The sequence below is a fragment of the Mesoplodon bidens genome, assembly GCF_964165515.1.
Source record: "Mesoplodon bidens genome assembly, chromosome: 10".
Taxonomy (NCBI): domain Eukaryota; kingdom Metazoa; phylum Chordata; class Mammalia; order Artiodactyla; family Ziphiidae; genus Mesoplodon; species Mesoplodon bidens.
In genome coordinates, this window is record NC_138172.1 from 66,396,648 (window position 1) to 66,538,881 (window position 142,234).

A 142,234-nucleotide genomic window follows, 5' to 3' on the forward strand; every position below is an offset into this window, starting at 1 on the left:
AAAAAATATATTGGAATCAACAGTAGATTAGATGATACAGAGGAATGGATCAGTGAACTGAAAGGCAGAGAGGCGGAAATCACCCAAGCTGAACAAAAAAAAATTTTTTTTTAATGAGGATAGTTTAAAAGACCTCTGGGACAATATCAAGCATACTAACATTTGAATTATAGGGGTCCCAGAAGGAGAAGAGAGAGAGAAAGGGGCAGAGAATTTATTTGAAGAAATAAGAGCTGAAAACATCCAGGTCCAGGAATCACAGAGAGTCACAAACAAGATTAGCCTTCAGAAGTCCACACCAAGACACATAGTCATTAAAATGGCAAAAATTAAAGAATAAGAGAGAAAAGCAGCAAGAGAAAAGGGAACCTTCATGCACTATTGGCGAGTATGTAAATCGGTGCAGCGCTGTGGAAAACAGTATGGAGGTTCCTCAAAAAATTAAAAATAGAACTACCATTCAATCTAGTAATTCCACTTCTGGGCATTTTTCCAAACAAAACAAAAACTTTAATTCAAAAATAGAGGGGCTTCCCTGGTGGTGCAGTGGTTCAGAATCCGCCTGCCAATGCAGGGGACACTGGTTCGAGCCCTGGTCCGGCCAAGCAACTAACCCCGTACGCCACAGCTGCTGAGCCTGCGCTCTGGAGCCCGCGAGCCACAACTACTAAAGCCCGTGCATGTAGAGCCCGTGCTCCGCAACAGGAGAAGCCACCGCAGTGAGAAACCTGCACACCGGAACGAAGAGTAGCCCCTGCTCGCTGCAACTAGCAAAAGGCCATGCACAGCAACGAAGACCCAATGCAGCCAAAAATAATAAAATAAATAAAATTTTAAAAACCCAAAAATATATATGCACCTCTATATCACTGCAGCATTATTCACTGAAGTCAAGACATGGAAGCAACCTAAGTGCCTATCAATACATGAATGGATAAAGAAGATGTGGTATACATATACAATGGAATATTACTTAGTCATAGAAAGGAATGAAATCTTGCCATTTGAGACAACGTGGATGGACCTAGAGCATATTAAACTAAAATAGATAAGTCAGACAGAGAAAGACGAATGCTGTATGATTTCACTTGTATGTGCAATCTAAAAAACAAAACAAACGAATGCACAGAACAAAACAGAAACACACTCATAGATACAGAGAACAAACTGGTGGTTGCCAGAGGGGAGAGGAGTTGGGGGGTGAGTGAAATAGGTGAGGAGGATTAAGAGGTACAAACTTCCAGTTATAAAATAACAAAGCCACAGGGATATAATGTGCAGCATATGGAGTATAGTCAATAATATTGTAATAACTTTGTATGGTAACAGATGATAACAAGACATATCATGGTGGTCATTTTGTAATGTATAAAAATATCGAATCGGCTTCCCTGGTGGCACAGTGGTTGATAGTCCGCCTGCCAATGCAGGGGACACGGGTTCGTGCTCTGGTCCGGGAGGATCCCACATGCCACGGAGCAGCTGGGCCCGTGAGCCATGGCCACTGAGCCTGCGCGTCCGGAGCCTGTGCTCCGCAACGGGAGAGGCCACAACAGTGAGAGGCCCACGTACCGCAAAAAAAAAAAAAAAAATATATATATATATATATATATATATATATATATCGAATCACTATGTTGTATGCCTGAAACTAATATAATATTGTAAATCAATTTTACTTAAATAAGTAATTTTTAAGTTAAAAAATAAAAACTATACAAGATGAAACACAATGAGAAAAAAGATTGAAGAAAAAAAGAAGAACAGAGCATCCCTGAGTTATTGGAACAAGGTCTAATATACATGTAATAGAAGTCCCCCAAGGAGAGAAGATAGAGGGAGGACAGAAACAGTTCTGAAGTAAATAATGACCAAAAATTTTCCAAATATAACAAAGACTATTAACCTACAGATCCAAGAAGCTCAACAAAATGCAAGTACAAGAAACGTGAAGAAAACTACACCAAGGCACATCATAATCAAACTGCTTAAAACCAGTGATAAAGAGAAAAATGTAAAAGCAGCCAGAGGAAAGTGACATTATATACAAAGGGACAAAGATAAGGATGATGGCACATTTCTCCTTGGAAACAACACAAACTGGAAGACAGGGAGCAACATCTTTAAAGAACCGAGATAAAGGCTAGAAGCTGGGAGAGGCACTGGGAGACTGTGCCCACCACCCAGGGGCGAGAGGTGGTGGGAGCGTGAGGTCCAGAGGTGGCAGTGGGCATGGAGGAGAGGACAGAGAAGATGGTGGAGACTTGGCCACACATGAGAGGTGGGAAGGGGAGGTCTAGGGGAAGGTTCAGGTTTCTGATTTTCATGGCTGTTGATCACCAAAATGGGAAGCAAGGAAGCGGACCACATTTAGGGGAAGACTGAGTTCCACCGTGGACCATTCACAGAGAGAGAACCCTGGGGAACTGTAGCTAGTGGGGTGCTCAGAAGAAGGTTTGGAAGCTGGAAGAGAGATAAATTTGGCATTTATCTGATGATCTATTAGGCAGGATAGGAAAAGCTATAACTTAGAAACCAATCCTGAAATCTCAGCATCCTAGCAAAAAAGAGATTTATTTCCTGTGCATACAAAGTTCGTCATGGGTTGGCAGAAGCTCTCCTCCAATCTGTGATTCAGGGAGCCAGGTGACCTCCATCTTATGTGTCTCAACATGTGAAGTCTCAACACGTGACTTCCAAAGTTGCTGCAGCAAGAGAAGAAAAGCCTGGAGGAAGTACACCTGTGCACTTCCGGAAGTGATGGACATTGTCACTGCCCACAGCTCATTGGCCAGAACTGGTCACATGACCTCAACCCAACTGCAAGGGAGGCTGGGACATGTAGGGGGAGGACATGGAATATTGGGAAAGTACTGAGGTGGAAGAAGAAAGGAGCAAATGGACACTGGCCTGGAGCCCCAGAGGGAGCCCTAGCATTTGAGGAGTGGTTGAAAGAAAAGAAGCCCCAAACCACAGAGGAGGGTGGGTGGGTGGGCAGAGAAGGAGAGGAGGGCACACTGTCCTGGAGAGTAAGGCAGCCAGGGCTCCAGGGTGGGCTTGTGTCCCCTCCTGACCTCCTGTGTTTTCACGATGCTTTTGTAATCATCTTCAGTAGCTATTTATCTCCATTTCGCAGATGCAGAAACTAAAGTTGGGAGAGCTGAGTGACTTTGGCGCCCAAGTAACAGAGACCAAAACCTGGGTTCTAGCCCCAGACCCATCAGTGGCTCTGTGTCCCCTCCCCCGCCTATGCACAGCCAGGACCAGGCACAGCTGTCCACCTCCCTGGACAGCGTGAACAGGTGGCTCCTGCCCTCCAAGCTCGGCCCCCTGCTTTCCCAAGTACAAGCTCAGAAAGGACAGTGTTTACCAGGAAGATGGTTTGCGAGGCTCTTTGAAAAGCACTCCTCCCCTAACTTCCTAGGTTGACCAGGATGGTGGTGGGGAGGGTCATTCTGGGGCCTCTCAGATCTTGACAAACCTCTTGACTCTCTGGGCTCAATTTCCTCCTCAGCTACTGTACATGTGAGGGGGTAGTGCATGGTCATTGGGGTCCTGCCCAGCTTAGACATCTAGTTCTATACCTACTTCACGAGCCAGTCCATCTCCCACACTGTGGTGGAGGGCAGGGCTGGCAGGCCCACCCTAGACTGGTCCCCAGCTCCCCAACAACCCCCATCATTTCTCCATCCTCTTCCACTGCCCACAACGTTAATAAAGCCTCTTCCTCCAATCACAGACAGACCACCAGGGCTGGGGAAGCCAAACGAAGGGCCTGATTTGCAGGCCTTAGTGTGTGCACAGTTGCCGTAGCAACTGACCCCAAAAGACTCTTCTTTGCAGTTGCCTCACCTTTCTGTACCGCTGGAATACTGGCTGCTTACCCAGCCTCTGAAGGCTCAGAGCTCAATACCTCATTTAATGGATGAAGAAACTGGGGCCCAGAAAGGGAAAGCAACTTGCCCAATGGCACACATTGAGTTAGCCACCAAGCCTTACTTAGAATCCAGGTCTCCTGATTCCAACTCCAGGCTGCCTGTCATCCTGGGGTGGGGGTGAGGGGGCAGGTGGGGGCCAGTTCCCTATCCAGCGACCAGAGTGGTACAACCATGCTCCCCTCAGGCCTCTGGGGAAGACCTTGGGAAGCTACAAGGAAGAAATGAACCACTGGACTTTGGGCAGGGACTCAGTGATAGAGCTGAGTGCTGGGGGATGGGGGTGGGGGCGGTGGAGGTGGGGATGCAGCTAAATAGGTTCCTCTGGGTCTCCAGTCCCACCCCCTCCCCCCAATCCATTCATTCAACTAATATTCATTATATGCCTGCTGTGTGCCAGGGACTGTTCTAGATTCAGCTGTGATCAAATTGACATGTGTGATTTATGATCAAACTGACAAAAAATCCCTGCCCTGGTGGGGCTGACCTTCTGGTGGGAGGATGAAGATAATAAACAAACCACATGAACGTAAGATGATGTCTGGGGTGAAGTGGTCTCCAGAAAGTGGTGGACGGAATGCTTGCTACTTGAGTTAAGGTGATCTGGGAAGTTCGTTCAAAATCAAGTCTTTCAAAACTTACCTGTCATCCCCCACCACCACCACCCCATTCCACGCCTTCAGGGCAGCTGGTGTCTTGAAACCTGACGCCTATATGGTTGCCAACCATTGCTGTGTTTTAGGAGAACATGCCTCGACCCAGAAGCCTGAGGCTTTAGCGGTAGAATTTGAGGTAGCATAGATGGCAGGTGGGAAGACTTGGGGGCAGTGGCCTCCCTGAAACGACATGGGCAGCTGCCCTGTTTGTTCCCAGCATGGCCTACGGGCTCCAAGAGGATCGCCCACCACCAGTCACCAGCACCAAAATAATGACTGAAATGCAGTTCCTGGTGCATAAAGAGCTCAGAGTTAGAGAGAACATCAAGTCACAAGTGCTTCTGAGAGCAGATACCAGGTGCCAGCCTCGGTTTGCAGACCCCTTCCTGGTGAAGGAATTTTATTTATTTATTAAAGAAAATTTCAAACATCTGTAGCAGGAGAGTAGTATCAAGAATTCTCAGATGCCCAAGTGCAGCTCAAGAATCATCAACTCAGGGCTACTCTGGTTTCAGCTCCACACCCTTTCTGCCCACTGGAATCCTCTGGTTTTCTGGAATACTGGAATACTGGGGCTGGTTTTATAAGGAAAGAACTGGAAGAACAGGAAGCTCGTCTCCCCCAAACCTAACCTGGAAGAGGAAGACTCCAGAAGTGCAAGCAAGGGCAGCCAACAAGGGGGGAGTCCTGGGCAGGAAGTACCTGGCGAAGCCCCTGAGGTTAGGGAGGCCCCAGGCGTACATGCTCCCAGAATGGGGCTCCTGGTCCTGCCGATGGAGCAGAGGCTCCTGGCTGGGGCAGCCAAGCCCCGTTTCCTGCCCCAACTCCACCTCTCTTTGTTTTCTTTCCCTCCTCTTTTTGGCTTTTTTCCCTCTAATTATGGGCTTTATTAAAAAAAAAAAGGCAAATTACGGTGACATGCTTTAATTATCTGCCGAGCAATGGCGGGCTGAATTACACAGGCAGGGCCTTGGAGGTTACCTAAAAATAAAGAAAGAAGCCTCATTAGATGCTAATTGCTGCTTTTGCCAACTGAAGTGAGATTTTGGCACCGTGTACCACTTGGTGCCAGGGTGTCTGCAGGGAAGCCAAAGCCCTGGGAAGCTCAGAGTGCCAGGGCCAAGGCCTGTGGGGCAGTGGGGCAGGGCAGGGCAGGCACAGGGGTAGAGAGGGGCTCTCGTGCCAGGGAGAGCCCCTCAGTCTCCCCTCAGTGTTCAGGGGCTGGATGGAAACCCCAGGCTGGGGGGAGGGAGCAGCAACAAAAAAAGTGAGAGCATCAAAAAAAAGGGTCCATGGTCTGACCTCTGGCCGGGGAGGGGTCCCACAGCCTCCTAAAAGCTCAGCCTCCTCCTGCGGGCTCCCGAGGACCCCTCCCTGGGCCTGGAGGCTGAAGTGGTGCAGGGGACCTGGCGTGGTGCTAACAGGCCACTCCCTGGCCCCCTTGCCTCTGCCTCTAGGGCCCAAGAAGACAGGGTGGGAGAAACTGACCATAGGACACTGGAACTCAGAACCAGCTCATCTGAGCTGGAAGGTATCCAAGCTTGGATACTGCTTCCGAAGCTGAGTTCCCAGGATCCTGGGAGTTCCACAGAGGTGTCCCGTGTGCCCAGCCAGCCTGGGAGCTCAGTGGGCTCCTGCTCAGGGCAGGTAGCAGCCTGGTCTTGGTTTTGAGCCTCAAAAACCTCTTGAGTGGCATTCTTCTCTACTGGCTGCAGAAACCCCAAGTTCTGGTACCACACCTGGCGCATTCACCACCGCATACCCGGGGCCTGGCTCATAGTAGGTACTTAATATCTGTTGAATGAATAAGGAAAGGGGTCTTATCAGATTTGTCTAGATTTTTCCAGGACTCTCTTGGTTTTAGCACTGAAAGTCCTGCATCCCAGGAACTCCCCAGGCCCCAGGAACCCTAGGCCTGAACTCCACCCTCCCCCTGCCTTCCCACAAACATATTTCAATCTCACACATTGGCCTTTTAACACACAGTCTTAGGCAGTGGTTCTCAAGCTTGGTTTTGCACAGAATTGACCTGCAGGGCCTATAAAATGGATGTAAGGACCCACCCCCAGAGCTTCCAGTTCAGCCCACCTGGGGTGGGGGTGGGGAGGAAGCCCATAATTTGATTTTCTAACAAGTTCCTTAGGGATGCTGATGCTGATTTAAGGTTCTGTTGTTGGAATGTTGATTCACCTGGCCCACTAGGCTGCCCCAGATCTCCTGGGGAGCTTGTAAAGCACACTTGTGCCAACCCACCCACAGGGCCTCAGATCCAGTCCTTCTGGGGAGGGCCCAGCATCTGCATAGTCTAAAAGTTCTGGTGGGGGTAAAATCTCCACTAGCCTAATCCTTTCATCCTGCCCTGAGGAGAGCAGCCATGGGGTCTGCCCCTGACCTCACCCCTGGGTCTCTCACTCGGAGGCTGAGGCCCCAGGGGAGGGGTAAGCGCAGAGCCTGTGGAGACCCCATCACCCCTCTTGCAGAGCAAAGGTTTCTGGGGGCCGCCGGCTTGGTCCAGGGAGCCAGGGACACTGCAAACCCCATCTCACTGAAATAGAAAATCCTGAAGATACAAATATCTGTCCACCTTTCTTGGGTGTCCCATGAGCTTGGTGAATTAAGAATATGGGATGGAGAGCAAAGATGAGCAGCCAACTAGCCCGGGAAGGTCTTCCCCACCATGTGCATCAGGGCAGGCCTCACCTAGGCCCACCTGCGGAATCCCAGCCCTGGCCTCACGGGCCTGGATGTCTTCCGTCCCACACAGCTGCTGCAGGCCTGACTTCCACAAGTCCTGCTGGGGACTGGTCCCTCCTCTCCAGCTCTGGACCACGGAGCCTGCACACCTCTCCTCTGTACCAGACCCAGTGGCTCAGCATTCACACCCCACCCAAGCCTTCCCCACTTAGCCCACTCATTCGCATAATTATGTTTCTTTGGGACCATCAGCATTTCTAGGCTGTTTGGCTCCCTGAGGGCTGTCTCCCGCATCCAACTGGTGGCCTCCTGAGGGCAGGGCCTGGATGCCTCCCCTCCCACCTGCCCCTTCTCAGAGCCCCAGGCAGGCTGGACTAGGCCAAGCCTCAGGGATGCCCGATGGGCCTAAGTCCAACCGAGAGCCCACCCTGGCCTGACCCTTGCCTCCTCCTCCCACTACGAGGCCTTGAAGGGAGGGGAGCAGAGAGGGCAGCACCGCCTTGGAAGGAAGGTGATTCTCCCTGGAACCTAGAAGGGGGCTCCACAGATGTGGAGGACATGGGAAAGTCCTGGGCTGAGCGTCAAACCCTCGAGTTCCAGGCCAGACCCTCAGTCTAGACTTGGGCCCCAGCACGGCGATCACTGTAGAGGGACATGGACCAGAGAGGGAACAAGGTGCCCAGGCCGGGGGTGCTATCAGAGGCCCCACTCCCCTTCTACATCCAGCTCCTCCCCACCCCACCCCCACATACACTGCCCTGGAAGCTTCTGGAGGACGCTCTTGGACTGACACCCTAGTTTTGCCTGATTACCCTGGGGCACTGGGTAGAATCTATGCCGGGTGGCAGTCTCAGGGAACATTCTTCGAAAGCAAGATGATCGGTGTGAGACCTCCTTCCCTGCCCCTTCCCTTACACACATATTTACTGAGCATACAGTAGGCGCTGCACACACATGCAGTGTGTGTCACACAGACCCTCGGGGAGGACGGACTCCCAAGTGCAGCCCGCCCCCCCAGAAGCAGATGGGCTGACAGAGGGGCACTAACACGTGGCATGATTGAATGCCGCAGCCTCACCTCTCACACGCTCCCACACCTAGTCCCCTCCTGCCCCACCGGGTCCCTCCAAGCCCCGCCCCCGTCAGGTAGCGGAGGAGGTGGAAGGGGGTATGGGCCTGGGGGTGCGGCAGGAAGGGGCGGCACAGGCAGCCCGGGCTCTAGCTGCTGCCTGTGGTCTCATTGTGTTGCTGGCTCTATAATTTACCCCTGGCAGGGCCCAGCCCCTGAGCCGCTCACGCTCCCTAGCTCCCAATCTGCCACAGACGCCAGCTGCTGTGAACACACTCTCACACTTGCCCAGGACAGGCATCCTCACGACATGGGTGTGATGTGGACTCACACCCACGTACGCCTAAACAGACAGACACTCCCACAAGACAAACAAGCTTGAATATGGAGGTGCAGGAGCACACACACACACAGATAATACAGACACGCACAGGGCTGGGGGAAGTCACACACACACACACGCACACACACACACAACCTGTGCCGTGCACCTGGCCCACCTGGCCACGCACCACATACTCATCACCAAGACAGTCACACACCATCCCAGCACCTGTGACCTGAAGACAGGACAGGCAGGAGGGGAGGGCTGTGGATGCTGGGAGCCCCAGAAGGCGATTTCTCAAGAGGAGAGTTTCTTGGCTGGAAGGGGAGGAGCGGCTCAGGTTATGGGATGGGGTGGGGTGGGGCTCAGGCATGAGGGATGTGAGCCAGAGGAGAGGCAGGGCAGAAATGGTACCCTCCTTAGGGGCTGCAGGACAGACAGGGACGGAACATCCCCCCTACTTAGGGGAGTACCAGGGGCTGATGTCTGGAACCTCCCACAGTGTCCCGGCCCCTCCCAGCCCAAGAACTCTCCGAGACCCCACCCGATGCCAGCCCAGGAAGCAGCCTCCGCTGCCCCCAAGCCCTATGTCCCTATCAGCCATTTCCTCCTTCCCTCTAACTCCAGGCTCTCCGGCTTCAGGCTGAGCCGGGGGTCCCACCGCAGGACCCTCAGTGGATGTGGAGCCAGGGTGCAAAACCATGTGTTTACTTTATTAGAAATGTTCTTGGTATAAAAACAATCATGCGCTACACATTGTCATCAATAACCATCACCAAACACCCAGGCACTGAACTCCGTGTCATCGGCAGGAGGGGCAAGCGGGCAGGACACATGGCAGACAGGCGGGGGTAGGCGGGCAAGCTGCGGGCCATGGGGACACACACAGAGGCCACCAGGAGGACGCAGCACTTTGCAAGACACTCGAGATTTGTTTTAGTTTTGGCTTTTTTGTGTTTTGATCTTTTTTTCCTTTTTTCTCTTTTGTGACATGTAAGATCTGGTGAATTAGGAAAAGATGGCAGGGAGAGAGAGCAAAGGTTGGATGTAAATGAAGGTGAGGAGGGGGCTGAGGACAGGAAACAAAAATGCACAAGAGGAGAGACCAGGTGGAGCACAAGAGAAAAGACAAGAGAAAGCTGGAGACGGCAGAGAAAAGGCAGAGTCAGAAAGAAAGAAGATACAGAAAAAGCAGACAGACACAGAGAGAACAGGCGATACAAAGAGAGAAGAGAAAATAAAGACAGGGATGGAGACAGACTGAGAAGGTCACCAATAGGATGGAGAGAGACGAGGGAGAGAGAAAACCAGCGCCGGGGGCCTCCTGTGGTTTGGGGCTGGGAGGGGCTTTGGTCCAGGACACAGGGTCTTGGGGTGGCCTGAAGCTTCCCTGGCCCCTCATCCTCCTCCTGTCACCAGCCCGGCTTGCCCAGGCAACCCAGCAGTGACCACTGGGGGCTGTGCTATCTTCAGCACCAAGCTACGTCCGTGGGTGCCCACGGGCAGGTAGGACATCAGCTGGGCCCCCCTGCAGCGGCGGGGGGGCGCCTGGCCCGATGCACCATCCACAAGGGTCTGTTCTCCTTCTCCTGTGCAGCTCCGGTGGCCTAGCTAGATTGCATGGTTGGTGTAGGCGACGTAGGTCTGTTTGGTGGCCAGCGCTGGAAGGAGAGAGACGGGGGGAGAAGGAGTCAGGGGCTGTCTTCTTCCAATGCCCCTTCCGCAGGGGTGTGGCCCTGCCCACGGCATCAAGTCCGGACCCCTGAACTGAGCATTGCCAGACCGGAGCAGGGTCCCACCCCGCCCCTCGCATCGCTTCCCCCAGACTCATCCCACCCACACCCACACCTCGGCTGCTGGCCGGGAGGGCCCTTCCCTCTTCACTTTGTCCCTCTAGGAGCACTGCCTCCCGACCCCAACCCTCTGTGTCACACCCCACACGGAGTCCCTGACACCTCCTGACTCCACCACACTTTAAGAGAATCGTTTTTATTTGTGATACACAGTCTTCAAGTATAATCAAGGGGGAGTTTTTCAGAAGTTCAACACACTCTCTGGAAGAGCACGTGTGAAGAATATACGTAGATGGCAGCCTAGCGGAAGTGAGTGGAAAATGGGGACAGAGGAGATAAATAATGGAACCAGAGAGGGGTCTTGCGAGGCTAGAAACTGAGGCGTATGACTGATTCGGCCCTCTCCCCATGCCCAAGGGAAACGGAAGTCCTCCAGGGCCCCTCAGGCCTCCGTGCAGCCACGTTTCCCATTTCTGGGTGTCCTGACTCGCCTCAGTCTTGAGCCTCTCTTATCTGCACCCAACACCCTGGCCCCTACTCATCCCCACTGGGACCAGGGTTGCCTCTCTGGGTGTCCCCCCTCCCCACCACAGCCAGGTGACAACGTCAGCTCCCCTGGGCAGCACGAGTGCCCCCACCTCCACCCTGCCGGGGTTCACGCCTCACGGCAGCCTCACAAGAAGGCCAGATAAGCAGCACCCCCATTTGACAATTGAGGGGCTGAGGCCAGAGGGGTAAGCAGTCCAGCCAGGTCCTGGTTTATGTCCTGTCCTGCCAGGGTTCAGGGTCTCCCTCTGTGGCCTGGGGACAGCTCAGTGAGAGTAATTGAGGCTGGTCTGCTGGGGCTGAGAGAGAAGACTAGACGGGGGAAAGCCCTGGTGCCCTTGGCCATAAAACTGCCTTGACTCCATCAGGATCCTGACAGCTCAGAAAAGAGGGTACATCTGCCAGGTGCAGTCAGGGGTGTCTGCCTGGAGAAGGTGACATGGAGGGGAGCAGTGTGGTGGGCTGCACGCTGACCACCCCCAACCCTCTTTCCCCATTTTTCACTGCCAAGTTAAGGACCGCATTTCCCAGACTCCCTTGCAGCCCCACGTGGCCCTGTGTGGCTACATTCCTGCTAATGACAAGTGTCAAGGACACTTGTCAATGACAAGGCCCTGTGTGCAGCTTCCATGTCATGTGATTAAAATAGACTATTTCCCCTGTACTTCCTCTCTTTTCCCTTCCAGGGCCAGAACAGACATTTGAGGTCAACCAGCCTCGGCCATGAGGATGAGGACAACCCTCTCGGAGCTGATGAAATGACAAAATGGAAGTAACTCAGGTCCCTGCACCTGCCCATCCCCCATGCACTACAATATCAGAAAGAAACAAACATCTGTCTGACTGGAGCCACTCTGTCCTGGGGCCTCTTTTTCACACCAGCGTAACTAGAAGCCCACTCATACAGGCAGGACTGCTGTGTCACCCTCTCAGGGGGTCCTCCCCCGAGGGTGGGAAGAAGCAAAGTTGCCGGGGTGGGGTGAGCAGAGGGGACACCATGGGACCAGTGCGGAGGCATGAGGGTCAGAGTGCAGCTCAGCTAAAGGAAGAACTCTCTCCTGGCCTGAGCTGAGAGCGGAGTGGGTTGCTTTGTGCTGTAGATGAGCTGAAATGTTCCCTGTCAGCAGAAATATTCAAGCGGAAGATGAACAATCACTGGGCAGGGAAGTTTCACGTTTTAGGTGCCACCTGTACAGGTTTACTGGAAGGAAATGGTGCCCACGACACACAAGACAACATTAAGAACACAGCACAGCGCCTTACTGTTTGTGAAGAATGCCCACCTTCATTTCTAAAATGGCCCAGGCCCTTCCGGGATGCTGGAGGACCAAGAGGGGAGAAGGAGCACAGACCGGGCACCATTAAGGAGGGGCCTGGGCTGGGGGGCACCAGGGGAAGAGAGCTGAGCGACAGGAGGCTGGGACCTGGGGGTGGCAGAAGGTGCTGAAAAGGAGGCGGAAGGTGGGAGGCCAGCGCAGATCAGCCTCTGGAGACCAGGGCCTCAGCCTCCCTCTGTGACTTCAAGCAGCTCCTCCCCTGTCCTGCGAGGCTGTGGTCTCCCTGCCAGTAGCAGGAGAGGAGTAGCCCTTTGTGCCTAGACTTCTTTTCCTGTGGGGCTTTGGCCACCCCCACCTCTCCACCCCACTCTCTCCCCCACCACCAGAAAAAGAGCCGGCAGCTGGCTCTGTGAATCACGAGCCCGCAGACCAGGCTGGTGAGAATCAGTTCCCTAGGGCTCCATCACCCCTTGGTGAACTGATAATTATTGAGTTTCTAAACCTGTAAACCTGTCAGCAGCTCCTGGCTCAGAGGTGAAGGAAAACCTCAGCAGCAGCAGCAGCAGCAAAATCTCCACTGACTGCAGGGAAACGGGAGCCTGAGGGTGGCCATAGCGGCACCGAGAGCGGTAGGGACGAGAGAAAGTGGCGGGGAGGTGAGGGACAGCTGGGCCCCTCTTCTCCCTGAAACACCAGAGCTGCCTCCTCTAGAAAACCCAATCTGTAGGTTTCAGAACCTAGAAGCACATTGGGCCCTCAGCTATGAGCTAGGAGCCCCAGAGTCCTTCAGCAGAGCCTCAGTCTGACCGTCTGGAAAATGGGAGCAATGATTCTGCCCGGGGCCCCCAGGAGCTGTGAGGCTCAAAAGGAAGAGTTCTGGCCAAGAGTCAGGACACTTGAGGTCCAGCCCTGCCCTCACTGGTGTAGGGGATCTCAGCACCTGCCACGTGGCCTTTCTAACAAACTGAACCTCTCGGAGCCTCAACTCCCTCATGTAAGATGGGGTGATCATAAATCCTTAGCTGCTCTCAGCCACGGCATGGATAGAAATACTCTCTAAACCCTGCAAAATGGTAGACGAAGGGGCAGGGCTGAATAACCATAGTGATGAGGGCAGGATGGGGACAGCGACACTCCAGGGGCAGCCTCAGCATGGGGGGAGGGGGAGAGTGTGGGCAGAGGGCCCCAACCCATCCCTCCCCAACGACAGGCCCTGGCTGCTGGCTCTCAGTCCCCACCGCCTCTGATAACAATTAGCTGGGCAGCAGCAGGCACGAGCTGTCAGCCCCCATTTGTCGGCCCCATGTTTCCTTGCCTAATCTGCCTGCAATCGCGTCCCTGAATTATTTATTCTGTTGTTTGTTTAAAGATACGTGGCCTGCCAGGGACAGAGTGAAAAATGTCCCTGCTCCACGGGAGTGACACCTCCCCGCACCTCCCGCTCACACCCCCTCCATCTGGCTGTTCCCAGAATTAATCACCCAGCTCCTGCCCAGTGCCTCCACGGCCCCTGTTGTCACCAAGCTCAGACGGTGGGGGCAAGGGGCACTGGCCTCTGGTCCTCAGTGCAGGGGGCCATGGGGAGGGGCAGCTCTCACCCTTCCCTCACAGGAAGCAGGGGCTGGGAAGGCTGGGTCTCCCCTCGCCATGCCTGCACACCCCTCCTTGTCCCCTGTCCCCAGGTGACCAGCCTGAGCAGAGGCAGGCAGAGGCAACAGTGTCAATGAGGTGACATCAGCGCTCTCTGTGACAGCCCTGTCCCTGTGGTCCCCTCTGGCCTGTCACAGCACCATGAGGGCCACCCTCTGGGGTCAGGGTGCTACCTCCTGTTAGATACCCATGGTCTCCAGAGGGCTGATGCCCCACTCAGTCTCATGAGCCCTGGAACAGAGTAGGGCCTGGAGGGATGGGACCCAGCAAGGGCGAGCCTCCGTGGGGAGGAGGAAAAATAAGTCAGGAGCTTGGGGCAGGGAGTGGCAAGGGGTCCGTGCTTAGGGGCGGCAGTGGGGGTTTCTGCACATCTGCGTGGATGAGAAAGGCCAGAGATGGGGAGGCCCACAAAGACACTGCCCCTTCCCATCGCAAGTAGAGGGCCCACCTGGCATCTGAAGGGAGCCCCAGGCTGTAGGTATAGGGAAGCTGGTGCTCTGGGAGGAAGAGCAGGACTGGAGAGAACCAGATGTCATCTGGTGGAGGGTGTGGCCAACAGAGTCATCAGGGGTGTCCATCAAAGTGGGGGGGTGCTGGGAGCCAGGTACACTGCTCAGCACAGAGAGAGAGGGAGGCCATATGAAGTCAGGGTCAAGGGAAAGACACTGGGTGGGGCCAGCCAGTCACCACCTTGCTATGTGACTTCAGGAGAGGCACTCACCCTCTCTGGGCCTCAGCTGGGGATCCAGCCCAATCCGGGCCTCACAGGACTGCTGTGAAGATCACTCACAGGGGAGAGAGCTCTGGGAAGTGAAAAATCCTGTTTGGATGTGGGAAGCTACTTTCCTCCTTTCCACGGCTGATATTCCTTCTACACGTGGGAATGATGTTGAGAATGGAAGATGCTTCACCCAGAGCCCCAGCGCAGGGAGCCTGTAAGAGGGGCTGTCCCAGTCCAAACACACCTGCGAGGGGAGGTCTCCTGTTTCTCCTGATCTCTTGGTGGGTGACAAAGGGGCTCCTCTCTGGAGCCTATGCTCACCAATGTCCCTCCTGCTGCCACCAACAACGTCCACATCTGGCCTTTCCCCCAGTACTCGAGGGAGAAAGCAGAGTGCTAACCCCAGGTGCCACCAGGATCTGAAACTCTCCTGGGGAGAGGGGCTCTTCTCCTCCTCCCCCACCAACGGAAGCCCCCCAAGACTCTCAGAGAGCGGGGTGGGGGGGCAGGAGGAGCTGCCATGTTAACCATTTGGACACTTTCAGGGTGTCCAGGGAGGGAGTCAGGTGTGCAGTGGGGCAGGGTGACCATAGCAACCCCTCAACCCTGTCCACCCGGGAGCAACCAGAAGCGAGGCCCATGGAGGCCCAGCCCACAGGCCGGACGCCTCGGTCTCTGCTCAGAGGCAGCGGGGATACCACCTGCTGCTGTGTGGCCTGGGTGAATCCCTCACCTTTCTGAGCCTCCCTTTCTGAGCCTGTAGCAGCAAATAATTAAAAATCACTGCTTTCAAGGTTGCTATGAAAATGAAAACTGGTTCCTGGCAGGTGTGGCCCACAGTGGGGGTTCAAGAAATGGTCACCACTGTTACTGGTCCCCCCCAAGGCCTAACCTGCCCCTCACATGCCCTGCCCCTCTCTCCTCTCTGTCCCTTCTCGTCACACCGTGGGCCGGCTCCAGGGGGCACAGGGAGGAAGGCAAAGATGGTGGCCCTGCCCCCTCCGGCACACACCCCTCAACCACTGAGGGACCAAGTCCTGCCCAGGCTTTGGGTCTGCCCCTCAGAGGCTAAGGGTCCCACATCCTCCCCCAACCCTCTCAAAGCACAGCCCTCTACAGCTGAGGTTTCCTTGGACACCCCCCTGAGAACCACGGCTCTGCGGGCCCTCGTCCCGGCCCCAGCCCTCACTTACCCATCCCAGGGCCCGTATCCTGAGTCCCCATCTCTCAGGGCCCTGCCAGGGGGCGGCTGGGCAAAGCCAAGCCGAGGGGTTTCAACTGCTCTGGCACCAGGGCCACAGCTCCCAGGTTACCAAAGGGCCCCAGAGCAGTGGCCCTCCAGACAATCCCTTCCCCAGGGAGACTGAAAGGGCACAGGCCCAGATGTGGACTCTAGGGCAGAGAAATCCCGAAGTCTCAGGTCACTCTGCCTGAACCGAGGCCCCCCCAACACCCCCCCTCCCCCACCCCACCCCCGCCTCTCCCTAGGTAGGCAGGGATCCCTGGAAAGGAGAGGCTAGAGTGGAGCAGGGGTTGTGTGGAGTGGGAGGAGAGACCCCATTACCTGGACAGAGTGGGGCAGAGGGGGCTAAGCTAGAGCCTCAAGCCTCTCCTCTGGGTGAGGACGGTTCACCTGCGGCCTCAGGGCTCTCCCAGTGCCCTCATTGGACCAGACTTGGGTTGGGGCTGACCTTCTCCAGGAAGGGGGCGGGGCCTGGGCGGGCCCAGAGGGAGAGGCGAGGGGCCAGACACTCACCTGGAGCTTCCAGGTTCTCGCAGAGCTCGGACTTGGCCTCGCCATTGGGCCGGAAGCTGCCCTTCTGCGTGAACTTGTTGGACATGGTGGCGGCGGTGACGACGGCTTTGAGGCTGCGCTTGCGCTTGGGCACGTTCTGCTCCGGGTGGAAGAGGATGATGTAGACCTTGGGCATGTAGAGCATCCCCAGGGACACCGAGGCGCTCAGACTCACCGAGACCGTCAGCGTCGTCGTCTGGATGTACAGCTGAGGACGGGCCGGGGGCGGTGTCAGGGCGGGCTCCGCCCCGGCCTCTGGGGGGCCCTGTCTGACGCCCACACCCTAGACAGACACAGTTGGGGACAAACCCGGGGACCGCCCTGTGTCCCGCTGGCTTCGGGCAGAAGGGAGTTGTGGTATAGAGCTTGAACTTTAGACCAGAATCCCTGGATTCAGCTGGGCTCACCACTGTCACTGTGTGATCTGGGACAAGTCACATCCTTGGGCCTCAGTTTCCTCGGGTATAATATGGTCATGATAATTCTAGCCCTTTCCTCATAGGGCTGTTGTGAGTTTGAAATGACTTAATAAATGGCAAAAACATGTAAAATAATATTTGGCACATGGTCAGTGCACAGAAGTGTTCACCACTGTTATCTGCTATTTGGTAGAGGCCCCTGGGGAGGGGCCCTCAGGGGACAGCTGACCCTCCTTGGGGGCAGCGCCCCCTGCACAGGGCTGGGAGTGAGATGAACACCTGTCGGTGCCTTGTAGTAACTCCCAGTGGCCATGGCACAGCCCCTCGACCAGGCCCCCCATTCAGGGACTGCCCCCCCAGATGCCACCCTGTGCAGAGCAGGCTGCTGGCACAGGAGTCGTGGCCTGATCGTGATCCACTGATGCCAGCCCAGTCAAAGCTCATTTCACGCTCACTCACCAGCACTAACGTTGACAGATGTTTAGCAAAATGAAAGTCCATTAATCTGGGTGTCGGGTAATCCATTTTTCAATAGTGGGGCCTTCCAGGCAGGGCCCGACAATTCCCACCACCCTCACCTGGGATGCCCTCCCCACCTCCTCCCTCCCTCCAGGTCCTCCAGGCCTCAGCTGCCCCTCTGGCCCCCTCAGCCAGGGTGGGGCCAGGGGAAGCCCAGGCTGTGGCCCCCAGGTCTGGGTATGGGAAAGCAGGAAATGCTCTGCCCCCAGATCTGCCGTTTCTGGGCCTGGGCCCCTCCCCTGGGGCCTGGCTAATGTACCACCTCCTCCAGGAAGCTCTCCCTGACTCTCAGCTCTAGCCAATCCCCCATGATAGCCTTCACTCCTTGCACCCAGCCCAGCAGTGGGGGACCGAGGTCTGGACTTGCCTCCTGAGGTCACAGGAGCCCTGAGCTCATCTGGAAGTGTCCCGAAAGGAGGGGCCAAGTCCTCCCATTCTCACATTCCTCCCCATCTCTCGCCCCTCTCATAAATACCTCATGACCTGGATCTGAAGGCCTTCATCCCAGCCACCCTTCCCCGGGTCTCCTTTGGGAGAGGGGCTGGAGAAGCTCTAGGGTCTGAGAGGAGAGAGGTGTGTGACCCTGAGGAAGTCTCATCCCCTCTCCGGCCCTCAGTTTTCTCAACAGCACAATAGGATAATAGCACCTACCTCACCCAAACCGTGAGGCTACCCAAGTGCAGACTGTGAGGTCACATGAAACTCACAGGGTACCAGAGCAGGGTCGGGGGGAAGGAGGCTGGGAGTGTAGAGAGGCTGTTTCATTTGCCACCATTCAGAAAATGTTACGGGCCTGGGGAAATGAGAGCTTGTTCCCTAGTGAGCACACACCCCTCTGTCCTCACACGCAACCCACACTCTCACCGACAGGCACGGTGCTGCCGCCCAGCATGTGGACAGGGAGAGGTCATGACAAGCCAGTAGGAGGGTGCTGGCCACCTCTCCCACCCCCTGGATGGCGCTGGGGGCCAGGGCGGAAGGAGTGAAGGGAGACAGTCTCCAGAATATCATAACAGACCCTTGGAGAAGACAGTGGAAATCTGGGCTAAGCAAGAACAGGCTTGTTATCTGGGTCTTCACTATTGACTGGGGGTCCTGTGGGGACAAGGTGTGTCTCCCTCATTAGACTGGGGGTTTCCTGAGGGCAGGGGTGTCTCTCCTTTTGCACTGGGGGTTCTTGAGTATAAGGGTGTATTTCCAGGGCAGATATCCATCTTAGGTCTTTTGCCCCCAACTTGTTGATGGGAAGGAGGTATGGTTGGGCCAATATGGGGATGGTGGGACAGGGGTCAAGTACCCTCTCTGGGCAGAGGGAGGCCTGCAGTGGACACAGCCCTGTATGGGGGTCAGGGGGCTGGGTTCCAGATTCCACTCTGCCCTGACTCACTGAGGGATGCTGAGCCCCCTCCACTAATATAGGCAGAGTTCGCTCCATGGGCATGCACACTCGGTTTAACACCTTGCGGCCGCCACCTTGAATCCTGAATAATTTTTGAACAAGGGGCCTTCGTTTTCATTGTGCTCCTGTCCCTGAAAACTATGGAGCCAGCCCCGAGCATAGGCCTCGGTGTTCTGTTCTAACCTGTTTTTCAGCCTAGGAGCCTTTCTGCACACAAAATACAAGGAGGGGTGTAAAGAGATCAAACTTGGACAAAGCTGCCCCCCCCTCGTTTGCTGGGGCCCCTCCCCGCCAGCATGGGCCCTGGGGGCTCCTCTAGCCATGCCCAGGCTGGGGGCGGCTGGCCCTGTGCACAGAAGTGGGGCTGTGCACCCCCAGCCCCTCTCCTTGCCCCAGGGTCTGGAGTTCTCACCCCACCACTGGCTCCAGCATTGTTCTGGGGCCCCCCGGGGTGAAGGTGCATGTCCTCACCAGGAGGTGGTAGTGTGTTAACCCTGTGAGAGAAGCAGCGGTCCTCTGGAACCTCTAGCCTACAGGGATGGGGCCCAGGCATGGATGCAGGTCTCAAACGGATGCAGAGTAAGAGGCGGCTTCCAGGATGTGATTTCACCTTCTCTCCCATCCACCCATCCTCCAGCCTGAACTGTCACCCTTCCTGCTCCCCTCTTTGACTTTGGTCAGGCCCTTGCTACACTCCGTCCTCTGCAAGGAATCCTGCCTTAGCCTCACGAGTCACTGCTCCCCAGAGTGAAGGAGGTTGTCAGAGCTGGCTTTGATGGAAGAGGACAGAGGTCACCTGGGGTGGGGCAAAAGGCAAAGAAAGGAGTTGCTGTGGAGGTGGACAATGAAGTGCCTGTTTTGTGCTCGGTCTGGTGGGGGGCACGGAGGAGTCCGCCTGCTTCGTGTTTCTACCCAGGCTGACCCTGGTGGGTCCTGAGATCCTCAGTCTAACAAACCAGACAAATGACCTTCCCCACAACCTGGCCGGCCTCTGAGGCCACGGCCCACCCCAGCCTGGCTGAGCAGTTACCCCAACCGGTGGAGAGACGATGCCCCGGTCAGCTCAGGGTAATGGCACGCGGCTACACAGGTGAGCCCTGGAAATCCAGGCCAACATGGGAGATCCGGTCACCTGCTCACCAGGGCAACATGGACAGCTTCACTGGGCACCACCTGCAGCCTGAGGGACAGGCGGGGTTGCAAGTACGCGTGCGCACACACCAGGGCAGCATAGGTGCTCACAAATCCACACTTATGTACCCATGCAACTCTGCATTCACACACACACACACCTGAACTCACAGCCGCACACTCCTACCTGACTCAGATACACCTGGGCTCTCACACACACACACCCCTTCATGTACCTGGGTACACACACGTGTGCGCACACACAGATGCACTCAACACACCTGCACCCATACTTGAACACACACATACACCTGTGCACACACACACCTACAAACATCTGCACATACACTGCTGAGCACGCACACTTAATCTGCACTCCCAAATACACCCTAGCAGCCATGAATCGTCAGTGCACAGCTGTCCATCCCCACTCAATCTGCACACACACACACACACACACTGCCCATCCACTGCTCAACGTGCACAAAAAGGCACACACACATTCTGTACACACACACTTCTGTACCCATAACACAACTCCCCACAGTAGCCCCACTCCATCTACACACACACACACACACACACACACTAGCACTCAGGACCCGGCAGTCATTGGGGCTGTTTGTAGCTCAGACATGACACAGCACAGATAGAGCCCCAGGGTTGCCTGAGCCTCTAAGAAGCCTGGTGGTCTGAACTGCAGGGACTTCAGAGCTCCCCTCCCCACCCTTGCCTCATTCAGAAGCCCAGAGAAGGAGGGGGCGTATCCCATGTTGACGCCATCAGGGGCAGAGCTGGGTCTCAGGACCATACGCTGGTGTGGGCCAGCCTGCTTTGCGACCCTGGGCAGGTCCCTCGCCCTCTCTGGGCCTCAGAGGAGATCATCTCAGAGGCTCCTTTTCATAATCTGTATTGAGAGGAGCCTCCTAAAAAGGGAGAAATCAGAGGCAGGTGGGGTGGCCTGGAGAGATGGGGGGAGGGTGCCGAGAGGGGGGCTGGGCCCCAGCGCCTGGAGGTGGGAGGGTCTGGTACCAGGATGACAGGGACCGCACTGGGAGCAGCGTGCTGGTAGGCACCCAGGGGAAGTTATGGGAAGGCAGAGCAAGGGCCTGAACCACCATGCTGTCGGCCACCTGGCTGTGTATGTTTACACCCTGAGGAGGCGAGGGAAGGGGCCTCCTGGGATTGTTGAGGGTAATGTCTCAAGCTGCCAGCTTCCTGGGGCGTGGGCGGCCTCCCCTGATGGCTCCATGGGCCCCCTGGGCGCTGCGGGGCGTGCAGGCGTCTGCCTGCACCTGCCCTCAGCGGGGAAGGCCTCTCGCTGGCCTGCTGGGGGTGGAGACCCAGCCCACCGTGCGAGCTGTTCCTCAGTGGCAGTGGCTTTGGCTCAAGTTTCAGGGTGGCCTGGAGCCAGGTCTGGTCTCAGACCTCAGGGTGCTCACCGCCAGCCTCAAGGTCTGCTTCTCAGAACCCCCAGCCTGCTGGGTCACCACTGGAAGACAGGCCACAGGCCTCTCTGCACCAGACCCAAGGGATTTGGGGTGGAGGGCGCAGCTCCTGCACTTGAGGAGCTGCTGGAGAAGGGGTGGGCACCTACCAAGGTAGGCCCAGGGGGAGTGGTGCCCCAGAGCTGCAGGGAGTGGTGTGGGCTTGGGAGGGGCTCCTGAGTTAGACACAGTAGGTTCAAGTAGTCCAGCCATGCCTCCTACTGGCTGTGTGACCTTACACAAGTCACTTCACCTCTCTGTGCCTCCACGTCCTCATCTGTAAACAGGGATGGTGAACCTACCCTAGCCCACTGTTGGGGTGTCTGCTGACCAGCGGGTGAAGTGCCTAACACAAGACAAGCAGCCATCCGTGGTTGCTTTGACCGCCGCCTCACTGAGGCCAAGCATCCCTAGGAGCTCACACCCAGGCTCACTCTTTAAATGCTGTCCACAGGATGGCGACTCCCCCAGGTACAGATCTAACCCAGCCCTCGTCCCTGAACCCCAGACTCACATAGTCAACCGCTGACTCAACAGCTGCACTTGGGCCTCTCGTGGGCATCCCAAACCCAGCACCTCCAGAGGACTTCCAGATCTCCGCCCCCATAGGCTCCACTGCCATCTCTACCCCGCCCACACCCCCCACACCCCAGTGCAGACACTCCTTCCTTCCCATCGCTCACACCGACGACGACTGTGGAGTCATCCTGACTCCCCTCTGAGCCTCTCATCCCACATGCACTCCACTGGAAGCCCAGCCAGCCCCCCACCCCGACACAGCAGGAATCCCCCGCACCTCACCACTCCTGCTGCCAGAAGCTCCTGTCAGGATCATTACAGCCACCTCCAGCAGGGCTCCACCCAGCAGCCAGAGGGATCCTTGTAAACCTATGTCCCAACGCATCCCTCCCTGCTCAGAACCCCACAGTGGCTCCCTTCTCACTCCCGGTAAAAGCCAACATCCTTCCCACAGCCTCTGGGTGTCCTACATCATCTGCTCTGTCTGCCCCTTGACCTCGTCCCCTCCACCCTCCTTCCCAGCCCCAGCCTCCTTGTGGTGGGTAAACGGCTTTTACACTCCTCATGTTGTGTGATTGTTACAACACCTGTAAGGACTGCAGAGGAAGGGTCATGGCCCCAATCTATTGATGAAGAAACTGAAGCAGAGAGGCCAGCTGGCTTGCCCAGGATCCCACAGTTAGACACAGAGCTGGGGTCCTCGGTCCCTCTGATTCTCCCTATCTCTGGCCTCTGACTTCAGGGACTCCCAATCCTTCAAGCTAAAACCCCCCAGCACCCAGGCAGCACTGGGGCAGTGATGTGGGCAGAGTCCATGGGGCCCTTGGGGTGTATGTAGACCCTCAGGCCAGGCTGGCAGGATGGCCTGACAAAGCCAGCAAGAGGCAGCTCATCGGCAGCTCCAGCCAGTGGAGGGTGGACCCTCAGCTGACGCTGCCAGGTATCCCCACCTGGCCTTCGGGGTGGCTTGGGGCCAGGGAGAGAGGGAGCGAGTGCCCAATACATCACCCACCTCGGTGACCCATGGGGATCCTGCAAGGGCAGAGAAGAGGGTGGAGAGAGGAGGAAGAAAAGAGGAGTGGACAGAAAGGATGGGCTGAGTAGGGAGAGAGGTAAGGGAGAGTATAGAAAAGAATGGGGAATTCCCTGGCGGTCCAGTGGTTAGGACTCCACGCTCTCACTGCCGAGGGCCCGGGGTTTGATCCCTGGTCAGGGAACTAAGATCCCACAAGCCACGTGGCACAGCCAAAAAAAAGAACGAAAGCGGGGGCAGCATCCCAGGCTGGCAGAGAGGAGAGAGGAAGGTGGGAAGGAGATGGGGAGGGGAAAAAGGTGGGGCGGGAGAGGCAGGGATGGAGAGATAGGGAAAGAGAGAGGAGAGGCGGAGGGTAGAGAGAGGGTGGGAAGCAGCAGGAAGGAGAGAGATGAGGCAGCGGAAGGTGGTGGGGGACGGAGAGAAACGGGAGAGGAGGCAGGAAAAGAGAAAGGGAGAGAGAAAGGAGAGAAACCCAGAAGCTGGAGAGAAAACTGAGACAGAAGACAGAATGAGGCAGGAATGAAGGCGCTCCCAGAGCAAGGTGAGAGGCCAACCAGCCCCAGGAGGCTGCCCCCTGCTGACCGCCCTCACCCACCCCCAGCCCCTTCCACTCACCTTGTCAGCCGACTGCGAGGTACCAAAGAAGATGGGGATAAAGGCGAGCCAGACGATGCAGGTGGTGTACATGGTGAAGCCGATGGGCTTGGCCTCATTGAAGGTCTCAGGCACTCCGCGCGTCTTGATGGCGTACACGGTGCACGTGACCATGAGCAGCATGCTGTAGCCCAGCAGGCAGATGAGCGACAGGTCCGAGATGTCACACTTGAGCACGCCCCTGGCGAAGCGGGGGTCGAGCGTCCGCTGGTCCTGGAAGTCCACCACCGAATGGGAGGGGTCCACTACAAACCACACGCAGATGCCCAGCAGCTGCAGGGAGATGAGGCTGAAGGTTATGGCCAGCTGCGAGGCAGGGCTGATGAAGCGCGGGGCGCTGACCGACCGCTTGCCCTGCTCGAAGATGCGATAGATGCGGTTGGTCTTGGTGAGGAGGGCCGCATAGCTGATGCTCATGCCGAGCCCCAGGAAGATCCGGCGTAGAGAGCAGGTACCCAGGTCGGGCTCGGCGATCATGAGGAAGGTGGTGGCATAGCACAGGAAGATGCCCGCCAGCAGCACGTAACTCAGCTCGCGGCCCGAGGCCTTGACGATGGGCGTGTCGTTGTAGCGCACGAAGGTGACCACCACGAAGAGCGTGGCAGCGATGCCCACCACAGCCAGGAAGAGGGGCAGCACGGCCCAGGGTGAGTCCCACTCAAGCTTGATGATGGGGATGGGCTGGCAGCCCGTGCGGTTCTCTGTGGGTCGCATGTCGTAGGGACATGTCTTGCAGGTGTAGCGGTCCACCTGGTACTGGTACCCCGTGCAGGGCTCGCAGTGCCAGCAGCAGGGCATGCCCTTCACCGACTTCTTCCGCTCACCTGGCTGACAGGGCAGGCTGCAGATGGAGCGGGGCAGCTGCTGCCCGCTCCCTGGCCAGTGCATCCGCTCTATCTGGCAACAACAGCGCAGAGGAGAAGGCCTCAGGACATGCCGCCAAGTGCCCTGGACCGCCCCACTGGTGGCACCGATTTGAATCACTTAGTTAGTGAGTTTAGTTAGATGGCTAAAATCCAGCTGCCCGGGCCCTGCCAGGATCAGCTGAATCCAACAGCTGCATTTAAATAAGCTCCCCGGGGCAGGATTCAGACCCAGCTGACCATGGGGGATCCTGCTCGAAAACAAAACTCCCAAGGGTCGTATGGAGAAACGCCCAGAGACCGGCAGTGACAACCTAGGGTCACATGGCAGAGTGGAGAGAACCCAGCAGTCCGACTCCCAGCCCCATGAGGCCTTGCTATTCAAAGTGGTCCCCAGACCGGCCACATCAGCATCACCCAGGAGCTTGTTGGAAATGGAAAATTTTGGTCCACCCCAGACCCACTGACACAGAATCTGAGTTTTAACAAGACCCCGCAGGTGACTCCTGTGCACCCTCAAGAAGAAGTGTGCTATGGCTCAGCCCACTGGGCCTCCTCCAGGCGGCACAGGGACTTGGGTTCAGAAGAGAACAACGAATAAAGATTCAATCAGAGGACCACTAATGTGTGCCCACAGGTAAGCGTTTCTTTGCATCTTGCTCTAAATGAGTGCTAGTCACTGTTACATGTCTCTGAAGACACAACTGCTGCAAGCTAAGAGGCGATAGAAGCTGGCACGCCCTACTGAATGTGTCACAAAGTTCTGGAAAGTAAGCCAGAGCCCCATAGAGCTCCAGGCACTGGGCAAAGGGAGCCTGACTACACTTGGGAGCCGTATTCAAAGCATCAGCTCTAAACAAGTGGCTCTTAGGAGAGTTCATGCTTAGAGAACAGCAGGCTGTGCTCTTTGCCTTAAGACGTCATCCTCCTCTGTCCAGATGCAGCCCTCCCCTTCCTCACCTCTCTCCCCACCGAACCCCCACCCAAAACTTTGAGCCCCTGAACTCCAGCGTGACTTCATCTATCCAGAGTTCTTGCCCTGCGAAGGGGCAGAAGGCAAGAAGACCCCAGGCCAAGGGAAAGGGCAGGGGCAGGAAGAGCAGTAGAAGCCCAGCCACCCTGTTCTTCTCCTTCAGGGTTGGGGGGCTCAGGGCCCTCTGAGGTCTAGGGTGGGGCATGGAACGAAGCCCCAACTTGGCAGCAGCAAACCCGGGGGGGCAGGGCTAGTCGGCGGCTGCCTCCCCCTTGGCCTCCCCTCCCGGGGTTGGGGTGGCCTCTCTCCGCCGCCTAGCCCCCCGGGACCCCTCCCTGCCCTCCCGCCAGGTGCTTACTCTGAGGTGCAGGTGGTCAGTCCAGGAGCCGATGACCTTGTACTCGGCAGAGCCGTTGTGCAGCTGGTACTGGTAGATGTCATAGCGCCCAGGTGCGTCTCCATTCTCATTGAAGGTCACAGGGTTCCCCGCGATGCCTGCGGGGGCCCGTGGGGGTTCACACACTCAGCTTCTTTGCTGAGCCTTCACCCAGAGTCAGGAAGGATCGTGAGCCCAGGGGAGAGACACCTCTGTATGGAACCCCTTGGAAGCATCTGAAGAGACCCCCGTGCACTCCCACCCCATGGAGCCCCAGGACCCCCTCCCCAGGGTTGGGTGGTGCCCCCACCTGAGAAATTGACGCTGCGGATGTACTTGAGCAGCTGGGTGCCGTCCACAGGGTCCATGCGTGGGCAGAGCCCCACGCGGCCCGGACACAGGTCACGGTGCATGGCGTGCAGCGCGTGGCCCATGGCGTACACGGCGTCAATCACAAACTGCACCTTCCCCTCCTGCTCGTACGCCGAGTCCTGCCCAATGCGCTCGCGGCCTGCAACGACATATTCAGAGTGGGGGCGCCCATGAGGCCCACCATCCTCACAGGTGTATGGTGGGAACCACAGCAGCCCCCTGGGGCCCCGAGAGCCCACCTGGGCACACCTAGGTCTCCGGGCCCCTGGCCCAGTGCTCGTTCCATCACCCCAGGAGATGGTCTTGTGGAGGGCCCGGGGGATGGTCCTGAAGGTCTGCTGCCCTCACTACTGTACCGCTGGACCCTGTGCCCTGAGGCCCCAGAACAGCCAGGGCAGGCTCCCTTGTCCCCATCACCCTTGGAGGGCGGTGAGCCTGCGGGTCTCCCTGTGGCCGTGGTGCTTGCCTGCCCTCCCCCAGCCTGGCTTGGACCAAACACGGGAGCAGCTGGCCCTCACACAGGCAGGAGCTGTGACTGTCGATGAGGGCAGTGGTGCCCTACAGCAGCTCTCCCATGGGTAGCCCCAGCACAGGGTACGGATGGGGAAACTGAGGCCCAGAGAGGGGGAGAGACGTGCCACAGGTCCCTCAAGATTCAGGACACCAGATGCCCTCAATGACTTCCAGGTGCCCCAGACACCAGAAGGCACCATCACCCCCATCCACTCCTCCCCCATGCCAGTGACACCCCGCCATTAGCCACGGTGGGTGAGCTTTGCAAAATGGGGAACCCACCCCACTCACCCACTTCTCACTGCAAACAGCAGTGGCTCCCCAGGGCACTGTGACCTCCCATCCTCACCCCCTGGGCTCTGGGCACACCCAACCCCTCTGCTCTGGGCCCTGTGCAAACTCTTTGGCTGCCTGAGGTCTTGATGTCCTTTTGGTAAAAAGATCATCATCCTGCCTCACAGAAGTGCTGTGAGGCTTAAATGAGATGAGATAACAGAAAACACGTGGCACAGAGTAGCTGACTAAGCCACATTGTTATTATATTTAAGTGGTCAGAATAGAGGGTTTCTAAGGTGGGCTACAGAGGTCCCGGGGCCAGAGCAGGCCAGGAGGGCTTTCTGGAGGAGAAGGAGCTCCTGGCCTGGGCCCTGGGTAATAATGATGATGAAGAATAAGGACTGCTAACTTTTTTTTTTTAACTTGCTCCTGTTTTTTTTTTTTTTTTTAATTTTTAATTTATTTTTGGCTGCACTGGGTCTTCGTGGCTACACATGGGCTTTCTCTAGTTGTGGCGAGCAGGGGCTACTCTTCCTGGCGGTGCACAGGCTTCTCACTGTGGTGGCTTCTCTTGCTGCAGAGCACGGGCTCTACGCACGTGGGCTTTGGTAGTTGCAGCATGTGGGCTCAGTAGTTGCAGCAGGCGGGCCCTAGAGCGCGCGGGCTTCAATAGTTGTGGTGTGTGGGCTCAGCAGTTGTGGCACGTGGGCTCTAGGGCACATGGGCTTCAGTAGTTGTGGCACGCAGGCTCAGTAGTTGTGGCTCACAGGCTTAGTAGTTGTGGCACACGGGCTTAGTTGCTCCACAGCATGTGGGATCTTCCCAGACCAGGGATCGAACACATGTCCCCTGCATTGGATTCTTTTTTTTTGCGGTACGCGGGCCTCTCACTCTTGTGGCCTCTCCCATTGCAGAGCACAGGCTCCGGACGCGCAGGCTCAGTGGCCATGGCTCACGGGCCTAGCCGCTCTGTGGCATGTGGGATCTTCCCAGACCGGGGCACGAACCCGTGTCCCCTGCATCGGCAGGCAGACTCTCAACCACTGCACCACCAGGGAAGCCCCAAGGCAGGTGGATTCTTAACCACTGCACCACCAGGGAAGTCCCAAGGACTGCTAACTTTTATGGAGCATCCACTCTGTGTTGGGCACTCTTCTAAGCTCTTTATGTATATTAAGTCATTGAATACTCAGAACAGTGCTATGAGGTGAGTAACTATCCCCATTATAGAGATGGAAAAACTGAGGCACAGAAAAGCTCACTGGCATTCCAGGACCACAAAGAGCTGGATTTGCCAGGTGCTCCAGTTCCAGCCTGTGCACCACACTACACCTGAGAGATTGTAAGAGCCTGACTGCAGGGGGAGGGCAGGAAAGGGTGGGGGGATGGGGCAGGGGCTCTGAGGTGAGGACACAGGGGCCGGAGGATGGCAGAGGAGAGGAAGGGAGAGCGCTAGGGAACCCCACCTTCCCCTCCCACAGCCCCTGCATACAGCATGGCCTGCAGCCTCCTCCCTCAAGGCCAGGACAATGAAATTTACACACACACACACACACACACACACGCACACCCCACGCCTCCCCGCTAGAGGGCCAGTGCTGCACCTTACAGAAGTAATTCCCCAGCGGCCAGCAGGGTGAGTGGCTGCACCTGTGTCCCACCCTATGGGCCACGGGCCTGGGTCTCCCATGTCTGTCATGTGGGGGGTCAGGTTGAGGCCCCAGGGACCCACAGATCACCCCCTAGATTCCTCTATTTTTTTTTATTTGTTTATTTATTTTTGCGGTACATGGGCCTCTCACTGTTGTGGCCTCTCCCGTTGCGGAGCACAGGCTCCGGACGCTCAGGCTCAGCGGCCACGGCTCACGGGCCCAGCAGCTCCGCGGCACGTAGGATCTTCCCGGACCGGGGCACGAACCCATGTCCCCTGCATTGGCAGGTGGGCTCTCAACCACTGCACCACCAGGGAAGCCCGATTCCTCTATTTTTAGCCAATGCATGGTCACTGTGCCCTGCTGCCCCGGGCTCCCACGGAGCTGATGGCACATCTCATACACCTGTCTTGGCCACCAAGACTCTGTGACCAAGGTCAGAAACTGACTCCAGTACCCCAACCTCAGGGTCAGAGATCAAAGGTCCCCAGTACACAGACTGGACAGTTTAGGGGCAGATGCCCAGTTGGCTCTGGGGGCACTGCTGGGTCCAGAGAGAGCCCACAGCTTTTACGGCGTGGCCTTGGGGCTGGAGACAGGGTAGTCTTCAAGGGGACTCACCTGGCTCTCCCAGGGCTCAGCTAAGCCCCTGGCTACCCACTACACTTCACTCACACAAGACTGTCTGGGCTGAAACCCCAGCTCTACCATGTACTCTAGCTGTGACCTTGGACCTGCCACCTCATCTATCGGGCTTCAGTTTCCTCATCTGCAAAATGAGGATAATGATGGTACTTACCTCGTAGGTCGGGATAGGGTCCCTATGAGGATAAATCGGTTTATATTCACAACGGGTCATAAAGAGGGGCCTGATGCTTGCCAGGTGCTGCAGAAGTTTGTTAAACACAAGGGTACAAAGAGTTCTAAGCCCTGCCTGCCTCGGAGCTCCTGGGACAGCAGAGCTTTGCTAACAGGCAAAGCTTTCTCTAGGCCACGGCACAAACAGAAATGGATGGACAGGAGAGGCAAGTTCTCCAGCCTCAGCAGCCTGCCCTCTTTTTTTTTTTTTTTTTTTGTGGTACGCGGGCCTCTCACCGCCGTGGCCTCTCCCGTTGCAGAGCACAGGCTCCGGACATGCAGGCTCAGTGGCCATGGCTCACGGCCCCAGCCACTCCGCGGCATGTGGGATCTTCCCGGACCGGGGCACGAACCCGTGTCCCCTACATCAGCAGGCAGACTCTCAACCACTGCGCCACCAGGGAAGCCCTAGCCTGCCCTCTTGTTCAGGGCTTCTGATCACAGCTTCTGAGAGCCAGGAGAGAAGCGCAAGGGACAATCCTGTCCCCAAAGGGTGACAGAGGGGCCTGGGGCAGGGTTGCATGGAAGGCCTCAGACCCAGACCCCACCATCACCCCCAGCCCCCAGGTCCTGCCCTCTGTATCCCACTGCTCCATGCTCCCAAAGTTCCCATCATGCCCTCATTTCACATGGATGAGAGACTGAATTATTAACCAGGACGGAGGGGGAGGCTGCAGCCACTGCAGAGAAGCAGCAGCTCTATCCTAAGGCCAAGGACACACCAAGCCAAGGGACCCTGGCTGAGACGCCCTCAGCCCCCTCCTCTCCCTATCTTCCCAGGGGTCCCTCCTCAGTGGTCCAGCTGAAGCATCCATCCCTGGGCCACTCAGGTCCAGGACCACGTGCTCTCACTGGGGTCACGAAGCCACCTGCACCGGCACTGGAATACAGATGACCCCACAGGAGGTCCTCACCAGGGGAGCCCACCTCTGCCTGGGGAGGCTCCCGTGGGAAGGGCTTTGAGGTCCTGTGGGCTGTGGGCTGTCAGTGGCCCTTGAGCACTGACCCTTTGGGATCTCCACCCCAGAGTTGTCATGGTGCCAGCCATGGACTTCTAGAGATTTCCCGACACACTTTCACGTCCTTGACTTTCGTCTCAAGTCTGCCCCCAATTACAAATGAGATAACAGGGCAGTGAGGTGCCCTGCAAAGGGCCTTAATTTGAAAGGAAGCGGCGGGCCTTGAGTGTGACCCCCTACACACACACACACCCCTCAAACTCCAAGGGCACTTCCCCTGAGCCCCACAGGAAGCAACAATGACAGAGCTTAAGTGTGCTCCCTTTGGGGGAGGGGGAAGGGATCACAAATACAAGTCAAACAAGGTCAAGACATGCTGTCCTGAACGTTGGAAGCTGTGCCCATAACCAGTGCAGCTCTCTGCACACCTTCGACTCTTCAGCAAATAACTCTGCAGCATGGCTGGTGCTTCCTCTTCCCCGAGCCTCTGGGACGTAGGCCAGACTGGCCCCGGTCACAGAGGAGGTAACTGAGATTTGCAGGTGGTCGAGTATGGTACCCAGAGTCTTGAGGGAATCCTGGCCCCCAGCAGGTGTTCCTACCCACCTGGGGATTGGCCTGGCTGGTGAGTGGCTGGGATTTGAACCTGGATCTCTCTGGCTCCCAAAGAATTTCCACCACCCTGAACTGTCTGCCTCCTTCTTCTCCCTTCATCCAGCCCCGACCTGCCTTCCCCTTTCTCTGGGGCTCAGGCCTTGCCCCAGTTGTCTGGCCAGGCCTAACCAGGAGCTAAGGATCCCTGTCTCCAGGGCTGGAGGAGGCAGATGGCCATGGAGGGAAGCGGGGGGTCAGAGAATCCCCTTTCATGGGTGGTTGGGACCCCCAGGCCCAGGCAGGGGAACCACAGTTCTGGCAGGAAACAAGACACACATTTCCAGAGAGCTCCTAGAGGAGATAAATTCCAGACACATGGCAACAATGACAGCAGCAACAGTTTGAAGATGTCCTAATTGTGTCCTGAGGCACAGTGAGCCAGAGATGTGTTTGGCTCGGCCACAGATGACAGCCAGCCCCGGACATCCGGGAGAGGATTTTCTCCTCAAAACCCCCGCAGCTGTGGTTACTACGGCGACTGCAGCCTTTGTCTGCAGGTTGTAAATTGTAATTGAAATGAGTTTTCAAGGTTGAAATAATCAGAGTTCCTCCCTGTCTCCCTGCTCACCTCTCCACAACTAGTCACCCCACCCAGCAGCAATCCTCCTGAGTTCTAGGCTCATGTGTACACACACACACACTCCCTCACATAAAGGTATACAAAATCAGCCACATATACCCTCCCATATTTTCACATCTACACATATAAAGTAGCAACACACAAACCTGCATGCATTTATATACATCCCTATACACACATCTATGTTCAAACATGTAGAAACATAAGTGTCCATATAAACACGTACTCTATATATTGGGTTGACCAAAAGTTCGTTTGGGCTTTTTTTAAGATTTTTTTTTTTGATGTGGACCATTTTTAAAGTCTTTATTGAATTTGTTACAATATTGCTTCTGTTTTTATGTTTTGGTTTTTTGGCGCGAGGCATGTGGGATCTTAGCTCCCCGACCAGGGATCGAACCTACACTCCCTGCACTGGAAGGCGAAGTCTTAAGCACTTAGGCCCATCAGGGGAGTCCCTCGTTTGGGTTTTTGTAACATCTTACGAAAACCCAAACAAACTTTTTGGCCAACCCAATACACAGCTACACAATTAGCATGACACTCCTACAAGCATGTGGTCATTCAGATTCACTGTCAGCTGAGAAGCCCCACAAGCAGGTGCTGACAAGGATGTGAGTGCAAGTGTTTCATCTGGGAGGTGATGGCTGGAAGCACAAATTGGGGGTGAGGAAGTGAGGCGGAGATGGGAAGGGATGGGAAGACACTAACGCCCGGTGTGAGGCTCAACCCTGTGGGGGGCTCTAGAAAACTGTGTAGCCTATGCCTCAGGGCTGTCCCATCTGAGGGGATAAATAGCCCCGCTCCCACCAGTCTCAGGCTGCAGACTGCTCCCGGGGGCATTAACTCCATTGGCAAAGCAGGGCTGGGGAGTGCCGAGGGGACCTGGGGCACCACACCCACAGGTTCAAGTCCACACGTGTAATCGGCGTAGGTGTGTGGACATACCACACACATCTACACACATATAAACTTGCACCTACATACAAATGCGCAAACATACACACCGGTTTTCATCCCTTGTGCAAACTTCCAGGGAGCAGGATAAGAGGGTCCTAAGATGCCCCCCCAAGGGAGAGCTGTCTAGTGTGTGGTTCTGCCCTGGACCAGCCATATGACCCTGGTCAAGTAAAATTTACATCCCCCAGATGTAAATCCAGGGTAATAATACTTACCTTGAGGGGCCACTGAGAGGATTCAAGGAGGCGCAGCCGTAAAACACACAGCATCATGCCTTACACATAGTGCTCTCTAAGCCTCCGTTTTCCTCTCCTCCCTAACACTTCCCGGAGGATAACTCCCCACCCCCGGAGGCCTCCACCCCAGCCCTGGGCTGCAACCCCATCCTGTCTGCAGCCCGGCACGTGCTGGGTCTTCCCAGACCCCCAAAAGATGAGCGTGGGGTGCCCACCTCATGGGCAGGGGCCCAGGTCAGCTCACCCACTGACACTCAGATGGGGGAGGAAGCTGCCACCTGTGCTTCCTAGCCAGTCCCCCTCTTTCCTGACTCTGCCTGTGGTTGAGCCATTCTCCTCATCACCTCCCTGGAACACACAGGTCTTTCTGAGGGTCCCTGAGTCCTGCTCCGGAGGCCAGGCTCCAACACCCCAGCATCCCCAGAAGTCACAGAGCAGGTTCCCCATCCTTGTCTGGAGTCGCACCCTTGTTCTTCAGCCCCATTCATACCACGGTGTCTGCCAGCCCCTCCTCTTGAACTTTCAACCTCCATCAAGCCACCTGCTTTCCGGGTAGGGCACCTCTAAACAACTCAGCCAGGTCCCCCAACCCCTAGATCTGTTCCGCCAACTCCCGTCCTGGGGAACCCTGAGCCAGCCCCAGTGTCTTGGGGGGTTAGGGGTGGGGGCCCGTAATGGTCACCCCCTCAGGGGCGGGGAGGTGAAGGGTCTTGCCCAGCAGCGGGGGCAGGGGGTGGTGGCTCCTGACTCTCTTCCAGGTGCTCTCTTTCTGGCTCTCAGTGGGGGTACAGCCCAGGGCTCCCCAAACTTGAGCCAGCCTCAGGCCCCTTTTGAAGGAAAACAATTCTGTCCCAGGATGATCCTAGGATGAATATGGCCCCAGGATGAAAATACTGACATCAGAGGCTGAAGCCCTGGCAGTGACAGCTACTTCCAACTGCAAATGATCACAGGAGCAGAGAAGTTGTCTTTGCAATCTGTAAAGACCGCTTTCGGAAGGCCGTCGAATGAAAATGCCAAGTTCAAGAATCGTCATGGAACTCCTAGGTCCCTGAGCGTCTGACCTCAAGAACGTATCCCCAGATGTCCACAGACCCTAATCCAAGAAACAGGACGTGGACGTCCGGCCAGATGGGAGCAGCTTGACACGCCACACACACCCCCATTCAGCCTCTCACTGGCCTGCCAAGTTGCTTAGCATCTCTTAACCTCGATCCCCTTGTCTGTAATGAGGTCGGCTCCCGGGACCATTAGAGAAGAGTGATACCTGCAGCAGAAGCCACACTCGGCACCTGCACAGGCCAGCTCCCAGGGAAGGCCGTTCTCTACCCCTCACTGGTTCTGCCCAGCCCAGGGGCCTGGGCTTAGCTCTCCCAGACTGGGTCAGACTGGGGCCAGGGGTGAAGGGGAGGCAGCTCGCGGGGCCGAAGTCACAGCCAACCCCCCATGTGGATGCCCCTTCTCCCTCATCACCCAGCCATGCTCCTTTTCCTTCCAGGAGCATCTAGATTTTCCTCTACTGGATCTTTGCTGTCAACATAGAAATATGTTTTCATTTCTTCCATTTAAACAGAAACCCTTTCTTGACCCCACTTTTCCCCCAGCTAGCATCCCTCTCTCCCTGTTTACAACAAAACTTCTCAGAAGGGTTGTCCTTACTCACTGTCATCAGTTGCTCTCCTCCATTTTTCTCCTGACCAACCCCAGTCTGGGTTTTGCACCCACCTCTCCCAGGAATCTCCACGTGGCTAAGCCTGACCCTCCACCCACCCCCATCTCAGTGCACCACCAAGAACCTCAGAGTCATCCTTGATTTTCTGTCATCTTTCTCTCACCTCAAATCCTTTAGCAACCTCTGAGGCCACACTGCAAAACTGATAAGGAATCAGACTCCTTCTCACCATCTCCATGGCCACCACCTGCTCCAAGTTCCCATCACCTCCCACTTGGACTACAGCCCCGGCCCCTAACTGACCTCCAGCTCTGCCCTCACCCCCATCTCTGCTCCAGGAGGCAGCCAGAGTGAGCCCATTATAACATAAATCTGATCACGTTAACCCTTTTTCAAACCCTGCCATGGCCTTGTCTCATTTGGCATTAAAAGACTAAATCCTTACAAATTGTCGGCAAGGCCCACAGACCTGTGCCACCCCGCCCCACCTCTAGGACCTCATCTCCTACCTGTTGATCCCTCTGCTCCAACCACATGGGTCTCCTCACTGCTCCCCAGACCTGCCAGGCCTGAGCCTACCTCAGGGCCTTTGCACACGCTGTGCCCTCTGCCTGGCATGCTCTTTCCCATTCACCTTCCCAGTGAGGACTTCTGACCTCCTGATTTAAAGGTGCAACATCCCTAGTCTCCCAGAACTCTCAAGTAGGCCTCCTGGATCTGTCCTCTCTGGTCTCATGATTAAGCTCTCTGGAGGCCCTCAGCTCTGACTACCAGGACCACACCATCATGTACCACCTTGTCTCCAAGGCCATATCATCTCCCACCTGCAGGGGGAGCCCCCCAGGGCAGGTCTGTCCCCTTCACAGAGCCCAGCACAGGGCTGGGGACACAGTCAGCCTCTGAGTAAACGCCAGCTGAACAAGTAAGAAACAGCACTGAGGGGAAGGGCTCAGGACCCCTGTGGCCACCAGGTGGCTGACGGCTTGGGCAAACTCTAATGAGTGGCACAACCTGGCACATAGTAGGTAATCCCAAATGTGGGTCTTCCTTCCTTTCCCCAGGTTCCTTTAGGAATGTGGAAGTGAAAAGAGCCACAAAGCCAGGCTGGAATAGCCAGAGGGCCCTGGGGCTGGGACATCAGCTGGCCTGAGGCAGGACATCCCTGGAGCCAGATGGCCAGAGTTCAAATCCCAGCTCTGCCATTTACTACCTGTATGACCTTGGGAAAGTCTTTAACTTCTCTGTGCCTCGGTTTTTCATCTGTAAAATGGGTTGCTGTGAAAAGCAAATGCAAAACACTAAAACAGAGCTTGACATGTAATAAATGCTATATAAATATCAGCTGTTATTATTGTTATTGCTGTTGGCACAGGCTGGGTGATCAGCATCTCCCCACACATCCCCAGCTGCCATGCAGCCACCGTCCCTCTCAGAACTCCCGTCCCCTGGGAGCAGCGGGCAGTAAATTTCTCCTATCTCCTCGTAAACCAGGCCTTCCTCCACTCAGCCATCACCTGGCTGGCAGTCCTGTCAAAAAGACGGATGCCACATCTGCCTTGTTTACAGCTTTAATTCCCAAGCCCTGCTCTGCGGGCTCCTGGGGAGGGGGCCAGGAGAGGAGGTGGGAGGTGGGCACTGCCCTCCCGCAGGCCTTGACAGCTGCAGAGACGCCCTGCTCCGTGACCCCTATCTCGCTCAGGTGTGGAGCAGCCCGCAGGCCATCTTCTAGTGCTTGCGGCAGATCACCTCCACTCCTTCTCTGGGAAACCATGAGAGGCAGCTCTGCTAGGAACAGGGCTCTGGGGAATGGAAGTGGGTGGTATGATCCCCATTTTACAGATGCGGAAACTGAGGCCTCAAGAAGTGACCTGCCCCAGGTCGCACGGCTAGGAAGTGGCAGCACTAGGATTCACACTCAGTTCAGGGGGACTCTCACAGTTGTGTATTTGAGAAAGAATGGGTGCCCACGACCACTTGCCGCTTTGAGACACACCAGCCCAGTCTCCAACTGCCAGGGCCTGCCACTCTTCTGAGACTCTCTGGCCACAGAAGCCCTCTTTGCCAGCCATTTGGCATGTGGAGGCACTGAAGAATTAACACCCTCTGGGAACAGCCAGCAATGATTGACGGGAGTTGGTGTACACACACCCCAGCTCCCTCACACCTCCAGTGGGATGACTGCCAGGCGTGCTCCTTTCCGTCTCCAGAGCCCCCGGGGGAGTAAAGCTCCAGCTGTTCACAGTGGTAACCTGCTTGGTATCACACCCTTTATGTCTGCCTTCCCTCCCCTACCAATGTTTCCTGGGATTCTCTCCCAAAGAAACGACTGGCTCTCAATTCCTTGTCTTGAGGAGAATTCAACTTTTTTTTTCTTGGCTGCGCTGCAAGGCTTGTGGGATCCTAGCTCCCCAACCAGGGATCGAACCCCAGCTCTTGGCGGTGAAAGTGCGGAGTCCTAACCACCAGACCACCAGGGAATTCCTGAGGGGAATTCAACTTAACACAGCCTTGAAGGATGGATCGGATCTTTCCAAGTGTAAGACCCCAGCATGAGATGGTCCTTCCCACCCTCTGAGAAGGTCATCAGGCCCGTCTGTTGCCCTGGGGAGGGAAGGCATGGACTTGGCAGAGCAAAGGGCAGGGGAACACAGGAGTGGCATCGCTCATGCTGAGATCCTGGGCAGGGCCTGAGGGACTGAGACAGGCAGAGGCTGGCTATTGAAACTGTTAGCACTGAGGGGACCAGAGTGGGCCCACCCAGTGTGGATGGGCAGGCAGCCTGGAAGAAGTGAGCGTGAAGCTAGGCTCGGGAGGCAGAGTGAGGCAGGTGGAGAATACAGGGCTAGCTGAGGGCAAGCGAGACGGTGGCTGGGGACGTGGGCGGAAAGGAAGTGGGAGAGGCAGGTGGGGCACCAGCTGGAGAGCCGGGCTGCCTGGGTATGAATCCAGCTCTGCCAATTCTCTAGCACTGCGATGTTCACCAATCACCTCAGCGTCCTCTTCTGCAAAATGGATGCAACACTTGTGACAGCCTATACCACCCACCCTCAGGATGGTGTCCTCCCCATCAGGGATCCTACAACCGACAGAATCCTTACGGCAGACCTGAGCTGTTAAATTACCCAGTTGCAGGTAAATCCCACGTCTCCCCCTCCCTCTCTATCAACAACAACCACCATTTTATAAGCGCTGATCATACACATCCTTTTTTTTTTTTTTTTTTTTTTGTGGTACGTGGGCCTCTCACTGCCGCGGCCTCTCCCGTCGCGGAGCACAGGCTCCGGAAGCGCAGGCCCAGCGGCCATGGCTCACTGGCCTAGCTGCTCCGCGGCATGTGGGATCTTCCCAGTCCGGGGCACGAACCCGTGTCCCCTGCATCGGCAGGCGGACTCTCAACCACTGCGCCACCAGGGAAGCCCCATACACATCCTTTTTCAGCCAGCTTCTTCATACTCTTCAAACACATCACCAATCCTCCCAACAACCTATTGAGATGGGTGGTGACTTCCCTGCCTTCTCTGAGACTCAGAGAGGTTAAATAACATGTCCAAGGTCACACAGCAGGGAGGAGGCAGAGTCGGACCCAGACCCTGACACGTTGACAGGTGCCCGGTCCACAGCCCGTACTCCATGGGTGTCACCCCAGCCCTCCTGGCCTAAGGGACAAGCTCAGCTCAAACCTGGGTGGGGCCCCGAGAAGCCAGAGCTGCCTCCCCCTCACCCAGGGTGGGTCTGAGGTCCCACAAACATTCCCAGCAGCTCCCCCACCCCTCACCTCACCCAGAGATGGACAGGCTCACTGTGCCTGATGTGGGGCCACCCAAGGACACTTACCAGCCTCTGCTGGGGCTTCAGATGCAGCGAGAAGGATCCAGGTCAGCTGGAATATGCTGTCCTTCCACCCCTCCCTGGGACACACACCCCAAGCTCATTCCAGGCTCTGATGCTTTGCTCACGCCTTCCCCACTGCCTGGGGTGCACACCGTCACCCCTTCTATCACCCACCTCTCCTTCTGAGGCAGTGGTTCCCATATTTGGCTGCACAGTAAACCACAGGGGCACCTTTTAAAAATCCTGATGCCCAGGTGGTACCCAGGGCCAATTACATCAGAATGTCTGGGGCTGGGAGCCAGGCATCGGTCGGCATTTGAAAAGATCCCCAGGTGATTCGATGCAAACAAAGCTGCTCTTGCCCGAGGTTCCCAGCCCTAAATACACATAAAATCCACTGGGAGAGCTTGAAAAACCACCCACCCCTGAGGTTCTGCTTAGTGGGTCTGGGGGTGGGGCCCTAGTAGAGCTCTAAAAGTTCTAGGTGATTCTGATGCACAGCCAGGCTTGAGCACCACCCTCTTACAGTTCACCAAGTGCCTCCAATCAGCTTTCTCACCTGCATCCCCAGACACCCTCTGGGCTGGCTCACCACCAATCCCATTTCTCAGATGAGAAAGCTAAGGTCCTGACAGGGTACAGCTGGCCTCAGGTTCCCAGTGAGACTCTACACTCCCCTGAATCCTGATCAAGCCCTCCTTCCCCACCTGCTCTGACATCCCACACACCTCCCTGAGGGCACCTAGAGAGGTGCCCGCCACGCCAGTTCACCAGCAGCTGGGGAGTCCTGATGAGGACTGGGAGTCTGCAAAGAGCTTACAGGGACTGACCAAGGCCTTCTCCCTGCCTGCCCCTCCCAGACCAAGAGGAGACTCCAGAAAGCCCCTCTCCCTTGGTGAGCCAGACACAGGGGCCAAGACGTCCCCTTATCCATGTTGCCCCCACTTTCAGTCTCACCCATCCCCATCTCCAAGCTAGGTCTCGTGACCTATAATCAGGGTGAAGATACAATCTTCTATCCCCACTTGGGCACTTTTGAGAATAAAAGGGGATGCTCTCAATAATTATGCCAGGAAGAGAGAAGTAAACAGGATGCTCCTACCCATGAGGGCCCAGCCTCCCATGCCCAGGCATGTTTGTACTTCTTACACCTTTGTTGTGATTACTGCCTCATAAAGACCTTTGCTGTGCAGCCTTGGGCAAGTTGCTTGACCTCTCTGACCCTCCATAGCCTCCATAATATGGGGGTCATGAGTCCCTAGACTTGTTGTGAGGGTGAAATGAGATGATGTTGTCAAAATGTCTGGAACATAGTAAATGCATAGTAAAGAGTGGTGTTTATGGTTATTAGCTCACCCAGGAACGTCGCCCCTACGTAAGACAGACATGCACATATATACCTTCTCTTTTAGACACTCATGTGCATACACAGTCACATACAGTCACGCACACAAGGGTGTACACACACTGCTGCCTACACCCACAGGAGTCTGCCTCCGTCCCCAAGGGACACCCACAGTCCTAAGTAGCCACGATTGCCCTGGCCACCAGAGGTCAGCATGCTCCCCACTGGCCCACCCACCTCACCATGCTCCCTCCTCCCCTGGCCCTAGTGGACCAACCCCCCCGCCCCCAACTGCCAGTGATTCCATGCAGCATGTCCCTGCGGCTGATCCAGTGGCCCTTGCTCATCTGGCCCTCTGCCCAAGCTGCACGCATCAGCCCAGGAGACTATAAGAGGGAGTTCATCATCTTTGCATGGCCACCACTCACGGTTGAGGGGTACACAGAGCCCTCCCAATGTCCCTGAAGCCAGGTCCTGCTGCAGAGCTACCCAGGCAAAGAGTGCACAAGGACCCACATCCAACTGTATCAAAGGTGAATGCGCCAAGATGGCTACCGTAGGGGTCTGAGGGCCTAGAACTCAGACCTGGGTCCATATTCTGCTCCACCACCTTTCATCTGCGGGAACTCAGGTCCCTTTACTTACCTTCTCTGAGCCTTTGTTTTCCAATCTATAAAATCGACCCATCGTCCCATCCTCCCATGGCTCATTCCCTGTCCTTTTCAGGACTGCTGAAACGTTACCTTGAAGGGAAGCCATCCTCCTTCTTATCTATTTTGTTGCTACTGCACTTTTTCCTTCTGACATAGTCTATAGTTTACTTACATATCTCGTTTATTGTCTGTCTCCCCATTAAAATAAAAATTCCAAGAGCTTTTTGGCTCTTTCATTCACTGCTATATCCATGGTGCTTAGAAAAGGGCCAGGGAGTGGGAGTCAAACTGGTGTCTGTTGAGTGACTGTGGGAACCTGGAGGGGTTAGAGATGGTTTCTGTAAAGTGCTCAGACCGGTGAGCGTTAGGATTCACAGGGCAGCTGGGGTCAGTCAGTTCTCTGGGCTTGCCATAGGGGCGTCCAGATGAAGCCCAAGGTGAGCAGCCAGACGGCACCTCTGCCCAGACCCAGGAGCCCCTTCCCCTGCTCAGCAGCGTCCTACGGCTGATGGTCTGAGAGATCACCGAGGTTTCAGCTACCCTAAGCCCACCCACCGGCAAGGCCCTGGTGTCAGACCTTGAGTCAGTCCTGGCCCCGCCCCTTCTGGCCCCCCCACCTTAGGGTTCCGCCCCTTCTGGCCCCCAACTCCACCCCCAGGCAGCACCGCCTGGGCCCCTGGACACTGCTACCCCTGCGGCAGTGTCCCGCAGCCACCGCCCACCCAACCTGACACTCTCAGCCTTCTCCCCCATAGCCCCACCCCCTCAGGGCCCACCCTGGCCCCGCCCCCTGAGGCTCAGTCCCACGCCCCGCCCCACGCGCGTGCTCACTGGTGCACTTCTTGACATGGCTGCCTTTCTTGAGCGCGTGGCGGCTCAACTTGCAATGGAAGTTGTCCTCCCAGAACTCAGCAAACCAGATGTTGCGCCGGTTGTTGTCCAGCGTGCGGCTGGAGAAGTAGCGGTCGAAGCCTGACAGGGAGCCAGGATGTCAGGACCTCGCGCCTCCCTTCCCCACCCGCCCCCTCCCCTTCCCGCTTCCCGCAGCTTTCACGTGGCCCAGGCAGAGGGAGGCGGAAGGGAAGAGCACATCCTCTGATCCAGGGCCCAGCCGGAAAAAACAAAATGTGGACCATTTCATTTCCTTCACAATGAAAAGAGCTGTATTAAATTCCAGGGAGAGCCTGTGTAATCTTACAACTGCTTCCTTTATGGAAGAAGTACAGGCTGAGGGTGTTTCCGCTGCTTCTTAACCACCAAAATGGTAAGATGGGGCCTCTTTGAGAAGGAGTCACCTGGGGGCCCTGAGATTAGAGCAGAGAGGCTGGTGGGGGGCAGGCACCCAATACTGGGAGCACCTGAGCATTCTAGTTCTGAAGAGGAGACCGGACCAGAGATGGTAGGGAATGACCCAGGTCACACAGATAAGATGGGGAGCTGGACCTTCCTCCTTCAAGTCCAGAACATCCCCATCACTGACAGAGGCAGCCTCCTTCTCCAAATGCTCCTAAGGGCTTACCCACTGTGCTGTAAGCCTAGAAAACCCCATCCCAGGGTAGGCAGGCTGGTGAGTGAATATCCCCTTCTCTCTCCTACCAGTGCCCCCTCTATAAATATCATGATCATTCCGTGTCACGGGCACAGTTGTCTGACTGTTGGAGCTGTCAGGGAGGTTCTGGCACTGGTGGGGGACTGGCCTTAGAGCAGAGTTTCTCAACCTTGACCCACTGACACTAGGCCCGATCATTCTTTGCTGGGGTGGGGGGCTGGAGCGGCAGGGGTACATTTCAGGATATTGAGCAACATCTCCGGCCTCTACCCACTAGATGCCAGAAGCATCATTCCCTAATCGTGACAACCAAAAATGTCTCCAAACGTTACCAAACGGCCCTTGGGGATCAAAATCACCCCCAGGTGAGAACCACTGCTCTAAAGGCTCCTCTAATGTCCCAGAGGTAAAAGGGATTTGTCTGGCAAGTCCAGGGTTCAGATCCCAGTTCTGCCACTTAATAGCAAGTATGTGTCACTTACTGCCACTACATGTCACTAAATCTCTCTGATCCTTAAATGTATTCACCCACTAAATGTGGATAAAAGTTTCTTTTGGGGTTGCAGGGAAGACTGAATGAGGTGTCTGTAAGGGGCCTGGCGTTTGCGGGTACCAAGAGCCATAGTTATTGTTATTTTGTGTTTATTATGGCTTGAGGCTGAGAGGGGAGGTGTGGAAACTTCTGCGGCCTATGCTCCCTCTGCCTCAGGGTGAGTAGAGGACACGGCGGTGTGACCCACATCCCTTCCCTGCTCAGGCCTCGGTCTCTTGGAAAGTTTGGTGGAAGCAGATGTCTGCAGGCCTCTCCACCTCCATCCATGCTGGATTCTATTGACCAGAGCAAGAGCAGGGGAGAAGGCCCTGGGAGCCTGCCTCCCCCATGGGGAGGACAGTGAGGTCCCTGCCAAACTGAGCCATTAATAGGAACTTCACGCCTCACGCACAGCAAGGTCCTGGCCAGAGCAATCTGTTCCTGCCCAGGGTGACTGGGTTCTGCCCCAAGAGGAAGGGATGCCGGGCAGGGCAGGCGCAACCCCTGCCCCCACACCCAGGGCCTGCCAGACCCAGGCGGGCTCTGCAGGGAGGGCCCTGCCCCCTGGCATGGCACCCTCTTCTTGTAGCTTGCTGGCAGTGCCCGGCCCCATTCTGGCAGAAGATGCACTCCAGGCGGGGCAGGGATCTCACCTCTTCTATCCCAGATGGGAGGAGGGATGAGAGGATATAGGGATGAAGGAGAGCCCTTGATAAATGAGCCTCCTCTACTTGCCACCATCTCCCACACCCACAAATATCTGAGACGGAAGGAAGAAAGGTCCTGAATCTGGATTTGAATCCTGCTGGGTTAAGTGTGGCCAGAAAGGCTTCCTATCCCAGAACCCGAGCACAAAGAAGCTGCGAGCCAAGGAAGAGGAAAGACAGGATGCAGGGAGATGAGGAGCGGGAGAGGAAGGGCACGGGGCGACGCTAAGAAGGAACCATCGGGGTGACACTGACAGCGGTGGTGGACGGTGCCAAGTGAGGGCAGCGGGCGTGCCGTCCAGGCTGCCGGGCCTACCTCGCACGGACATCCTCTTGGGGAGGATAGTGACGGCACCCTCGGCCACCTCCTCCAGGTGCAGCACAGGGGCGATCTTGGAGCCCCAGCTGTCCGAGCCCATCCAGAAGAAGTGGCCGGTCTGGTTGGCCTTCCGGGCCGCCTCCAGCACACGCCTGTGGGAACACGCACCAGCCCAGCCCAACCCAGCCGTGTCTGCCCACGCGGCTGCCGCCACCCTGGCCACACCTGCCCTTGGCTGACCCCCTTCCCCGAGGCCCACACCTGTCCCCCTCTCAGCCTGTGCCTGGATCCCCCATCCTGACCCCCATGAGCCCAGGGCCCATAGCCGCCCCGGCGCCCGTGTCGTACCCGCAGGCCCACAGTTCCCTGCTGCCCTGGCCCACGCCTGCCCGTAGGCCCACGGCTTCCCCTCTCACCCATACGGCACCCCTAGCCCCTGTCTGTCTCCCAGACCCATTCCTGTCCCCTGGGGCTACCTCAGTCCCTGCAAAGACCACAGCTGTTTCCCTCAGTTTGTACCTGCCCCACGTCTGACTCAGGTCCCCAGAACCTCATCTGCCCAGGCTCTGTCCTCTCAGGTACATGCCACCCTGGTCCTAAGCCCAGACCCACATCCCTTGGCCCTTTCTCACATTTATATCCACTGTCTCTCTCTCTCACACCCACCCCCCCACTACACCCTTCCCCCTCTGCATGCCACCTCCTTCTGTGCCAAAAGTCCAGGTGCTTCAAAGAGCTGCTCCCCACACCCTCCTGGATGGATGAAAGGGTGCGGGCAGCCAGGGCCTCACCCCTCCCCAGGCCCACAGTGACAGTGGTCCTAGTCAAGTCAGGGGCCCTGGAGCCCAGCACAGGGCCCAGCCCACAGGAGGCTTTCAGCCAGTGCTTAACGGATGCTTGAACTAAGTGGCCCCTCAGAGACATCTAGGAGGAGAAAAATAGGAAGGACTGGGCAGAATTCTCCCAATGCACCTCCTTCCACGGGGAGAGACTGGAGCAAGCAACTTGCTCAAGATCACACAGCGAGAGGCCAGGATACTAGAAACTGTCCAGGCCCTTCCCATGGACAAGGCCAGGACAGACTCCGGGGCTTGGGGTGGTTGCTGCGCCTGTGCAGGAGGTGGCCAGCTGGGGCAGGACCGCCTGGGGCTGCCAGGGAGAGATGTTTCCCAGCCCTGGGGCCCACACCTGCCCTCCTCCATCATCTCCTGATGGACATTCCCAGACCCCCAAAGCTGCCGCAGCCCAGGCAGGGCCCAGTAATTGTAGGTGAAACCTCAGAACCCATACCACAGCCTATTAATACCCGCCTGCATCCGGCCAGCCAGAGATGACCAGAGCTGCCAAGACTCCATCTCTGTAAAGTCACCTGGGTTTATTTTTACTTCTGGTTGCTTCTGAAACGCCTGTGGATTTCCAGAAATGCGCCCCCCTCCCTCACACCCCCCCACCCCCCGAAGCTGCTCAGGGAGTCAGTCTCAGGCCCTTCCCCCTCTCTCCCAGGGGCCACTTCTCTGGGACACGTGGCACCTTCATCCTCCCCTCCCCGCGTGTGGGTCCGTCAGAGCCGCACGGGAGGCCTGGAGTGGGGTGCGTCCCAGGGCGCAGTGGGACCCAAGTAGTGCTGGGCTCCGGGGTGGGAGTGGGGGCAGGGGGGCAGCGACTGGTGACTGCAGGGAGGGAAAGAGCTCAGAAGGAGCCCCTCCTGCCCCCGTTGCCAGCGGACCTGTGGCAATAGGAATTTAGGGGACCTGAAAGCTTTGAGGGGGTCAGGAGCAGCCTCTGTTTTCAGCTTGGAGCTGCCAGATGGATCCTGAGGACTCCCACGCCCTGGTCCTTCGAGGCCTGAGAAACACCTACTAGAGCTGGTCCTTGTGGCTTTTGAGGCCTTAATGACCTTCCCGAACTACCCCCTTCCACCCCTCCAGGGACCCGACAATGTCTCCTGGGGGGATATCTGTTTTGCTGAAACTCAGGAGTCCAGGATGGGGTCTTCACAAGTGGAACAGAGTGCTGGAAAGAATGCGACCCAGAGAAGATGCTGGTTAGCAATGGGGAGGGGGATGCACGGGGGGCGGACCGGGCAGGCTGGGCTAGGCAGGTGGGCAGGTCGACCAGAGGGCACAGCGGGCTCTGACAGCTCAGGTCGACTATCTGAGGGACGAGGCCTGGGGAGAACCGCATCTCCTCGGCCAGTCAGACTCTGAGCAGGGGCTGTGTCTCCCACTGAGGCTAGGGAATCAAGGAGGCTGGCCCCTCTCGGCCCTAACATACAGTCTCAGAGGGGTAGTAGTGAGAGAAAAGGCAGGAAGAAGGGAAGTGGGTTAGGAGGGGTGCTCAGGGCTCATCTTTTAAGGGCACCTGCGTTTCTGACTTGCGACTCAGGACCCAGGGGCAGATGTGCAGAGAGGTGGGGTGGTCCAGGGTTTCTGCACTGCATGGTTCTGGCACCTGGAGTCCACCTGCCCCCAATCTGAAGATGTGGAGACTGAGGACCAGGGAGGGGACAATACTGCCCACAGTGAGTGTGTGCCCAAATCAGGACTAAAACCTCAGCCCAGGCCTCTTCCCACTACTCTGAGCTCACCGAAGAAAGGAGGGAGGGGCTGAGAGGTGGCCAACCTTGCCAGCCTCTGCTCTAAGCCCCTTATGCACATTCCTGCATTCAATACTCAAGCAACACCATCAAGCAAGCATAATTAGCTTCTCTTTTTTTTTTTTTTTTAAAGCAGAATAGAAGCCCTGAGAGGTTGAGAAACTTGCCTGAGGTCACACAGCTAGTAGGAAGGAGAGCAGGCGAGGAACCTAGGTGCTCTGACCCCAAGCCCACGGCCTTAGCCCCTCTGTAAAAGTACGTGCTTACCATCCCCAGTTGGTAGAATAGATGCAGGAAACAGCAAGGGGAAGGGGAGCCCTTTAGCAGTAGCCTGTGCCCCAGCCAGAAGGGTCTCCCCACCACCCACTCACTGGCCCACCCCATCTCACTGGACTCCAGGGTGGGTCAGGCTTGCCTAGGAAGGTCTCCAGCAGGGATCCCCAGCTCCCAAGCCCCGCCCCAAGCCCCACCTGCCCTCACCTGATATCGTCCTCATTGGCAAAGATGATGACTGCCCTGGCGTTCGAGGTCTCCAGGAGGCGCCGGATGATCTTGTCGAACTCCCCAGGCTTGGGTTCCCGTGGTATCTTGACCGACTGGGCAATGCACACACCCCCTGCAAGAAGGGCACCAGTCAGCCTGGGGCAGACAGAGTCTCTCCCGCAACCCACACTCCTGGGGGCTGCTCACGGCCCTGTAGCCTGACTCTTAGCTCCCAGGTCCCCATCTCTGGGCACGGGCTGTGCAGTCAGAATAGCCACAGTGGGAATTTCGGCTCCACAACTCACAAGCTTGGTGACCCTGGACATGTCACTTAGGTTCTCTGTGCCTCAGTTTTCATAAATAAAATAGGTTGTTAGCAAGAGGCAATGCAGCATTGTGCTTAAAGCTAGACTGTCTGGGTTCAAATCTCAGCTCTGCTACTTACCACTGTGTGATCTCGGGCTGGTTACTGAACTTCTCTGTGCCTCAAATACATCATCTACAAAATGATACTACCTATTTCATAGAGTTGTTATAAAGCTAAGTGTGTTCATGCATATAAATACAATAATATCTGGCACATAGTAAGTGCTCAGTAAACATTGGTTCTTTTCAATGTAACCACCTCATAAGGCTTTTTGGAGGAGTAAATCTGAGAACGAGAGCAAATTGCCCACACTGGGCCATTAGTGCCTCTGGCACCCACATCCACACATGCCAACCAGGGCTCTTGTCCCTGGGCCCCATGCTCATCAACAGGCCCCTTGGTAAGAGCAGTGCGCACGGCTGCTGACTCGTGCCCACACATCCTGGGCAGCAATGCTGCAAACCCAGCTACTGTCCTCATCTAGGTCTTCCCAGGTTCCCTTCCAGGAACCCACAGGCTGCTCAGTGTGTAAGTCTCTCCAGCTCCCACCCTGGCCTGGCAGGGTGCCTTGATACTCGAGGCCCCGCCCATCTTTTTGTGATCAGATTCCCAGCAGGGAGCTCAGGAGAGCTTCCGAAGGTCATTCTAACCTGAGTGCTTTGGGTGGAGGGACTGGAAGAGCTCTGATTGGGGTCAGAAGGTCTTGAGGGGCCCTGCCGTCACTCCTTCTTCTCTGGGCCACCACCTACCTGGCTGGGTCCTGGGGGAGGGGACCCAGGGCCTACCTGCCTCTCAAGCTCATGCCTCTGCAAGAAGCTGAGCCCCCAAGTCTGCAGGAGCCAGGATGCAGTCAACACACCCCGGAATTCACAGCCAGGCCATGTGGCTAACAGAAACCCTGGGAGCACTTTCCACTTCACCCAGCCAGTCCCCAGCCTCAGACGGTGTCTCTCCAGTGCTGGCAGGGGACAGGTATCATGCCTGTATTTCAATCTCCCCTCATCTCCTGCTACAAAAGCACTGTGGACCACTGTTTCTATCAACTGCATTTGACAGATGAGGAAACCGAGGCTCAGAAAAGAGAAGTGGTTTACCCAAAGCCACACAATTCCCTGCCCTACTGAGGTACAGAATGGGGGGCCTCCAGGGAGTAAGACCCCCCCAGGACCCCAGGTGGCAGAGTCAGGGCTCAGCTGATGGAAAAACATGAGGGATTACTCTTGATGAAAGCAGATCCTTTATCTGAGACCAGTACCTTCCTCTGGGTCCCACTCAAGGGTCTCAGCCCAACTCCACCTCACACAGGAGCCCTTTAGGGCCCAGCCAAACTATCCACCTTGGCTGGGCACCTGGCTGTCACCCCTGGGCACCCCCGAGCCTTTGAATGGCTTCTCAGTCCAGGCCGGGGTCACCTGAGCCTTCTGCGCAGACTCCACGCACCTCTGCATGGAGGACTGGCTGCAAGGGGCTCCCAGCACAGGGAGATGTAACACACCCACCTGCCCCCTGGGGAAAGGTGCCAGCACCCAGCTCCACCCAAGAAGGGCCCTCTACTCCTGGGCGTAGGTGGCAACCAGGGAAGGCTGCCCAAGGGCGGTGACCCTGAGCTGAGTCTTAGCAGGAGGAGGCGCAAGCAGCCGGGGGGTGGGGCATTCTGGGAGAACAACGTACTCGCACTAGAATGGGGGCTGCTCTGTGCCAGGCACCTGCAAGGCCTGGAGCCACACGACACAGACACATTCTCACATTGCCAGGAAAGTAGACCCCCTGGTTCTCTGCAACAGGCAAGGCAGCCACGGCCCCCTGCCCCCTGCCCTGACCAGCACCCACCTCCCTTACCTTCTGCCACTTCCGTGCAGACCAAGCTCCTCAAGACCTCCTAAGACACCCAAAGAAGCCCCAAGCACAGGAGAAAAGCAGGTCTACCAGGGGCTCATGGGGGAGGGAGAGAAGGAGAGAAGGAGGGAGGGTCTGGGGGCAGGACGGGGACCCTCTGGTCCCGGCTCACAGAGAGAGAGCCCTGGGAGCCAGTCTGCTGCCCACAGCGCTGGCTCTGCCCTAACAGCGGCCGGGCAGACACTCAGCTCCCAGGTAAACCCTCCATATGGTTCCTTTCCAGTTAGAAATTGGGCTAATTGCTACATTTCCCGCCCCCCATCTGGGGAGACAGATGGACAAAAGGAGGAGGCTGGCTGAGGGGTTAGGAAGTGCCACCTGGCTCCAGGAGGGAGGAGGGGGCCAAGGGGCTGAGGGGAGGCAGGCATAGAATAGGAGTTAATTGTTCTCAAGGAGGGAGAAACTTTTAGATTAAGTCATATTTCTGGGCAATGCTCCCCTAAGAAGTTCCATAGGATGGCCCCACCTGACACGCCAGGGTATATCTTGCAGGCTTCGTTTTGCTGGTGAAAGAAGAATTAGGTGACCACAGCTCGGTCAGCTCAAATGTGAGCGAGTCACAAGGTACTCGAGATGAGAGCTGGTCTGAGCGGGATGCGATATTCTTACAACCACAAGGGTGGGGACTGGAGGGGAGTTTGGGGGTTTATGCAGAGCTCAATACCAGTGAACGTTTATAAAGTACCTAATGCCTTTGAATATTATTCTGCACATTTTGCATGGATTCACTCATCTGAGGTCAGTATCATCAGCATAGCTCCAATTTAGAGATGAGGAGGCAGAAATGCAGAGAGGTTAAGTGGCTTCCCCAAGGTCACACAGTCAGGCACAGAGTGGGGTTTGAATGCAGGCTGTCTGGCTCCCGAGACCACCCCTTCGCCCAGTCCAATGTGTCACGACTGGTCACGTGGAGTCAGGGACCACCCGGGACCCGTAAATATGGCTGGGCACAGGGCTTACCCTGGGCTAAGTACCACTGGTGTCATTGGCCCCACAGTGAGAAACCAAGTGTCTCCACGGCCCTCCTGACCCCATGCCACAGCCAGAGAGGACTGGAGTGGCCCAAGAGGGACCGCATTTACTAAGCACCCACGGCATGTCTGGCACTCAGTGAATCCTCACACAACCTGGGGCAGGGGCTAATGGCCCCATCTTACAGATGTGGAAACTGAGGCTCGGAGGTGCTAAGTAGCCTGACGGAGGTCACATGGCCGGTCAGTGGGCCTGTAATCCAGGTCTGTGTCCAGAGCCTCCTCCGGCAGAGAAAGGGAAGGCCCCAGTCGCTGGGTCTCTGTTAACCCCCATCTCCTGCAGCCCCTCCCCACCCCTGGGAAGATGCCAAGTCTCATGCCAAGCCCGCCAGCCCTCCCATGTCCAGCCCCTGCCTCTGCAGCCCCATCACTGTGGGGACCATGACTAGCACTCCCCTGGGACGCCCTCTTCAAACCTCTCCACCAGGGCGGGGGCACTTCTCTGCACCCCTCCTCCTTTACCACACGGACTCTCTCTTTGGATAAAAAAAAAAAATCCATGAGTCCATACTGAGAGCAAATGTAATCAAATTAAACCCAAGCAGCAAGGAACGAGCCCATGCCCTATCTCTGCACAGAAGCTGGAACACTCCACCTGTCCCAGGCTCCAGGAACAGGATTATAAGAAGGGGGGCAGGGCTTCCCTGGCAGTGCAGTGGTTGAGAGTCCGCCTGCCGATGCAGGGAACACGGGTTCGTGCCCCGGACCGGGAAGATCCCACATGCTGCGGAGCAGCTAGGCCAGTGAGCCATGGCCGCTGGGCCTGCGCGTCTGGAGCCTGTGCTCCGCAACGGGAGAGGCCACAACAGTGAGAGGCCTGCGTACCGCAAAAAATAAAAAAATAAAATAAAATAAAAAAATAGAAGGGGGGCATGAAGGAGTCTGGGGTTCCCCGTGGCTCCCCTAGGCCTTCCTGGGTCACTCTTGGCAAGCCCCTCACCCCACACACAGCCCCAGCCCCCTGTCCAGCACCAGTTGCCACATGTCAGCTGCAAGCTCCACCATCCGCCCAGCCAGTGCCTCCGTGCAGGGCCAGGGGCAGGAAGCCACAAGCACTTGCCAGGAGCCTCTGAGTGCCTGGGGGCAGTAGGGACCTTGGAGAGCTCCTGGCCCAAGTGCTCTGGGAACAAGGAGACTGAGGGCAGACTGCCCCAGGGGGTCTAGAATCCTACAAGCCAGCGTGTCCCCCTCCACATCCTTCCCAGAGGAAGTCACACACAGGTGCAAGGGAACGTGCCCAAAGACGGTCACTGTGGCGCTGTTCGAAACAGCAAAAAAATGGAAACCACTTAAATATTTTACAGCAGAAGAATGGTTAATCTGTGGTGTGTTTGCACAATGGAATATTATGTAGCTAAGATTCATAAAACAGCTCTCATGTATCAGCACGACAAAACCCTGAAAACATAAAGTTGGGTGATAAAGCAAAGTGCAGCACAATCTGTCCCATTAATGTAGAAATTAAAAGCCATATTAATAAGATTTATTCTATATGGACACACACATATATATGAGCAAAAGCTGCATGAAGGCAGATTTGTTCTACTGTATGCACTGCAATATCCCAGTGCCTGGCACACATTAGGTGCTCCATAAATGCTTGTTGAATGACTAAACGGGGACAAGAAGGGAACTCATCCCCTTCAGAGTCGTGGGTACCTCAAGGGAGGCAGGGATGGAACAAGACTGAGGGCTCCGTGAAAGGGCTTCCAGACAATCCCCATTTTATTTCTTGAAAAAAAAAATCAGAAGCAAATACAAGATGTAAAGATGTAAATGCTTGGTAAATGTGGACCCCAGAACCCAGGCCAGACCAAACTTTCAGACACGAGTGACAGTGAAGGCATTCAGTCCCTGTGTGCGCTGCCCTGAGCCTCTTTGTGCATCCGTGACACGGGGTCACTCGGCCACTCCCGGCCCGGTGGAATCCACAGGACACTGGAGGGGAAGCACATGGGGAGCCCACCTGAGGCTGCCCTCCTCCTACCGGCCATCTGGCTCCCGAAATCCTACCTCCCCCCCGAGGACAGGCTCTTTCCTGGCCAGCCCTCCCTGGCACTGGAACCCTGCGCCTCCCCCAGGCTCCAGGCACCTGCCCTGACTTGAACGTGACATGGAGACTCCACTAGTGAAACTTGATATGGGTTTCCTCTTGCATTTTGTGGTCTCTGTGCTCTTTCCATTTGCAGTCTGGTGACCTTTCCCGGTGTTCTCTGAGTCTAGCCAAAATCTGTGTCAGTGTCTGCCTCCAGCTGCACTCCCCAAGGGCAGGGCCAGCTCTGCGTGTTTGTTTGTTCATTTGTTCATTCATTCATTCATTCATTCAAGAAGTGTCCTGCTCAGTTCCTGGCACATTTGGTCCTTAAGAAACAATAGCAAGTAGGGACTGCCCCACTGGCACAGTGGTTAAGAATCCGCCTGCCAATGCAGGGGACACGGGTTCGAGCCCTGGTCCAGGAAGATCCCACGTGCCATGGAGCAACTAAGCCTGTGCGCCACAACTACTGGGCCTGCGCTCTAGAGCCCACGAGCCACAACTACTGAGCCTGCGTGCCACAACTACTGCAGCCTGCGTGCCAGAGCTACTGAAGCCCACGCACCTAGAGCTCGTGCTCTGCAACAAGAGAAGCCACTGCAATGAGAAGCCCGCGCACTGCAATGAAGAGGAGCCTCTGCTCACCACAACTAAAGAAAGCCTGCGTGCAGCAACAAAGACCCAACGCAGCCAAAAAAATTAATTAATTAAAAAAAAAAAAGAGGGCTTCCCTGGTGGCGCAGTGGTTAAGAATCTGCCTGCCAATGCAGGGGACACGGGTTCGAGCCCTGCTCTGGGAAGATCCCACATGCCACAGAGCAACTAAGCCCGTGGGCCACATCTACTGAGCCTGAGCTCTAGAGCCCGTAAGCCACAACTACTGAGCCCACGAGCCACAACTACTGAAGCCCACACGCCTAGAGCCCGTGCTGCGCAACAAGAGAAGCCACTGCAATGAGAAGCCCGTGCACCGCAAGGAAGAGTGGCCCCCACTCGCTGCAACTAGAGAAAGCCCACGCGCAGCAACAAAGACCCAACACAGCCAAAAATAAATAAATAAATAAATAGATAAATAAAATTCAAAAGAAAAGAAAGAAACAATAGCAAGTAAAACCCCTTCCTTGGGAGCTCAGTCTAGCTGGGAAGCAAGACAGGAAGAGAGAGCGACCAGCCCCAGGAGGGGCTCAGGAGACAGCACTGCTGGCCACACTGGTGGTGGGGAAGGCCCCCTGGGTGCCAGGCCCACCGCACGCTTCCCCAGACACCAGCCATCCAACAACGCACCCTGTCCTGCGTGCTACCGCTGCTTTTCCTTCACTGAGTCCACAAGTGTTTACTGAGCACCGTTTGGATGCTGGGATGCAGCCATGAGGAGGACAGAGCCCCTCCTCCCATACAGCTCTCATCGCAGGGCAGAGGAGGAAACAAGTGGAGTGAAGTGATGGAGGGAGGCTGGGGGCTGCATCCTAGGGGGCAGGGCTGCCGGGCCACGCAGTGGCAGCAGCAGATGTGGACTCGACTCAGGAGCTACTGCCTGTCCTGAGAGCCAGGAACTGAAGACACTTTGGACTTGTAAATTCCACCTGCAGGTGAGAGATCGCTGCTGAAATGCCCTCATTTTTCTACCCTTCGCTGCGTGGGATTGTCCACACTTGGCTCCCTCCATCAGCACAGATGACCCAGGGAGCTTATTTGAGGGCAGGGCCACGGAGACCTGCAGGCACTAAGGACTCAGCGGGGGGGCGGGGGGTTGGTCATCGGCCCAGTTTCCCGCCTGAGGTGTCTCCCTAATGTCCTGGTGGACTCGGGTTACACCAGGTAGGATCACTGCACCTGTGCTCAGCTTCCTTCTTCTCTTGGCGCCTCCCTGTCCCCCACGGGACGGCTCTCTCCACTCCACCCATCTAAATAAGTCCTCCCCACTCACTCCAAGCAGCCCCCAGACCCCCTGCCTTCACGACACGCCAACCTGTGGGCTGAGCCTAGCCTGGTGGCCCAGAGCAGGCAAAAAGAAAAAGCCTCCTCCTGGAGCAGCCCGCTTCTGCCCAAGCTCACCCCAGGTGGGGGGCAATCGGGGACCTGGGCTCCCCTGTGCCTTCCCAGAGCCCTCAGCCACATCCTCCAGGCTTGGGAATCCTCTTGTTCCCCCATCCTTCATTCTCTCACTCACCAAGAGACCTACCCTCGCCAGGAAGCAGCTAAGCAGCCAGCCCGCAGGCAGTGGGCAGCGAGGTGACCCAGATGGGGCTCCATGTCCACAGCTCCAAAGCCCTCTTGCTCTAACACCCAGGGCCCTGGGATCACATTCTGCAACCCAGGCTGTTCCCTCATCCCAAGCAGCAGCCCGGGCTCTGGGCTCCAGACCAGGGGGGAGAAAATCCTCCTCCAGAGTGTCGAGCAATTTCCCTGAAGACAAACAGTGCAGGAGACCAGTAAGACTGGGCTCTTCTCCTCTCTCTCTCTTTCCCTTTTCTTTTTCTTTCTTTCCTTTTTTTTTGTCTTTTTAAATTTAAAAAGGGAGAAAAACAATGAAAGACAAATCCTAGGAAATCAAGTGGAAAAAATCTACATTATGGCAAAATGTGAAGGCAGCAAATTGCAACATGGAGAGAAAGTGGGGATTGTTAACAACCCAAGGGGGTCCCCCAGGCTCCACTAGGTTCCTGCCAGAGAGGGAGTTGGGGGGAAGGCAAGAAGGAGGCTGGGAGTTACCCTGGACTGTATGGCCTCACACACACACACACACACACACACACACACACATGCATACACACACTCACACACAGAGGTCTTTCTCCCTGGTCTTCCCTTCTTTCTCTCCCACTCCAAAGCCAGGCCCTCTCCCCAAACCTGCTCTCAGGAAAGGGAGTTACTCAGAGGGCTCAGTGACTAACATGGTGTTACTTTTGTTTTCAACCGGGAAGGAAGTCCTTGTCTAAGTAAATGGAGCCATATGGCAGATTCCAGGCAGCAGAGCTGTGGCTAAAAGGGCGTCTGAGGTCAGGAAGGCACCCAGGTCCTGAGTGAATGTCCCCTAACCTGTGGTTGTCCGGGGTGAGCAGAGCTGGGGGGCACAGAGAGGGGTGGACCCGCACTCTGGCTGGCTCTGGCTCCACAGAGGGCTTGAGGGCTCTCCGGGAGGCAGCTCAAGCCTGGTTCACGGCCACCATCCCCCTGTCTGCTCCACTCTCGGTCCAACTCCCCACCCTCCGGTGTCCACTCCATCCTCTTTCTAAAGCACAAATCTCTCTGACACATGGCTCCCTGCCTGCAACCCTTGGTGGTTCCCCACCCGTTCGTGTGTGTGTGTTTGTGCATGTGTGTGTGTGTATGTGACATTCAAGGCCACATCTCCTCCTCAGGTCTGGTCCCTACAAAAATCCACCATCTGACCACATCTGCTGCCCCAACGGGCCTTAGCAGAGGCTGTTCCCTCGGCCAGCCCTTCCCTTGCTGGGCCCCAGTTTCTCCTCGGTGTCTGTCTCTCCACCCCATCCCTCATGGGGCCCAGCACACACGCTGTGCCTGCTCGGGTCAGGCAGTGACCCACGCTTGCCAGTTGAATGAGCCACTGAGTGCCCGACTGACAGGGATGGGAGGGCTGGCGGGGCAGGAGCCGCTGGCACGGGCAGAGGGGCAGAGGCTCAGTAGGAACCTGAGGCAGCCGCCTGCTCAAACCTTCCCACTTCCTTTGGGAACCTCCCTGACCCCCAAAGCCCACGATGACCTCCCCTCTGAGCCACCACCTGGTCACACGGAGTGCCCGAATGTCTGCAGGCACAGGCTCTGGGCACCCATTTTGTGCCGGGCTCTGGGCTGCAAAGGTTATCCATGCACAGCGCCTGCAGGACACATTGGTGAGCTCCAAGTACACGTGGTGCTGGGCGTCATGCACACCAGGACCTCTCTCTCAGTCCTGCCTTCTGTTGGGAATTTACTTCTCCACCTAGATGCAAATTCCTTGCTACGAGCGCTCAAGAAATGCACATGCAAAAAGAACAACTGGAGAAGTATAAGATAGCCATGCAAACTGGCCGGGCCCCAAGGGCCCAGAGCCGAAGATAGTTGGGCCAGTAGAGAAGGGCATGAGGGCAGGGCGACTCCGGCCCTGTGGACACGGTGGGCCCACTGTGAGAGATTTGGCTGGAGCCAGGAAGACCCAGGTACCAAGGGACAATGAGGGGGAAACAGTCACTCCGGTTTCCCACCTACAGGTGTCTCCCTGATATACCCCATCAAAGGTTTGTGCAAAGCGTGGATACTGCACCTGCTCTCAGCTTTCCCCTCCCCTCCAGTCTGAGACAGAGGGGAAGATGCCTGCTCCACTGCTTCCTGGCTGTGTGACTTTGGACAAGTTACTTAGCCTCTCTGAGCATCAGGCTTCCCATCAGTAAAATGGGAAAAAAAAGCCCGGTGGGGCTGGAGTGAGGGTCAAATGTGATGGTGTTTGTGAAGGCCTGGGTTGGCCTGCTGGAGCCAAAGCCGCTGGGGAGCAAGTCCTAGTGGGGGTGGGGGCTGCTGAGGCGGGGGGCAGGGACCTCATCACCCAGTTTGGGTCAGGACCCAGGGCTGGTGAGAGATGCTCTGGGGACCAGAGACACCAGCTGAAACTGAGAGCTGTCCCCAGGGACAGAGTGCTGGGCAGAACCTGGGGCCCAGGGACTATCCAAGGCAGGACACACATCCTTTCTTTCCTGAACACGCTCAGCTCATCTCCCCACCCCTGCATCACTCCCAGCCCCATCCCGCCACACACACGTGGTGACACACACCCTCACACAATCACATACCACACATCACTACAACCTCACACAATCTCACAGCCACACAGGCTCACACACTAATCACACCGCCCCACACAGCTACACTCACCACGCCCAACCTCCCAAAGTCACACCCTCCACACAGCCCCACAGCCGCAGACCCAGGCACACAAGTCAGCTGTCCACATCTCCACCAGCCAGCCCGGCCACACCTTAGCACCATCAACACCTCACCTTTGCTACTGGTGCAGGGGAGCCTGGCTGGGGGGTGCTAACGGAGATGGGGTAGCGACTGGGTGGAGGGGTACAACTATTTACCGAGGAGCCTCAGTGCCCCCATCAGGGCAAAGTCCTCAACTTTCCTCTGAAACCAGGCTGTCCACTCACACCCACCTGCTCCCATAGAGAATCAGGCTGGACCTGCAGATACAGGGGGCACAGGCATCAGAGAGCTGGCCTGCTGTGACACAGGAGGCCAAGGCTGGGCACAGATGGGGCCCTCATCCCACCTCAGTCCCTTACGTGATAAGAGCCAAGCCACCCAACCTCTCTGAACCTCCGCATCTGCGCCTGTGAAATGGGAGGGCATTCTCGCCACTCCCCGGACGTGGCAGGGGTGTTGCAAGGATTAAAGGGATCACCTGTGGACAGGCCTGCCCCCTGGGGGGATATTTTGGGGAGGGGGAGGAGTCAGGCTGGGGGGGACCAGCCAGGGCAGCTGTGGGGCTCAGAGCCCCTGAGCTGAGTGCTGCTGCCCCCTCGCTGGGAGGCCGCTAAGCAGCACAAGCTGGTCAGAGCTGCATCATTCGTGGTGCTCAGCTCTGAGCAGAGGGAAATGTGCTGAGTGATCGACCTAATATCTTAACACAAACCCATTTAGGTAAAACACGTTTGAAGCGAGAAAAGCAGAAAAAAGGAGAGAGAGAGAGAGAGAGAGAGAGAGAGAGAGAGAGAAGGAAGCAAAGGTGTTTGAGGCAGGTGGTGGCAGGAGGGGACTGAGGGGGGAGGGGCCCTGAGACTGATTTCTGGCCCGCCCCCACCCCAAGGCCCCCCAGGAGACCCCCGCCCCGCAGGCCCACCTCCCCCCACTCTCAGTGGCCATACCGGGCATTCTTCAACTGAGGGAAGCCCGCCCATTCCTCAGGTTTTGTTCAGAGAGGGAAAGGAGTCTGCCCAAGGCTTATGCAGCAAGTCAGGCCAGCCAGCAGCCAGAAACAGGACTGCTGAGTGTTAGCTCAGAGTCCTTTGCTGAAAAACCCCTTTCAGAACAAGACAGCCCGCTCCAGTGACACACCTAGGGGCTGAGATCACATAGCAGCTTTTCAGCCCCTTCCTCAGCCTCACTCCACACTCTACAGCAAGACCACTTTCTCCAACGCAACTCAAATTTTCCCACCCTGGAGCTTTTGCTGGTCCCTCTGCCAGAAATACCCCTCCTGCTTCCCCACCTGCCCAACCCCACCTCGGGGCTCAGTTTCTCCACCTCCTCCCCCAGAAAACATCCCAGAGTGGGGACTCATCACTGCCCACCCCGGCTCTCACCTCACCCCTCTCCGCTGGCACCTGCCATCCTCTGCCTAGGCTGTCGGTTTGTGACTCTAGTGCTTCAGGGCATGAAGGCTGGAACCAGGTTGCCTGAGTTCAGATCCTGGCTCTGCCACTTGTTAGCTGTGTGACTCTGGACAAGTTACGCACCTCTCTGGGCCTTGTCTCCTCATAACAAAGCATGAAGAATAAGTGAGTTAAGACGTGTAACAGTGCCTGGCACATAAGTACTCAATAAGTGTTTGCTGTTATAACACTGTTGTCCGTTTCCTCCATTAGCCCATAAGCCCCTTCAAGGGGCTTTCTTTCTTGACTGTATCTTTCTCTTTCCTAACTCCCTGGTTTCCAGCAGAGTGTCAGGCATACAGGAGGTGCTCAATCAATGTTGGCTGAACTGAGCCTAATTTCTGGCAATGTTGTCTGTCTGGCCTCTTCACCCCAGATCCCTTGGGAAGAGAAGAGAGCACTGGGCTGGTGGTGGAGACCTCTGTGTGGGGTAGGGGCATGGAGAAGATGACCTCTGGCCAGCTCCAGCCCAGAACAGGAAGCGAGGCTCAGGTGGGCAGGGAGGGACCAGGCTTCAGGGTCAGCAGCCGGGCCTGCGGTTTGGCCAGAAAGGAACAGGCAGCTGCAGGCTGGGATGAAATATTTAGGAGCCCACATCCCCAGGAAGTAGAAACTGACAAGCAAAATGAAATGTTGAGATGTAATTACCCAGGTAGGCCAAGCATGTCTCCCCACCGGCGGCGGGCTCAGGCCCCCGCAACGTGCCACAAGCAGGCACTGGGTAATGAAGTCCTCCTGGACCCTCTCCCACACCAGCCGTCCTCTTCAGGCCAGGGCAGGGGGAGGAATGGTGAGGAGCCCGGCTCTGGCTCCTCCAGGCGGACTCTTTTGATGGCAGAACAACAGGAAATGCAAGGAATGGGGGGGTCTGGGCCCAGCCTTGGCTCTGGATGTACCTGGGGAGAGGCCTCCGCTTCCTCAGCCAGAAAATGGGGCTGCTGATGCCCCCGGCTGGGAAGGAGGATGAGACGGTGGGCCTGAGTGTGCTCCATAAACTGGCTGTGGTGGAGGAGGGCAGTGAGGACAGCGCAGACACCAGCCCGACCCTGTGGACCGTCGAAGGCTTTCTTGAGGTGCTGGGCTGCCTGGGACTTGGGTTAGTTAAAAGTTGGTAGACAAAGGTCAGGGACAGAGGCCCAGATGTGGCCCTGAGCTGAAGAAGCACTCACCCCACCCCCCAAAACCTGCCCCAGGCTTTCCCGACACTGTTGGGGAAAAGCTTGGGGCCCCACAGCCTGGGGGCCTGCTTGGCCAGATCTGGGAGCGGAGAGACAGGGACCAGGGAGGGCTGGAAAGGGGACTCCAGGCCTGGATCCTGGGAGCAACCCTGAGTGGGCCTCAGGAGGGCATCCGGGGAGGGGAGGTGGGAGAAGGGTGCTCAGCTGACCTTGCCCTTCCTGTGGAAGGCCAGAGCTGGGGCAGGGGATGCTACCATCTGCTAGTTTTTCTCCATAGGCATTTGGGGTCGGACATTTTTCACAGTGAGAGACTGTCCCATGTTGTAATACAAGGGACATCTGGGAATCTGGACACTAAGTATCAGGAAGGACTCGGGTCATTGTCATATTTATGTTGACATTTAAATGCTCTCCAGGCACTCCGGCCCCGGTGGGACTGCCCAGAGCTAAGAGGTCTTTTAATTAATCTAAACCAGAGCCCTGGCCTCTCTCCAGGCTGGCTCCATGCCCCGGGGGCAGGTCCAGCCTCACCTGGCAGCAGCCAGCTGACCCCTCAGGCCCGAATCCCCTGTGCCCCCCGACTCCTGTCGACATTGCCTGACCAGACCAGAGCCCCACACCTGCATGCAAACCTCAGCCTGCCCAGCCTGGCCACCCCACCTCTCCACCAAAACTGATCCCACCCCAGCCCACCCCTCCCTCCCACCTTCGCTGGCTCTCACCTCCCTCAGGGCTCAGGGCAAAATCCAAACCCCTCAGCCCAGTCCTGAGGCCCTGTGGCCTCAGCTCCCATCACTCCCCACCTCCAAGAGCACCTGCAGTTCCCAACACTAGACTGTTCCCTCTGCCTTTATGCCCAGTTCCCCTTCCCAGACTCCTTCAAGTCGGCTTCTGTCAGTTCTCGAGGATTCATCTCAGGCCCCCTCCTCCAGGAAGCCTTCGGAGTTGTCCCCAGGCTCCTTCTCCCTTGGGTGCCGGTAACAATCGCAATGTCTCAAGCACTGCACTTAGCACAGGGAAGGGAAATTACTGGACTAGAAGCCTCTGAGCTCCAGGGAGATGGCCACTGCTGGGCCCAGTGCCAGGCACAGAACATCCATTGATTCAGCAACAATTTAAGCTCTTTCTGGTGCCAGATGCTGCCCTCAGCACTACGGGGACAGCCATGGATAGGACAGACAAGAATCCTGCCCTCCGGGAGCTGACTTCCCTCTATGAAGTAGACTATAGATGCTGAGGAATGAATGAATGAACAAATGACTGAATGGACTAATTAATTAAGAGCTGGCCTACTGTCTTACCCCCATCTCCAGCTCGTGTCCCTCCACCCTCGTCTTCCTGTCGCCCCCACTCGGTCCCCTGCCCCATCCTCTCCCTCTCCCCCACACACATTACTCCACGGCCCCTCACATTCAGGCAGCCCTCTTCAGTCGAATAATGTTTGCACATGTTCTCTCATTAGTTCCTCCTAATCAGCCCACGTCTTAGGTGCTACGACCATCAAACAGATAAGGAAACCGAGTCCCAGAGCCTAGTCCCAGCTGCCTCCACCTTCCCTTTCTCCAGCCCATCTGCTCCCTCTCCTCTGCCTTTCTCTCTCTTTCTCCCAGCTTCTGGGGTATCTGGCACGTTTCCACCTCTCTCCGAGCCTGTTTCCCCATCTTAAAATGGGGCAGAGAGGTTCTAAGAGATGGTAAACAGAGCCCGTGCTTCCCCTCCACCACTCTGCAGCCCCTACTGTGTCCACCCCAACCCCGCTCCATTTCCTTTCCCCTTCCTCCCTCCTCTCTCCTCTTGCTTGTCACTTTGTCCCCTGCTTCCTCCCCCATCCCAAGGCCTCCCTTGGGCCCCAATACGCCTGCAAGATGGTCGTTAGTTTTTCTTCTGGCTCATTAAAAATGAGAATTTGCATAGAATATCCATATGATCATTCTGTCTACAGCAAAATGGGGCACAGATATAACCCGCCACATGAGTCAGGGAGAACAAGGAGGACGGTCACAAAGGGACCGGGAGCACCCAACCAGGAAGAGGCCAAGTGCTCACCCTTGGGGTCTGAGGCCTCAGAGGCAGCCCCTCACCCCTCCAGCCCTTTCTTAGCCTTTCTGATGGTTAATTCACCCATTTTTGTCATTCTTACAATAACCAGCACAGTAGGGACTACAGTTACCCCATTTTACAGTTGGAGAAACTGAGAGCCAAAGAACAGACACACAGCAAGTCCATGGAAGCCCTGAGGGTCAGCACGGTCTGCCATGGGCTGACCTACCCTGCTCAGTGTCAGGAATGCCGCCCCCTCCTCACTCTCAGAAGGAGGGCATCATGAATAAGCACATTCAGTCACTCAGCTCCCCTACCCAGAGCACCCTGCTGCTCCTCTGAGACAGGCCCACCGTTCTTCAAGGCTCTCTTCCCATCACCCCCTCCTCAAGGAAGCTCCCCTTCCCCCAGTTCCCATCCTAGCACCCCCCTCCATACAACAATTTAGCCAGATGCAGAGATTTTTGGAGACAACTGCTTCCAAACCTCTCATCCCAGCTATATAATTGCATTCAAACCTGCCTCATCCCAAAATGGATTCGCAGCAGTGCCCAGAAATAAACATATTTGGCTAAAAGAGAAATGGATAACAAAATCGAGGGGAAGGGACCAGCACTTTACAGATGAGGCTCCGATCAGCATCCAGGGACCGGCCATTTGTTTGTTGGGGACCTGAGCCAACCAGGGCTTCCCCGGTGTCTGGTGCTGGCGCTGTCCATGGTGCTGAAGCCAGGACCGCCTGGGCGATGCCCCTGCCCTCTGCCCACATGCAACCCGGGAGCAAGTCCTGTGGGCTCGAGCTTCAAAACATGCCCCAGGGCTTCCCTGGTGGTGCAGTGGTTGAGAGTCCGCCTGCCGATGCAGGGGACATGGGTTCGTGCCCCAGTCCGGGAAGATCCCACGTGCCATGGAGCAGCTGGGCCCGTGAGCCATGGCCGCTGAGCCTGCATGTCCGGAGCCTGTGCTCCGCAACAGGAGAGGCCACAACAGTGAGAGGCCTGCGTACCACAAAAAACAAACAAATAGGGCTTCCCTGGTGGCGCAGTGGTTGGGAGTCCGCCTGCCGGTGCAGGGGACGCAGGTTCGTGCCCCGTTCTGGGAGGATCCCACATGCCGCGGAGCGGCTAGGCCCGTGAGCCATGGCTGCTGGGCCTGCGCGTGCGGAGCCTGTGCTTCGCAGCGGGAGAGGCCACAACGGTGAGAGGCCCACATACCGCAAAACAAACAAACAAACAAACAAAAAACATACCCCAGATCTGTCTCTTCTCACCACTCCCAGCCCCTTGGTCCCAGTCATCGTCCCTTCTACCCTGGAGGACAGCAGTAGCCTCCTCACTGGCCTTCCTGCCTCAGGCCCACAGTCTCTCCCCTACACAGTGGCCAGAGGGATCCTAGTAAACCCAAGTCCATTCACGTCCCTCTTCTGCTCACAACGCTCCCATGGTTCCCATCTCACTCAAAGCAAAAGCCAAAGTCCTCACAGTGGCCCAGAAGGCCCCCTGTGATATGCTCCTCCCCTTCTACTTCTCTCCCCCTCATTCACTCTGCTCCTTCTTCTTGGCTATAGTCCCCAAATGCCAGGCAGGCTGCTACCTCAGGGCCTTTGCACTTGCTGATTCTCCTGCCTGAGGCACTCTTCCCACAGATCTCTGCATGGCTCACTCCCTCACTTTATTTAGGGCTCTGCCTGAATGTCACCTCTGCAGAAAAGCCTTCCTTGACCACCTGTGTTATAGTCTCCCTTACCTGCGCCTTCTGTCTACTTATGCTGCTTTGTTCTTCTTCACAGAAATGCCCATCAGTTCCTATCTGAAATTCTATTATATGGTGATGTATTTACTTGTTTACTATAAGCTGCCTCTATCTCTCTCCCCAAACATGAGCTCACAAGGTCAGGGATCTTCATCTGTTTAGTTCGCTGCTGTATCCCCCATGTCCTGGTTCAACGCCTGGCACATAATAGATGCTCAGTAAATATCTATAGTGCAAATGAATTAATTACTGTATAGAAGTGAGGGGTGAAAGGGCTGAAGAAATGCCCCCCACTGCCCTCTTTACCAGCCACATTCCCCCAGAGCAGGCTCTGTGATCTGGAGGGCTGGACTCGCTCCTTCTGAGTCCCTAGAAACCCCAGGAGCACGAGGGAAGCCATCACTGAAAAGGTGACCATCAGGGGATGCATTCCTCCTGATCTCCAGGCCCCGTTACACCCACTTTTAGACAGAGCCCCTCACACGCTCATCCAAGGCCACACGTGACTTGGTGACTCCGGTCACACACACATTGTCCGTCACAGGAGCAGCTCCCCCTCCTCCTTCCCTGGCCCTGAGAGAACCTCTGGCCTCTGTGTGCGGCGGTGTGGGGGGGGGAGGGGGAAGGGGGGGTCCTCCGAGGTCCATCCATCTGACTGACCCACCAACGTTTCCCTGGAGAAGCCAGGTGAAAGGCATCAGACACCTCATTGAAAGGCGGGCTCCACCCACCTTCCTTCCCTCCAGCTGAGCTCCGGGAGTCACACAGACCAGAATGCAAATCCCAGCTCTGCATCTGACAAGCTGTGAGGGACTGCACCAGCCCTTGGGCAGCCTGAGCCACGGTCACCTCCTCTGTAAAACAGGGACAATTCTCAGGGCGGCTGTGTAGGAGCTGGGGCCAGGGTCTGGTAGCTTCAATGAGGATGGGTAATGAAATGTTCCCTAGAGATTGTATATTAAAACAAAAGAAGGTCCAGGGGTCTTCACACAGACCAGGCCGGGCTGCCTGAGGGGCTGGCGCAGGAGGCAGAGCCTGGGGCTCAAAGGCTCTGGGAAGAGGGCTGGGTGGGTGACACAGGATAATAAGGCACAAATGGCTGCGGGCATCCCTCCGTGTGTCCAAGACATGCATGCACCCATTGAAAAAGGCGCACAGTCCCTTCCCGGTCTTACAGTGAAGAACTGGAGGCTCGGGGAGGGGCAGTGACTTGCCTAAGGTCACAGAGGAGTAGGGGATGAGGCTGAAACCAGAACCCACCCAGGACACTCAGCAGCCCCATACTGGCCTGAAGTAGGAGCCTCAGGGTAGGGTGGGAAGGAAGCCACAGTGCAGGGAAAGGGGAGATGGGGCTTGCTTTGGTGACACCTCCAAGAAGCTCAGATTGGGGGGCTGGGGGTGCTAGAACCCTGCCTCAGATAGGGAAACAGGCTCAAACCCAGTAGTCAGCAAACAGGTGAAGAGGGCTTCCTGGAGGTCAAGGCCCAGACCAGAGCTGGGGGTGGTGGGGGGCAGGGAAAGGTCAACGGCCTTTGCCACCTGCTCTTTAACAAAGGGGAAGAAATCGGAAGGGATCCCTAAATGTGGGAGCCTCGGAGGATAGATCCCAAGGTGCTCCAGTGCAGAGGCTCAAGGAAGGGGAGGAAAAAGAAACAAGGGCAGGAAAATGAACTTGAAGACAATGGGGTTCAGACCAGGTTTAGAGATGTGTTTGTCAAAAGGCTCAGACGTAAAAAAAAAAAAAACCAAAGAGGCCAAAGGAGCTGAGGAAACAGATGCTGTGGATGTGGCTACTCTGTGGGCTCAGGTCTGGGCTCAAGAACATAGACACAGCAGAAGCCAGAGGCCAACCCCATGGTACCCGGACCTCCATGTGGTGAGGACAGAAAAGCCAAGAGAGATGGGTGAGAGATGCAAAGACCCACATCACGGGGGACCTCAGAGGTCCCCTGACCCATCGCCTTCACATTGGTGATGAAGCTGAGGCTCAGAGAGGGAAAGTGACCAGCCCAGTGTTACACAGCCACCCAGAGACAGAGCCAGGACTAGAACTGGGTCCTGATCCCCACTTCCCACTCTGATGAATAATGATGAAAATTACACCTCCAGAAGCTTAGTGCTTAGTGCAGGGCCCAGACTGTGCTAGTTAGTGCTTTATATGTATTAACTCATTTAATGCTCATGGCAAGCTAGAAGGGAAGTGCTTCTTTTTTTTTTTTTTTTTCCTGCAGCACTGCACGGCTTGCGGGATCTTAGTTCCCTGACCAGGGATCGAACCTGGGCCGCCTGTAATGGAAGCACGGAGTCCTAACCCCTGGGCTACCAGGGAAGTCCAGGGAAGTGCTATAAATATTCCCATTTCATGAGGTGGAAACTGAGGCCCAGCGCCCCTAAGTGACTGCTCAAGATTGCACAGTTCATGGTAGCCAAGCCAGCATCTGGGCTCTTAAGCCCTCCACTCTACTGCATCATGCAGGGAGGACAGGGATTCACAAAGGGGCTGCAACCAGCAAAGGAAAACATTTTTAGACCTGGAAGAAATCTTCAAACATGTTCCACAAAGAAGCCTGGTGAAAGAAAATGTTGCTTCCTGTCCAAGAGGGAAGGGATGCAAACTCAGAGCAAAACGGGCTCAGTGTCCATTCTGTCTCCTTCCTCCTGTCAATCCCGTCCAGCTCAGAGGCAAACTCAGATGGGAGCATGTCCCCATCGTGATAGGCCAGGGCGAACACATCAGAGATGAGTCAGAGAGAGAGGAAAAGTGGCCTGATGACACCCAACCCACGGGACTCACAAACTCAAGAGATGTCAGCACCGAACTGAAGGCCAGGAGGGCAGAGAAATTAGAGCGGACAGGCGAAGTCCCCACAGCAGGCCAGAGAGCTCAGGGTTCACCTTCAAAGCGGGACAGAGACTGGCTGGGTAATCACTGAGCAGTCACACTGATGCCAGCACCTTGCCAATCTCCCAGAGCATCCCGGAGACCCAGCTGGCACGTGGTGGGCCTCACAGCTTGGCAGGGGATGCCCATACCAAGGCCACTGAATTTCCACCCACAGAGCAGTGACGGGCAGCAGACCAAGGGAGAGGAAGATGCAATTTGTCTCAAGTTGGGGGCAGCCTGGTTGATAAGCTAGAATGGTGGGGACTGGCTCCGGGATGGGGTCCACTCCCCTCCCACATTCTTGGAAAATGCATGGTCAGTGGGCAGGGCTGAGGGTCCCTGGGCTGTGAGGCCCAGAGGTCTCCCCTCAAGAAGATGCTACAAGCCACCCTGTTCTCTTACACACCAACCCAAAGCCAGTGGCAGGACGCCTCCCTGCTTCCAGCGCCCTGCCCCGTCAGCTGATCTCAACCACATTTCACCTGACTGAGGGTGAGAAGGTCGCATGCTCCAGGCTCTGTCCCCATACAGTTGGACCCACTCATCCCTGAACCAAAAGACCAAGCCTGAAGTGCCCCCATGATGAGCCTTTGCTTACGAGAAGGATGCCTGGAGTCAGGGGCCTTGGGCTAGGAGGACCCAGCCTGCCAGATGTCAGAGCTGGATCCTGCAGATGAGCTGACGTGCCCACTCCTGTCACAGATGAGAGACGGAGGCCCCAGAAGGGCAATGACGTGCCCAAGGGCACAGGGCTGGTCATCTGTTCATCCTACAAATATCTATTGAGGCCCCACTGTGTGCGAGGGACGGCGAAGGACACAGAGCCAAGGGGGTCCTGCCTTCCACGGCCTCAAGGGGCCCAGTCAAGTGGAAGAGGAAGAGGGGAAATTCAACAGGCACTGGGCCAGGTATGACTGGGGTTCCCAGGAGGCCAGCCTAGGGGAAGATCACATGCCTCCCTGGGTAAGCAAGTCTGCAGGGAGGAGGGGCCTTGGCACTGAGCCGTGATAGGCAGAGAAGACTCCCCAGGGCCCTAAGTAACTTGGACGTGGCAGGTGGACACAACAACCCCAAGTGCCAAGAAACTGTTAAATGCAGGGTTGACCTGAAAGAAACCGCTCCGCTCCATCTCACATGGGTCTCCATCCCACGGCTACTAGGACCAGGCCAGGCCCCTCACTGGGGTCCCATCTGCCTGCTCACTCCTTCCTCCAGGCTGTGCTCACGCTGTTCCCCCACCTGGCACACCCCTTCCTTCCTCTCCACTTGTCCAAGTACCCCTCTTCCAAGCCCTGCTGGACTGCCCATCTTGATGGGCTGGGCCCCTTGCAACCCTGGAGTTTATCTCTTCACCTCAACACATGCGTCATCACATCCCTTCATTCAATTATCAAGCCAAATTCTCCTGGGCACCTCCTGCAGGAGGGCAGGGTGCCAGGTCTGGCTGGGCACTGCTCTTCCCACGCCCGCTGAGAGCTGGCAGAGCCCACTACCTCTCTCCTCTCCTCGCGCACGGGCTGGGTACCCAGTGGATGTGAAATAAATCCATGAAGTCGAGGCCAGTGGGAGACTCGAGCGGGGTCTGGAAGGCTGAGCCTCTTCCCGTTCCTGCCCTCTGGGGCAGGCAGCACCTCAGAACAAAGCATCCCAAGGCAGGCGCTGCGGTGGAAAGGATACCTGTCCTCCATGAGTCAGGATAGGGTTGGGGACAGCCAGGAGCTCAGAGGGGAGGGCAGGGTTCCAGGGCAGCCTGACCCCAGAAGTCCGTGCTCTGTCAGCCTCAGTCTGCCCTTCTATAGACTGGGAGAGCAACCTTTCAGGCCTAGGATGGGAAGAAGGGCTAAAGAAGTGAGTAGGTGGCTGGATTTCATGATCACCCATCCCACAAACATTTACTGAGCAACCACTGTGTGCCAGGGACTGTGCTAGAGGCTGGGGAGGTGCCAGAGAACAAAACAGACAAAAAATCTCTGCTGTCATGGACCATAAACAAAAAAAAATGTACTTGTCAATTGCTATAAAGAAAAACAGAGCAGGGAGCATGGAATGGAGAGTAGTGGACTGGGGACGCAGTGGTCAGAGAGGCCCCTCTGAAGAGGGGACCCCTGGGAAGGCAGCTGAATGCACTGAGAATGCAGCCACATGGACAGCCAGGGACAGAGCTTTCTGGGCAGAGGGAGCAGCCAGTGCAAAGGCCCTGAGGTGGGCTTGTGCCTGGAGTGTTAGAGGAGCCGTGAGGAGGCTGGTGTGACTGGAGAAGAGCCTGAGAGGGGCGTGGAAGGAGACAAGGTCCGGGAGGGGAGGCAGCAGAAAGGGGAGCTTCTGGATCCCGGGGGTGCCCTGGGGCAAACCTCTCTCCTCTCTGGTCTCCCAGAAAGATGAGCAGTGCCAGCCCCTCCGGGTGGCACAGCTCTTTCCAGCTGGCTAGCTCCTCCCCCCTCCCCTTGAAGCCTCTGTTTACAGCTGGAGAAGTTGAGTCTAGAGATGTCACAGAGCCAGAGGGATGAGGTGCCCCAGCCTTGGGCCTCCAGCTGCCAGCCCTGCCACTCTGCCGCGCAGACAGGCCCATCTAAATGGAGGTCTGACACTCAGCCCTGGGAGTTGGAGCTGGAGGTCAGACCGGCAACAGCTTGACTCACCAACATCTCCGGAATACCAATGGGGGATGCGGGGACACAGCAGGGAGATGAGGCTTTAAATTTTCCACCATGTGAGGGACAGGACATCCTTCAAGGAGCAGGCCTAAGGCTCCCACATCCCTTCGTGCCACACCCAGGAAGGCCCTCCCATTCTCACCCTAGGAGTACAGGCCTAGATGTGCCCAGGGTGCTGGAATCACCAAACTCCCAAGGGGGCCCCATGGAGATGCCCCTGCCCAGAGCTGACCTGTGTGTCCTTCCTATGACGTGCACCAGAGATCAGGAGGCCATGCTGGATTCAAATCCCACTCCTGCTACTTTCCAGCTGTGTGGCCTCAGGGACTCCCCTGAGCCTCAGTATTGCCATCTGTATAATGGAGTTGTCTTGAAAGACAAATGAGTTAACATGTATGAAGCACATAAAATGGGGTCTGGTCCACAGGAGGGCTCCATAAATGTTACCTACTAATATTATCCATTGTCCTGTCACCCACACAGGAGCCCTGGGCTCTGACACTCGACACTCCCTTGTGATCTTAGAGAGGCCCCTTGACTTCCCTGAGCCTTGGTTGTCCTCATCTGAAATGGAGCACTAGTGCAAGTAAACTGAGGCTCACACAAGGCCCCACTGATACAGAAAGGCTGTGGGGGTATACAAGTTCATACTCCAGACCCCAACCCCCGAGAGCGCCCAGGACAGTGGTGGGAGGCACCGAGGGCGGGGCCCCATCTGTGCCACCCCCTCTAGCCTTCATCTCCCTCCAAGGGTGACTCACTCACACTATCTCTAGAGCCCAGGCAGGGCCTGCTCTACGTACCTGATCCCAGGCCTGGTTGTGTCCCTAGCCTTTCCCTTGGGCAGCCTCTGCCTGGCAGGGAGAGGGGGAGCCCTGCAGCCAGAAGGCAGCACACACACACAGATGGGGGATGCGCCCGACACCTCACAAAAGCACACACATGCCCACGACCTGCTGCAGACACCAGGGCAAGCAGGCTGGCCTGGGCTCCTGTGATTTTGTCCCTCATCCTGTCCTTGGACACTGCCTGTGGCCCCACACAGGGCCCAGCACCACCCCCTCGGGCCTTCCATCACTCCCCGGGCCTCCCCAAGAGCGGCTGGCACCAGGGAGGGCTGGGGCCCAGGCAGCCAGACCCCTAATAATAACCCTCCAATGTGTGTTCCTGAGCGCCTACCTCCATGGGCCGGGAGCATGTTTCATTCTGATAACAACCAGTTTCATCCCCATTTCGCAGATGAGGAAACCAAAACCGAGAGAGGCTGAGTGACTTTCCCAGAATCAAGTGGCCAGTAAGTGGCTGAGTCAGAGCCCAGGTCTGTCTGTCGAGGCCTGTTCCTTAACCATGCACTGCCATCTCTGTGATATAAGCTGGGGGAGACGGATAGCGTGGGGTAAAGGGCCTAGGTCTGACAGCCTGGCCCCACGTCCTGCTCCAACACCTCAATGTGTGAGCCTGGGCCAGCCACTTCACCCCTCTGAGCCTCAGTTTCCTCATCTGTAAAAGGGGGACAAAACACTGGGCCCACAAGATTGTCATCAGGATTCATGAAAGTGCAGTGAGGCTGCCTGGCACAGTGCAGGGTTCAGTCAAGGGCCATAGGCTGGCTCAGGGCATGATCCACATGACCAAGTGGTTGGGGTGGGAGGGCACTGCTGATGGGGACTGGAAAGTGCAGTGCCAGAGCTTTCTCTAAGCCCTGGGCCAACGGCCCAATAGGGCTGGGTACTACCCAGGAGCTCCCCACCCAGAGGGTGGAGCTGGGTTCCAATCCCAGCTCCTCCACGTTCTGGCTGTGTAGCCTTGGGAAAGTGACCTACCCTCTCTGGCCTCGGTTTCCTCATCTATAAAACGGCCATATTTATGCTCCCTGAAGGACCCACCAGAGCCCAGCACACAGGAGGCACCCAGGACTTGCTGGCTGAGCTCTCACCAGGGCTCTGATGTACACCCTCAGCCTGGCGAGCGCACCCTCCCGTCCTCCCCGCTCCCTGGCACTCCTCTGAGCAACGCAAAGATGATTTATACTTCAGAGGACAAATCAATACGATATACAGCCAAAGACATCTTTAATCTTTCACAGGAATTAGGCAAAAGGTACAGCAGCCCCTTTCTACTGGCCGCTCAATTCTGATTTCAATTTGGGCAGTTGGAGCGTGGCTTTCTCTCTCCTTTTCTTTTCATTTGCCTAAAGATGGTTCTCCAAATCAAATTTCATTTAGCAGGTGGGGCGGGAAGACCTAGCTGCCCAGCCAGGGCCCCGGGGCTGCACACCCTGCCAGGGGGTCTGCGGACGAGGGAGGTCCGGCCAGGTGGGAGGCCAGACCCTCAGCAATGGGAAGGAGTGCAGGCGGCAGGGCACAGCTGTGCCCCTGTGCTGGGCCCAGGCAGAGAAGCTAGTTCTCTTATTTTTCTAGGGGTCCTTTTAAACATCTTGAGTAGACTTTCTATTTTCTAACTACTCAATGCCTGATTAGATGCTTGCAGAAAATTCAAACAGTAGCCTTAGCTTCAGCCAAAATGCAATGCCCTGACCTCACCCCAATCCCATGCCTCTCCCACGCTTAACACGTCAGCATGTGTCCCTCCAGGCCAAGTGTGTGTGTGTGTGTGTGTGTGCGTGCACATGTGACTGTCATACCCCCAATCCCTTGCACAGGACTGGTCCACATGGGTCTCAGTTACTGTAGTGGGAAATGGGCAGAAGACAGAGTGACAAAAATACAAAGCAGTTGGGCTTCCCTGGTGGCGCAGTGGTTGAGAGTCCGCCTGCCGATGCAGGGGACGCGGGTTCGTGTCCTGGTCCGGGAGGATCCCACATGCTGCGGAGCGGCTGGGCCCATGAGCCACGGCCTCTGAGCCTGCGCGTCCGGAGCCTGTGCTCCGCAACGGGAGAGGCCACAGCAGTGAGAGGCCCACATACCGCAAAAAAAAAAAAAAAGAAAAAAATACAAAGCAGTTAAGACCTCTAGTCCTGGAGCCAGCTCGCCTGGATTCAAGCCCCTTCTCCACCTCTAACTTGCTCTGTGGCCTGGTGCCAATTATTTGGTGTCTCTGAGCCTCAGCTTCCTTCCCTGGAGAACGGGGGTACCTGCTTCATCTGGTAGGGCAGATTACCCAGAACACCCGGTATAAACAGGGGTTCAGCATGTGCCAGCGGCATAGGGGAGGCTATGTTGAGTACAGGGGGTGGCTTCCAGGTCCCTATGGCAGGGACCAAACACAGCTGAACGCTAAGATTCTGGACCTCTGTCCCTGGCCCCATCCAGCACTTTTGTCCCCAAATCCAACAGAGGTTGCACCTGAATCAGAAAGGCAGTGGGCTTGTTTGGGGAAGGACTCAAGCCATCAGGGAGGAGAGGAGCCTGCAGAGCAGGATGGGTGGAGCCAGTGCAGAGGTACCCAAGTCTGAGCAAAGAAAGAAAGGATTTGTGGGCAGTCGGGGGGGCGGGGCTGGGGTCTGACACTGCCCAGCCTGCCTGCAGGTGGGAATGGGGTCTGTCCACCCCCTGCTTCCTTCCGCGGGGGCCCAGCTGCTGGAGCCGCAGCCATTAGTCAGCACTGCCCCACTTCCACCACCCCGCTGCCCTCACTGCCAGGTTACAAGCACCCGAGCTGCTTCGGCTGTACAATTAAAGGGGCTTGTCTGAGATTTATAGCAGGATTATGCCCACAGGGTGTTACCAACGCCAGCCTCTGGACACTCTGTGGTCCTTAGGAAAAGCAATTAGAGTTCCGGGGCTCTCCGGGTATAAATATAGAGATGCCATCCCCCAAGGTCGAGGGCGCCACAGTGAGCTATTTAGAGACGGGGCCTTGGGAGAGGCCAGGAGAGGAGGCAGAGGGGCCCCGTCTGCGGGGAGGAGGGTCCGCCCGGAGCGGAAGGGCCTCCCTGCTCCCCTCCATGCCCCACGCAGCACGGGAGCCGTCCCTTGGCCCCCACAGCTCTGAATCAGCTTGGCAGGGCTCACCAGCCCAGGTGGAGCCCCCAACCCAGGGGCCTGTCTGCTGCCCTGGACGCCCACACACACACAGTCCCACGCAGGCTGCCCTGCCTCAGTGTGACCATCGGAAAGGACCAGCCAGAGGCCCAGGTCTGGGCCTGCCGTGGAGGTAACCCTTGCTTGCTTAGCCTCTCCTTGCTTGCTGATATCTAGAAGCTTTATCACTTTGAGGATGGCAATTCAGGAACACAGTGAGCTCGGCGGGGCAAGGGGGCCTGTGGTAAGTGGGGAGGATCCGAGGAGAGCAAGTCACTTTCCCACCCTTCCCCGAATCCCACCCACAGGGCACCTACTTCCCTGAGGCCGGCACAGCCCCACCGCAGCCCCTGCCCCTCACCACACGGCCCAAGTTTAAGGATTCTGAATCCCCAGTCCCTCAAACAAATTCTTGCTCCAAGAAGCTGCTAGTTGGCCTCTGGCTCCTGGGTCCCTGAGACCCCACTGAACAAGCCCACCTCCATCCCCACCTCCTTCTCCTCCTCTCTGCCTGAGAACAGGGGCTGTTCCATCAGCTCCCATGCTGGGAATATTGACAGTCCCTCCGTCTGCCCAGCCATGTCCACAAAAGTCATTCACATCCACCCTCAGCCCCCAGCAGTCACCCAGCCACCCACCCACAAGGCCACAGGCTCAGAGGAGAGACTCAGGCCCATGAGGGGGTGGCCCGGGGCAGGAGAGCCCAAGGCAGAATCCAGGGAGTGGCTCCCGAGCAGTGCTCGGCCACCACGCTGTGACATCCCCCCGTCCCCAAGCACGACCCTGAAGGCGGGCGCCGGACTCACCGTCCTCACGGGACTTCTGGATGAAGGCCTCCACACCACTCTCACCGTAGCTGCCCTCCGAGGCTAGCGTGGACACGTAGTTCCACTTGAGGGCACGGACGATGTCCACCATGGCCTGGGCCTGGTACGTGTCCGAGGGCACCACGCGGGAGAAGAAGTCGTAGCGGCTGTTGTCACTCAGGTCGGGGGCTGTGGAGGCGTAGCTGATCTGGGGGATCTGGGGGCGAGAGGGGCCACTGATGGGGGCGGCTGGCACCTCACCCTGCCCGGCCAGCACCAGCCCCTACACCCCAACTTGCCTCCCATCCCATGGCCTTGGGACCACCACCCCCAGCCCTTCCCATGGGCACTGCCTCCTCTCGTCCTGGGGGAGACCCCTTGACATGGGCTGAATAGGTCCCAGCCTCACTTGACAGAGGAGGAAGCTGAAGCCCAGAGAGGGTGGGCAAATGGTTGGTCAGCCCCGCCCCTGGCTCTACCCAGGGTCCCAATGCCTCCCACCCCCACTCAGCTCCCCTGCTCCCGTCTCTCCCCAGGCCTCTCCGCACTCCCAGCAGGAGAAGTGAGAGGCATGTCAGCATCAAGCCCTCCTCTAGAAAGTCAACCAGCCCACCTCACCTGGGTCTTGTGACCGGTGGTCCCTCAATAACACACACATACACACCCCAGAGTCCTAGGGGATAACGCACATGCCTGTACACACATACACGCACGTGCTAACACACACACACACACACACACACACACTCTCTCTCTCTCTCCTCTCTCTCTCTCTCTCTCTCTCTCTCTCTCTCTCTCTCTCTCTCTCTCTCTCCTCTGGGTGCCTCAATGTACGTAAAGAGCTGGAACATCCCAGCTGGAGAGAATCGCCAGATGGTTGGCCCAGGGATGGAGTGGGAATGGGGATGGGGTGGGGATGAGGGTGGTAAGAGGGGCCTGAGGGTTTATCTGGTCCACGCCCTGCCCCCAGGCAGCCTTTCTTGTCACCACCCAGCAGACCCCATCCCCACAGCTCCCTCTGGGCCCAGGCTCCTTCCTCCTGCCCAGCTCAGAGGGGACAGAGCCCAGGTTCCAATTCCCGCAGCCCTCGCCCCACCCCACAGATTGAATCCCAGAAGGCCAGAGAGACTGGGGCCTCCGGGAAACCCTCTCTCCGCAGCCTGGGACACAGGGCCCACCCGGTGCCACAGCCTCTCAATGGCAGACTCCGGGCCTCCTGGCCCCAGCCCGGCTCCCCCAGTCACAGGGCACCTTCCTGCCCTCACACCTCCCACCTGGCCCCCCAGGCAAAGGTGGGACACGGAGCTCTCAAGCTGCCCTTCCTCCTGTGGTTGACATCCAACATCCAGAAGGGACGTGAAAGGGGTCGTGTGGACCCTCCTGAGCCTCCCCCACCTTCCCCCCGCCCACATCCCGGGTGCCCTCCTCACAGGGCTCTCGTCTGCCCCGGCTCCCCAGGACCGGCCCGTGGCCCGTGCTCTCCACCCCCTGCCTTGGTCCACACTGCCATGTACCCTTCCTGTGTGCCCTTTACCCTGCTCTCAGTCGTCCACGGTGACAGGGTGAAGGGCTGGGTATACTGATCTGGGCTGATGTCAAATCGAAGATTGATTCCCCCTAAGGAATAATTAAGATTCAATCCTGGCAGAAAAAAATTAATGGCCAGAATTTTAGTCCACATGGCAACTGAGGGTGAGAAAATATTCCGGGAGCCAGAGGACTCCGGGAGCCCCCTGCACATGGGTTTGCCCACCTGGCCTCTGCCTAGGGTGTGCCTATCCCCAGGGACAGTGGGGGGGGGTCCACCTTCCACTGGGGTATGTACTCAACCTGCTCTGAAACTAAACAGGGGCAAAGCTGCCTCCCGGGAGACAGCCAGGGGCTAGAGGTGGGGTTGGGCAGGACCTTCCACCTTAGACTCTCTGTATGTTTTCCACGTAGAACCACGCAAATACAGCACGTGTTTAGAAAGCAAACCTCACTGGAATGTCCCAGAGCACATGCATCCCTCTGCCTGCCTGAGTCAACAGTGTCTGAAAACTAGCCCAGTCCTCTCGGCCCTGGAGGGCACTTAGCATGAAAGCAGCACCCGCTACAATGCGGACTCTGGTTGGACATTTGATGATTCATTCAAAGAGTATCGTTATTTTTAAGGTCTGATGATGGTATTATAGCTGCGGTTGGCTGGCTGGTTTTTGAGTCCCTAGCTCTTAGAGCGCGGTTTCCCCACCTCAGCACTGTTAACGCTTGCGGAGGGGAGTGGGGTGTGATTCTTTGTTGGCGGGCTGTCCTGCACCTTGTAGGATGTTTAGCTGCGCCCTTGTCCCCTACCCACTAGATGCCAGTAGCACACCCCTCCCCAAGTTGTGACAACCAAAAATGTCTCTAGACATTGCCAAATGTCCCCCGGGAGACCAAACTGTCCCCAGTTGAGACCCACCATTTCAGAGATATGTACTAAAATATTTAGGCATGAAGTGATATGATGAGGTCTGGGATTTGCTTCAAAAGAATTGCTGTGGGAACACGAAGAAGAAATAACACTGGCCAAGAGCTGACAACTGTTGACTGGTGTGGACGTGAAGGTACACTGCCCTGTTTGTTGTACTTTTGTGCGTGTCTGAAATGCCTACATTTAAAATTGTTGACAGTAAAACTGAACAAAAGAAATGTCACCCTTGGGGTCATCCCTCTGAAGAGAAGCGCCCTGAATCTGGAGCTGGCAATGGAGATGCAGGGCCACCACAGCAGTTCCCTGAGAGAAGATGGCCGTGTTTCTTTGTTTGCCAGCTCACCTCTGCCAGCCCTAATCACACACCCAGAAATCCACTCGCCTCCTGATTAGAAGCAGCTTCTCTCCTACTTCTGATGTGTTCTCCCAACACAGGGCCATAGGGCCGGAGTCAAAAGTGCCCGCTCAGAGGAGGGGCAGCAGAACGGGGCTGGTGGCAGAACGGGCCAGAGCAGCTCACACGAGGCAACTTCTCATCCCTCGGTCCTCCTTCCAAGCCACCTTCCCCCTCCCCTCTCATCCGGGCACTCGGCCTGGGCAGGGACAGTGGATGGACACGTGGCTGTCCAGGTACCGGGACTCAGAGCCTCCCCCAGTGAGCTCAGCCTGCGTCAGCCGGCTTCAGACCAGGCGCCGCCCCTGCCCCCTGCACACCCTCATTCCCATAAAGGGTGGGAGGGGCTCCTGCAGGTGTGCGTGTGCGCCAGCCTGCAGGAGTGCTCAGGGCCTCTGATTTCTGAAGCCCAGTGGGGGCCCCCGCGCTGCCCCCAACCATTCCTGAGATCCTGGAACAGGGACCCTGCCCCGAGGTGATGAGGGTTGCGGAGGAGTAGAGCCAGCTTCCTGAACAGGGTCCAGGGAACAAGCCAGCATCGCCTCTGCCAGCTCCTCCTACCCCGCCCCCTGCAGGCTCCCTCCTCAGCTCCAGGCCCTCCTGAGGTGCCCAAGAGGATGGCCTGAAGCAGTGATTTGGGAGTTAAACTGCTCAGGTTCAAATCCCAGGTCTGCCATGCACCGGCTGGGAAACCTGGGGCAGGTTACTTCACCTCTCTGGGCCTCAGTTTCCTCCTCTGCAAAATGGGAATAATTCCAATCCCTTTCTCATAAGGTTGTGAGGGTCATGTGTGGGAACTCACAGGAGGTGCTAGGGGCAGCGCCTGGCGGGCAGTCAGCACTCAAGGGTTAGCTCTGATTTGGGTTATTATCCCTCCCCCTGCACTTCCTCCTGGCAGCTCTCTCTCTGTTTTTACCCTCTAGGACGGTCCCTGGTGCCTCCCCCTCCCACCCCCAGCTCTCTCCCTGTAGTCACAGAGTTATTGCTTAGTGGGGACACCTCCTGGGGCTGGCAGGTCCCCCCAAGCTCCCCTCCCTCCCGTCCCCACCCCAGCCTGGAGTAGAGGGGCAGAGGCAAGGACCGCCCTGGGGACCCCATGGGCAGGGGCGTTGTGAGAACCTGGCCTGAGTGGGGCTCTGGCATCTCCGCAGCTCTCACTGTCCCCGCAGCCCAGCCGAGAGGGAGGGAGGCGCTGGATTAACATTCTCCTCAGAAAACATTCCTCTCCTTCACAACAGCCATGCCCATCCTGTCCCCCCGCCAGCTCCTCCCTCTCTGCCTCCCTCTTGCTGTCACCCAACAGTTAGAGCACCAACTGTGTGCTGGGCACTGTTCCAGGTGCTGGGGATGGTACACCTTCCTATTGCACCCTCATGGGACAAGAGTCAGCAAGAAGTCAGACTCCAGCAGCCCTGACCAATGACGGCTGTCCTCCTCTGGGGCCATCTGTTCGCCTGTTTCTCTTTCCTCTCTACCTGCCTTCCTCTGCCCACAAAGCCCAAGACCTCATCTCCCCACATCCAAATCTTCCTGGTGCATCAAGGCCCAGCTCAAGTGCCACCTCCTCCAAGCAGCCCCCCAGGAGCCTTCATCGTCCAGAGAGCCTGCTCAGACCTCCCACAACACCAAGTCGGGCTGCTCCAGGGGCACTGAGCACATCCTCTCTGTCCTCCCAGGTGTTAGGTATTTGGCCAACTTATCAATTCAACAAGCGCTCTGAGGCGCCCCGCGTTGTGCTGGGCAAGGCTGCTGGGGAGACACCGAGGGGAACTGGGCTCATCCCACCCCTAAACCCAACACTCACTGCATCTGGGGGACAGCCTGGGGAGGAGGCAGGTGGGATGCCCATGAGTGGCACACAGTGTGTCTGCAGCTGGCACCCAGCAGAGCCTCATGCTTACAAAAGTACGAAAGGGGTGAGTGACTGAAGGGGGAAATACATGAAAAAACACTCTCTCTCCCTCCCTCTCTCTCTCTCTCTCTCTCTCTCTCTCTCTGGCTTCTGGAGTGACAAGGAGGTCCCTGCCACATGCGAAAGACAAAAGCTGCTTCCGGGCTTGAGCAACAATGAAGATGAATGTCAAGCACATGTGTGTTTGTGTGACATAAGCATGTGCGAGCACATGCTGGAGCAATATGCCCTGAGCACACAGCACACTCGTTGATTTATTCCTCTTACCAATAGTCACCGAGCGCCAATGACCTGCCAGGCACAGCTCTGAGAGCAGGGGTAGGCGGTGGACACTGTCCCGTGGGGCACCCCATGTAGACAGGGGCAGGCGATGGAAAAGCGATGCAGGGCTGCTAGATGGGGATGGGGCCCAGGAGAAAAAAAGAAATCAGGGGAGTTCAGGGGACTGTTAGGGAGAAGGCGTAGGGAAGCCCCTCTGGCAGGGTGACATTTGAGTCAAGACCCCAAGGGGGTGAAGGAGGCAGCCCGTAGGTATTGGAAGGAGGGCTTTTTAGGCAGAGGGAACACGTGGATGTACATGTATGCACGTGTGCGTAAGCATGTACATGCATGTGTATCTGTGTGTTCCAACCTGAATCTGTTCTGAACCTGCTCCAGGCCTGGCCAGCAGCCCCAAACACCCCCCGGGGCACAGAGACACTGGCTGGGATGCAGGTGGTGCCCCAGGTGCCAATAGCTCAGGCTCTGGGTCACTGGCTCCCCAACCAGCAGAATCTGAGGACCCCCTGAGAGTGGCCGGTCCCCATCCCACCCCATCCAGAGGAGTGTCGGGGGATAAGCAAGCTGCCCAACATCTCAGAGTGCCCCAAGGGCCCAGTCCCCAGAGCCTCTGAAGGCCAGGGCTTTGTCAAGGCCAGGGTTTTGTTCACAACAGTCAGGGGTGAAACCCCCACCCTGACCTGTGCAAGGCCTGGGGAACCCCGAGCCAAGCAGCTGGATGTCCAGGGCCATCACCACGGACACCTAGGGCCACCTGACAGGAATCCCAACCCTCTTCCTGTGAGTGTGAGTGTTTAAAAGCCCCTCCTCCTCCCTCCTCTTCCCTAACCCTTGCCTCAGCACTCTCTGGAGTCAACCTGCCCAGGGCTGTGCCACCCAGTTTTGCCATCCAGCTGTGCCACCTTAGGCAAGCAGGCAGCCTCTCTGGGCCTCAGTTTCCACGCCTATAAAGCAGTCACAGAAACAACAGAGAGGACTGCATTAGTGAGAACACACACAGGGCTGAAAACTGTGCCCAGCACATGGGGGCCCTCAGCAAATACTAGATATTATTAGAGAGGGAGGCAAGACTGGGACTGTTGTGCCCATTTTTCAGATGAGGAAACTGAGGCTCGGACAGATGAAAGTGCCCTCTGAGTATCAGAGCCAGGAGAAATCAGAAACAAGGCACAGACCCAGCTCCCCTGCCTCCCTGTTCACCGTCCCCCAGTCCTGGCCTCAGACCCTGCACACCCTCCCAACTGACTCTGCTCTTTCTGTTCCACCCACAAGCCAGGCCGGGCAGCCACAGATTGAGGCCGGGATCCTGAAGCCCCCTCTGGCCACCAGCCCGACCCAGGCCGGGACCCAGGCAGACCCCAGGACCCCCACCTGCCTGGCGCAGCCCCTCTCACTCGGGGAGCAGAGGACCCTGCATGGGGCAGGTGAGACCCCGGGGTGGCTGCCTGCTCCTTGCCCTTCTGATCCTGGCTGCATGAGGCCTCGACTGCCCAGCTCTCAGCATCGGCTGTTTTCTTTGCAGATAAAAGGCAGCCAGCCAGGTTTTAGGTACATGAAAGCTGCTCGGGCAGGAATGTATGGTTCAGAGAGCCAGCGAGAGGGCAGAAGGCCAGCTTCCAAAGGCCTGGGGCGCCGTCGTCTCCCACCCGACCCCTCTCACGGCCTAAGCCACGCACCCTCTGCTGCAGAGACGGTGCCCGGGAGGAGCAGAGGTGCTGCCAGCCCACCTCTCTCCCTCCCCGGGGCCTCGGGGCCAGGAGGGCAACTCACTGAGAGCCAGGCACACAGTAGGCGCCCCCCATACCCTTGTGGATCAGCGACCACCTCCTCTCAGCCAGGTGCTAAAGACACGGATTTAAATAACCCATCTTCCGGGCTTCCCTGGTGGCGCAGTGGTTAAGAATCCGCCTGCCAACACAGAGAACACAAGTTCGAGCCCTGGTCCGGGAAGATCCCACATGCTGCGGAGCAACTAAGCCCGTGCGCCACAACTACTGAAGCCTGAGTGCCTAGAGCACGTGCTCTGCAACAAGAGAAGCCATCGCAATGAGAAGCCTGTGCGCCGCAGAGAAGAGTAGCACCCCGCTCACCGTAACTAGAGAAAACCTGCGAACGAAGACCCAACACAGCCAAAAATAAGTAAATAAATTTATTTTTAAAAAATAAATAAATAACCCACCTTCAGAGAACCAGCCTGCTGGGGGGGTGGGGGGAGGAGGTCCTCGGAGTGAAATGCCTCCAGGCTGAAGGTGCCGGGTTGGGGGCAACAGGGATTCACTGCAGGGAGAGTCAGACTGTGGGTCCTGAGGAGAGAGCAGAGGCTGGCAGGGTGGGTCGAGGGTGTAGACAGATTGAAGAGGAGAAATGGGGCGGTGCAGAGAGGGGGGTCAGGGGGAGTTCAAGGCAGCTGGGAAGGGCAGTCAGGTGAAGGAACTGGGGTACGGCAGAGGGGGGTGCAGTGGGGGGACCCAGCACGCAGAGGGGCACCTGCCCTCAGTCCTGACCCAGCCCGACCCTTGAGAGGGACCCCAGGGTTCAAGAGCAGAGAAGCAGGCTTCCAAAGCCTGGAAAGTGGGGGATACCCTGGGCAGGGGGGCTGGGCTGGCGTCTGGGTGGTCTGTGGTCAGCGTGGTCTGTGGAAGGGCTGGGATGGGCCCTAGATGGAAGGACGGTCTGCCAGCTGCCCTGGGCCTCATCCCAGCCACACGATGGGGTCTTTCCCCTCAACAACCACCTTCCCCCCAACCCACTGGGCCATTTGGGGGCCACCGGCCACTTTCCCACAGACCCTGTGGGAATGCAGGCCAGGACGGCCCGGGGCGACTCACTTCGGGACGCTGTCATCAATCAGATCCCACTACCCTGCAGGCACAGCCCAGCCGCCAGCTCCGGACCCCAAGCACCAGGTCACTGGGGGCCGGGCCATGTGCCCCGGCCTGGCCTGGGCCCGCCGACCTCTGCCCCAGCACAGTCCATCAGCCTGCCCAGCCCACCCTGGGCGCCCTGACTAGGCCTTCTGCCCCTCTTGCTGCCCAGGGCACTCGGCCTCCCCAGCTCTGCCCCCTCCCCAGGCCCGGAGATGGGGTGTCCTCCTCTGCCCGAGTCACACAGGCCCCTCAGGCCAGCAGTCTTTCCCCTCCTTGACCGAGAAATGGACATCAGTCTCCAAGGCTGCAAGTGCTATCTTAAAAGACAGTGAAATCTACCCACAAAGCCACGTGGTCCCTTCGCCTGGGCCGCCCTGTGGCCACCAGCCTCCCCTCCCCCCACAGGCTCCCAGCCCACCCATACACCTCAGAAACTCTGTTGATTCCATCATGAATTCACTCACTCAGTGCTTCCCTGAGCACCTACTAAGCACCTTGCACAATCTTTGGCACTGGGGCAAACACACAGAGACCAATCCCCGCTTTCATGGAGCTGACATTCCAGCAGGAGAGATGACATTAAATGAGCCCGCAAGTGACTAACATGGGTGCTGGTCCTTAGAGACACTTCCAGCTCCCTGACCTCCTGGCACCTGGCAAAATCCAACCACCTGCCCCATATGCTTGGCCGGGGCCACCTGCCATGTTCTGGCCACTGAGCTGGGAGCAGAAAATGCTACCATTTCGAGGCCAGAGCATCTCATTTCCATTGTGAGACCCTACAGGGTACATGTTCCCCCTGCTACTGTGACCAGCAATGTTCCAGGCCAGCCTGGTCCCTGAGGAGGTGGGCAAAGCACTCAGCCAAATCATGTGGACATGTAACATAACAAGTGTTCAGTTTACATATTTTAAGCCACAGAGATGCGGGGGCTGTTTGTTCTTGCAGCACCTCCTCCTGATGCTGACAGACACAGGGGGCGTAAGCTCTCACTCCAGGAGAGCAAGGAATGGGTCTTATTTACCTCCACTTCAAGAGCCTGGATGTGTCTGGTTCACACCCATCACAGGCTGGCTTGGGCTGAACTGAATTAAATTCACACACACACACACACACACACACACACACGTACAGATGTAATCATCGTCATCCTGAGAATGAGCATTTATTGAGTGCTTACTGTGTGCCAAGAACTGTGCAAAGTGGTTTTATAGGACTAACACCTTTAAACTTACAATAACTGTATATGAAGTGGGCCCGCTTATTCTCCCCATTTTCCCAAAACTTAGGTACAGAGACATTAAGTAACTTGTGCAAGGGCACACAGCTAGTGATTGAGCTATGATCTGAACCCAGAGGGATGAGCTCCAGAGCCCATTTTACTGTCAGGTAAAACTTCAGCCTCCCCACTTCACAAGTGGGCCTACACATACACGTAACGTACACACACACACACAGAATCTGAGGGTGACGGCAGTGGCCTCCAGTGACAAGGAGGGCCGCCCACATCAACTGTGGCCGCAGCAGCCACAGAGAGCCAGCCCTACCACCCCTCTGTGCTCAGCCACCACCTCCACTCCTGGCTATCACACTATGGGCTGAAGTGGTCTATCTGTCCCCGTCACAAAGGATCGGGCAGGGGTGGGGGCCAGGGGCCCCAGAGGGTTGTGTAAATGGCTCTGCTTTGAGCAACAGCTAATTTCTGAACATAATTATTAATTTCATGCTTATCATATGCAAACCTCAGTCTCCCAGACGAGATGAAATTGATTTAATTAGAAATTCCATCATCAAGCCTTTTGGATCCAAGCTTTTAATTAGGGTCACCAACCCCACCCATGGCTGCCAGAGAGTGGGTTCATGGCCCCTGATTCCCCCCAAGGCCCCAGGCACAGCCAGCATGTGTAGGTCCCTCCACTGCCACCAGGGCCCCACTGCCCAGGTCAGGGCCCCTCACCAGGACCCTCACCTACCTCCCACCCACAGCACGGCCCCACAGTCACAAGGGGCATCTTTTTCCTGCTAGCATTGTAATGGGGAAATAGTATGGGAAGAGTTCGTATCATCTTGCAGGTGGAAGGACTGAAATCTTTAAGGTGGCAGAAGACAGGAGAGATAACAGGTCTCCCCTCTTCCTGAGAAACTCACACACCAGCCTTCTTCTGGGAGCCCCTGCTGGGTGCTAATAAAACGCCCTTTACTGCTCAGCTTAGGGCCATCTGTCAAAATGATCAACAACACTTGGCATTTTAACAAAGCACTTTCAACACATTACCTCTGACTTCATCCCCAGCTACCATCCTGGCCTTGCTCACGTGGCTCCAGCCACACTGGCCTTCTTGCTGTTCCCTTGAACATGCCAGGCACACTCTGCCTCAGGGCCTTTGCACTGGCTGTTCCCGCTGCCTGACTGCTCTTCCCCCAGGTCTCCCCAGAGACCCATGTGGCTCGCTCTCTCACATCCTTCCCTTCAAGACTACTCAAACATCACCTTCTCAGACCACCCTATTTAATACCAATCCAGCGTCCCTCTCCTGCACCTCATCTCCACCTCCCTTGCTTTGATTCTCCCCATAATAATGATCACTTTCTAACATGCTCTAGATTTACTTGCTTATTTCATTTATTATCCGCCTCCCCCTAAAACATCAGCTCCATGAATCCAGGGGCCTTTTTTTATTCCCCACTGTGTCCTCGGATGACTGGCACAGAACTTGGCTCAATAAAGCCACTTCATTGCCTCCACACAGCCAGCCTGAGGACAAGCTCAGCAGGGTCCCAAGCACCTTAGACAGGTGAGGAAACCGAGGCTCAGAGCCTTGGGGCCTTGCCAAGGTGACAGAGACGACCGAGTTCTGATTCTCACATGGTCTGACACTTCACCTGGGTAAGTGGAGGGCATTGCTCTGTGGAAGGGGGCCGCTCCACAGCAGCACCCTGCTCACGGAAGATGCTCTGAGGTATCCCTCCTCCCACCCCAGGGCTCAGCTCATGCACCTCCTGGGGCCCTATCCCCCTGATTTCACAGTGATATCCTAGAAGGCACTCGTTGGGGGGCCATCCCCCACCCACCTATGTCTCCCCTTCCCAGGTAGCCACCCACCCTCTTATCAGGAAAACAAGGGGACACTTGGATTAACTTCCAGGCCTGCTCTGAATTATGTTTTCCAGGAGAGAACCAGACAGATGCAGGCAACACGTCTTTGAACAAATATTTCCCCAGAAAGTGTTTTATTCAGTACCTTGTCTCACCCTTTTAAACATTATATGTTTTCTTAGGAGCCCAGGAAAAAAGGGGGGCGCCGATAAGGCACGGAGCCTGGAAAGGAATAGAGGGCGTAGAGTGGAGAGCCTCGCGGGGCTGACAAAGGAGCGGGTTCTGATGCAGCCTCGGGGGAATTACCGCAGGTAAGAGCGGGTGGGGGAGCAGGCAGCGTAAGGGCGAGAGGAAACAAGATCCTCAAATCAGCACTTGTCCTATTTCATAAGCAAAATTTAGATCAATAAATTACACTCACTTTTGCAGGTTTTACATGCTGACTCCGTAAGCTTGTCAAGAGTGACATGTGGGGGGAAGCCGAGGGATGGAGGAACCCAGAGTCTGGGGGGGAACGGTGGGGGCCAGGGGAGCCCCATGGGGCTGCAGTGCCTGCACCCCCTTCTCCTAGAAGGGCCCAAAGCCCAGGTTTCCAGAGGTGAGAAGCAGGCCACCACACCCTCTGCCCACTGCCTCGCTGCAAGACTGCAGGCAAGTCACTGCCCCTGTGAGCCTCAGTCTCCGCATCTGTCCAGTGGGCACAGTGGTGAGAACCGGCCTCTGTCAACAGACATGAAAGCTTGGAAAGAGGTACAAACATCCAAGCTGCCAGGAGCCATTACTTTGTGTCTGATACATACCAGGTGCGGCAGCTACTGATACAGACTCTCCTGTTGATGCTCACCACACCCTGAGGGAGCGCGAAGGTTTCCTTCGCCCCGATTGACACGAGAGGCTGCAGCTCAGAGCTGAGGCCCGTGCCTGGGGTCACCTAGCGTTGGGGCCGGGAGCCACACCCAGGCCCACCTGATGGCCAAGCTGGGCTTTCTCCATGCCATGAGGCTGCCTGTGGGCCAGGGAGCCGGGCAGCACTGGGCACCAGGCCACATCCAAGTGTCCAAGGGGCAGGGGCTCGGGACCAGCCCAGGGGGCTGCCGTACCCCAGGGCATCGAGGTGAGGGTGCGGCTGAGCAGGGACCGGGCACTCAGAACCGGCCGGGCTGGGGCTGGGCATCCTGAGAGCCGGGTGGGACAGCAGCAGGCAGGAGGCTGCGCAGGTATTAGCGGAATCCAAGCAGGCCCAGGAGCTACCGTTTCAGAAGCTCCTACACCGTGCCCAGCACTCCACAGGGATTCTCTCATTTAATCTGCACACAACAACCCCAGGAAGTGAATGTTATTATTACCTTCATTTTGCAGATAAGACAACTGAGGCCCAAGAAAATATGGAAACAAAGTCACACAGCAAGTGGCAAGGCAGGATTTGAACCCAGGTCTGTCTGACTCTGGCACCTGGGCATTCTCACCCCTACGCCCTGCCTGGCACATATTCCATTTACGTTGCCAGCCTCCTGCCCTTTGTCCACACCATCCCTGCCCCTGGGAAGCAGCCAGGATGGGGAGCCAAGAGTCCTTGCTCCTGGCCTTCCCTCACCACATCTCTTGGATACACACTTCCCATGTCCAAGCCTCAGTTTCCACATCTGTTCAATGGAGGTTTAATGAGCCCTGGACTCACAAGGTAAGGACAGAGGACGGGGCCTCCACGATGTGGGGGTGACATCCGGAAGCCTCTTCCACAGAACCCGCTGAGCCCACCCCCAAGCTGCGGGTGTCGGGGGCGGGGCCGGGACGACCTCAGTAAACGGGGTGCCCCTGGAGCATCTGTAATGGCACTGTCTTGCTGGCCAGCGATGGGGGCATGGCCAGGCAGCGAGAGATGAACCACGGCATCTGCCCAGTGTTCTCCCAAGTCAGGTAAATGTGCCGCGCTGTGTGGAATATATGGCTCTGTGTTAATATAATATGATATAATGGGATGTACAAACACTATCGAACACACAAGCCGATAAAAGTCACATCACCATTACTCCAGGTAATTTATATCACAGCTCAGCCACAGCCAGGCTGGCAGGGAGGAGGCCCCACTGGAGTGAGGGAGCCTGAGCCCTGGGCTGGACAGGGGAATGGGTAGGCCAAGTGCAGTAATTTAGCCAAGACCACAGGGCAGGCTGACAACTAGCCACCTGCAGAGCTCATCTCTCCCCTGCCCACCCCCCTTTGACCCAGCACTGCCTCCCGGGGCCCTGGGATGGAGCCAGCTGCTGAGAACCCAGCCTGCAGGGGGCACTGCCAACCTCCAGGGGCTTCTCTGATTCCTAGCTGCGCCCACCGCTGTCCTCAGGCACTGGCAGCCCCTGGCTCTGACCTATCTCTCACCAGCACCCTCAAGAAGGGGGTCCCATGCAGGTGTACCTGGGGTGCTGTTCTAACTCAGGGTTCCCTCTTGGGGGACATTTGCTGTGGAAGCCCCATCTCCATCTGCAAAACAAGGGTTTCTGGGCCCTGGCAAGGGTGGAGGTGATATGGGCCTCCCAACCCATCATGCATTCATTTAAAATATATTTACAGGATTTCTCTGGTGGTGCAGTGGTTAAGAATCTGCTTGCCAATGCAGAGGACATAGGTTCAATCCCTGTCTGGGAAGATCCCACATGGAGCAACTAAGCCCATGCGCCTAGAGCCCATGCTCCACAACAAGAGAAGCCACCGCAATGAGAAGCCCACACACCACAACGAAGAGAAGCCCCCACTCGCCGCAACTAGAGAAAGCCCGTGCGCAGCAACGAAGACCCAGTGCAGCCAAAAATAAACAAATAAATTCATTAAACAAAAATAAAATATATTTACTGAGCACTCATTCTGTGCCCAGCGCCATGGTAGGCACCGGGGAGACGACAGTGAGCAAAAGCAGACAAACCGCTGTTCCCATGGAGCTGAGTCCTGTGGGAGAGACGGTCTCTAACCAGATACACACACCAAAACATACATAATCACAACCTCTGAGATGGGCTGGGAAGAGGTCGGGGGTGGGGGGTGCGGGAGGCACCTGTGAGAGCCTGGAATAAGGGCCTGAATCTGGTCAGGGCACCCAAGGAGGGCTCCCTGAGGAGGGGCAGTGAGCTGACACCTGAAGGATGGGTAGGCAATACCCAGGTAAAGAGGGAAGAACAACCCAGATGGAGGTGAGACAGGTGCAAAGGCCCTGTGGCTGGTTCAAGGAAAGGCAAAAACACAGAGAGGATGGGAGAATATAGCATGAGACATGGTTGTACTGGAAACAGATCCAGGGCAAGATGGGAACCACCAAGTGCACTGGGAAGGCTACTGCACTAGTCCAGGTAAGAGGTGAGGGTGGCCTGGCCCAGGGGCATGTGTGGAGATAGAGAGAAGCGTGACCCCCCACCCAAAATCCCTCCAGCTCCAAGTGTCTCCCTCTGTGACACAACTCTCAGTGAGCCCTCCCCTGAACTCTGCGTGCACCCAAGACCAAAAGAAGAGTCTGAAGCCAGGAGCCAGGCAAACAAGTTCTCCGGGTCAGCTGCCCGCTTCTCTTCTGGGTCAAGCCCATTCCTTCAAGATAACTGGGCTCCTGGGGATTCTCCAGCTGCCCCAGTGACATAGCAGGTTGAGGAGGGGCCAGGGACTCAGCCCAGAGCGGAGGAGAAGCTACCCCGCCTCTCACCCCCGTTGCCGGCACCTTCTGCCGCTCTGAGATCTGGCCAGGGTGGAAAGAGCCTGAATTCTAGTCTGTCACTAACTCATCGTGTGACCTCAAACTAGACCCTCTTCCATCCTGTGCCCCAGGTTTCTCATCTAATAATCATAAAATAACAATCACAGTAATAACTGACATTTACTGAATGCTCACTATGTGCCAGGCTCTGTTCTCAGCACTCATTTATTTCATCCTCACCAGACACCTGTCATCAAGGTACTAGCATTCCGCCTACTTTACAGGTGAGGAAACCGAGGCCCAGAGAAGCTGAATTACTTGCCCAAAGACATGCAACTGAACTCTCGCCGCTGGGCTCCACCTGCCATCAGCCTCTGCCACCTCCCCGTGGAAGTAAGGATTGACCTGAATCACCTCTGAGACACCCCAGCTCTGTTGTGCTGTCTCTGTGCCTCTCAGCCCAGAAATTCGGCCTCCAGCCTGGAAGGGCCCAGCTCCTCTCAAAGGACGGCAGTATGATTTGGGGGGGAACCTCTCCCCAGACCCTTCTGCTTCCTTCCATCTACTGCAGAAACCTGCAGATGTCTGATTCCGTTCAGCGACCACAGTCCACCTGCCCACAGTGTGCCTGGTACTGTGATGGGATGGGGACAGCACGGTCCTGCCCAGTACTGAGGACCTGCTCTACGCTGTTCCCCCAGCAGCCCAGGTGGGATGAGTCCCGGGCACCCACCAAGGTACCAGCTCATGAAGGCAGTGGCCCTGGAACTTCCCTTCTTACTTCTCCTCCATCCTGAGGGCACCACCCAGGAAAGCTGCCCGCCATGCTCATCTCAGGTCTGCTCTGGGGTCTGACCTGTGACTGGGCCTTCTAACCTCACTAATTTAATTCTGACAACACCCCTTCCAGGTGGACATTGCTCTCTGCACTTTATGGGCAAGGACCTGGAGACAGGAAAGAAGTCGTTGGCCCTCAATCCCTCAGCTACTGATGGAAACCCAGGCCCACCAATGCCAGAGCAGGAATCCTTCCATCCTGCTGCCCGGCCTCCCTCCAAGCCCACAGCGAGAGCCACCAGCACATCTGGGGCCTGTCCAGACAATGAGGGGACAGGCAGGACGTGCCCACAGTTTCCAGCAACTGGTGATCTGAGCTGACACTCCTCTCTGAGAGGGAAGCCCGGAGCGGATCTGGGCCCCTCCCACCTGGTCCCCCCGACTCAGGCCCCTGCCCCAGAATCTCCATAAAGCCAGAGAGTTGACAAAGGTCTGCCCATGAGCCCGGGCTTCAGCAGGTCCCACTGGGAGCAGCCGCTGGGAGCAGAGCCCGGAGAGGGGTCCCGTCTCCCAGCACAGCCAGGCCCAGCAGACAGCGGGCACCTGCAGGGACAATTCAGAAGGGCCCAAAGCCTCCCAAGCATCTCCCCAACACCTGCTGCCTGGCTGACTTCAGCTCTTAACAACCCTCCCCCCACTCACTTCCCTCTTGTCACACTGGCCTCCTTAAACAGCCCCTGAGCCCCAAGCATGGTCCAGCCTCACAGCCTTTGCACGTGCTGTGCCCTCTGCCCGGCTGGCTTTCCCCCCGCAGAGCCACAGAGCACACCCTTTCACTCATTCACATCTCTGATCAAACATAACCTTCTCAGAGAGGCTGTCACTGAACAGCTCATCTCAAGCAGCCCCACAGCCCTCCCTTGTCCCCTGACCCATGGCCCTTCTCACTCGACTTGATATAACACATCTCTCCTGGAGGAAGTATCTGGAGTGAACTGTGCCTCATAGGATTGGCAGCCTCAAGAGCCTGTGGGTCACAGAGGCTGAGGCGTCCCACACCCACTGCCCAGCCTCAGGAGTTAGAGGTCAAGCTGGTGCCCGGCCCCCCAGCCCAGGCTTCAGGGCCATCTATCCTGCCTGGCAGCTCTCTTTCACCTGCCCCTTCCTACAGCTCAGGCCTGGAGATGAAGACAGCAAGAAGGTCCTTTAGGGCGGGCTGGGGGAGTGGAGGGTCAGGAGGCCACAGGGAACAGCCTCTCTCCAGGGGACCCGTGTGTCCCCCAGGCAACGCGGAGCCAAGCAGAGACAGGTCTCCCCATGGTCACCCTCAGGGCAGCCTGCCCAGGTGGACAGTCCAGGTAATCCAATCTCATGCTCCAGAGTATCAGCCGATGGGGGCAGGGACCAGGGAGGAGGAAACATGCACACACGGACACAGACATGGACACACCTGGCAGCCCTGCCAGGAGCCGGCAGATTCAGTCCACCAAAACCGAAGGACCCGCTCACGTGCATGTGCCGAGGGCGTCGCACGCGCACACATACACACACAAAGTGCTCGCCCCTGCCCACTCCACATACACCCAGGTACACAGACACGAGAGCACACACTATGCACACAGAATTACATGAGTCACACACAGATACATCTAGAGACACATGGCATGCCCTGAGCCAGGCATGCACACTAGGTCTACCTGAGTGTACCTGAGACACCCACCCCCATATTCAGGAGCACAAGCTCACACAAGCACGCCCTGAGTCCCACACACACTCCTGGACACACAAGCACACATGCTGACAGTGGTTCATGGTGCTAAATATACCTGAATATGTGTGTGTGTGCCCGTGCACACACACACACTCCTGTATAATCAGGATGGGCAGGGGCAGCATTTACTGTGCATTTGGGGAGCACAAAAGAATGTTCATAACACCCCCTGAACTGTCACCACCCTGCCCAGCTGCCCATCAAGCAGCTGGAACTCTCAACTGCCCACAGTGAGCAGGAAAGTGCTGACCAGCCCATTACCACCCGTCAAGGGGCGGTTTTTCTGCAGGGTTGATCCAACCAATAGGAGATCCAGCCTGGCAGGGGCAGAGCTCAAGGTGGGTGAGGGCTGATGAGCCTAGATAGGGTCAGCGGGGGTTGAGGAGGACCGAAGGACTGGGCACCAGGGGGAGGGGCAGCCCAGAGACTGTGAGCCCGCCTGCCATGCTCGTCCGCCTGTCCCGCTCCCTGGGATCCCATGGGTTGGGGAGAGGGCTGGAGTTGGCAGGCCTGTCCCTCACTCCAGGCCCCAGCCCACCCAGGTAACTGGCACTGCTGGAGGGAGAGCGCCCTGGCTGGCCAGCACCTCCCACCGTTCCCTGGGTGCCCAGCACCTCCATGAGGCTGCAGGGACGTGAAGATCCCCAAGAAGAAATGGGGGCCTCGCCCAGAGACCCCGAGACAGGGGAGGCCTCATCCCTCACCCCAAGTCGTACCTAAATAACTGTAGTGGAAAAGAGGGGCAGGATCACTCCTGTGAACCAAGCCCCGCTCCCGCCCAGGGAGGAGAGAGCAGTGTCGGTAATTTGTTTTAATAATCCTGCTGAACTGGGAGAAAATTAACAAATGAGAAACCAGCTCGAAATTAATCAAACTTCCCTGTCCATCCCCCCCCACCTTCCATCTCAATGAAGGTTATTTATCCAACGAGCAATAAAACACAGAATTAAATTAAACAGGCCCTTTCTTTGAGTCCTCTCCCCTAGCCCCAGGGAGGCAGTGTCTCCCGCTCACAGCTCTATAAGCAGCTCCTGGAGGGCCTCAGCAGATCCACGGCTGCCGACAGCAATCAGAGGGGTTCCCCCAGAAGGAGCCCCACGGTGAACGCGCTCCCAGTCTGGGTCTCACCGCCAGCTCTCTGCCAAACATATGAGCGGCAGATAACTCAACCACCCTCCCGAGGAGGGACGGAGGGAGGTTCCTGAGGTTGGGCCTGAGCTGATTGGAGGCTGGGGAGTCCCCAGGTTCTCTGTGGGGGAGAGAAAGGCTTGGTAATGGAAGGTGGGGAGCGTGAGCAACTCCCCAGATGAGGACACTCTGGTGCCCACAGCAGGTTCCAGCTGGAAACACCCTCCTGGCCCCAACTTCTCGGTGGGAAGGGGCCAGAGGGGGCACAGGGCACAGGGGAAGCTGAAGAAGGACCTCCTGTGAGGACAGGACTCAACCCAGGGCTCAGACATCAGGGGGTCACTGCAGCACCCTCAGGGCAAGGGTGCACCCCACACCCACCACTGCCTTGTGCTGTCTGTCAGCATGTGCTTCCCTAAATATCTCTTCCCTGCAGCTTTTGAATCCATGCATATTTCAGCCAGGGCCGCCACCTGGAGTCACAGTTTCCTAAATAACTACTCTCAGGGCCCCCTTCAACCAATCCCTTCTGTCTGCCCTCTAGCTTTGAAATTTGTAATAATAATGGCCTTCCCTCTACAGCTTTCACAGACATTCTCCCATTTAAACCTCACATCAACTCAGCGAGGGAGACATTTGCCACAATGCTTACCTTATGGTGACTGAGGCCAACAGAGGGCCCTGAACAAGGCACATCCAGCGGTGGCTGAGGGTCCCAGCCGCAGCGCGTCAGGGATTGGGGACCAGGGGCGTGGGGCAGGGGGACGGGAAGAACAGGGCTCTGCAGAATTGCCAGGCCTCCTGGAAGCCTCCTCAGGGGCTTTCTGCAGAGGAGGGCTGGGGGCTGACTGCCCCCTGGGAGGAGGGGAGAGGGAGGGAGGGTTATTACACATAAACTCCTCCATGCCTGCCTCTGACACGGCTACACCTTCAGCCCACACAGGGCAGCCAGAGGGCCTTTGACACCATAAATCTGATCCCATCACTTTCCGCTTAAAGCTCTCCACAGGCCACTCATGCATCTGGAGTGAACAGCCACACTCTGTCCTGGGACCCAGAGCTCCTGCTGACCCAGCCCTGCCGCCTCTTCCCCTCCTCTCTGAACAGCCTCCTTGTTCTTCAGATGCACCAAGAATGCTCCTGCGTCGGGGCCTTGGCACTGGCTGTGCCCTTCACCCACAATACCATCCAGGCACCTGGTTCCCTTCCTCACTTGCCTGGGCCTATATTCAAACGCCCCTTCCCTGACCACCTGGTTTAAAAGAGCGCTTCGCCTCCTCCATCACTCTCGAAACCCCTGGCCCTCTGCAATTTTCCTCCACAGCACCTGTCACCTCTTGAATTATTGCTTGTTTACTGTCTTTCTCTCCCTTTAGAAGGTCAGCTCCACGTGGGCAAGGATTGCGTGTGTTTTTGTTCCCTGCTCTATTCCTAACCTAGCCTAACATATGACTCACTAATTATTTGATTGGTGAATGAATGAATGAATGAATGACACCATGCTTAAGGCCATCATTCGGGCCACCATAACCTCCGGTCTGAACTGTTCCATCAGTCTCCTAACCATTCTCTCAGCCTCAGGCCTCGGCCTGCAACCAAACCTCCACTCCACACCCAAAGGAATATTTTAACCCCCAAATCGGACCAAGGCACCATCCTGCAGCATCAAGCCCACACTCTTGGCCTCAGCCCCTAATCCATCCCAACTCCCTCTCCACTGACCCTCTCCCATGCCAGGAGCCCTGCTGCATCCATGCCAGACATAGCTGTCCTTTCCACTGGAGCACTGTCATGGTTCCCTCTCTGCCTGCAGGACACCTCCTCCAGGCAGCCACCCCATGTATGCCCTGTCAGAACCGACCTCTCCCTACTCTGAGCCCCCACACACTCTCGCCTGTACCTCCACCACAGCCCTCCCACACCCCCAACTTGAGCTGTGACAAATCATATGCATGTCATACCTCCGCATCCAGGAAGGACCCAGATTTATTCACTGGCAATCTCTCCCATCCCCACCACCTGCTCCGGTATCTTGCACAAACTTGGAGCTCCATACATATTTGCTGAATCCAATGGAACCAGTTCAAACACAGCCCAGGGAGAGTGTCCATTAAGAGGGGCCTTTCCTTGGGCTTCCCTGGTGGCACAGCGGTTGAGAGTCCGCCTGCCAATGCAGGGGGCACAGGTTCGTGCCCCGGTCCGGGAGGATCCCGCATGCCGCGGAGCGGCTGGGCCTATGAGTCATGGCCGCTGAGCCTGAGCATCCGGAGCCTGTGCTCCGCAACGGGAGAGGCCACAACAGTGAGAGGCCCGCATACCACAAAAAAAAAAAAAAAAAAAAAGAGGGGCTTTTCCTCCAGGTTGCTGCCATTTCAGGCTGCTCTGAGGACAAACAGACCTTTAAGTGACACTTAACTGCAGCACACAGGAGCAGCTGGCCCCGCATTCCACTCACCTCTCTTTGGGGGTTGCCTGGGAGGAAACGGATTCGCGGCGGTTGAGAGGTGACCAGGGCCCTGTTAAAATGGCAACGCACCGCCTCTGGTCCAGCCACCAGCCCATAATAGCAGCTCCTGGCCCACCCAGCAGCTTGCATGTTGAGCACACGTGTGGCCACCCCCATGGGTGAGAACAGCAGGCACAACACAGCCACCAATGAATTATTTATTCCGTACATTGTTAGCACAGCAGAGAGAGTAACCGTGTCTCCAGGCTTCAATTAAAATATCAAGGCGCCTGCACCGTCTGCCCGGCCACATGCCCAGCTCCCACCAAAACTGGCAGGATAGCACCTCCTGGAAAGCTATAGCGCCCCCAAAGCCAGCTCTACTGCCCCCTCCTCTGCTTCCCAACGGCCAAGTCCTGTTTCAGCACCATGGACAGTAGCCTCCAGGCTCCTCTGGGGATCTGCCCCTGAGACACCCCAGCACACCTTTCAGGGCTCTAAAAGACCATTTAGTAAATCGATGACCTGAAAGAGCCTTTCCAGCTTCCCAAAGCGGCCCTGGGACAAGCCATGGTGGGTTCTTAGACTAACTCCCGTTCTCCATCCACTCCCAGCACACCCCACAATCCTACAGCGCATGGCTGGAAGGCAGGAGTTCAAGGCCCTCACCTCAGCTCCTGCCCAGGCTCCTTGACAACTCTAGGCAGGTCACACCACCTCCCCGGGCTCCAATTTTTTCACTGGGAAAATGCAAATGACGGTGGCCAGGCTGTGACCTCAGGGGTTGTCACAACCAATGGAAAGAGATTTTGACAAGGTAGAAATGTTGGCCATGCCAAAAGAGGGCTTTAATTTCATACGGGTGGGTTTCTTCAGCCTTCCCACCCCTATCCCAACCTGGAAAACCCTGATTCTAGGGCACAGGCTCAGGATGAAGAAAAAGCTGACAGATCCTTCAGGAGCTGGCTGGGTCACAAGCTAACTAGGTCACCCACAAGATTTAATTCAACAACCCCCGGACTAGAATATGAGGCCGAGTGAAATCAAAGTGGGCGAGCTGAAAAAGAGCAAGAAATTCCAAACACATGCCGCTGAGAACTGTGGAATGAGCAGAGGCTTCAGGGATAGGCAGTGCTGCAGGCCTCCACTGCTTTCTGGACAAGCCTCAGTTTCCTCACCTGTAGAATAGGGCCAGTGTGACAGACTTCCTAGCCAGTGACTTACATTAGATAACCTATGTGAAACTCCTGACACAGGGCCAGGGACATACATTCAATTATTCATTTTATGAAGCACCTATCAGGTTCCAGGCCCTAGAGATAGAGCAGACAAGAAAAGGGACACAACCGTGCCCTGTAGAGCTGACATCCAAGTGACCAATGCTGTTATCCATCAGGATGTCAGGAGAGGTGGCATTCAAGATGCGCCTTTGAAGCACAGGTAGAATTTCCAAAGCAAAAACAAATGTGGCGGGAAGGTATAATCCCTTTAGGGAAATGTTTGGCAGTTTCTCCTAAATCTAATCATTCATGCAGCCAAAGAGCCAGCAATCATATCTACTCATATTTATATATATAATATAAATGTGCACTAATGTCCACTAAAAGACATGTACGCAAATGTTCAGAAGAGCTTTATTCCTAATAGTCAAACACTGAATTCAGCCCAGATGTCCAGCAGTAGCAGAATGGGTAAATGAATGCTGAACTACACAAACAATGACACAGTGGAATAGTGCAGAGCTATGAAAAAGAGCAAATCATCAAAATACCCAACCATGTGGGGGAATCTCACAGATAATGTGAGTGAAAGAAGCCACACACAAAAGACTGACTGTATGACTCTGGTTGTATGAAGCTCAAAACCAGACAAAACTAATCGATGGGGGCTTCCCTGGTGGCGCAGTGGTTGAGAGTCCGCCTGCCGATGCAGGGGACACGGGTTCGTGCCCCGGTCTGGGAAGATCCCACATGCTGCAGAGCGGCTGGGCCCGTGAGCCATGGCCGCTGAGCCTGCGCGTCCGGAGCCTGTGCTCCGCAACGGGAGAGGCCACAACCGTGAGAGGCCCGCGTACCTCAAAAAAAAAAAAAAAAAAAACTAATCTATGCTTTTAGAAATCAGGCTACTGATTAGCCTTGGGGAGGGAGGGATGTGGACTGGGAGGGGCTCAAGGGAATGTTCTAGGGAACTGAAAATGTTCTGTATCTTAATTTATAAAAGCTCATCAAGTAATGCCCCCGAAATTTGTGTACTTTACCGTGTATAAGTTATACTTCAATTATTTTTTATGTAAAGAAAAGGTAGGGCCTCCCTGGTGGCGCAGTGGTTGAGAGTCCGCCTGCCGATGCAGGGGATACGGGTTCGTGCCCCGGTCTGGGAGGATCCCATATGCCGCGGAGCGGCTGGGCCCGTGAGCCATGGCCGCTGGGCCTGCGCGTCCGGAGCCTGTGCTCCGCAACGGGAGAGGCCACAACAGTGAGAGGCCCGCATACCGCAAAAAGAAAAAAAAAAAAAAAAAAAAAAAAGAAAAGGTAGACAGAGCATTCTTCAGGGGCTGAGGGGACATCAGAAGCAGAGGTTAGCAGACTGGACATTGCAAGGGGTGTGGTCGGGGAATGACCCCGGGGAACTGGACTGGAGCTGGCAGGGGCTGGAGGGAGGGCTGGAGTTGAGGTGCACGAGATGGGTACCAAGGCAAGGCCACCCTGGGAGCCCTGGGGCTCCTGCCTCCTTCTTCCAGACCCCTCCTGCCATGCATCCCTCCTGCCTACAGCAAATGGTGCGAGTGAGGTCATCTCCCCTCCCTGCTGGACTGGCCCCCTGCCCACACCCTCCCTCAGCCACCATGCTGGATTGCAATCCTGGGGCTGAATTTCCTGGGCTTTGGGAGCTTTCCTCCTGAGGAGGAATCAAGTGAAGCCACAGTCCCCCAGCCTCAGGCCGGCAGAGTCCAGCTGGGCACCTCTCCCCACCCCTGTGCTCTATGCCCACGGCATCACGGAGGACACCTGATTCTGTCTCCTACGCTGCACCTGCCACATCCACCTTTCCACCCACCCCCAAAGGGAGCACCTGAACACCTGTCACTCCCAAGATAACCGCTCCAATTAGGTAGTGCCCTGCCAACTCCTGCTTCCCAGGACCCAGCACCCAGCACCCCAGCCTTCACTGCCACGACTCCTTGTGGAGGGAGAGCCCCCTGGACGTGCACAGACACGGCCGAGGAAGCGGCTCAGAAACCTCACACCCCACCAGCCACCAGTGAGACATGACATGAGCCCACTCGCTCCTCTGGGCAGCTCCTGAGCTGAGGCCCAGGGGCCAGCTCGGCCCTACCTCCCAAGATCCACTACACGAGGCTGCACGGGGGCCAAGTCAGAATCAGCCACAGGACCTCCTCTGGAGCCACGGCCCCGGCCACGGGGCGCCACCGAGTCCAGCCGTCACCCCTTTGCTGGCAAGAGTACAAGAAATTATAAACACACTTGCCCTTTGCCCCACGCGTGTCTGTAGGAATCCACCCTACAGACACCTGTGGAGTGGCCAATCACAAAATTACCCATCATGGCTCTTTGTAGAAGCACAAGATCAGAAACTACTAAGTATCCGTCCTGAGGAGACAGGAAGCAGGCAGTCCTGGGGGCCACACAAAGCCCTTTCGCGCCGACAGAGGCGAACCCCAAGAGCACTGGAAGCTCACCCAGCAGCAGCTGCGGATGTGTGAAAATGGAGGGGGAGAACACACGTGTGCATACACCCCCCACGTGCTGGTGAATGTTGCCTGGAGTGTGTGACACGGCAGCCACACCCAGGCTGAGAGCTCTCTGGAAGGCACGCAGGGAGCAGTGGCTGCCTCCAGGCAAGGCTGGGGCTGGGGTACGTCCTCTGGCTCCTTTGAACACCCAGGGGAAGGTCTGATGCACTCACACAATAATGCTGTCACTGAAAAGGAGGCCGTACCTAGGGTGCTCCAGGTCCCCCAGCGGCCAGACAAAAGGCTCATTCCGGAGAGAGAAGCAACTTTAAAGGAGACCCTGTCAAGTCCCCAAACACACACACCCTCCCTCCCCCACCACCAACTGAAATGCCTGAGGGAGGGGTCAGGACTCAAGGCCGGGAGAGCCCAGCACAGGCGGTGGGGGAGCCCCAGTCTGGTGTTGGGAGGCGAGAGGAGGGGGTCCTGGTCCAGGCTGAGCGCCCAGGCCCAGGTGGGAATGGGGGCAGGGAAGGCAGGTGAGAGGGCTACTCTCCTCTTATTGAGTTTGTTGTACTTTTCTAATTGATTTTGTCACGGGGATACTTAGGACCATCTTAGAAACCACTTAAGCAATTTAAAATAATCAAAGTACTTAGAAGGCACTTAACGTTTCCTCACACTTCAGGCTTCCCATAAACCCCTTCCAGCTGCGACCCAAGGCCATCCTGCTGTCAAGAGCGACCCCTGTGGGGAAGGCGGCAGCCTGGTCAGGCCCAGCTCCTGCAGCCCCAGGCAGGTGGGAGAGCCAGGCCCCCACAAGCACACTAGGCTCTCTCTCTCTTCTCTTTTCTCTTCTCTTCTCTTCTCTTTTCTCTCTCCCTCTCCCTCTCTCTCTCTCTCTCTCCCTCTCTCTCCCTCTCTCCCCTCCCTCTCTCCCTCTCTCTCTCTCTCCCTCTCTCTCTCTCTCTCTCTCTTTCTCACCACCAGGCCATTGGATGCAGATCCCTCTGCCTGGAATGCCCTCCTTGCCCACCAGCACGCCCCTCGACTTAGCTAATTGTGTCCTGGCTGGTGAGCCTCAGCTAGTTGTCCTCTTACAGGAAGCCTTCCCTGATACCTCCCCCCCAGGCGGGTTAGAGGCCCCCCCTCACCCACCCCCAGGGCAACTTGTCCACCCCCATTAGAGCACTCATGTCACTGTCATTGAATTACTGCCCCATTCAACTCCCAAGCTGAGGGTCCTTGGCCTAGACTCCGTGTTTCTAAAGCATGGCACAGTCTGCACAAAGCAGGGGGCCCTGATGTTTGTTAAGCAAAATAATGAATCCAAGCATGATTTCACAGATGGTGTCAAAGAGGACATCCCTCCTCTGAATGAAGCCAGAGCCCAGCCAGGCTGCGGCCACCCTGGAGACACCACAGGCTATACCCTAGGGAGTAAAGGCCAGCCCTGGCTGAGTCTTCACCATCACTGTCATCCCCATTTTATAGATCAGGGTATCCTAGCTCAGAGAGATCTAGCAACTGGTCCAAAGCCACACAGCAAGTCTGTGGCAGAGCCAGGAGGGGCACCTCCAAATGCAGGTCCAAGAAGCTCCCGGGGACTCGATGAAATAAGACTCCACACCATGACTGTCTCCTTAGCAAGGCTGGCTTAGGCTCAGGCACCCCAGGAACACCTGTGTTAACAAGCCCCTGGGGATCCCAGCGGTGAGGCAGGTTTGGAAACCAGTGCCCTGACACAGAATGTGGGGAGCAACATGGCAGCCTCTGGGAGAGTTCAGGAAGTTTATTCCCCATGAGTCTGCAATTCCGCTCCTGGGTGTGACCCAGGAGAAACTCTCCAAGAGCACAAGGAGATGCTGGCAAGGATGGTTACACAGAACGATCTTCAGGGAACCTGCCTAGGTGACCACACAGAATGGACAGTAATCGCACTGGGCACTGTTGCAGTGGAGAGCTACCCAGAAAAGGAAAGGAAAAAAGAAAACCGCAGAGCAATGTGACATTGAGCACCTGCAGAACACACACAGTGTGATCCTGTGTCTATCACGCGTACAACAGGCAAAACAGAACTAAATATTATTTATGGAGAGATATATGTATATATATATATATATACACTTTTTTTTTTCCAAGTGCACAGGAATTAAAGGAATTAAAAACAATCCATACAGGACAGTGCTAGGGCCGTCTCTGTGGGGGTAAGAAAAGGAGTGGGATGAGGATACGCAAGCAGGGGCCTCTGATTATATTTGCAATGTTTTCTTTTTAAAAAAGAAAACAAGTTTTGACACAATTAGAGTAAAAATATCAATATTTGACCAAGCCAGGGGGTGGTTACAAGGGCAGTTCATTATATTATTCTCTATAATTTTCCATGTGCTTGAAAGAGTGCATTATTAAAATATATGATGCCCGGTGAACGAAGGAAACCCCTTCCCGTCAGATCCACATAGGAGATGCCATTCATCTTTAGTAAAATAAAAGGCTCTTTGTGAGAGCTGGGTGCACCCCACTTCCCTGCACCCCACCTTCCGTAGGTCTCTCTGAACTGAGCTGACGGTGGAAGCCACGCCCCTCACAGCCCCACCTCCCCAGGCCTAAACTTCAAATGTCTCCCACCTGGAATTCACTCCTAAGGGTTAAGCTTTGCCCTCTTCCTGCCCCTCTGGGGTGGGGGCCACATTGGATTCCCTGGCAGCTTCCAGAACCTGAGGCTGGAAGGGGGGAGGCTGCTCAGCCTGGGAGGAAGCTGCACTGAACACAGACGCCCCCTGCCGCCTGCACCCCTGGCAGAGGTTAATGCAGCCCTGTCCTCTCCCCTAAACCACAGCCCCAGGGGGATGGAGAATGAGGTAAGAGCTGCCTCTCTTTGCTCTGCAGCTCTAAAAGGAGACATGGAGGACCATCAGGACACCTCTCCATTCTGCCCAGGGCTGGGGTGGGACCCAGGGGGCTCCCACCCTCCAGACAGTTCAGCTGTGATGAGTTTAAAATTTCCCCGGGCCCCGGGCCTGGTGGCACCCTCACTGTCCCTGCGCTGGGCCAGGGCTGAGCAGAGCACAGGCCTCCTGGTCACCCTGGGGCACCTCTCAGCAGACCCCAGGGAGAAAGGGAGGCCCGGGGAGGACGGAGGTCCAGGAATGAGGGATGAAAGGAGGGGGCGGGGAGAGCAGCGCATGAACACAGGGCGCCGCAACTACTGTCCTTGAGCACCTCTGGACACGAGGCCCTGTGCTGGCCATCTACATCGTCCCATTTAACCCTCACAACCACCCTCTCCATTTCACAGACCAGAAACTGGGCTCAGAGAGGTTATGTGACCTGCCCAAGGTCACAGAGCAGTACGTGTCAGAGCCGGGATTTTCCCTTTTTGAAGCAGGTCCACACCCCTGGCCTGGTCTCCCCACAGCCCTGGGAAGGACACAGAGCCAGCCCTTGTCACTCCATGGGCGAGCAAAGTGGAGCCCAGAGCAGCATCAAGGTGTGCCCGCTGCCAGGCCATACCTCCAAGGAAATTTCTGGAGCTCTGTGGGAGGCAACCTGAGTCAGGAGTGGGGGCCTGGGTGGGTTGGGCGCCCACTAGGAAGTGCTCAGCGCTGAGATGCCGACGACCGAAATGCAGGTGTGAGGCAGGTGGGTGTCCAGAGTGGGCACGAGGCTGGGGGGTGCCCAGCCAGGAGCAGGTGGGCTTGGCAGCCGCTTTACATCCTACCTGAACCACGGGGCCCCGGGATGAGGCTGCCCCAGGTCACCCGGGGAGAGACCCAGACAGAGCCAGAGAGAGTCCAAAAGGGACCAGGAGGAAGAGAGAGATGGGGGAGGCCATGAGAGGGAAACAGAGAAAGCTGCAGAGCGAGACAGAATGAGTCAGAGGACTGGGGACACATGTACAGAGAAAGAGGGCCTCAGACTAAGGGTGTCTCTGCTCCCCTCCGCCAACAGAGCTTCCGGCCAGGACTCTCCACAGCAGCCCCAGCACCAGCACCAGGAGGCGAGGCCTGGGCCTGCATCTCATCACCTCGCCCCGGCCCAGGCCCCCTGAGCAGGTGGCAAGTGAAAAGGTCAATTGGAATATAAAGCAGAATTTTCCTTCTTTTCATTTCCAACATGTCTTGGTCATAAAAATGCTAGTTTAATAATTCGCAGGAAACCGAAAAGTACACAGTTCAAACCAGGCTGGGCAGGGGGAAGTAAAGTGGGCTTAGCCCTGCGGCCTGTGAGCCCCACCCATGCGGCAGGTACAGCTCCCTCGTCCAACTCTTTGCCCAAGGATGGCAGGCTCCCCGATTTGTCTTTCTGTCTGTATCCAGGCCGGGCACCAAGAGGGGTCCAACCCAGTCCTGCCCTCAACGTGCTCGTGAACTTTGGGGAGACCCAAGAATGCCACACGAGAAACCCCATGTACCCCAGGATTTCAGACCTTGGAGGGTCAGGAAAGTCTTGGATGTTGAGTCAGGGCTTGGAGGAGGAGCCTGACTCTCCCCGTCAGGCATCAGGGAGGACATTCCAGGAGGAGGGCATGGCCCAGGCAAAGGCGGGGAGGCAGGCTTTGGAAAGCACGGCCCACGATCAAGGAAGGCTATGGGTGGTCAGCCTTAACCCTGAGGAGTAAGCTCGTCGCTCCTTCTGCAGGAAAGGCTCCAGGTAAAGGACCGGGGTCAGAGCCCACCTGATCCAACGCCCTCGGCTCATAGAGAGGGCAGCCATCCCACCCAAGGTCACACAGTGAATCAGCAGCAGAGCCAGGCCCAGAGCGCAGGTCCCTAAGCTATGGGAGACTTCTGGTAAGGGGACCCTCAGCCCTCCCCAAGGGGGGAGCCGGAGATCACCCTACCATCCCCCACACCCAACTGGGAGGGTCGGGAGGACCCCAGGACCGTCACACAGGGGGACTCGGGTACACTCACCAGAGTCATTCCTCTGCCCAAAGCCAGCGACCTGCCCCTCCGCCCCACAGAGCCCCCCACCCTTCAGGGCCCAGACCACACGCCTCCTCAAAGGCCCCTTGGATACTCTGTCAGCAAGAGATGAGGACAAATATTATTGACCCTACTGTGCGCCCAGCCTGCCACCCGCTCCCCATTCTTATCATTCTGCATCCACACCCTGAAAGGTGCATGTGATTCTGCCCATTTTATAGATGAGATGGTGAGGTCCAGAGAGGCCCAGTGATCTGGGGCCAGGATCTGAGTGACCTACTGTGTGGCTGCCTCCAAGGCCGTTGCTCTGGGCTGCCCCCCCATGGCCAGGCACTCAGCCAATATCCAGAGTCCCATGCCAGGCACTGCCCTGAGCTCTTTCTCTGTATTCCTCATGTAATCCTCACAAGGCCCTATGAGGTGGGGGCTACAAGGGTCCCCAATTTTACAGACAAGGAAACTGAGGCACAGAGAGGGGCCTCCCAGGTAATAAATGGCAGAGCAGGGGTATGAACCAGGCCATCTGGCCCAGGGCCCATGCTTTGACCACTGAAAGCTACTGCCCCTCAGGGTCCCCGTCTGCCTCCCTCCTGTCTCCAGCTCTGTTCATCCTCAGGTCAGGGAGCAGGGAGCAGGGAAGTGAAGGGGGAGGAGTTAGAAGAGGTACAGGGGGCTTGGGAGGGGGAGGCCAGAGGCCAGCAGGGGGAGAGCCAGGAGAAAGAACTAGCCTCTCACATGGGCTCTACCCTTACGTCTCCTCCCCATCACCTCTGTGGCTTCACAAGGACTGGTCAAGAACCACCTACGTATTTTACAGGTGAGGAAACTGAAGGCCTGAGAGGCCCAGTGACTTGCCCAAGGTCACCAGAATCCTGGTAGCCCTCCTCTCCCAATACCCTTTGCAGCTAGAAGGAGCAGATGTGGGTTTTGGAGCCCCCTTGGTCTTCCTCCCCCTGGCCCCAGGGCTTTCTGGGTCCTCCCTCTTGAGCTCCTGGGTCAAGTCATCAACCAAGCACAGTCCTGCCCCAGGGCCTTTGCACTTGCTGTTCCCTCTACCTGGAAAACTCTTCCTCCAGATATTCGTAGGGCGACCTCCTTCACTCGACTCAAGTTTATGCACAAATGTCCCCCTTCAAAAAGTCCACCTCCAACCATCCTAAGTTGGCACCCCCCCCCATGGCTTTCTAGCCACCTCCTTGCTTTGTCCTACAAGGAACTGCTCTCCTGTGACAATTATACATTTATGTGTTTTACCTGTTCACTGCCTGCCTTCCCTTCAAACGTGGAAGCCCATGAGGGCCAGGCCTCCATCTGCTTTGTTGCCTGCTTTATAAAGTTGCTTAGCATGGCGGTTCTCCACCTGGGGTTGCACATGAGTATCACCTGGGGAGCCCAGGCCCCATCTCACATCAATTAAATCCAAAATCCTTGGGTGGGGCTCGGATACCCAGGAATTTTAAACTCCCCAGCCGATTCCAGCGTGTAGCCAGTTGGAGGCCACAGCTCTAGCAGAGCGAGGCCCGGAGGAGATGTTCAGTACACACTTGGTGAGTGAGTGAATGAATGGATTCTTACAGATGGGCCAACCAAGGTCCAGGTGGGGGACAGCGAGCCAGAAACCAGAAGCTCAGCCCCACCTCGGCCCCTCCACAATGTCACACACCTCGCCCAGGGGCTCTGTCAGCCCTACCCAGGCTCCAGGAGCCCACCAGGCCTCCCTCCAGGGCATCTCCAGGAAGTCTACCCAGAGGCCCCCCAAAGGCCTCCACTCTCCTTTTCGTTCCCGGTAATGAGCCTGTTTGCCAGTCCAGTGATCAGAGCTGAAACCCTCTTGCTTCCACTCCCAAACTTCCCATGTCCAGAGAGGTCCTGCAACCCAAAGGTACACATCAGAGGAAGTGGGCTTGAGAGGGCTGCGGGGTGGGCGGGGGCCCTCGCTGGAGAAGCCCAGATGGGACGGGAATACCGGGACACCGAGGAGGACTCAGAGCATCCATCCAGCAGCCAGCTGAGCCTCCCAGCAGGTGTGCAGATACAGACCCAGCCCCAGGGCTCCTCACCACTGGAGGCCCAGGAATCCAACGCTCCCCAGGTGACTATGATGAGCTGCCAGGCTTGAGAACCACCAGGCCATGCAACCTGTACCCCAGTGCCCCACCCACAGGGAAGCACTTGCTGGGAGCACAGAGAGAATTGGCAACTCAGTGGTCAGGGCTGTTCCCCTCCCCTCACCTCCCTCCCCACTCTGTTTAGATGCTGGCCTGACCCTGGGTCTTGAGGCCCCCTCCCCAGACTCCCACCACAAAGGGACACCTAGGGTTTGGGGGAAAGAGAAATGCTGTAAAAGCAGAGGGAGGGCTGTGTGGTCCTCACCTCAGGAGAACAGGCCCTGACAGTCACCCTCAGCAAGACCACTTCCTACACCTCCTTCGCTCCTCCCCGACCCCCTCGGCTGCCCAGCACTTCACACCTTAATGTCTATCCAACCTGTTCTCATAACACCAGCCTCCCCTAAGCACCCACTAAAGGCTTTGCATACTTTTTTTTTTTTTTTTTTTTTTTTTGCGGTACTTGGGCCTCTCACTGTTGTGGCCTCTCCCGTTGCGGAGCACAGGCTCCGGACGCACAGGCTCAGCGGCCATGGCTCACGGGCCCAGCCGCTCCGTGGCATGTGGGATCTTCCCAGACCGGGGCACGAACCCGTGTCCCCTGCATCGGCAGGCAGACTCTCAACCACTGCGCCACCAGGGAAGCCCAAGGCTTTGGATACTTTATCACTGCTGCCAAATGAGTATCATCACACTCCTTTTTACAGATACAGAAACTGAGGCTCAGAAAGGCCACACAGTGAGTATTGGGCCAGATCTCACCCAAGACTATCTGATGACCAAGAGAAAGGAGAGCAGAGCAGTGAAAAGGGTAGATTCAGGGTCAAACAGCCTGGGTTCATATCCCAGCTCCACCACTTACTAGCTGTGTGACTTTGGGGAATTTGCTTAGCTTCTCTGAGCCTCAGTTCTCCGTCTGTAAAATGGGGACAACCACTGTACACCTACCCCTGGGGGTTGCTGTGAGGACTGGGGCAGACCCTGACACAGGATACATGCCATGTAAATGCTGTGATTATTTTACCCCAACGATCTCTTCAGGAGGGTCCCTCATTCACCCCCGAACATTTACTGAGTGAGCCTTCTTGGGACAAATCTCTAGTAACAGCCAACAGTGGGACATGGGGATACCCTTTAACGGGGAACAAAGCATTAAGTGAAAAGAATTCCGTAAGTCAGCAAGGGGCTGGAGGTATTTGGGAGGAGGAAACAGGTGGCCCAGGGGTCACCAAAGTGGCGGGCACTGGTAGCCAGTGGCTGGACCCCATGGTAAAGTGAGCTTACCTACACTTATCCCCATAGCCAGGAGCTCATGCAGGCTCTGCAGACGGGGGCCACCCTGCTGTCATTGCAGAGTTTGGGGAGACATGGGGGCTGCAAATGTCTCACTCTCCATGAGTCCCTTCAGCCATGATTTCCTGAGGGCCCCCCATGGACCTGGCATCTGTTGGGGTCCTATAGGCGCAACTTAGAGGCCAGCAGGGGTCAGCTGATGGTCTCTGTCTCATCTACTTAATTCCAAGGGCATAGCTCAAGAGCAGTGCTAGACAATATGTAAATGAACAGGCATGGCTGCGCTCCCATAAAACTTTACAGACACTGAAATTTGAATTTCATATAATCTTCCTGTGTCATGACATATTGCTTTTAATTTTTTTTCAACCATTTAAAACACGGAGACCATTCTTAGCTCATGGGCCATACAAAAACAGGCAGCAGGCCAGAGGGGAAGCCAAGAGAAACAAGAAAACAAACAAAGAAATACGGACATGACTACAAACTGTGGTGAGGGTCATGAAGGGGAAGATGGGAAAATAATATAGAGTAACTGGGTGATGGAGGGTGTTTCTCTGAAGAGAGTCCACTTAAACTTTAGGTTGAATGAGAAGGATGCAGCCTCAAAGAGTAGGAGGAGAACATTCCAATAGAGACGGGACAGCAGGTACAAAGGCCCTGTGGTGGGCAAACAGCACAGTGTCTTCAAGGAACATAAAGAAAACAGTAGGACTGGTATGGAGTGCACCCAGGAGAGGCAAAATGATGTGGTCAGGGCACCAGGTAGCACAGGGCCTGTCAGACTGGCAAGCATCTTGGAAGTTTGCGTTTTAATCTAAGAGCAACGCAAAGTCAAGAACAAGTTTAAGCAGGGTGGGGAGCAGGTTGGATTTGGCTTTTAGCAAGATCGCTCTGTTAGCTGAGCAAAGGTTGGACTGTGGAAAGGCCTGTCTGGAAGCAGGGAGAGGAGAGAGGTTTCTGCCGGATCCGGGTGAGAGCGCACAAGGTGGGGGGTGAGGAGACTCCAGCACAAGGACATGTCCTAAAGGAGAGCCTGCAGGATTTGCAGATGGTAGAAAGGCAGAGGTCAAAAATGCCACCAAGTTTCTTGGCCTGGGCGCTGCAAGGAAGGAGCTGTCTTCAAGGAAGACAGGCAGGCTGTGGGAGAGTGGGTGGACCCTCTTGAAAGCTCCTCCTGGTTGTGCAGTGAAAACACTTTCAAGACAGGAAAGCCACATCCTCAACAGAACATGGGGTATCGGCTGAGCCACAAAGGTTCCCTAGGAGCCCTGGGCCTGGCACTGAGGGGCAGACAAGCCAAGCACCTGGCAGACAGCTTTCTCTAAAAAGCACCACAAACCCTTACAGCACTCACAGACTCGCGAGGGACAAGCCTTCACAGGCCAGGCTGACGTGGCACAGAGAGCCAATGTCGCCCACCAGTGTCCCTGGCCTGGCCTCTCCTAGGAAGCTGGGCACCTGCCCTCCACCTGCTGGCTGGCATCCCCTCTCCCACCTGCCCCTTCCTGCCCTCCCACCACTCCACCCCAGTCTTAGCGCTCAAACCCCACTGTGGTGACAGCCAGAAAATCCTCATTACCTGCAAGTTAAGTTGGCCACTCAGTCTCCACACCACAGGGAGACACCTGAGGCCCAGCAGATGGTCGGTCCTCTCCAGGATCAGCCTCAAAGGTCACCATCTGTCCCTGCCCACCCGGTCCAGCCTCTTCCACATCAACAGAGTCTCTCATGCTGACTTAAGGCCCAGCTACAAGCTGTGCAATGACATTTCCTGCAGGCTGACTGTGTGCCAGGCACCAGGCTAGGCCTTTTCTGGACATTAACCCTTAATTCCCACACCAGGCTTAGGAGACCACTATCATCCCCATTTTACAAAGGAGGAAACCGACGCACAAACAGGCTAAACGATTTGCCAAGGTGGCGAAAGCTGTCTGGCTCCAGTCTCCAGATTCTTAACCACCATGCTAGGCCATATTCCCATCTTCAAGCCTCAGTTTTTGTGGTTGTTGTTGTTTTTATTCTCCACTGCAAAATTAATGAGGGACTCAATGCAATGATTTCTGGATCCTCCTGAGCTCTTACAGGTCAAGGATTTGAAAACTGTTTCCTTCCAGGGCACTTACTATGTTATTTTTCCCCCCAACAATAACTGCTCTCAGGAAAAGATCTTACTGGCTCGTTCATACTGTGGTGTAAGTGACTGGTATGGTGAGTAGATATGGTGGATATGATGAGGTAACTCTGGTGGCACAGCGATTCAAACCCAGATCTGACTGGCTTCAGAACCTGGGCTGTCCCCACAACATAGTATTGTAGAGGCCACATCCTCTGCGTTAGGCTCCCCTCTGAAAAGTATTCTTTACCTCCATCAATATTCCCTTAACTAGGAGAATGGAGCCAAAATGAAGATGAAAGAGTGCGTGGGAACAGGGGAGTAAAGGATATAAGCTGTCAGACCCACAACTTCCCAAAGTCAGGGCTTCTGATCCCTAATGAAGGCCTGGGTTTGAGGCCCACTTCCAACCCAGTTGCTTTGGGCAGGCAGTCTGGAAGGAGTCAGTTCTGGGAGCTAGGACCTGACTCCCAGCCCTGGCCCGTCCCTTACTCAGGGCTCAGTTTCCACAACTGTACGACAGGAAGTTGGCCCCTCCCAGCTCTGGCAGGTGTGAGTTTTGCTCATACCCTGGCATTGACGGAACCCCATCAGCATTCTCCAGGCAGGAAATTACCCCTCGTGCCCCCAAACTCAGAGCTCCTCTCTAAGCTTTGCACAGGAAATCCACCTCTCGGAGGAAAGAGAGCTGTAATCACAGCCTCTGGGGGAAGTTCCCAGCAGACCCCACTAATAGCCTTGGCAGGGAGCGGGGCTGGGGCGCAGCGATGCCCTTTGAAACAGACACCTGACACCGCAGCTCCCCTGACCCCCAAGATGCCCCTCCCTCATCCTTCCCTGCCTGAAGCTCTGCACCTGACCTCCCTCCTCAAAGTTCAACCTTTTTTTCTCTGTAAATGGCTTTTCAGTTTCTGGCCCAGCCTCTTATTTCTACCAGTTTAATTATTGAGGAGCCCTCTTGTCGCCAGCCTGGAACATTAATGCTGTTAAAAAGGACCCAGGGACTTTGGACCATAGCCAGCTGTCTCCTTCTGGCTCTCTCCCCATCTCCCCCACCGCCCGTCCCCTTTCCTTTCCCAACAGGCCCCTTCCGTCCCCCTTCCTTCTCCCCGCCAAGGCCTCTACCTCCCAGTCCCATCTTGCTCTATGTGTAGGACAAAACCCAGGCCACGCTACATTCATATGTGACCAGATGGGCAGCGGAAGAGCCCTCGGCTGGTGAGGCCCTTTGGCCCCAGACCCCTTCACCCCACCAGCGACCTTCCCCATCCTGGGAGAGGTCAGCACAGCAGTCACAGCCCACTGCTGTGTGGGGCTTCCAAGAACCCGCTTCAAGGCCTAATGCTGACGGCGACCTTTCTTAGAGCCTTGGCCATGTGTCTGGTGACACCTCTCAGCTCCTTTGATCTTTTCCACCTCCCTATAAAGTGCATACTGGTTCCCCTCTGGGACATGGTGGGGAAGGACCCTTACCAATGTCATAGCCCCAAGGGCCCAATCACGTTGTTTTATCATCTTTATAAAACACTTTTTAAAACACCCAGACTCACCAAGGTGTTTAATACAAAGCTCAGAAAAGGACACTGCAGCAGCCCCGTCTGTAGTCTGGTCTTCTCAAAGGCTGGGGGACTGTGCCCCACTCAGATAGGATGACAGCTGCTGACCCAGGTCACCTCACCTCCCAAGCCCAGGGAAGGCAGGCTGAATTGATGACACAGCTCCCCGAAGCCACCACTAGGCCCTGGGACCACAGAGCCTTGCTCCCCCTCCCCTCTGGGTCTCTACTCCTCACTGCAGAATTGGGCAGGTGGAGGGACTGGACCAGTTTCCCATTCCCCAACCATCCCACCAAGACCACGAGCAACACTGCTCCCCAGGGGTTGTTCAAATTGCCCACTACAAAGGCAAAGTCTCCTTCAAGTCTCCGGCTTCAGCGTGATTTTGCATCCTTCAGAATGCATCCATTTGTTTTTAAATTAAAATAGTGTTTTCATCTGGATCATCAAGCAAAACCAACACTACAGGAAGAAGGCCCCAAGGCAAGGACTGCACAGCACACGTGGCCTAGACCAGCCTATGGCAAAGTTCCAACCCCGCCCCTGCTGTGACAGGACAACTCCAACCACCTTTCTTTCCCACCTACCCCCGCAGCCAACACAGGGACATTCGCGCCATTCATCCCCACTTCTACCCCGGCCCCCAGAAATGCCCCCCAAGCACTGATGCATCATGGGATTGGGCAAACGTGTTCCAGAAAGGGTCCAGGAGACACGGCTCCAGCCTCAGCACTTCCCATCCTGCATGAGGCCAAACAGCCTCTCTCTGTCCACTCCCTAACTCTGGAGCCTTTGAGGAGACAAGGGGCCGATTCCAGAGGCCAAGAATCTAACACCAGAGTGAAGAAGGGACCCAGAGGCTCCCTTTGTGCCTCCCTTCCTCCTCCCTCACCCTCTTCTCTCTCCCTCTCTCTCTGTCTCTCTGTCTCTCTGTCTCTCACACACACACACACACATGCACACACAGCAAACGAGGAGGCTCCCAGAGAGAAGCAGGCACATAATTATTGGTAAAATGCTTGTAATGTTTTTCTCTCTACCCAGTAGCTTTCAGTAGTTTTAGCAGCTTAGCGAAGCACTTGGCTCCAATTGAATTGCAAATCAGCAGCTCCTGCCCCAGGAAGAGAGGAAGGGAGGCGGCAAAGAGGGGGCAGGGAGGGATTCCAGAAGGAAAGGGAGAAAGGTGTGCAAGGAAGAGGGGCAGAAGGAACGTAATGAGCCAGGGAAGCTAAGTTCAGGGCCAAGGGCACCAGAAACAGGGACTGCCCGCTCCTCCAGGCCTCTTCCCGTCCTCATCTCCGTTCACTGCGGGCTCAGTAGCCAACACCTCATCCAAAAAATCAGGACACGTCTTCTAACTATAATCTTGAGGTGGAGCGGGAGGGCCATGCGGGGCTTTCTCAACTACCCAGGAGAAAAACAGATCTTTCCTGGCAACTGCAATTATTGAAAAACAATGTCAAAACAAAAGTCTTGCTTTTTCTCCCTGGCAATCTCCAACATTCACATCCCCATTCTATGCTTATCTTTTAAAACTGTCTACCTTTCTATCTACCTAAATTTCAATTCGTCCATCTGTCTGGGTTTTTTATATTTCTGTCTGCCCATCTCCTCCTCCCTTCTGTTGTTCGCCAGTACTTCCTTTCCCCTCCCGGTTCAGAATTCCCCGCAGAGGAGCGGAGTTGATCAAGGAGCTGTCTGCAGCAGGTGCTGTTTCAGCACCATGGTCAGCACCACGGAGCTGGGTCCCTCCTCACCACAGGTCAGCCCCAAATTCTCAGATATTGCTCGGGGTGCTGGGAAACACACTCTCTCCCTCGGATTCAGGAGGAGAAGAAGAGAAAGGAGCTGGGCAGGCACTAACCTTGAAGAGGCGAAGGATGTTGGCCACCATGATGGAGACCGAACTCCCCGAAGCACCGATGACACCCACCACGCGCTCAGGTTTAGTGATGATGGGCGGGCCGCCGCTGCCACAGCGGACCTCCGTGCCATCCTTCTCAATGAGCGCCTGCACAAAGGTCAGCGACTGCTCCAGGGCATGGGTGTCCCTGGAGCAGGTGTCCAGTATGCGGGCGCCCAACGTGATGTTGGGCAGCAGGTCCGGGTCATTGTTAATGCGATCTAGAGCAAAGAGCATGGCCTCCAGCCGGTGGATGCCCTTTTCCTTCTTGAGTTCTCCACAGGCCTTGCCCTCTGAGCCCCGGCCGTGCACCGGGAACAGGCCTCCCAGAGTGATGTCACCATCTATGCGGATGGAATTCATTTGAGGGTGGCTTTTGGGCTTCCCCAGGGAGGAAGGCACCCAGGGCCCAGACAGGCTGAGGAGCAGGCAAAGGAGCAGCCGGGCCCACCACCAGCCCCAGCCCCTCTTCCCAGGCATCTCGGAAATCCCTAGAGACCCATGAATGGCAGGCCTCCCTCCTAGCTGTGTGGGCCCCTGGCCCACAGCCTGGGGGAGCAGGGGCAGAGCAGCCCCCACAAGTCTCTCCAGCGCAGCTTCAGCAGCAGGGCAGCTGATGGCAGCCAACAGGCTGAACCATGCTGGTGGTCCTCGCCCCGCAGGCAACACTCAGTTACGGGCACAGGCCATGCTCCCAGACAGCAGGGAGTGCCTGGGGTGCAGCAAAGCTCTGGGCTTGGTCCCCACGTCCTGCAGGCCTGTCTTTGGTGGATGACTGTGAAAGGAGGAGAGTGCTCCTAGCTTGGCAGATCTTGGCATCAAGGAGAAAACAGCTCCAATGCTCTCCTCTTACCAACCTTAAAGAGAGAGAGAGAGAGAGAGAGAGAGAGAGAATCAAAGAGAAGCCCAAAGAAGACATTAGCAATTCGGATCTCTCATCAGGAGCCTGAGAGCAGGAGATGCTGGAGGTTATAGCCAAAGACCACAAATCTCCTGAACTTGGTTTCCTCCCAGCTGCTGCTCAACTTTGGTCCAAATGAGAGAACTTGAGGCAGAAATGGGGTGGTGTTTGAAGATTTCTTAAGGGCTGTGCCCACTACCATCAGACCTGAGGCCTCAGAGAGCACTCTCCCCAGGCAACAGCCTGGGAGACTTGGGCAGAAGAGAGGCCCCTCTCAACACTCACCCACAGGAAGGAGCAGGCAGAAACCGGTCCCACAGGGCACAGCCCATTTCAGAGATGAGGAAACCAAGGCCCAGAGCAGGAGAGCACCTGACCCGAGTCACACAGGAGGCGAGCAGCAGAATGCTACCTGGAACCCAGCTTTCCAGCTCCCAGCTCTGGAACCAGACACACTCGGGCTCCTTGAGGACTCAAGAGACAAGGAAAGCCAACAAGGCCCCAGGAGAAAAAGTCTGGCTGAGAGCTGCTCAGCCTGAAGGCCAGGGAGAAGCTGGGGCTGCCGGGGTTTGGGGTTCTCCTGCTGAATTGGGGAGGGCTAGGTGGACCCTCCCATTTCCACCCCAGCTGCCCCTGCCCCAGCCGGGGGCAGCCAGGGGTGGGGTGGGGGTGTGGTCAACCCAACTGAGGCTCATTTTCTCTTGCTGGGCCTCCAGCCCCTCCCCTCCCCCTCCCCCTCTCTAAGGGTCTTTCTCTCTTAGTTTCTCTGCTCCTTCTCTCTTCCCCACTTCCTCCCTCTGAGAGTGGGGCTTGGGTTCTGGCCTGAGGGAGTGCACATTACGATGATGATCGCTGTATTATTGTTGTTGTGATTAAGTATTTATCTGCAAGGGTGGAGGAGAGAGTACCAGCTCTTCCTCATTCTCATGGCTAATTTGGGCTAATTTCCCCAGGACTTCCTTGTGTGGGCCCAGCCTTCCCTTACCACCAGCAACCTCCCTCCCCTCGACTCAGGAGGCCCCAGGGAGAAAGGCGGAAAGCTGAGCCAGGGCTTGGCTAAGGGGCGACCCCAAGGCCCCCTTCCCCATGGGTTTGTCAAATGAAGACCAGCAGCCACTCGCCCGTTCTGTGCCTCAGTTTCCCTGGCCATTTGGAAGAAGAGCTTGTGTTTGGGTTGGGAGGTGTCTCTGGAAATAGGGTCCCTCTACCAAGACCAAGTGGTGGTCTCAGAACCATCCATCCCCCACCCCACAGAGGTCCTGACTGCTCCAGGTCTGCACAAGGGGTAGAGGAGGAGAGGGGGCATACCCCAGGATTCAGCCTCAGCTCCCGGGTTTCTTCTAAACCCTCACCTCACATCTTACCCCTGCATCAGAATGCTCCCTCCTCCATTTAGCTCCTCAGAGGCCAAGAGTATGGCTCTTAATTCTCCTCAGCCCCCTTCTGCAGGTGAACCAGTAGCCCAGAGGGACCACATAACTCTGCCAAAGTCAAACAGCAAGTCAAGGCGGGTGAGGACCCAAAGCCAGCACCAGTCACACTGAGAGAGCCTGGGGAAGCTGGCAGGAAGCCAGGACTCAGTGACCTAGGGCTGGTGGTCAGTGCTTTGGGGAAGGCTTAAGAGCTGTTAAAATACAGGAGAGGGGCAGCTACACCTGTGTGGACCCCTCATCAGCACTCACCCCTTTGTGTGAGTGAGTTATCAGATCTCTCTCCCAGGGGGCTGTGGGGAGTAAGGGGATGGGGTATACTAGCTGCTGAGGCCAGTTCTAGGGGATTCAGAAGAGAAACAGCAGAAGCCTCAGACCACCCCGCAGTCCTGCTGCTGCCCTGCTGGAAGCCACACTTGTCCCCTAGGGAGTCCTCAGTTTCCACATCTGTAAAATGGATGGGCTGGAATAAGACCCAGTCTGGAGGCCATCCTGTCCTGTGGGAGCATATCAGTTATCACAGTGATGGGAGAGAGTCACCTACTAGCCTGCAGCCAGGCAGGGTCAGAGATGGCATGGGCGAGACAGCCCGCAGAATGAAACGCTGTCTTGTCCAAACGCCAGTTGTGCCCCATGGAGAAATAACAGCAAAGGACAGCATAGTGCTGTGTGCCAGCCACCATGCAGGTGCTTCTCAGGTGACACTCACAACCCTATGAGCCAGGTGGGATTTTTATCCCCATCACACAGATGACGAAGCTCAGGCACCAAACGTCAAACAGTGACACAGCCCAGGGACACAGAGCTTGTGCAGGCCGCCCAGGCCCTGACCACCCCACCACGCTGGCCCCGAGGGTCTCTCAGGCCCTGCCCAGTTCCCACATCCTAGGAAGTCAGGCTTGGTTTTCTTGAATTTCAGATGGAGGGATTTTTGGCATCAGGACAAGGTGGTGAGCCAAGGCTGCAACAGGGCAGACTCAGGCTGGGAAACCAGTGCACAGCAGCTCTGACAGTCAGGCCCTGCTCAGGCTTCCAGATCCTTCGTGAGGGCTCAACACTGCCTTCTCTTGAAGCCTGAGCACCTCTGGGCTGATCAGTGCCTGCACACAGACACACACACACCACAGGCAGGGGAAGGACAGAGGCCACACAGGGGAAGGAGGCCTCAGTGAGGAGAAAGGCAAATCCTTGCAAGATGAGAATCCCGACCGCAAGGCCCCAGGCCCTGCCCCAAGCTGCTCAGACACCCGCAAGGCCTCCCTCCGTTGGACTGGGTCCCAGCCTGCCTGCAGCGAGTCCCCTCCAGCCCTCAGACCTACCAGGCCTGCCTTTTCCGAGCTTCTCCAAGAGCTGGGCAAACCACCGCCTCTTTCAGCCTCCCCTCCTTTCTTTGATCCTGCATAATAGGCACCAGGGAAAAGTAAAAATACCTGGGAGTGAAAGGAGCCAGGAGAGCAGAGGCTGGGGGTGGGGTGGACACGGGGAACCCAGCTGATCCTCCCTCCCCCACGGGGCACCTCCACTTGCAGAGGAGGAGGGAGCTGGGGGTGGGGGGACTGGGAGCCCTCAGACCACCCCCCCAGGTCCAAAACAGCCAGGAAGGCTCAAATTGGGACAGTTAGGGGGGGGTCCCGCCCGAGGTGAAATCACCAGGATGGCCACCGACCCCCAGATGGGTCTCCTCTCCGGTCCTCAGTCTCCCTTTCCCACCTCCCTCCTTAGCCCCTTACTCACTTCCCTCCGTTGTCCCTGCTAGATCCTTTCTCCAGGGAGGACAGAACTAGGCAGGGAGGGATGAGGAGCACAGGGTAGAGCAATAGTTCACTGGCCAATGGCATTTTCCAGAACATTCTCCTCAGTGAAAGGGGATGGGGGAGGGGAGGCTGGGGGGAGAGCTGCAGTTCGCCCCTCCCTTAGCCCAGCCAGCCCCACCTCCTGAGGGTCTCTCAGACGCCGGAGGAACTGGCCAAACCTACCTCAGTGACCCCTTCCGAGTCTTAACAAGCAGGATTCCAGGCTTTTCTCCTGCCTGACCTCAACCCTTCCCTCTCCAGCCAGGGCCTGGGCCAGAAAGAACCACAAACCACAAAACAACAACCAGAGAAGAGCTACTGTGACTTAGTAAGCTCCAATTTAGTTTTCACTGAGCTGCTTTTTCTTCTCCCAAAGCTAAAGAAATAGAATTCTCCCAAACACGAAATGAGTCGGCAGAGTCGGAGGGAGGGACCCTGCGCTTTGCTTCCAGGGGTGGGGGCCACAACCAGAGCGGCTCAGTCCCCCCTCCAGCCCTCCGAGGGGACGCTCAGCCTCCTGGCTCCTCTGCAGGCCAGCAGGCCAGCCCCTAGGGCTGAGCGGGTGGAACGAGGAAAGCCAGGTCCAGAAAGGACTCCCCGCCTGCCTGGGGTCCCCAGCACACCCTCCTCACATTCCTGAGCCAGGCCTCCGGGCCTATGGTGGCCCTCCCCCTCTGCTTGCCCCGGTTCCCTCCAGCACCTACTTCAGTTCTCTTCACCTTGACCTCTGCTGGGCCCAGCCCAGCCCAGGTGCTGGGAGAACTCAGGGATTGTGAATGGAGGAGTGGAGTGGGGTTTGAACCCCCTGAGCTGTTTAGACGCCTCATCGCCCACATCTCACATTTCCAAGGAAGGAGGGGTTGGCAGCTCCACTCCCCAAAGCGGACAGTGAGGGAGAACATGAGGCCTCTCCCCTCCTTCCTATACCACCCCCACCCCCTTGGCACTGCAGGTCACCTCTAAGGTCCCCCTCGGGACTTGTGCTGGCTGGGCAGAGGTGAGGTTTGCTAGACAGTCTCCTTTCAAATGGACAAAGCCTAACCCAGGAAGCAGGTCATCAGAAGCCCGCTCCACCCCAGCTGCACCAGCAACAAATCTCCACCTGTATGACTCGGGTCCCTAAGGAAAGGGGGTGATCAATTATCTCCCTCAAACCCCAGCAGCACAACCCTCTCCCCACCTGGACCACAACCTGAGAGGAATCACGTCATCCTCATCTTGGTATCTCGCCTCCCAGCCTGCACGGTGCCTGGCATCCCCCACCAGGGTCTGTGGAAGTGACTGAATGATCCCTGGGGTCTTTCCACCCTTCTCTCCCAGGTAATCTATTTGTAGAATAATAGGAAGAGTAGCCCTGCTCCAGGCACTGACCCAGCCTGAGCCATGTTCTAAGAGCAAGAAGGAGAGAAAAGTGGGGGTCTGGACCCTATGCCCCCTTCCCTTCAATTCCCTGAGCTGTTCCAGCTCCCTGGCCTGATCAGGAACCTCCCAAGTTCAGAAACCCCAGAGCTCACTTCAAAAGCCATCCTCTCCCTGTTCCAAAACAACGGCCTGGTTCAGAAGTGACTGGCTCTGTGCTGGGCATGTGGTGGGTACTGAGAAATGCGTGTGGAAGGAGCGAAGGAAGGGATGGAGGACATAATTCCTGAGCTTCACGCCAACGGAAACTAAGAAGGGGAAACAAACCAATTGCCCATGCTTCCCCGACGCTTGGATTCCCTCCAGCCTCCTCCCTGTGAGGCTTACCCTTCAAGTGAGCAACTGAGATACTTCTTCTTCCAGGAAGCCTGCCCTGATGATTCTAGTTCCTGTTATCTCCTTCCTCCACAGTCAATGCCATAAAGCCTCTCTCTGTGTGTTGTTATTTGGCACTGATAAGCCTGGGAGCACGTGAAGGGCCTGGGTGCACAGCACCGCCCTCATCTCGGTGTCCCAGTGCCCAGCCCAAGGCTCAGAATGCAGGAAATTCTTAATCAACAACCAGACAAAGCCAGGTCCCTGCCCAGAGCCAGCACAGCACCACCCTCACCAGTGTGGAGGCCAGGGCAGGGAGTGGGGGGTCTGCAGCAGCATTCCAGGTTCCTGAGTGGGACTCAGACCTTGCCCTGAATTCTTACAACCTTCTTGTGTGGGCAGGCATGGAATATAATCCATGACCATTCAGTTATTCAATGTGCCATCCGAATACGTGCTGAGCTCCTGCTGTGTGCCAGACTCTGTTCTGAGCACTGGGGAAACGCTGGAAGTGAAAACAGATACAAACAACTGCCCTGTGAAGCCAACATCCCAGTGGGGAGTGGCACAGGAGAGACAATAAATACATCTACACACAGATGGGTGGCACTTCAGGGGATCAAGGGGCTATGAAGATACACAAGGTAGGTAAGGAGAAAGGGAATGACCCAGAGGAGCTTTTTCAGAAAAAGATAGTCAGGGAAGGCTTCTCAGAGGAGGTGGCATTAGAGCAGAGATTAAAAACCGTAAAGGCATGAGCCATGTATCTGGGAGAACAACATCCCAGGTAGAGAGAACAGCAAGTGCAAAGGCCCTGGGGTGGGCATATGATTAGCATTCATTGTTCAAGGAACAGCAAGGAGGTCAGCATGACTGGAGGGCAGTGGGAAGGGAGAGAGGCAGGAGAGGAGGTCAGAGAGGGCTCCAAGCACAAGATCAAGCAGGACCTTGTGGGCCATGGTGTGGATGGAGAAAGCAGGGCCCACTGTGAGCACAGCAGGCAGGGACTCGGAACTAGAGAAACCAGAGGCTCAAAGGCAGCCACCTGCTAAGGCCACAGCAGCTCCCATCAGTTGGAAGGCAAAGCAAGCACATCTCATTGGCACTGGGTCCCACCAGTTCAGCTCAGAAAATGCCCAGCCTTGACCTTCCCCTTCTCCCAGAGCTGGCCAGGGGGCCAGCCACCAAGCTCACGCTTGCTCAAGGTCTCCTCCAACCAGCAGCCCCCATGCAGACCCCCAGGCCTCTCCTTCTGGCCCCAACTCACCCCACCCCCACTTGCCAGGACCATCCAGTTTTCCAGCACAACATCCAAGTGGGCAAGTGCCTTTGTTTGCAGCTGTTGCTATTGTGGGCTTCCTGCTAATGCTGTTTCTTCCTCTCTCCTCCTTCTTCCTGTCCCCTCTCCGGAACCCCGGCACTGCCCTGGAAAGCTGGGGCCCACTGGCTTAGGGAGTCTCTGTCCAAACCCTACTGCCTTGAACAGCCACGAACAGAACCACAGCTGTGGGGGAGACTTCCCACCCTAAGGCACCCTGAGGCCAGGCATAAAGAAGGGGCCGTGACATCTGAGAAGCGATCCCCTGCCAAAAACTTAAGAATCCAGGTCAAGTCCCCAATCTTTATTTCTATATTCAAATCTAAAAATAACCCTGTAGCGATGAAGTGTTTTTACTAGAAGTCATGGCCCAACCAGAACACGGGTCCAGAGACTAGTCTGTCCCCCTGAGGGACAGAGGGGTGGCTGGGAGGGTTGAGTGTGGGGGACCCGGGGAGGACTCAAACCTCCTGGTCCCGATGCAGGTGGCCCAGCCTGGGACCGCCAGCCAGCTGAGCTCCCCAGGGCGTCCTCACAGCCCCTGGGCGGCCAGGGCTTTCTCCAGGAGAAGAGGGAGGCTGAGGGAGACACCACAGCTTGCTCGTCAGCATGGCTCGAGCCGAAATGGCACGGGCTGTCATTATGGGCTGGCATTTCCCAATTACTGCAGATAATATCTACCTTAATTGAATGGGGTCCAGATAATGTCATTATGCACCGCATTCCCCAATTTATTTAATATACGTGTGTACACATATATTTATGCCTCACTGCTGCCACGAGATTGCTAAACGGTGAGGTTAATTATAAAACATTTCGATGGGAGTCATCAGCTTTCATTGAAGGGTGATTTTTACTATCCTTGTGGTGCTCGTCTTTCCAAGGAGCCAACAGAAACTTGGACAGGCAGCTAGAGACTCTCTCTGCCCTGTGGGCTGGGGGGCTGGGGGGCTGGGGGGCAGGGCTGCAGGGCAGGCTTCATCTTTCCTAAGCAAGTTCCCATTATAAGCCTCCCTTTCGGGAGCAAAGCTCAGGCAGGGAAAGAGAGGTTGGGGGAGCAGAAGGGGGCGCGGTACTGAGGCAGAAGCCCCCGGAGCTTTACTCCAGGACTGGCGGGGAGCAGACGCTCGCTGGGAAGGCAAAGCTACATGCCTGGGGTTGGGCTGAGAGGCAGCAGGGAGACAGTGGACGAGAAGCAGAGGACAGAAGGAGGCCAGAAGCTACACAGCCAGGGAAGAAACAGAGCTCCCAGGAGCCAGAGAAAAGGCAGCCTGCACTCTGGCAAGGGCCAAAGGCAGTGAGATCTTGAAATTAATTTTTGATACTCCCCTGCTAACTAGGGCAGAGTGGACACGGAAACAAGCCCTCCCTGCTCTTTCCAGGAGCCGGCACCAGGCTTGGGGTGGGGGTGGGGGGACCAGAAAGCTGGTGCCCTCCACTCGGGCCCGCTGCCCACCAGGGGAAGCCCCTCGGCCTCCGCCCTCAGGTCGGCCTGGGCAGCCAGCAGCTCTGCCAGCCCCAGTGAGCAGGGCCAGAGCCCAGATGCCAGCTCCCCCGCGCCTTCTCCAGGTGGCAAAGGCAGCCTCACTCTGCAGAAGTGAGATAACCTCCCATCCAGCAGCTGGCGGGCCCAGCTACTCAGGCTGCCAGTGGGGCCTGCCCACTGGAAAATGGGGTGCTAGACTGAGCAGAGGAGGACAGCAGGGGTGGGCAGATGTCTTGGGGTCAGTGGTAATTAGGGGCTGCCGGCCCCACACTTGTCTAGGGGAGAGGATGTATCTAGTGGCTGTAATTATAAAGCTCAGAAAATGGTCCTGGTGCCATTGCTTCCTGCCAGCTGTCCCCCTGCAGCGGGACAAGTTCGGGTGTGGCCAAGCATCCTGCAAGCTGGGCAGGGGACCCCTCAGGAAGCAGGTGGGGGCTGCAGAGCCCTTCTGGTCTGGGCCCGCCCCCCGACCCGTCTGGCCAGCACACTGCTCATTCACAGGCTTGCTCACTGACTCTCACCTACCTCAGCTGCTTGCCTGCCGCTGTGCAAGACGCTCCCTCCTGGAGATGTCAAGCCTCCAACAGAATGAAGCCACACAGAGGAAAGTTGGGGGAAGAGAGAGGAGGGAGGTGGGAGGAGCGGCCTGTGCTGGACCACTGAGGCCAAGAAGGCAGCTCAACTCCTGGCATGCTCCCTCCTCCCCTTCTGCCAGCTCAGGACCTATTTTATGGGGTGTGCTGCACGCCCCGCCCCCACCATCCCATACATCTCTCTCCTGAAAATCCACCACCGGTAGAGCATTCCTTTGGGTTAAGCATTGCCTTCTTCCTCTCTGAATCTCTCTTCACAGCAAATGCCCCTGGGATGGGTAGCCCTAGAAGTGAGCAAGACCTCAGGAGGGAAGAACTTCTTGATGTTTTTGTCCCTGACAGGTGTGAAGATGTTGACATTTAAGGGAAAGTTGAGGGCTAGAATGACAAAAGTTGGGGGGAGATGAAGACAGTGGTCACCAAATTCACAAGTGGACAGGCATGCCCATCCAGGGCTAAGCAGAGGCTCAGAGGCACCATCCCCAAAGGTTCTCCACCCCATCCCAAGGACAGAACCCTAGGGGCTGGGAAGGCCCTCCAGGAAGTGGTCCTCTAGGGGATCAGGGAGAGGGGCAAGGGCTCTGACCCCTACCCCCCACTGTAGCCTCTTCGGGGGCCCTTGCCACTAGTCCCAGGGCCTGCCCAGGAGAGGAGATAAGCCCCCTGCCCTGTCCGGTGGATGACCACACCCAGGGGCCTCCAGACTGCTCTGTGGGAATTCTCTCTGCCACGTCAGGAGAGGCCATCAGAAAAGCCCCTGCAAGTCCTCATCTTTTCATGGAAGTTCTCCCACCACCTCATGCCCTGAGGCCTCCGAGGCACAGAGGTGCCCACCCAGAGCCTGGGGCCCAGCATCCAATGTGGAGCCAGGGAGAAAGCAAGGCAGACCCAGGACACATCCTGGGGAAGAGGCAATGGCAACTAGAACATTCTTCACTTCCAACCTGAGCTGGCCCAGGGATGGGAGGCTGTGGGAATGGGATGCCCAGGATGGAGACTCTTACAGAGCTGGCCGCCCTGCCAGCCCTCAGCCCCCAACCTCACCCCAGAATGGAGGAGAGGAGGGACTATGAAGCAGACACACACACACACACACTCCTCCCTCCACCGTCATCTGGCTTTCTGCCAGACTGACAGAGGGGCAGACAGACTAACCACGGCTCCAACAGGCACGTGGCTTGGGGCACCCCATTAAGCAAGACCAGCTCAGTCCCGCAAAGCAGCTTTCTCCCGCACCAGGGGCAGGGAGGGTGAGCGGAGTGGGGAAAGAGACAAGGAGCCTCCTCCAAAAAGGACCGAAAGTCTGAAGGCGGGGGTGTCACTCGCGGCCTAGGGGAGGGGGCGCTCTTAGGTTCGGGCCTCAGGACTCCCTGCCGCCGCCACTGCCACCCCATTTCAGCACAAACAGCCTCAGACCGCCCCGGTGCGGGGGCGCCTCTCGAAGTCGGGGCCTCCCCCTCCCAGCCCCGCCCCCGCGCGGGGAGGGGGCGCTTTCAGCTCCTGAGCGCCGGGGAAAGCCGACCCCGGAGGGGACCCCCCCAAAACAAACACACACAGACACACACACACGGACACTCGGCCCGGTTGCCCGCCCCGCGGCCGCGTAGAAGCAAAGGTTCATCAGGGTCCCGGAGAGGGTCGGTCCCGAATATCCGAGAAGCACCTGACCGTGAAGTCCCGGGGCCGCGGGGAGACCCCAGACCCTGGGGTGCCGTCCCATCCCGCCTCCGCCGAGAGCAAGCCTCCGGCGCCGGGGTCGGTCGGAGACGAAGGCGACGCTGGGGCGGCCACGGGAGCGGAACGCGGGGCTGGTGTGGGTCAAGGAGCAGAGGCGCGCGAGGCTGGCGCTGTTCTCCCGCCGGGAGATCGCGGGGAACCGGGGCAAAGAACGGCCCGGCCCCCGCCCGCCCTGCCTCTCAGCAGAGGGGGCGCTCTGATGCCGCCGCCCCCACCTGAGCGCGGGCTCGACCCCCCAGTCGGGGGAACCCGAAACAACCCCAGGCACAGAGACACTTTCCCCCAGGCCCGCGAAAGAGCCGCTGCCCTACTGCCTGGCTCGGGGCGGTGGGACGGCCGTCCCCAGCCCCGAGGGGAGACCCTCTAGCCCGGGTCCCGCGCCCTCCAGCCCCGAAAGCTCTGGTCCGCCGGCCCTCTGGGCAGCCCCGAGCCCGGGAGCTCGTCAGAGGCCACCTCCCCGAGCCCTGGAGTCCCCGCCGCAGCTCGCGCCCCAGAGGCCGGAGGGCACGGTCCCCTCTGCCCGTTCCCCGCGGGCCACAACTCACCGCGCGCCGGCGAGGACTCGGGGGCGCACCCGCCCGCGCCGGGGGCGCAGGGAGGCGGCGGCCGGAGGCTGGCTTTTCGCGGTGGCCGGAGCCCGGGCGCGGGCGGCTCGAACGCTGCGGTCCGAGCTCTGCGCGGAGCCGCCCGGAGTCCGGGACGCAGCGGGGAGGAGCTGGCGGCCGCCCGGCCCGAGCCGCCTCCAATCGCGAGGCGGTCGGCTGCTGCTCCGGCGAGAGCGAGCCAGCGAGCTAGGGAGCGGCGGGCAGCCCTGCTCCGTCCGCCGCGGAGCCCGGCGTCCGAGCCGGAGGGAGAGAGGAGGCGGCTCCGGGGTGCGGGGTCTGGCCGAGGGCTCCGGGCTAGGAAGGGAGTGGAGCGTGAGCCGAGCAGCGAGCTCAGCCGGCTGAGATGCGGGCGCCCGGCGGCGCCGCGGCAGCCGCACGGCAGCAGGAAAAAAGGAGAGCGAGCTTGAGAGCGCGCTGGAGAGCGAGCAAGCGAGGAAGACGCCGAGAGGGGAGGCTGCGGGAGGGGGCGGGCGCCGGGAGCACGAGGGGGCGAGGGGACCGCAGCCGCTGAGCCCGACGCCCACTCTGCTGCCGCCGCACTCGGGAAGGCGCGAGCCCTGCCCGCCAAGTTTGCTCTGCAGGTGCGGCCAAGCGCGCGGCTTCCGCCGGCCTTTTAAAAAGAGAGCACCTGGGAGCCCACCCCCGGCCCGCACCTCCACCGCCGGAAGGCTGGGGCTTGCCCAGCTCCCCGCCACCCCTCCGCACCAGCCCCGCCTTCTGCTCCCCCTCTCACCACGCCCCACCGGCGCCCTCTCCTGGAAGCCCCCTTCTCCCCCTCCCCCGGGGCGAATGTCTGCTCCTCGACCCAGAGGACTTTGCAGGGACCCCTCCTGATCCCAGAGGTCGAGGGTCAAGGAACATATCATCCCGACACACTCCCTGAGAAGTACAGCAAATACAGTGATGCCAAGGGGTCACACTCCTCCCCACCCCCACCCTCCCTGAGCATCACTAAGACCCCCACCTTAGGCCAGCTTATCACACATCTCACCACGCACGTGGCGTGTGCCCCCATGTGGCATGTTCATTTGCACACCCCACTGCTCCTGGTTTGAGCATATGACACAGGATGGGAGGGGGAGGGGATTCCATTTGCCCCTGGTACACAGCCTTCAGAAGCCCCTTCCCACTGAGGTCCCTTCCACCCCAGAGCTCCACCAGGCTTGGGGAACTCCCACTCCATGGCCCACAGCCCACTGGTCTCCCTCCAGCACTGGTCTGCAAAGTGTAACAGGTGGCCTGGCTGGCAGACAGGAGCGAGCCTGGGGAAAAATCCCTCAGCCAGGGAGAAGCTGGAGCCCCAGCTCTCCTCCTCCCCAAGGGGCCTGTGAAAAATCCCAGGAGAGGGCTGGCCTTAGAGAGGAAGAGAGGGAGGGAGACTTGCAGCCCTCTTAGGATTGCAAGAGCATCCCATCCCAGACTGCAGAAGTGTCTTCAGTTAGAGCTGTGACAAGTGACTGTCCTTGTCCCAGGGAGGGTGCCCAACACAGTGCCAGAGAGCTGGGGGGGGTGGAGTGGCTGACCAGTGGCCTCCCTCCCCCACGTCAGTACCTCAGTCATCCTGGCTGACCTGCAGAGTGCCATCTGGGCTCCACTGTGCCCAGGCCTGGGGGGATTCATGCCCCCCCACAGCCCAACCCCTCATTTCCACAGATAATTTCTTCTTCTAGATCAGGGGAATGTCTGGGAGGGCCTGGGAATAGCAGGGTCTGACCCTTCCCTACTCTGCCCTTTCTCCCTCCCTGCTCCTCTTCCAATGCCCCGGCACCTTCCCAAAGACCCACTCAGGCACTCCCTTCTCCAGAATTCCAGACACTGTCAGGCCAGAACTATATCTTGTTCACCATGGTTCATCCAGGGCCTGGCACCATGCCTGGCCCTAGTGAAAGCTCAATCACTGTTTGGTGAATGAACACATGTTGGCAAAACATGAACTCTCTTTGTAACTCTCTCATGTGATAGCCCCAAATACATGTCTCATTTACCCAGTCAGACTGAAGTCTCTGGTGTGAGGGCGGTGATCATGCATTCATTCATGCATTCATTCATGCATTCATTCATGTCTTTTTTTTTTTTTTTTGATGCAACCAGCACTGACCGAGATCCTGCTGCATTCCTAGTCCCAGGAATACACAGAGGGCAGCACAGCACCCTGCCCTTGAAGAGTGCACCCATGGCCATGCGCACCTCGGCCAGACGCATTTTAGAGAGGCATGAATGAGCTAAGGCCACCAAAGCTCCTGCTGTCTGCCGGCTCTGCCCAGCCACGTGTGCACTTCTCTGGGCTTGCAGGAAACTCAAGTTACTCCTGGAGAGGCCATGGCCTTGGGAACAGCCTGCCTGGGTTCCAACCAAACCCCGAGCGTACCTGGGTCCTCCTGCCCAGGGTCCCTCAGTTTCCTACCTGTACAACAAGGACCATGATGCTCACCTCAGAGCAGGGCTGCTGGGTTGCTGTGCAAGAAGCCACCCAGTTAGGGGTGCTGGGAGGTTCAAGTTCAGCCTGCCTTGGGCTTGACACGGGACACATCCTGTCTTGAGGATGGGTCTGCCTAAAAGTTGGGGGTCCTTTGTCTGATTCCTGCCAAGGATCCATAAGGGCCAGAGCCTGGGCCCTACTGGCAAGGCCATCATGAAGAGGGAATGAAATAATGGATGCAGGGCACCCAGTCCTGTGTTTAGGTGCCCAGAAGTGGGAGCCACTGCAGTTTTTAACACAGAATATAGTCCTCAATATCCTTTTGTTGAATAGCCTTTTGTTGAATGAATGAATGAATGGAACTGAACATAAAGGGGCCATGGTTTATTGAGAGCCAAAAGGAGCCCAGCCGCTCTCCCCACCCCCTGGCCCTCAGCATTGCCTGCACTCTGGCCATAATTATCCCACCCCCCACCAGCTGTGTCGCAGAAGCCTGGGTAGGCTATATTTTTCAGGGGTTAAAAAAAGAAACACTGTTGGCTGGCAGATGGCTGAGTTTGTGGACTCGTCCAGTTTGAAGGTCTCAGTCTGAGGCCTAGCTCTTCTGGGCAGCCGTCCTGGGCCATCCCAGGCCTCCAGGCCTCCAGCCCTCCAGCCTCAGAGTGGTCAGCCACCCAGCCCTCACCTGTGACCCCCAGCCTGGTCCAGCTGGGACACCTCTTCTCCCTCATGCTGACTCATGGCTGACTTGACTTATCATGGTAACAGACACACAGAGACACACAGACTCACACACACAAACACACAGACACACCCCCACCACAGACATAGAGACACATTCAGATACACATTCACAGAGACACATATATACACACATACACAGAGACGCACCCACACAGAGATCCTCAGACACAGACATACACACAGACACACTCACACACACCTCCAGAAACATCAGTTGTTGTCCCCTGCCCTGGAGACAAAGGAACTACAGAGCCGCCTCTGTGGGAGAAGAGTGATCGCAGGTGACCTCAAGGAATCACGTAGCAGGGCCCCAGCGTGGGCCAGGTGTGAGGGCCCAAATTCCAAACTGCTCTTCAGCAAGCCGTCCCATTCCCACTCCTCAGAGGTGTTCTCTGACTGGGAGGGGGGCACAGGGCTGTAAGCAGGAGGTCAGGTCCTTGGCGCTAAGGCTGTGTGACCTGGGGGAGTTGCCCAGCCTCTCTGAGCATTGGTTTCCCCATCAGTGACATGAGGGGCTGGGCCGAGTTCTTTCTAAGGATGCTGGGATTTGGTGTTGGGTCTTATTCTGAAATCTTTAAGGAAGTTGACCTGATTGACACTGGTGGGGTCCTCAGGGGAGATATTCTAATCCACCAGTCCTGCACACATGGGCCTCCCCAGAGAAAAGGAAACACCATCTCAGCACCGATGGACAGATGGACAGATGGACAGATGGCTTCGGGGGGAGAGAAAGAGGCAGGTAGTCATAGAGGAAAGAATCATAGAAAGTCCTGCACCCGTATTTTATATCTTTATGACCTGGAAGTTCTTCCTGACGTCTGACCTAACTCCCTCCTGCTGCAGCAGATTCTTTCTTCCTGCTCTCATTCTGGCCTCCCTGGCAAGGGAAAACAACTTGTCTGCCTTTTCCCACCCACTGGGTTGGCAACTCAAACTCACCAAGCTGCTCTAGGACTTCTCCATTTCAGAAGATTCCTAATAGGAGAGGGCAATTGTCTTTGAAAATCCTGAAGTTTAGAATTTGTTGAACTAGATCAAAGTGAGCTTGAAGGTGCAGGGCCCTGGGGGGAGCCTGGCAGGCCTGGAGCACCTGAGAAATGGTCCCCATGTGGAGTGAAACCAGTCACCGCCTCAGCCTCGGTGTCTGATGGGTTTCAATTTTGGTTTCCCCTGAACCAAGCCATGAGATGGAAATGTCTCTGACAGGGGAGTTTGTTTAAACAATAATTGTCCCCTGGCAGGACATTTCCAGGATGAAGAACTGACTACAAGACAAGGCATGGCCCCAGGCTCTGCAGAGAGTCCTAAGTCACCCTGCAGGCTCAGAGGAGTTGAGGAGAGCTGGGGTGAGAGGTGAGGCCCGGGGTTAAGCACCCCGGGGTAAGTCACCCCTACTTAGCCTCCCAGGGCCACCCCAGCCCCTCTCCTTTGCCCCACAGTGATATTGAGTCTCAAGGACACAGGTACTCGGAAATTGCCCCAGGCCAGGCTCAGGGACAGGCCAGGGAGTGACCCCCTCCTTTGAGGCTGGTATGGGTCTAACCTCAGGAATCCTCCCACAACCCCTGGAACTTTCTCAGACCTTTGACTTGGACTAATTAGTTGGCTAAAGCCATCATCCCCTTTCCACAATTCCAAAATCCAACAGGCTCTAAAAACCAGTTTGTCCATAAATTTTCGGCAAAGTCATTTGGCTGCAAAACCCGATGTGAAAGCGAGTCATTGTAGCTGTCTTGCTCCCTCGGTGGGAGATACTCTGTTTCACCACAGGAACCTGAGCCAGTGTATTGTTTTGGGGATACTGCCCCAGGCCCCCTGGCGCTGTTGCACAATATATCATATTTGTGCCATATTATCTTTCTAAATTTCAAAACCATATGGCCCCAGGGACCTATGCACCTGTAATCATCCCATTTGGACCAAAGTCTTTCCAGAGTCCACAGCACAGCTGTATCTACACCCTCCCAACCCGCCCTGACATGTGGGAAGAGGAGAGAAGTTGGACGGAGCAGAGAGAGCAGATTCTGAACACAGCTCTGCTAAACCCAAGTGCTGGGGACCAGATGCAGGAGCCGGACCAGGTAGGTAAGGATTTAGGGGACAGTCGGCACCAGATTGCTAGAGGAAGGGGATATGAGGAAGGAAAAGCAAGGGAGGCTGTGGCACAGCCCCAGGCTCTTGGGTGGTCAGGGAGGGAGGGGCAGCTGAGGCTGGGAGGTCAGGGCCCTCAGGGGAGCTATCACTTAGACCCTGAAAGAGGAGTAGGATTTGGAAGAGCTGAGTGCTGTGGAGGGGGGCGGGGGGGAGGGGGAGAGGGAAGGGGGAGGGGAGGGGAGGGGAGGGGAGGGGGGAGGGGAGGGGGGAGGGGAGGGGGTTCCATAGCCAGACTGGGAATCTGAGCCTCCACGGGCTGAGCCTGTATCAAGCATGCAGCAGGTGCCCAATAAAGGTTGGCTTGTTAAACAAATGAATGATGACCGACCCAGCCCCTCCCAGAGAAGGATGCTTCCTCCTCCTTGATTTCCACTCTCTCCTCCTCTGTCTTCTCCTCTTTCTCCCTCTTTTTTCTTAAGACTCTGGATTTTCCAGCCTCTTTGCCATGCTGCAATTTAAAACTCCTTATTATCCCTCACCCTCCATATGTCGGGGGGCTGTCAGCTGTGAGCCCAATAGCACTAGGATGGATGTCACAGCCGAGATCAAAATACAATTAACTTTCTAAAGCCCCTCCCACCCCACCCTGGGCCTCATGGCAGGCCTGCTCCTTCCGCTGATGGCAGGGCTCTGGGCACTAGGAGAGCAGCCAGGTGACGGAGCAGGAGGGGATGCAGTCCAGCTGGCCCACAGAGGAGGCCTGCAGGAGGCCAGGCAAGGGGACAGGGGTGGGGGGGTAACCTGGAAAGGGGATGTCTTTGCTTCCCCATGCCCCACCTGCAGTGCCTTCTCCAGATCCTACCAGTCCTTTCCTTCATGCCCACCACACACCTCCCCGATCGTCCCACACGCCACGGAGCACCCCGGCCTCAGGCACTGCCCACAGCACGCCCCCCACCCTCTTCTACAGGGCATGCGTCCCATGAACCTCGCCTCCTTTGAGCCTCAGCTCCTTCCACCAGCAAATGTGGACCGTTATGCTGCGGCCACTGGGGGCTCTTCGGGGTTGAAGGGAAAGGGTGGGGCTGAGAAGCGCTTTTCAGGTCTAAGGATCCCTATGACTGGAGCCTTAGCTGGTCCTCCAAACGGGCCCCAGGCCCTTGGGTTGGGGCAAAGGCCACACAGCCTGGCTGGCTGACAGACAGCCAGGCTGGGAATCCCTGGCGGGGCCCTCCATCATTCCCCACCACACTCCAGCCTTGGCCCTCCTTAGGAACCTCCTGTACAGCATGGAAGGAAGTCCCAGCATTTGCTCCCTGCTAAGGTGGAGCCAGACAGCTGGCAGGATAGAAAGCTGGGAAGGACCCCGCAGGACCTCTTGCTAGTGGAGCCTCAAGGAGCATCTATCCTGCCCGTGCTGACTCCAAGGCTTTCATCCTCACTGTTAGGTGCCTGCAGCAGCCCCCGCGGAGAGCCGGGGCAGCTGGGCTGACCCAGAAAACACCCCATGGTGGGGGTCCTGGTCAGGTCGCGGGGCAGGGGTTGCAGGGGCCCTGCCCTGCCCCATCCCCACATCCTCATTTATCCGAAACCCGAGCCCCACACACAGGGGGTTCTGCTCCCTCTAAAGCAGTAGCATTTAGGCAAACACCCTTCATGCTCCTCCACCTCAGCTCTCTCTTGCCTCCCGTACCCACAAAGACCAACCATCACCCGGACACCCCCGAAGAGGACAAAGCAGTGCTGGGAAAGAAAAGCCCACACCCGCCAGCTCCTACCCTCGTGGGCTGCATTTTAATGACGTTTGACCGGATCGGATGTGCTTTTAATTCCCACCTGGGACATCAGAAGGAGGAGGGGAGAAAGAATCTTTATTCATCAAACTGAAATATTAATAGAACTCCAACCAGCTGGAGTGGGGTATGAGGCCCCACAGCTGAAGATACGCGGGGGACAGGCAGAAGCAAGATGGGACAGTGGCTGGGTGGGGAGATAGGGCCTCTCAGCCGGGTGTGCTAACAGGCAGCCACACCCAACCCAGAGAACCAGGGCTTCCCATCCCACCCCATCTGCCCCCCACACCCCGCTCCACCCCTACATCCCCACACCTGGGCCTCCCCTCTGCCCTCCCCACCTCAGGGATCTGCCCCACCCCTTCAGGGAGCAACTGAGGCCCAGAGATGGGGAGCCAGCGGGCAAGGGCTGCACAGCAGTTTCACTGCGGAGCTCAGTCTGACTTCTGACCCTGGCCCCAATTCTGCACAGCCCCAGCTCTGAGCCCCTAGCCCCTTGGTCCATGGCTTCTCTGGCCCCAGCCCCTGGTGGTCACAGGAGGAGTGGGGCTCCTAAAGCATGGACTCTGCCCCACCCGGTGTCCCCTACCTGCTGGTAGAGCCTGAATTGAATCCCCTTACCAGGGGCAAGGGCTTTTCCCACACACTGCAGAGGTCCTGGTTGATGGCAGACAGACCCCTCCCAAAAGCAAGGTGTAAGTGGGGAGGAGAGCAGGGCAGGAGAAATCTCAGGGGCACAGAGTAGAAGCCAGGAGCATGAAAGAGCCCCTGTGCTCCTGGGAGGCCAGTGTCAGAGTGTTCAGGTCTGCGAGCTGACGCAGGCTGACCCTGGCCCTGTATGCCCAGTTAAGGTGCTCTGTGGTTAAAGGCCGGCGCTTTCTCCATCTGAGCCTCATACACCTGCATCAGCCCCAGCTGAACACTCACCACCGGGGGGGCCCACAGCCAGTCCCTTGACCTCTGTCAGTTTCCTCATGGATCAGGAGGGGATCCCCCAGCATTGTCCCCATGGATGGTTGGGTGAGATCGTGGATGCAGCTCCTGGCTCCCTCCAGCCTGTGACCCTGGGCCCTCCATCCTCCCTCTCACCTCTGTGGCTGAATCCCCTGCCCTTCTCACCCAGAAACCCTCTCCCTGACCTTCAAGGCCCGGCTTAACCATCACCTGGGTCCAGAATTCCAGGGCATCCAGTTCACTGGTTTGCCTTCCCCAGACTGGGAGGGATGATCTTTTACCCACCTCCCATTTCTTCAGTCCAGCTGGTTTAGAGCCTGCGGGGAACAAATGTCACCTGGGTAGACAGGTCGATGGACACACAGACTAAGAGTTAGATGTATAGATCGTCCTGACCTCCTCCCTCCGACCGCCACCAAAGTTCAGAACCCAGGAAGCATGTGGGAAACGTGAGACAAAAAGAAGAATCAAGAGAGTGGGGACGGGGCTTCCCTGGTGGCGCAGTGGTTGAGAGTCTGCCTGCCAATGCAGGAGACACGGGTTCGTGCCCCGGTCCAGGAAGATCCCATATGCAGCGGAGCAGGTAGGCCCGTGAGCCATGGCCGCTGAGCCTGCGCGTCCGGAGCCTGTGCTCCGCAACAGGAGAGGCCACAACAGTGAGAGGCCCGCGTACTGCAAAAAAAAAAAAACCAAAAAGAGAGAGTGGGGACGGTGGCCCCATTTCTCTCCCTGCCAGCTCCTGCAGAAGGGGGCATCACTGGCCTGGACAAGCCCCTTGCCCCGGCCTCCTCAGGATGAAGAGCCCATTCGGCCCTGCTCCACCCCAAATATCCGGGAAGATCACCTCTCGGGACGCTCCAGACCGAGAAGGGGCGTGAGGAGCCTCCCTAACTGGAGAGCCACAGCGCTGGCCTTCTCCCTTCCCACACGGCCCGGCTCGGAGCCCCAGCCGCCGCGAGGCTCCCATCGCGGACCAGCAGTGCCGCCCGGTGGTCAGGTGCCCTCACTGCACGCGCTGGCCCGCCCGGGGAGGGTCCGTGCGCGCGTCATAGCTGGACCCAGGCCCGGGTCTACGCGGCCAGCAGGACTCGGTGCCTCCCCACTTCGACGCCTGGAGAGACATTCTGATAGAGAGGGTTGTTTTTCACTCGAGTAGATCCTGGGAGGAGGCAGCGGGGGTGGCGGGGGTGTCTATTTAAACAGGGCTGTTTCCATGCTGGGCCACCGCCCCCTCCGACTCGATTCGTGCGCGGCTGGGCTCACCTGCGCTGACAGCAGGGATGGACGGGGGCACTACCCCCAAATCCAGAAGGAACCGGGCTGACCCCGGACAGGAGGCGGCAGGTGAGGGATATCCTGGATTCCTGAGTGAGAGGAAGGCAGAGTAAGGGAGCTGGGGGTGCAAATAGGAGACGCGAAAGGGGAGCAAGGGGGCGCGCCAGCCGCAGGAAGCTGCACCCTCCAGCCTTCCCAGCCGGCTCCCGCCTCTCTCCGCCCAGGTGAACATTTACTGTGCTCTCACTGTGTGTCTGGCCCTGGTTGCCAACTCTATCGCACATTAGAGTCACCTGGGGGAGCTCCGATGTCCGTCCGCACCTCAAACCAATGAAATCACAAAGTGTTGGAGGGCCCATGTGTAATCATCCCAGTGATGCAAAGTGCACGGCGTCTCACTCCCGCGGTGCGGGCATTACAGGCGCAAGCTTGGCTGGCTCTGTCACGAGGTTGCTCCTGTCACTCTCATCACAGCCCTGAGAGATACAGTCTGCTCTTCACAGAGGCTCAGAGAGAGGAAAGAGCACTGGGATTCAGGCCCCTGCACTGGCGTGCGCAAGCTAAGGCTTCCTCAACTGCAAGAAGTCATCCCTAACAGGCATCATTATTGGCCTACTGAGAGCACAGCCACGTCCTCCCATGGGCCAAGGACTGGGGACTGAGGAGACAGAGTGGAGAACAGGGGCAAGAGCACCCCAGGGAAAGAGCTGTTTCCAAATTGGGAAGTGCAGTGGGGGGACGGGTGTGGGTGGAGAGAGGTGCCCCTGTTTCACACGCTGGGGACGACCGAGCCCAAGTGCTAGCAGCCACAGCTACACTTTTTTTTTTTTTTTTTTTGCGGTTCGCGGGCCTCTCACTGTTGTGGCTTCTCCCGTTGCGGAGCACAGGCTCTGGATGCGCAGGCTCAGCGGCCATGGCTCACAGGCCCAGCTGCTCTGCGGCATGTGGGATCTTCCCGGACCGGGGCACGAACCCGTGTCCCCTGCATTGGCAGGCAGACTCTCAACCACTGCGCCACCAGGGAAGCTCTTTTTTTTTTTTAATTGAAGTATAGTTGATTTACAATGTTGTGCTAATTACTGCTGTACAGCGAAGTGATTTACTTATACATGTACACATATATACATTCTTTTGGGGGGGGGTGCACTGGGTCTTCATTATGGCTGGCTCTTCCTTGCCCAAGGCTTGTGGGATCTTCGTTCTCCGACCAGGCATCGAACCCATGTCCCCTGCATTGGAAGGCGGATCCTTAACCACTGGACCACCAGGGAAGTCACTACATTCTTTTTTTATATATATTCTTTTCCATTATGGTTTATCATAGGATATTGAATATAGTTCTCTGTGCTACACAGTAGGACCTTGTTGTTTATGCATTCTATATATAAAAGCTTACATCTGCTAACCCCAACCTCCCACTCCATCCCTCCCCCAACCCCCTCCCCCTTGGCAACCACCACTCTGTTCTCTATGTCTGTGAGTCTGTTTCTGTTTCATGGATAAGTTCATTTGTGTCATATTTTAGATTCCACATATAAGTGATATCATATGGTATTTGTCTTTCTCTTTCTGACGTACTTAGTATGATAATCTCTAGTTGCACCCATTTTGCTGCAAATGGCATTATTTCCGTCCTGCTTATGGCTGAACAGTATTCCACTGTATATATGTACCACATCTTCTTTATCCATTCATCTGTCGATGGACATTTAGGTTGTTTCCATGTCTTGTCTATCATGAATAGTGCTTCTATGAACATAGGGATACATGTATTTTTTGAATTATAATTTTGTCCAGATATATGCCCAGGAGTGGGATTGCTGGGTCATATGGTAACTCTATTTTTAGTTTTCTGAGGAACCTCCATACTGTTTTCCACAGCAGCTGCACCAACTTACATTCCCACCAACTGCACAGCTACACTCTTTTAGACAAGAGGAAGGAGAGTGCTCCCGCGGCCTCTGCTCTATTCCAGGCCCTTTGAAGGAGCTCAGTGAGGAAACTGCAGCACTAACAGATGGGAATTAGCATCATCAATCCCATCTTACAGATGAGAGGACTGAGTTCAGAGGGGTGATGTGCTTTGCCCAAGGGCACTGGGCAAATGATGAATCTCCAAGTCCTACCTGTTCCATCTCCAAAATGGATCCTAAATCTCTACAGCAACATGGGTGAAACTCACAGACATACTATTGAGCAAAAGAAGCCAGACCTGAGTATACATGTTGGGTGATTCTGTGTGATCCTGTTCACACAAAGTATAAAAACAGGTCACAGTAACCTGTAGTGAGAGAAATCAATTTTGGTTACCCTTGAGGGGGGGCAGTGACCCAAAGGAATGTGAGGGGGCCTCTCGGGATTTATATGTTCCGTCCTTCATCTGGATGCTAATGACATCGGTGTGTCCATTCTGTGAAAATGTGTAGTACTTCAGCAAAAATTTCAGTAAATACACAGAATTCTGAATGGGTTGAAACGAGGGCTCCTGCGGGCTCCAAAACTCCTTCACCTCTCTAGCTCATATCTGCTTCTCTCTGCAACCCAGCTCCATCCAGTCAGCAGGAAACACAATATTACAGCTCGGAACCTTTGGTTGCAAGCAACAAGATGATTCTGGCCAACTTAAGCAAAAATAAAACAAAGTACCAGAAACTGACTTGACAACTCACATGTAACTTCCCAGTGGTCTCTGCCAGTTCACCAAGAGGACCTGAGCTGGGTTGCAGGTTCCCTTAGATAATGGAAGCTGCTGAAATCCAAATCTCTCCACACATCCTCCCAAAGCCATTGAAAACAACAGGGAGAGTAAATAACACTGCCAGGCCCCCCACCTTCAGCATGACCAGGACAGGTTTCTTCTTTTCCTAGGTTTTACTAACATTTGTCCCAGAGTTGACCATTCCAGGTCATTTTTTCTAAGTACTTGATAGGCCCTTTTATATATATTTTCTTAATTTTTTGGCCACACCGTGCAGCATGTGCGATCCTAGTTCCCGACCAGGGATTGAACCCATGCCCCCTGCATTGGAAGCACAGAGTCTTACCCACTGGGCCACCAGGGAAAACCCTATAGGGCCTTTTATTATGTTCATGTCATTTATTTCTAGAAAATTTCTTTTTTCTGTGGGAAGTTATACTTTTGTGTGATCTTAGTTCTCTTCTATTGTTTTGTTTTTCTGTCTCTGAGCACTCCAGTTATGCATATGTTGGACCATCTTTGCTTATATTTAACCATCTCTTTTTCTCTGACACTTCTTACTTTGTGATTGATTTTATTTTTGTTCTCTTGGATTTTTTCATTCCTTTTATGATGTGAATGCCTCTTATGATATTTTCAGTTGAGTACCTTGCAATTTTTAAAATATTTATTTATTTATTTTATTATTTGGCTGCCCCGGGTCTTAGTTGTGGCATGTGGGATCTTTAGTTGTGACACTCAGGATCTAGTTGCCTGACCAAAGCTGGGACCCCTGCACTGGAAGCACAGAGTCTTAACTACAGGACCACCAGGGAAGTCCCATATCTTGCAATTTAATCTTCACTTGTGAGATGATTTTGACTTTTTCTTCTATTCCTTTCCTGATTTTTGTTAACTCTCATTTCCTGCTTCTCATTTTGGGGTTCATTTTTGTATGATGTCTTAAAATTTCTGATTTACAGTGTTTTCTTCATATCTGAAAAACTTGTTTAAGGATATTTAGCACAGGTTGAAGTGTTATGTTAGACTGCCTGGTGGTGGTTTTCTGGAGGAGAATTTTCATCAGTTGAAATGTTTTGATTCTCATTTTCTTTTTTTTTTTCTTTGAATGGATGTTGTCTGTTTTTTCTGTTCATGTTGAATTATCTTCTGTTTCCCTTGATTAGCAATAATAGGCATTTGCAGACAGGATGAGAGGTTTGAGTGACTTAATTAGGTTTCTTAGTTCTAGAGCACCCTGTCCTATAGGTAGAGCAAAGTGAAGTTTTTAATAAATCAATGAATGACATGTTTTGGGGGGGGAGGGTTCATATGTCTTTTGATTTAATGACATTATGTGCCCCAGATGTTCTGCAGGAAGTATGCAATGCCATCTCGGTAGTATTCTTGCCAAAAAATGTTGAATCAAATCCTGAGGACACCACCAGACAAACATGGATTGTAGTGTATTCTACAAGACAACTGGATTCTTCAAAGATAGCAATGTCCTGAAAGACAAAATACATGTGGAGGGTCCTAGAATACTAAAGAATCATGACAACTAAATGCAGGGCATAACCTGGATTGAATCCTGGATTTGTTTAAATAGGTATAAAGGACATCATTGGGACAAGCTTAAGTACAGACTGTGTTTTAGGTAATATTATTGTGTTGACATTGAATTCATGGGGTTGTGTGTTAGTTTTAAAATATAGCCCCCAGGGCTTCCCTGGTGGCGCAGTGGTTGAGAGTCCGCCTGCTGATGCAGGGGACATGGGTTCGTGCCCCGGTCCGGGGAGATCCCACATGCCGTGGAGCGGCTGGGCCCGTGAGCCATGGCCGCTGAGCCTGCGCATCCAGAGCCTGTGCTCCACAACGGGAGAGGCCACAACAGTGAGAGGCCCGCGTACCTCAAAAAAAAATTAAAATTTTAAAAATAAAATAAAATATAGCCCCCAAATTCTTGGACACTCCTCCAATCAAGGGATGGGACTCTGTCCTGTCCCTAAATCTGGGCTCTGTGACTCCTTGACTAATAGAATAAGGTGGAAGTGATGCTCTGCCAGTGTTTGGTAGGGGCCTGAAGAACCTGGTAGCTTCCATTTCCTGCCCCCTGGGACCCTGACAGTGGGAACCCAGCTACCATGCTGTGAGGCCATCCAGGCAACACAGAGAAGCCACCCAGAGAGGTGTTCTGGCCAACAGTCCCAGCTGAGTCCCAGCCAGCAGGCAGTCTCAACCACCAGCCATAGGGATGAGGAACTTTAGACGGCTCCAGCCCCAGCCCCCATCTTACTACAACCACAAGAGAGGTCCTGAGAGACAGCCCCCCAGCTGTGCCCAGTCGACCCACAAAACCAAGAAAGAGGGCTTCCCTGGTAGCGCAGTGGTTGAGAAGCCACCTGCCAATGCAGGGGACATGGGTTCAAGCCTTGGTCCGGGAAGAACCCACATGCCGCAGAGCAACTAAGCCCATGCACCACAACTACTGAAGCCCGCACCTAGAGCCCGTGCTCCACAGCAAGAGAAGCCACCACAATGAGAAGCCCACGCACCACAATGAAGAGTAGCCTCTGCTCGCCACAACTAGAGAAAAGCCTGCGCGCAGCAACGAAGACCCAACGCAGCCATGAATAAATAAATAAATAAATTTATCTATTTATTTTAAAAAAACAAAACAAAACCCAAGAGAGATAATAAAATAATTGCTGTTGTTTTTAGCCTCTAGGTTTTGAGGTGATTGTGCAACAATAGAAAACTGGAAGATGTGATCATGGTATTGTGGTTATGGAAGAGGATGTCCTCGTTCTCAGGGGACTTTGCAAAAGGATTTAGGGATGAACTGTTACAAATGATTCAGAAAGAAAAAAAAGCTGATTGTGTATGTGTGAACAAATGTGGCAAAATATTACCAGGTGGTGAACCTAAGTGAAGGGAAGGAGACTTTCATTGCACTATTCTTCCAACTTTGCCACTTCTGAAAATTTCCAATGTGCATGTGGTGGGGTGGGGGCATTGAAGAACAGAAAGAGAAGCAGAATTTACTGGAAGCTCCTGGCTTACAGAATTGGAAAAAAAAAAACAGTTGACTAACCAAGTCTCAGGGAGGACAGAACAGGAAGCAGGGGCTTCAGGGATCCTCCTTTTGGGGACTTGCTGAGCCCCACCCACCTCACCTCCTTGTGAATTTCTGCAAAAGCTCCAAGCCCCCAGGAGAGAATCCCATTGGTCCAGCCCAGTTGCTGGGCCTACACCTTTGTCTGCCAGTCCTATCAGACCGCAGGAAAGAAGGCACTTCCCCAAAGAAAATCAGGAGGCTATCACTTGGGGATGAAGGAAGAAAACACAAATGTTCTCTCCACATGGCCTCAGGAGTTTCTGAATTTGAATTTGTGCTGCTTTCCACATGAGAAAAGCATTGACCACTACTCCCTGGATCCCAGTTATAAGCAATCCACAGGGAAGGGCTTTATTCTTTTGTCCTGGATCCAGTTGGCTTTGGCCAGTGTTATAGTAATATGATTGGCCCAGTCTCAATCAGGTGCCTCCCCTGGATCCCATCACCATGGCCAAGGATTTGAGGTCATATAAGAATGTGGCTGCTATACATGTTATGGGGGGAATTTCTAGAGAAGGGGGATTCTGAGCAGGGTAACTCAAGATACCCTGGGGACTTAGAGGAAAGGAGCCAGGCTCAGACCCGAGTAAATCAAGGAAGCTGGGGGTGTGGGTTGGGGGAGCTGCTGTCAGGCAGACACCAAGGATGGAATCTTCCAGATCTCAGAGAATCTTATGGTGGTGGGCACTTTGGGGCTGTCTCGCCCGGCTCCTGCCCCACATAGCAGTGGGTGTACATTCAGCCTGATGTGTGTGGTGTTTTTTCCCCCAGGATCTTGGACAAGAGAAAAAAAGAGATCATAATGCACCTGGATTGAATATTACGAACTGCCCCGTGGCCTGAGCGGGGAGGAAAATCCCCCGTCCATAGAGAAAAAGGAGGAAGAAATGAGCTCCCTTGCTGCAACTTGGCCATGTGCCTCCCTGCTGCTCACCACAGTTCCCCTTTGTGCCGGCTGAAGGGGTCTCTGCTCCTTCCAGCCCAGGTTCTCACCTTTGCAAAGCAAAGAGGGCAAAGCCAAACAGACTAGCTGGGAGGAGTGACTCAGCAGGGTTGAAGTCCAGGGTGGGTGGTGGACGGTGGGCAGAGGGGAGGATCTCCACCACCGTCCACCGTCCCACAAAGAACGCGGGACTTGGAGCTGGGACCTGGAGTCCCAGACTCAACCACAAAGTTGGCTTCAGCCCAGTCACTTAACCTCTCTGAAAAGCAGCTGTCAGGTAGCAGTGGAAACCTCTCTCACACGGGGCTGCCAAGGATGGAGTGGGAGGCTGAAGGTAAACCATGGTAATTCCAAAGGACTGAGTGGAATGGGTGGCATCTGGTCCACAGGGCAGCAAACAAGCTGAGAGGGGAAGCCACAGGCCTGAGACCAGACGACCGGGAGCTCCAGGCCTGCGCAGAGCCCCCTTCCTCCAGCCACACCTCAGCGAGTGTTGGCAGTCAGGAGACCCTCACAGTGCAAGTGTCAGGTTTGGGGGCTGGCTGTCCCTGCTGTTGCAGATGTACACACGCATCTACAGGAATGGAAGCTGCTCCCTCCTCCCCATGAGGGATCTCAGGACAGTAGATGGGACAGCTCTGTCCTCCACTGGCCCCCACGCTGGGCCCTGGAGGACTGTCATCAGTTTCTCCCCAGGTGGGTGCAGCCTCTGGCCTTGGAAGAGTTTCCAACTTGGCCTCTGACCACTCTTGGCCAGCAGAGGGCGCTCCGACACCCCTTTAGGTCATTTCTCCTTTCCACCCCTTCCTTCATTAAGGTGCTGGCAACTGGGGCAGGTGTAAAAGGAGGTCAAATAATAACTGACCATTGCCTGAACACCTGATGTGGCCCAAGCCCTGTGCTAGACCCTTTCACAAGTTCACGGTCCCTCACAACAACCCTTTCAGGTAAATATTATTACCCCATTTACAGGGGAGGAAACTGAGGATCCAAAAGTTTGTCTTTGGAAGCATTTTCCACCAGGTGGACACACCTGGGCCCACCTTCATTCACTCGGCAAGCTGGATGCTTAAACTAAAAGGTCTTCCTTATAAACGCAATGGTAAGGGAAACGCACCAACCAAAGAGGCCGTAAACCGTAGAGACCAGGCTTTGGCGGCGGCCCTCTGGGATCCCCTTCACTCTGGCCAGCTGTCCTCAGCTGGTCCCAGGCACAGGGGTCATCCTGGTCCTTCCAGCCTTGCCCTCTCTGGGGCCCTGGGGCCCGAGGCAGCCCACACCGTTGCTTCCTGACCAGGGCCTGCAGGCAGGCCCAGGCTCGGGGCCACCAGGGGAGCCCTGTCTTGTCTCTCTGCCCTGGCCAGGGCCTCAGCCTGCGCTCCAGGTCCAGGGGCTTCGTTCCTCTGGGTCTCCAGGACCCTTTGCTGTCGGCGGAGCCTGGCCTGAGCCTGAGCCCTAGAGAAGGAGGGAGGGAGGGGGCGGCCCCGTGTACGGGGGATTCAGTCTAGCAGCCCCTGGGATGGGGCTTCCTGGATGGGGTTGCCGGCCCAGGAGAGTCCCCTCCGGACGTCAGCAGTGGCCACGCTGTGCCCAGCAAGAGCAGGGCCACTCGCTCCAGGGCCCCTCACCCCTGGCTCCTCGTGCTGCCCCCCAACGAGGGCTCCCGCTGAGCCAGCCGCTGGGGCACAGAATGGGTGCCCTCAGGGAGGCTGCGTTGGTCACTGGGCCCCAAGGCGGCTCAGCTCAGGGGGGCTCTACCACAAAACACTTTGATTTTCACCCCCAAATCCAGCCTTCAGCCTCTCCTTCCCATCCCGTCCCACCATCTTGGCACGTCCGGTGCCTTTCTGGTGATTTTCAGATGCAAACAAACCCAGTCCCATCATCCAGCGGCAACTGAAACTCACCTTGCAGTGGTCACTCCCTTCTTCCGGTCACAGTCCCTGCCAAGGGGCCTACAGGAGGAGGGGAGAGGTGAGGAGCCGGGGTTCAAAGTCCCCTGCCGTCATCACCTCCTTGGGGATGTCAAGTCTCCCTGATGTGCGCCTGATGTCTCGTGGGGTGGACAGTGCCGGCTCCGCCCCTCCCACCACCCCAGGCTCCACCCCACCTTTGCTGTTGCTGAGGGTCCCTTGCCCAGTGGCCAGCCCTGCCCGGGGAAGATGAGCAGAATGGCCCTAACCCTCCCTTGGGGTCCACTGGGCCATGGGAGACTCAGGCATCCTGGCCCTGCCCCACCCGCCCTCTTTCCACTCTTCTTTCCCCTGCTCCCGTGGTCATGGGAGAAGATCAGCCTGGCCACTGAGGAAGCAGATGTGCAGCCAGGGAATGAGACGCTGGACACCCCTTCCCACAGGTACCCCCACCCTCATATTTGGTCTTTAGTGCAAGCAACTGAACCCATGCAGGATGGTTTAAGTAGAAAGGAAATTATTGGAGAACGTAAATGGTCTTCTGCTTCAGGAATTACATGGCTGAGGAGAACAGCCCAACTCTGAAAAACATATTTTTTTGAGATGTGGCTGATCTGACAAGAGATAGGGGATGTCTCCAAGGATACCCCAACCTGGACAAGGGACCAGGGGCTGGCAGGGCTGGGGCAACAGGCAGCTGAATAAATTTCCCTCCATTGCTGAGA

At 56.3% G+C, this 142,234-nt stretch overlaps 1 protein-coding gene across 4 annotated transcripts; it reads right to left on the reverse strand.

The window, feature by feature from the left end:
- Nucleotides 1–5,545: 5,545 nt before the first annotated feature.
- GRM4 (glutamate metabotropic receptor 4) lies at nt 5,546–112,477 on the reverse strand (the record flags this gene model as incomplete). Of its 4 annotated transcripts, none has more annotated exons than XM_081245533.1 (10): nt 10,291–10,340; nt 16,423–16,669; nt 23,587–24,522; nt 25,820–25,956; nt 26,148–26,348; nt 41,230–41,370; nt 43,503–43,657; nt 46,582–46,717; nt 73,585–73,801; nt 111,944–112,477. In XM_081245533.1, 10 exons carry the CDS (start codon nt 112,460–112,462, stop codon nt 10,291–10,293), a joined length of 2,739 nt encoding a protein of 912 aa, XP_081101659.1. The 4 variants fall into 4 exon arrangements, with proteins under 4 accessions (XP_081101662.1, XP_081101659.1, XP_081101660.1 ...); XM_081245534.1 differs by having other exon boundaries at nt 26,100–26,348; nt 111,944–112,462; XM_081245536.1 differs by lacking the exons at nt 10,291–10,340; nt 16,423–16,669 and adding an exon at nt 5,546–5,572 and having other exon boundaries at nt 111,944–112,462.
- Nucleotides 112,478–142,234: the final 29,757 nt, after the last annotated feature.